The following is a 144,179-nucleotide window of genomic DNA, read 5'->3' as shown; positions in this document are numbered from 1 at the left end:
TTTTCCAAAGTTCATCCTAATAATAGCTTATGGAATTTTTCTTTTAGGAAATTATCCAAGCTTTTTTAAACCCTGCTAAGCTGCTTTTACCACATTCCTCTGGCAACAAATTCCAGAGTGTAATTACTCATTGAGGGGTCCTTTTACTAAGATGCGCTGAAAAATGGCCTGCAGTAGTGTAGGTGCGGGTTTGGGGCGCTCGCCCAATCATTTTTCAGGGCATCTGTAAAAAGGCCTTTTTAAAATCTTTGCCAAAATGGATGTGCGGCAAAATTTTAAATTGCTGCACATCCATTTTGGGTCTGAGACCTTACCGCCAGCCACTGACCTAGTGGTAAAGTCTCACGCCGGTAACCGGGCGGTACAGGCCCTACGCGCACCAAATGCGGATGCGCGGCAGAAATAAAATGATTTTTCAGCCGCACATATCGGATGCACACCAAAAATGAAATTACCACAAGAGCCAGGCGATAGCCATGCGGTAACTCCATTTTGACATGTGTTGGGCACACGTAGGCACTTATGCAGCTAAGTAAAAGGGACCCTGAGTAAAGAAATATTTTCTCTGGTTTGATTTTAAACTTACTATTTAGTAGCTTCATGCATGTCCCCTAGTCCCTAATGTAACCTCACGCTGTTTCAGGCCTGCTGGTGACTTTACAGGATACCATTTATTATAATCAAGCAGGCCCTCTTACCTCAAGTCACCAGACAAATGTGGAATAACTAGGTATATTAAACTAACCACATTCTTTTAATTCTAAACTAGAAGAAGGAAGGAAACGAAAAAGGATTATGAGTCAAGGACCAGTTAGATGTTACACCACTAATAGGTTTATTATTAACCAGTCAGGCAATTCTAATTAAACAAGTTGTTAATTTCCTTGAATAGCTTCACTTTCAATAACTAACACTTTATAATACTTTTTCTTTTACAAGGTACAGCTATCCCCTGAACACCAGGACTAAAAACTCCCAGGATGTAAGATAAATATCATTATACAATTAATTTCAGTTTTACTGTGAACTTTAAACTCAAAGGGAAGTGTAAGAAATGACTCTTTGTGTGTAACGTTGTCTTTCAGGACCTCTGGACCTGACTTTTCTCAATCAGGTAAGTCACTACTGTGCCAGTGTCATTTCTCCTTTCAGTGTTGTGAGTATACTTATCTATAGAAACTGTGGTCTTTATTGAGTCTTCTCTCTTCACCTTGCTTGAATGATGGGGACCTTGGCTTCACTTTAGCTTCAGGATGAACACAGGAACTCTGCCCTACTACTCTAAATTTAAACAACTCAAAAAGAGATTCTGCATAAGCAAAGGTCCTTAACTTTGACATCTGCCTTGTCACTTTTGTCCCTAAACTAGTAGGGCACAGGTAGTTTTTAAAATGCTTTTGCAGTCACACATTCAAGCTTTTATTCACACCTATGTTTTAGACCTGTGTTTACAAAGGCCTGCCTCTCACAGAGCACCTGTCAGGGCTCAAATCACTCTCTCACTTTCTCAAAGCACTTCCCAAACTGGCAAGAAGTCAAATTCTCTTCTTCTTTAAAGAAAATTAATTCTGGAATAAACAGCAGTGCTCTTTTAGATACCTATGGTCAGGAATACTTATTTTTAAAATCAGCTGACAGTTTTTTTTAAAGCACAAACCCTCCTCTGTCACCCACAGTTCACACACACAACACATCCCATCTCTCTGAGATCTTCAGCCCTCTGACAACAGCATCAGCAGCTGTTGCTAGGGAAGATGGAGACCTAGAGGCATATTTTCAAAGCACTTAGCCTTCCAAAGTTCCATAGAACCTATGGAACTTTGAAAGCTAAGTGCTTTGAAAACATGCCTGCTAGAGTCACCTTTCGTGACCAATCAAATCTCATTACAATGCTTTGAAACATTATGGAACTTAACTAACATGTCCCAAGTCTCCATTTTGATCCTATTCAAATAATAGGGAAAAAAACTTGTTTACCAAAAGTAACACAAACATTTTCACAAATTTCATTTGTAAGAATACATTTCCTAAAGCTCATCAATTTCATATTCCATATTTTTTTCAGAAATTTTGCCCCACAAACACAAAACCCCCAAAGAACCGAAGACATTCTCGTCCAAAAATATTCACTAAAGTCTCACGTACACCCCCAAATTACTCCTGTCCAAAGCCAGAAATACCTTAGAAAAATTATTTTTGCCAAAATTTTTAAAGCACTACCCCAACATGGGTTCTTAGAAACCCATAACCACCAATAAATTTCATAAAAATTAACCCCTTAGCTCCCAGCCTAATGGGTAAAAACCCCACACACAATTAAAAAAAACTACATAAAATCTTGGGCCACTAGACCCTTACTGGGGTCCCTCCACCTGGCAACCAAATGATAAAGAGGGGCATAATTGAAAGGGGGCGCCCAAGTTTCCTGCGGATGTCTTCGCAGGATGTCTCAGCAAAGGGGTGGGGAAACCCATATTATTGAAACAAGATGGGCGTCATCTTTTGTTTCGATAATACGGTCGTGGACGCCCAGAATCGCGAAATTTAGGTCGATCTTAGAGATGCTTCGACACGCCCCCATGAACTTTGGTCGTCCCGTGACGGAAAGCATTGAGGACGCCCAAATCGCTTTTGATTATACCAATTTGGTGACCCTGGGAGAAGGATGCCCTCTCCTGATTTGGGGAGAAGATGGGTGCCCTTCTCTTTCAAAAATAGTCTGAAAGTGGATCTAACTCCTGTTGTATGAGGAAAGGCTAAAGAATTTGGGCTCTTCAGCTTGGAAAAGAGATGGTTGAGCGGAGATATGATTGAGGTCTACAAAATCCTGAGTGGAGTAGAAGTAAATCAATTTTTTACTCCTTCCAAAAGTACAAGACTAGGGGACACTCGAGGAAGTTACATGGAAATACTTTTAAATAAATAGGAATACTGGGCTAGATGGACCACTGGTCTGACCAGTATGGCTAGCTCTTATGATTCTTATGTTATGCTTCTTCGAGTCGGGTTCCAAAGCGATTTCGGATCCACTGACGGAGAACTGCAAATTCAGCAGAACTCTGGTCCGGCACCTGAAGAATCGAGCCCCCAGCTTCGGTTTAGACCCAGTCTCATCTCCAGAATATCACTGCGCATGAGTGGAGACCCAACCAGACCTATACTGGCCATTTTCCTGAGACCTCCCACCCAGGAAGTCTCATTTGCTGGCCGGGCTACATCCAGGAAGGTCACATCTGGTGCAACCTCCTCCAAAAGATGCTGGAATGCCTCCAGACCCCTCCTGCTGGCCACCAATAAAGTCATTGGCCACCAGGGATTCTCCCAGGGCCAGAAATGACCCAAAATGAGGTGGACAGCCCCAGGACCCCGGACCCAGGTAATAAACATTAGAAATAAAATTTTTCTTACTCACAGGTTACACTAATATTTTTGGAAAGATAAACAAGTGATTCACATCTACCCATTCCACTCCACTCAGTATTTTATAGACCTCTATCATATCTCTCTTCAGACATCTCTTCTCCAAGCTGAAGAGCCCTAGCTGCTTTATTCTTTCCTCATAAGGAAGTTGTGTCATCCCCTTTATCATTTTTGTTGCCCTTCTCTGTACCTTTTCTAATTCCGCTATACCTTTTTGTAGAAGCAGTGACCAGAATTGCACACAGTATTTGAGGTGTGGACGCACCATGGAGCGATACAATGTCATTATAACATTCTCATTTTTGTTTTCATTCCTTTCCTAATAATTCCTAACATTCTATTTGCTTTCTCAGCTACTGCTGCACACTGACAGATTCACATGTACTTTAATCAATCTACCATCCATTCATATGCCTGTACAAATGTAGGGGTTTTAATTCCTTTTTAACTCTTTCATGTCCCAAATCTTTTTTTAATCTCAGAGGTAATTTATTAAATAAGAGGACCCACTACTTAAAAAATCAAGTTTCTGAACTCATTTAATCTTATCTGGAACATCCAAAATCAACTAGTCTTATCTCTCTCATCGTACTTTTAATGTATACTCTGGTGGATCCTCCTCCACTTCTATCCCACTGTCAGTTGGTGTACCTCAGGGATCTGTCCTGGCCCTCTTCTTTTCTCCATCTATACTTCTTCCCTTAGTACTCTGATCTCATCCCATGGTTTTCAGTATCACCTTTACGCTGATGACTCCCAGATCTACTTCTCAAACCAGAAATTCAGCAGGAATCCAGGCCAAAGTATCAGCCTGCCTGTCTGACATTGCTGCCTGGATGTCTACCGCCATCTGAAACTAAACATGACCAAGACTGAGCTTCTTTTCTTTCCCCCTAAACCAACCTCCTCTTCCCCCATTCTCTATTTCTGTGGATAACACTCTCATCCTCCCTGTCTCATCAGCTCGTAACCTTGGGGTCATCTTCGACTCCTCTATCCTTCTCTGCACATATTCAACAGACTGCTAAAACCTGCTGCACAACTATATTCCACCAGTGTCGCTATGCTCATATTAGCCCTATCCTCAAGTCACTTCACTGGCTCCCTATCCGGTGCCGCATACAGTTCAAACTTCTCTTATTGATATAAGTGCATTCACTCTGCAGCTCCTCAGTACCTCTCCACTCTTATCTCTACCTACACTCCTCCCCGGAACTCCGTTCACTGGGTAAAGCTCTCTTATTTGCACCCTTCTCCTCCACCGCTAACTCCAGACTCCGTTCCTTATATCTTTCTGCACCATATGCCTGGAATGTCTTCCTGAGCCAGTACGTCAAGCTCCATCCCTGGCCGTCTTCAAATATAGGCTAAAAGCCCACCTTTTTGATGCTGCTTTTAACTCCTAACCCTTACTCACTTGTTCAGTACCCTTGTTTTATCATCCCCACCTTAGTAATTCCCTTATCTCTTATTTGTCCTGTTTGTCTGTCCTAATTAGATTGTAAGCTCTGTTGAGAAGGGACTGTCTCTTCATGTTCAAGTGTACAGCGCTGCGTACATCTAGTAGCGCTATAGAAATGATAAGTAGTAGTAATAGATCTCAATGATCATGTAGGTTAATACACATGAAGCTTTGCAGCAAGCACCTTAGAAACCTATCTCATTATTATCTTAAACACCAAAGAAATGATCTTATATTGTATGCAGTACTTGATTGAGAGCCATTGCAGTCTTAACACTGGTGAAATGTGCTCATATCGAAATGGATGGTATGGGCGACTCCATCTGTGAAGAATTAAGGTCAGTGGCCGGGCAGACTTCTATGTCCTGTGTCCCATATATGACAAGACAGATTAGGATAGGCTGGAGTGGGTTTCTCACAGCAACTCCAGTGTAAGAATGTTAAGGAAAGTGCCGGGTGGACTTCTATGGTCTATGTCCCAGAAATGGGCAAAGAAAGATCAGAATCAAACTATTTACAAATGATAAAGTGAAAAGAGGAATTAAATTAAGACTTGTTTAATATTGTCACACGACTCTTTGGTAATTCTTTCCAGGCTCAACTGCAGTGTAGTGCTAAATATAATCCATGTTAGGCTCCTCCAGATGAAAGTATGTTTGTAGTTCAAAGTCCCTGCTGCAGATGCTTCTAAAAAAAAGGGTCCACTGTACCACCAAAGTATTGATAATTTTAATGCAAACTCTAACTAAAAGAGTAAAGTCTGCAGCCACAAAAATCCAATTCCAGCATTTCAGTTTCAAACCCTTTCTCAAATGAAAAACTGTTGCTCCCTCTTGAGAGCCCCAGTAGATTCCATACAAAATTACTTTCTTCTTTAACAGTCCCCAGGAGCTGCCAAACAATCTTTGTTCAAAATGGCAGCTATAATTTTCATAATCAAAAATCTAAGGGGGAAAAATCTTAGGGGTCCTTTTACTAAAGAGTTGACATGCGGCAACAGGCTACCAAAGGGCACCACAGCAGCCTTGTGGTAGATCCACCCCTAGGGCACCCCCATTTCCAGTGCTACAAAATATTTCTATTTTTGTAGCACCGGTGCTTGTATCCAGCAATAACCCTTACCCCCACCTCAATGGCTGGCGGTAAGTGCTTCCCCCCCCAAAAAAAAATGGCCGCGTGGCAAGTGGTTCATTTACCGTAGTCACTTTTTTCCAGCAAAAAAAAAAAAGACAGCCTTTTACCCGTTGTGGTAAAAGGCGGCCTCAGCATACGTCAAAAACATGCACTGAGGCTAGCGCAGGCCCACTTTTACTGCAGCTTGGTAAAGGACCCCTTAGGGCCTCTTTTACTAAACCTGTGCTAGCGATTCCTGGTGTGGCAATGGGCTGCAGTCCATTTTAAATGAATGGGCTGGTCGCATTTGCTGCATAGGAATCGCTAACATTGTTTAGTAAAAGTGGCCTTTAATATGGTAAAAGTTGGCCTTTTTTACATTGGTTACCACAAGAGTCACTTACCTCAGTATCTCAGTACTGCAAATTAGTGACTCCCATGGTAAATAATGCAACTGTGATCAACCTTCATTATTCATCCTCCCTGGGAGCATTGGGCCACTAACCCACCACCCAATGTTTCCAGGAGCTTCTTAAAAGGGCCAGAGCCTCTCAAAGATGAAGCGTGCTGTCCCCTCCACTTCCATCCTGAGACAAATAAGTTGAAAACCAGCCCTCACACACACCTATTCCTTATGACTGCAAGCTAAAATGGTATTTCCCCTCCTCCTCCCCCTCGCCACCATCTCTACTCCTCTGGAGAAGTGGAACCAGATCAGACATGACATGACATGACCACTTTTTCATCAAACAAAGTCACATCTGATTTGGTTTCTTAGTCTTTAATCTGTGCCTGATTAGAATTCCCGATGTTAACGGCATATTTTTTTTTAACTTGTGCAAATTATTTTAAATACAGACTGAGACACAAAGATAAATCAAGATGCTTTACCAAAAAGATCATCTTTGGCAGATGTCACTTAACCATGTTGGCTATAATTGCCCGTTTGAAAAAACAAAATCCTACATCAGTACATCAAAGCTTCAAAAAGGAATATGCTTTGTCCTTAATGCTGCAACTCTCATTTACTAATGGAGGAGGTGCCTTTTTTCTTTTTTTTTTAAAAACTAAAGGAGACCTCTGATGTCAAACATGCTTGCAGTACAGCTCGGAATTTTGGCGTCTCCCTTGCTTGTCAGGATTAATTACAGGATATCTTTGTCTTACAAATCTTTGCAATACCAAAGAAAACAGGTGCACACAAATGAATTTTGTGTAGATCAGTTTAGTGAATAAATAGGAAGCTGTTCCAAAGAACTGGAAATTAGATTTTTGCGCTCTGTGTTTCTCATTACAGAAGGAGCACATATTCAGTATGAGAGGTGAAACCAATGAACCCAGCATGGAATGTCTGATCAATATTACAGAATACAGCTAAGAGTGAGGGATACAGATATCTGCTGAAAATACTGAGCTGTCTAAGGTTTTCGACAAATTTAAAACTTTGGGATTGATATTTAGAGCAATTTAAATGCCCAGAAATGGCTCCTGCTAACCGCTAATTTTCAGTGGCATTAATCTGTAGTTGCCATTGAAAATAATTGGTTAGTGTTGGACTGAAAACTGGCAGTATGCCAGTTATGTGCCGATACTACAGCACTTACTGGTCAGGTTAACCACATAATTAGGACCACATAAAAGCATTTCTTCGAATGGGGCCAGCCATCTCTAAGGGCGCCCATCTCCGAGGATGGCGCCATGAAGGGGCTGGGCCAACCATATATTCAAAACGAGATGGCCGGCCATCTTTCATTTTGATAATATGGTTGGGGCCGGCCAAATGTCAGAGATGGCCGGCCTCGGTTTTTTGCTAATAATGGAAACCGAGGCCGTCCATCTCAAACCCGGCCAAATCCAAGGCATTTGGTCGTGGGAGGAGCCGCATTTGTAGTGCACTGGTCCCCTTGACATGCCAGGACACCAACCGGGCACCCTAGGGGGCACTTCTAAAAATAAAAAAAAAACACATTAAAATAGCTCCCAGGTGCATAGCTCCCTTACCTTGGGTGCTGAGCCCCCCAAATCCCCCAAACCCACTCCTCACAACTCTACACAACCATTACCATAGCCCTTATGGGTGAAGGGGGTCACCTACATGTGGGTAAAGTGGGTTTGGGGGGGGGTGGAGGGCTCCCATTTACCACCACAAGTGTAACAGGTGGGGGGGGGGATGAGGCCTGGGTTCACCTGCCTGAAGTGCACTGCACCCACTAAAAACTGCTCCAGGGACCTGCATACTGCTGTCAGGGAGCTGGGTATGACATTTGAGGATGGCATAGAGGCTGGCAGAAAAGTTTTTAAAGTTGTTTTTTTGAGGGTGGGAGGGAATTAGTGACCACTGGGAAGTCAGGGGAGGTCATCCCTGATTCCACTCCGGTCAGGGCCGGTCTTAAGGCGAAGCGACTGAGGCGGCCGCATAGGGCCCCCGCGCTCAGTGGGGCCCCACGCGCGCTCAGGTCACCCCGCCTGCCTGAGCTCCAGTCCGTCCTTCTGTCCTCCCTCCCAACGAATCCGATGCGCGACGGCGGCGTGGTGGGGCGGGTCCGCCCCCCCAATGTCAGCGGGTGGGGGGGTTGCTTCCGAGTCGCTGCTCCTGTCTCCTGCCTTAAAAACGCAATTTGGAAGCGCCGAAGACAGTGACAGGCAGCGCCTCGCGTCTGCCCGCCCTGCTACTAAAATCTGTTCAACGTCATTGGGCCTTCCCACATTGAGTCCCGCCTCTCCTCTGAGGTAACTTCCAATTACCGCGAGGGCGGCGGGACTCAATGTGGGAAGGCCCGAACGACATCGAAGAGATTTTTAGTAGCAGGACAGACACGAGGCGCTGCCTGTCACTGTCTCTCCGATGCTTCCAAATTGTTTTTTAAAGGCAGTGAGGGTGGTGGGCGGCAGAATGGAGGTCAGCTTGTAGGTGGGTCGGGGGGGGGAGGGACTCAGGTGGGGGAAGGGGGGGGGTGGGTGTTCTCAGGTGGGGGAAGGGTAGGGTGGGGGTTCTCAAATGGGGAGGTGGAGAGGGGGTTCACGGATGGGAGAAGGGGTGGGGAGGGGGTTCTTGGATGGTTGAAGGGGACAGGTGGGGAGGGGACTGGGGTTCTTGAATGGGATAAGGGGACTGAGGTGGGAGGGGTATTCACGGATGGGAGAAGGGGTGGGGAGGGGGTTATTGGATGGTTGAAGGGGACTGGGGTTGGGGAGGGGGTCACGGATGGGAGAAGGGGGATGGGTGGGGAGGGGACTGGGGTTCTTGGATGGGATAAGGGGACTGAGGTGGGAGGGTATTCACGGATGGGAGAAGGGGGTGGAGAGGGGGTTCTTGTATGGTTGAAGGGGACTGGGGATGGGAGGGGATCACGGATGGGAGAAGGGGGCAGGGAGGGGGTTCTTGGATGGTTGAAGGGGACGGGTGGGGGGGGGGACTGGGGTTCTTGGATGGGAGAAGGGGACTGTCACTGGGGTCTGAGAAGGGGCCATATGGGGCCTGGGGCTGGTGGGAAAATGGGGCATGCGTGGGTCAGGTGGGAGAATGGTTCTGAAAAGGGGGCCCTAATACAAGGCATGTGGATGAAGGGGGCTGGAACTGGGGGCTGAAAAGGAGGGTAGGTGGGATAAGGGGGCTAGTACGGGGACTGGAGGCTGAAACTGGGGGCTGAAAAGGGGACAGGGAGAATTGGCTGGGGGCTGAAGCTCGGGACTGGTGGGATAGTGGGCTTGGAACTGTGGTGCTGAAAAAAAGGGGTGGAGAGAGGGGCATATCCTGGATGGGAGCGAGAGGGAGGGCAAACCCTGGATGGATGGCAGAGGGAGGGCAAATGGTGGATTGAAGGGGCAAGAGAGGTGAGGGCAGACAGTGGATGGAAGGGATAGAAAGGCAGACAGTGAATGGATGGTGGGGAGAGAGAGGGGCAGACAGGGGCAGATGGTGGATGGATCATGGAAGGGGCAGAGATAGAGGGCAGATGTGGATAGAAGGGGCAGGGAGAAGAGGGCAGCACATTGGATGGAGGTGACAGCAGAGAGGGCAGACATTGTGATGGCAGAGAGAGACCGAAGACAGACTTGATGGAAGGAAGACAGTGAAAAGAAGATGAGGAAAGGAGAAACCTGAGACAACAAACTGTAAATAAAATATATATTTTTTATTTTTTGCTTTAGGATAAAGTAGTATTGTAGATGTGCTATAAATGTTTATAACTATAGAACATGTAAACAAGGTAATCTTTGATTGGACTAATTTTAATACATTTTGTCTACTTTCAGAGAACAAACCCCCTTCCTCAGGTCAGGATCAGGATACGGTACAGTACTATACTATATTGACCTGAGGAAGGAGGTTGTTTGGCCTCTGAAAGCTAAATCTATTAGTCCAATAAAATGGTATTATTTTATTTTTTATATTTGTTTTATTTCTCTATTTGTTAATTTGTAAAGTGGTGATTGGTATTTGTTAGGTTTTTTTTTCAATTTACATCTGCTGTCTTATATTTTGCACAGTACTAGGGGACATTTTCTGTTTTTCTGTGGTGTTGCATGTATGCAGAGTCTGGGCATCTTGGGGGTTCAGTTAATTTTTGTCTAAATAGAAAGTTTTAATATTACTACTTATTCTATCATGGATTAGGATGTATCTGTGTTTGTGAAAAAGACATGGCTTTCCCTTGGCATTGACTGTGCAGGATCAACGACGATCTGTACTATTCTGTCGGGTTTCATTTACAATAGGTGAATTGAGGCATCCTAGTGCTCACTGTAGTGTTTTAAGATGTTTTCCTTTTCTTTGTGTGATTTAGTAGAAATGACTGCTTATGGTATGGTAGAATTGCTCTATAGGTCCTGAGTGTTTTGTATTCTCGGCATACCTAGTACTGGATTTTGGAGGGGGATGTTAAAAAATGACTGGGAGGGGAGGCCCTGGAGCTGGGGGCCTTGGAGCTCGGAGGGAGCGGTCTGGGAGCTTGGAGGGAAGGGTGGCGGGCCCGGGAGCTAGGGAGGGGGCGGAGCTAGGGGCGGGGCTAGGGTGGGGCCCCATCAATTGGTCTGCATAGGGCCCCGCACTTGCTAAGACCGGCCATGCCTCCGGTGGTTATCTGGTTAGTTCGGGCACTTTTTGGGACTTGGACCTGAAAAAAAAGGGACCACGTAAAGTCGGTCCAAATGCTCATCAGGGCCGCTTTCTTTTTTTCCATTATTGGGGCGAAGCCGGCCATCTTGTAACACCCCGTCCCGCCTTCTGTACCCTGCCAACACGCCCCCTTGAATTTTGGCCGGCTCCACGACGGACTGCAGTTGAGGCTGGCGAAAATCGGCTTTCGATTATGCCGATTTCGCCGGCCTTGAGAGATGGCCGGCCATCTCCCGATTTGTGTCGGAAGATGGCCAGCTTCTTTTGAAAATAAGCTGGATAGCCGGTTAAGTGCTGAATATCACACTTAACCGGCAATACTTTAGCTGGCTCCGGAAACCTAGAAATTCAATGCCCATGACCCAGCATTGAATTTCCAGGTTAATGCCGGCGGGTGGTCAGCAAATGTTGATTGCTGCCGACCGAATATCAGGCCCTTTATAAATAGCTGAAGAAAGAATAATGCTTATACTCTTTTGGATATGTGGTAAAAAATTGATTCATGGGGTTGATTGTTGTTACACTGGACTTTGGTTTTAATACAATGTTTACTTGAAAGTAAATCATCATTGGTTACTGAATGTTTATTTTATGTATTTTCTTTCTATACCCTCTTCTTGATAAAAAAAACCATTCAAGACAGTTGACAAATGACAGAAAAATAACATACAATATGTTAAAATAAGGACTTTAAAGGGTACACAATGAAGCTTCAAAATAGTAAATTTAAAACATATTTGGGAAAATAATTCTTCACTGAACGTGTAATTAAACTCTGGAATTTGTTGTCAGAGAATGTGGTAAAAAACAGTGGGGGTCTAAAAAAAGGTTTGGATAGCTTCCTAAAAGAAAAGTTCATAAGCCATTAAGATGGACTTGGGAAAATCCACTGCTTATTTCTAGGATAAGCAGCATAAAAGTACTGTTTTGGGATCTTGCCAGGTACTTGTACCCTGGATTGGCCACTGTTGGAAACAGGATGCAGGGCTTGATGGACCTTTGGTTTGTCCCAGTATGGCAATGCTTATGCTCTATCACTTTTCACTTCTTTGCACTATAATTTAACTGCCAAACATTAGATCATTCTTCTAACTTTTGCAGATATCTTTTCATGTTTTCCACTCCCTCCAGGGTGTCCACTCTATTACAAATCTTGGTATCATCTGCAAAAAAGAAAACCTTACCTTTTAACCCTTCAGCAATGTCACTCACAAATATATTGAACAGAATCCACTCCAGCACTGATCCTTGAGGATCTCTGCTACTCACTTTCCTTCCTCCGAGTGAATTTCAATGACCATCACCCTCTGGTGTCTGTCTGTAAACCAGTTTCTTATCCAGTTCACCACTTTGGGTCCTAACTTCAGCCTGCAAAGTTTATTTAAGAGCCTCCAATGAGGAACTGTGTCAAAAGCTTTGCTGAAATCCAGGTTGATTACATCTAACGCAGGTCCTCGACCAATTCTCTGGTCGCCCAGTCAAAGAATTCAATCAAATTAATTTGGAACAATTACCTTTGGTAAAACATAGTACGTAAGTATTGTCACACTGGAACAGACCAAAGGTCCATCAAGCCCAGCATCCTGTTTCCAACAGTGGGCCAAACCCAGGTCACAATACCTGGCAAGATCCCAAAAAAGTAAAAAACATTTTATGCTGCTAATCCCAGAAATATGCAGTGGATTTCCCCAAGTCCATTTAATAATGGTCTATGGACACGCCCCCCGGGAATTTTGGTCGTCCCCAGGCGACGGAAAGCAGTTGGGGATGCCCAAAATCGGCTTTCAATTATGCCGATTTGGGGCATCCCTGGAAGGACGCCCATCTCCCAATTTGTGTTGAAAGATGGGCGCCCTTCTCTTTTGAAAATAAGCCTGATATTGTACCAATATTGATTTTGATACTGAACTAAGTAAAGATGTATTAATTAAAAAGAACTCTAATCGTGAATATGAGTTGTTTGGATTAGAGTAAAAGTTATATTAATGTTCTAGTTTGTGTTGATTACCTCCATATATTTATTTATTTGTTACATTTGTACCCCACATTTTCCCCACCTTTTTGCAGGCTCAATGTGGCTTACATAGTATCGTGAGGCGTTATATATCAATCAATGCAAGCTGTTTAATGATGTCATGAAGAGTGTTCCATGATTTTCTATATTTATATGATATAGCAGACTTCCTATCTATAGATGGATAGAGCACTAGACTAAAGTCCCCTCCAATTATACATTTGTTTGAACTTTCTTGAATATATAGATCAGCAATTATTTTAAAGAAGTCCGGATTAACTACATTTGGAGCATATATGTAAATAAGCGTTAAAGTACATGTCATTGATTTTTATATTAACTTTACCCCAATCTTCCACAGGAGTCTGATATCAGATCTTTTTCTTATAAGTGTTGCTACTCTATTTCTTTCCCCATCCGCTGCAAAGAAAATGGGAGTGGTGAAGACTAAATGGTTTCAAGTTTAGCAGACTCACTTGTGGATTGGTGGGTTTGTGTAGAAAAAGAACATCAGGTAAATCTGTATTTACGCTGGTTAATATTTTCCTCCTCTTGATTGGATTGTTAAAACCTTTAACATTTAGAGAAATAATCTTTAAACTCATCTTTACATGTATTAATGATATGATCAGTTTGCTGAAGTGATGTTGATATTGCATTTATAAATAACCTGAGCATAATGGTAATATGCAGAGTATACCAGATGAAAACACCTCTATACAGAAATGTGTTACATAACTTACCATCACGCTGAACTTGAACAATTGCATGACGGTAAAGAAAAAATATGGGTTGCTGAGTAAGGTGATGCGCTTCTCACCTCAGCTGATTCACTGATGGTACAGTATATAGCTTAGAAACATAGAAACATGATGGCAGATAAAGGCCAAATGACCCATCCAGTCTGCCATCCTCTGTAACCCCCAATTCCACCTGTTCCTAAGCGATCCCACATGCTTATCCATGCCTTTTTAAATTCTGGAACAGTCCTAGACTCCACCACCTCCACCGGGAGGCCATTCCATGCTTCCACCACCCTTTCTGTGAAATAATACTTCCTTAGGTTACTCCTAAGCCTATTCCCTCTTAACTTTGTCATATGCCCCCTCATTCCAGAGCTTCCCTTCATTTGAAAAAGGTTCTCTTCTTGTACATAAATGCCCTTGAGATATTTAAACATTTCTATCACGTCTCCTCTCTCTCTCCTCTCTTCCAGCGCATGCATGTTGAGGTTCATAAGCCTGTCCCTATAATTTTGCATTCAAGACCATTTACTAATTTCGTAGCTGCCCTCTGAACCGACTCTATCCTGTTTGTATCTTTCCATAGGTGCGGTCTCCAGAATTGCAAGCAGTACTCCAAATGGGGCCTCACCAGAGACTTATACAACTACACTATCACCTCTTTTTTCCTGCTGGTCATGCCTCTCTTTATGCACTCAAGCATCCTCATATATTATAGTTAGTAGCATCCTATATTTATAGCAGTAATTAGAACATCATATATGATAACCTTGTATTCAATTAACATAATTGTTGAACTCTAGTCTAACTGTGGTGTAGTATATGCTTCTATTCTTCATTATAAAAAGAGTAGCGTTAGAAACAATTATGCATAATATAGCAACCAAAGTGTGAAAACACTATTAATAGCAGTAGCATGTCAGCATGAGCATATTCAGAAAAAATCATTGCTGGATATAAACTTCTCTGTCCAATCATCTGCAAATAGCCAAATGATTGTAAATATTAATTCACTGAATTTACATGATATAATATGATGATGTATGAAAGGACTCTTAAATTTGACATGCAAGAATCCAGAGAGATTGCTTACTGATGTACATTGCATTCTCAAACAGGATCAGCAGGAGAAGGTTTATATAGCTGTCCCTTTCAAATGCAGTATAAATTTGAGCACGCCATATATCAGCGGCAACTAAATTACTGCAAAGTAACTCATCATGCCAGCCCTAAGGATGCTGTTGAGAGGCAGAAAGACAAGATGGAATCCAAAAGTCACATTAACAACAAAATAGATACACATAAATCCAGTTTGTGTTACGATTCTGCCCATGTTTCAGGCTTTCAGTCATCTCGTCACCTGGTGGCAAGACCTGGTGGCTGCATTGGATTGTCTGTGTGTTGTTTCCCCTTCCAGACTTCAGCCCAGTTCAGTCCGGATCTTCCGACCTGCCAGACGTGCTTGTACTGTTTGAGCCTGCACAGCACCCGTAGCTGCCTGGTGATTGCTGCAGTGAATCTCAGCTGCTGCTGGGCTTATTAGCCATTTGGAAACTCTCTGCCTGGCCTTTGCATCGCCTAAGGCCTTGGTTTGTTGGTGCTTGTTGCACTTCTGCCTAGCTTGGGTTTTTATTCTAGTTCCTTGTCTGATGCTAGTTAGTCTGTGTGTAATTTAGCTTTGGGTTATTTGTTTTCTAGACTTGTTCCTTGTTTGTCTTTTTGTTTAGTTTCTGTTTTCTGTGTTTCTTGTTCAGTGGCTGCTTGGCAGCTTTCAGTTCTGTCTCATGTTTGTCAGTGTTTGTTCCCTGTTTTAGTGGCTGCTTGCAGCTTTCAGTTCCTACCCTGTCCTGTAAGTCCTGTCGGCCGCCTGCAGCCAGGGGCTCAACTCCTGGGGAAGGGCGGCTAGTGCAGGTGAAGTCTTGCTGTTCCTATCTGAGTTCTGTCTTGTTCCTGGTGTGGGGTGGTTTTGCCTGCCACTGCCGCTCCTCGGCAGTGGCCCAAGGGCTCACAAACCCAGTTCCTGCTTTTGGTAAACTTGACAATTTGTAATGGTATGAGTGTTAACATGCAATTCTAAAGATATTTCCTGGAAGCTTGACTGTTACAGCCATACATTAGATATTACTGCCATTAGCTATAAATTATTCTTTTTATACTTTCTGTGTTAAAAAAGAATAATTTATTTGATTTGTAAGGTTAGGAAAAAAGGAAAAAGATATATCAATATAGAACCTTATATTAGCTTTCCTGTTGAAATGCCATTGGCTGTATAATATGGGGGGGGGGGGGGGGGAGTTCAGTATTGGCCATACCACTGCAGTGTTCCAGACATTAGATGCAATCCCCAGTCTCAAAGGTTTGTTGATCAAAGGCATAACAGACTTAAGCATTACATCTTTCACAGTCAATAATAAAGTTGAAGTCACGGATCAAAATTTGAGGCTGAGGGATGCAGAAAAACAATTATTTTTTCCAAGATCATCTATCAAAAGAGCCTGAAGTGTTACATTTACCCCTCTGTTTACTAAGCTACGCTAGCTGCTGCTGTGCACTAATGCCGACACAGCCCATTCACTTTGAATGGGCTGTATCGGCATTGCCGCGCAGCTTAGTAACAAGGGGGTTACACTTCTGGACACAATATTCAAATTGATCCATAGGCATGCTCCCAATATCAGTGACTTGGATCCCTAAATCCAAAGTAGAGTGAATTTTTTCAGTCTTTTCATGGAAAAAAATCTGACAAGGTTTCACAACTCAATGGAGTAGATAAATGTCACAACTGTCAAGAATAAGCCCTTAGACCAAAGCCGGAGCTTTGGCAGACAAATCACCTGGGCTGGCACAGGCAGGAATCAGAACAGACTGGACTAGGATAAACTAACAGACTCAACAAGGCTGGACAGAGGTAACTAAACACAATGGACAATACAAGAACCTGATCCAGACGAGGCAAGGAAAAGAAGACAAAGTGCCAGAACTGGAACCCAGACAGGACAAGACATGACTTGGAACTGAATTAAAACTGGGACTGGGACCCAGAAATGCAAGACAAGGCAAAACATGGAAGTAGATTAACTGGGTCTAGAAAAGGGCAAGACAAGGACAAGGCAAGGACTGGATCCAGACAGGACTAGACTGAAAGAGACAAGACAAAGCACACCTAGACAGGCAAGGCAGGGTAGGAGCTAGGCAACAAGAATAACAAAAGCAAGACAATAAAAAGGCAGGAACAGGCTTGGCTGGAACAGAATTCAGGATTCTCAAACAGGATTCAGGATTCTCAAACAGGCTTGGCTGGAATAGGATTCAGGATTCTCAAACAAGATTCAGGATTCTCAAACAGGCTTGGCTGGAACCGGATTCAGGATTCTCAAACAGGATTCAGGATTCTCAAACAGGATTCTCAAACAGGCTTGGCTGGAACCAGATTCAGGATTCTTATACAGGATTCAGGATTCTGAAACAGGCTTGGCTGGAACAGGATTCAGGATTCTCAAACAGGATTCAGGATTCTCAAACAAGCTTGGCTGGAACCGGATTTAGGATTCTCAAACAGGATTCAGGATTCTCAAACAGGCATGGCTGGAACCGGATTCTGGAACGGGCTTGGCTTGACTGGAACTGGATTCTGGAACAGGCTCGGCTGGACTGGAACCGGATTCTGGAACGGGCTTGGCTTAGCTGGAACCAGATTCTGGAATGGGCTTGGCTTAGCTGGAACCGGATACTGAAAGGGACTTGGCTTAGCAGGGAACTGGGACAGAGCTAGCTCAAACATAGAGCAGGAGCAAAACCTGGCTCAAACACACACAGGAACAGAACTTGGCAGAAACACAGCTCAAGAGCCAGGAAGCAAACATGGCAGGCAAAGGATTAAACAGACTAAGGGAAGACAAACAAACAAACAAACAAACAAAGAAGCAATATGCTTACCAGCACCCACAGCTGGATATCAGTGAAGTAATCAGGTATGATGCTGGCTTCTACAGACTCAGAATAAACAGACAAGAACCACACACATAGGAAACAGAACAGGGAATACAGAAACAGAGCTTGGCTAAAACAGAGCTTAACTATAGCAAGAGTCAAAAGCTGGGCTAGGCTAAAAGCAGGAACCAAGGGTAGAGTTAAACAGATACAGACACCAAGGGCAGGGTGTGACTCTAGAGCCAGGCTTTCAGGATCAAGGTACAAAAGCAAACACACAGAAACAAAGCAAAGCATTGAAACACAAGACTCAAAGAACACAGAACCGACCTTCAGGAGCAAGGATACTCAGAACAAAGCCAAGCAGGGAAATGCTCTAACAGGTACACAAGATTAAGAGACCTCTTGCAAAGGCAACGTAGGAAGCTCCCTGGGTCCTTATAAAGGAGTAGGCTGATGATGTCACAAGTAGGATATGAAGCAGAAGCAGGGAGACCAAAGCGAGGCTTGGCTAACAGGAAAAACAACAACAGGAAATGAAGCAGAAGCAGGGAGACCAAAGTCAGGCTGGGCTTACAGGAAGAACAACATGGAAAAAGGCAGACTGGAGAGGTCACAGAGTTGAGATACAGAGAAACAGTAGGTCTGAACATAAGGGCACGGCCACAACCATGACAATAAAAAATAAGCAATATTGACAAATGAGTTTTCAATGCAGCTTTGAAATGTTGTAGGACTGCTCCATATGAAGGGAAAAGGGCAACGAGTTCCATAAAGTTGGGCTAAGAGAAAAAAAAAGGAAGAGTAGTGAGTAGTTTGAAGTCTGGTGCAACTCTGGGGGACTCTGCAAACTAGAGGAGAGACTGTAGAAGTTCTCGAATTATCAGAGCTTGTAGTTTATGGCCTCCAGACTTATACCCTAAAAAAGTGAAAATCAAAATACATTTGATTGTGTGAAGTACCTTTTTCTCTGAAAAAAGTGTGTAATTGAAAATGATTAACATATTTGTTATTTTTTAATTTTTCTGATAACTGTAATTGAGCATAATTTGTTTTCTTTGTAATATAATCTATATCTATGTATTTTACTTTATGCATTTAAATACATTTTTTCTGAGAAGACGTCCATAGGCTTAACCAGACGCTAAAAGGGTTCATGGCACCAAAAGGTTAAGAATTCATGGATTAGGGGCATCTGTGGTAGAAAGCTGAAATCCAGATCCTCAAGGGTAACTTTTTCAGAAATGCTTCCATTCCACCTGCAGGACCCAAAAAGACAGGCAGAGCTTCAAGTCTCAATGTGTGGTGAGATGATGGTGTGATTTAGATTTGTTAGAATCTGGGCAACATTATGGGGAAGGGGGAGCCTGTTCCCAAAAGGATGGGCTCCATCTTAACCAGGCTGGAACAGGCTGATGGTGCTAACATTTAAAAAGGAGATAGAGCAGCATTTAAACTAAAATGGGGGGGGGGGGGGGGGGGGGGGGGGGGAGCCGACAGTCGCCTAGTCGGTGTGGAATATCCTTGAAGGATACTACTGAAACAGGATCTTTAGGGAATCCTGATAGACATGTTTCAATAATGGTGAAAGAAAGCCAGGAGTCTTCAATGGGTAGCACTGTCCCAGGGGGTTGCTGCCACTGGGGTGAGTAATTTTCTCTACCCCCATCCCAAGATTTTGACCTATGGGTCTTAGTCTGGAAGTGGGGGGAGGGGTGTATATGGTAGTATGGTTCCACGGGGAGCCTGACAGGGGTGGTAGGTATAGGTCCTTGGGGGTTCGCTGAATTCCTGACACTTTCCTCAGGGGCTTCTTTGTTCCGATTCCCTACCTGCCTGTGAAAGACTCAAAGTACACAAAACTGCTTTACATAAATCAAAAAAAATATATTCTACTTCAAAAATAATGGCTATATTATCAAAACCTGGAGAACTACTTTCAGTAATTCATAATTTATTGAGAACGCCTCATATGAATGTAGTTTCTGATCTTACTTCAGCATAAAAAGTTGCTGACTTCTTGGTTCTAAGGTTAATAACCTGCCGGTATATGATTTACATTCAGAGTCTGACTCATTTAAAGGCCAGGATAAAATCGAAGGACACGGGCTGCATTCTTTGGTACTCTTTTTTTCCAGTTGAATCAGAAACGATTATACAACTGCTTCAAATATGTTATCATTTACTTGTGTTTTCGATATTACATCAATTCCTTCTGTAAAACTGATGTGAATAACTGTACCAAGTTTTTGAACAGACCTGGTATGAACCTGATTTAGTGAAGGGATTATGCCACAGCTTTGATTTGTGAATCAGATAAGCCTTTAGTAAAGAAATTGTCTGATTTGAACCTCGGCTGTTCACCTTGATCGTAAAACCTATGTGGGGAGGGGCAACATTCCTCTAGCAAACTAACCATCTCAATAATACCATTTGAAGTTTTAAACTAAACATGAGTTTTTAAACTTGTTTGAAATTTTATGTTTTAATTCTGGTGAAATGGGGCAATTCTATAACCTTGGTGTTAACATTTCTGCACATGTTACGTGCATACATGTTTAGAATATTAGCATATACATGTGAATGTGTGTACTTATGTGTGTGTATGCTAACATTACTACTACTACTACTACTATTTAGCATTTCTATAGCGCTACAAGGCATACGCAGCGCTGCACAAACATAGAAGAAAGACAGTCCCTGCTCAAAGAGCTTACAATCTAATAGACAAAAAATAAATAAAGTAAGCAAATCAAATCAATTAATGTGGACGGGAAGGAAGAGAGGAGGGTAGGTGGAGGCGAGTGGTTACAAGTGGTTACGAGTCAAAAGCAATGTTAAAGAGGTGGGCTTTCAGTCTAGATTTAAAGGTGGCCAAGGATGAGGCAAGACGTAGGGGCTCAGGAAGTTTATTCCAGGCGTAGGGTGCAGCGAGACAGAAGGCGCAAAGTCTGGAGTTGGCAGTAGTGGAGAAGGGAACAGGGAGTGGAGGAGTGGCCTAGTGATTAGGGTGGTGGACTTTGGTCCTGAGGAACTGAGTTCGATTCCCGGCACAGGCAGCTCCTTGTGACTCTGGGCAAGTCACTTAACCCTCCATTGCTCCATGTAAGCCGCATTGAGCCTGCCATGAGTGGGAAAGTGCGGGGTACAAATGTAACAAAAAAAAAAAAGAAGAAGGATTTATCCATGGAGCGGAGTGCACGGGAAGGGGTGTAGGGAAGGACGAGTGTGGAGAGATACTGGGGAGCAGCAGAGTGAATACATTTATAGGTTAGTAGAAGTTTGAACAGGATGCGAAAACGGATAGGGAGCCAGTGAAGGGTCTTGAGGAGAGGGGTAGTATGAGTAAAGCGACCCTGGCGGAAGATGAGACGGGCAGCAGAGTTTTGAACCGACTGGAGAGGGGAGAGGTGACTAAGTGGGAGGCCACCAATGAAGCACTATTATGAAAATAGTCACAACTTCGGTAGCGTGCATTTGCAAGGGGGCATGGGGGGGGGGGAGAGCATGGGTGGGACATAGATGGGGCTCCCACATACCTGTTACACTTAGGCACTTGCACTTACACCAGTTTTATGGTTGCTATAAGTGCTCAAGCCACAAGATTAGGTCACTATTCCATTTCATAAAGAAAAGTAGATGTCCACATTCCTTTGGAGAACAAGCTCCTAATTCTAGGGGCCCATTTATAGAACTGTCCCCATGGTGCTCTTGAGGGAAATATATCCTGCTGCTCTGTTTTACCAACCTGCCATCTTTTGTTTTTAATGTGAGTTCACTGCGATACCGCATTTGACAGCTATCTTTAGTAACCAGTTAACTACATGACCAGTTATGCTTAGATGGTTTTTAAATAAATTTATTTTTGTTATATTTGTACCCCGCACTTTCCCACTCATGGCAGGCTCAATGCGGCTTACATATTGTATACAGGTACTTATTTGTACCTGGGGCAATGGAGGGTTAAGTGACTTGCCCAGAGTCACAAGGAGCTGCCTGTGCCTGAAGTGGGAATCAAACTCAGTTCCTCAGTTCCCCAGGACCAAAGTCCACCACCCTAACCACTAGGCCACTCCTCCACTCCAATGGCCATTTAGAGTCCTATAAAACTTTTATTTTTTATTATATACAAGTGGACACATTTTGTGGCAATAATTTGTTTTTATTTAAGCACATACTAGTCTGTTTCTGTTACTAGACTTTTTATTCAGCTCCATATCAGTCCTTTATATATAACTTCACTAGTCCATCCATATTTGTATGCCAGTCCTAGTCCTTCATATCTTAGACAAGTGTTTTATTTAGGTAGATGCTATACATTTTGTGGGCAGTGTCACTTTTATGACTATTCCAAAATGAAATACTCATACAACAAGGTCTGCTGTCCTTTTTTCACAGTTTGTTTATCTTTGAGTCTGAGCACACTCAGAGCAGTTTTAACAAGGCACTGTGCTTAGCACCTTCTGACTTTAAGGCGAGCCTATAACTTTAATATGCCTTTTATAACTTCTGTCTGTTGATGTGCCCTTGTTTATTTATTTTTAAACCATGTCCTATCAGTTCATTTACCCCATTTTTATCTGATGTACAGTCCAGTCTATACATGATCCTATTTTTTATAATAATTTGCAACATTTTATGAGTTTTACTCCATGTATTAATGTCATGATTTTTAATGTATTGTACATATGATTTTTTATATACTATGTTAATTTTTATTATATTATACATATGTTTATTTATGTTTTTACAATACTATTCTTGTTGGCCCCTAAAGCAGCTCCGGGTCTTTATCTGATGCCTTAATAAAGAACACTCTTATCAACACCCCCCATGTGGAAGTCAGTGTGTTATCCTCTGCTTGCTCTGTGTTGTTCTCCAGTTCCATCTATATGGATGTTACAGATTGTTGTATGTTTCTTATTATTGATGTATGTGAATTTTGTCCATGATGTTTTTATTCAAGTATGTTTATTGAAAAGATAACAAGAATAGAATAGAATAGCAGGGATGCAATTTCAAACCAGTCAATCTACGATAGTACAACAGCAGGCACAAAAGAAAAACCAACTAACACACAAAGCTAAAACACAGAACATCCTTAAAACTTCTCAGAGGAAAACATTTTTTTCAGGAAATATCCATTTCAACATGGGAGGGAGGTTTGTACTCTTATAGCTTCCCCTAGCTCTACCCCTTCCATACTGACCCCCCACCCTCCCTCCCTCCCGTTCCCTACCCCAACCTATCCCCACCTCCAGCTGAGAAACCTAAAGAGCCATGTTCAAAGCACTTAGCCTTACAAAGTTCCATAGGTTTCTATGGAACTTTGGAAGGCTAAGTGCTTTGAAAATATGCCTAATGGCCTCAGAAGAGAGAAAGCCCTTGCAGAAAAGTATTATAAAGCAGTACTGCGTAGCTTGTTCAAAATGAGACTCTGAGCCCTTGGGTGATGAGACTGAACATAAGCAGACCAACCTGCCAAAAATATTGAGAACATTTAGAGGTAAGGTAAGCCACCTGGGCCTCCCACAACATAAGGGCATGTAGCTGATTCCACCACAGTCAGTGAGAGGGAGTCTCTTAGGCACCTCACTACTGGAGGATACATTTCTTCCCCACCAGGGTCACCTTGGAAAGAAACAATTTAGGACCCTTACTGCAGGCACCCACATCTCCCCAGCAGTGCAAAATCCATGGTGCAAAAGCGAGGGTGAGACGAGAGCCTAACAATTGACCCCGGTAGGCAGCCATGCCTTCCCTGAAGGATGCTCTAGAAGGGCAAGCCCAGAAGACATGATACAAGGTAGTTTCCTCTGCTCCACACTTTGCACAAACCGGAGAGGCTATGACCCCAGCTCTATGGGCCCACTGAGGGAAGAAATAGGCTTGATGCAGTACCTGAAACTGACATTCTCGATAATCAGCACTATGAGCCACTAAGGGAAGAGCCCCTTCTTGTTCCCACTTTAGCTGTAATAGACCATAGAGGGATCCAGAAAGGCCTTATGCAAACTGGAAAGAAAGCAGTAAAGGCCATTTTCAAAAAAGAACGTCTATCTTTTGTTTTCAAAAATAGAAGATTTAGTGATTTGGACATTTTGTTTTTTGGTCCATTTTCAAACAAAAAATGTCAAAGTGCAAAACGCACAAAGTCAAGCCATGGGAAATGTAGGAGTAGCCAGCATTTTTAGTAGACTGGTCTCTCTGACATCCCAGGAAAGCAACAGGGTACCCTAGGGGATACTGCGGTGGACTTCATGAAATGCTCCCAGGTACACATCTCATCATTGCTCCCTTACCTTGTCTGCTGAGCCCCCCAAAACCCACTACCCCCAACTGTACACTACTACTACCATAGCTCTTACAGGTGAAGAGGGCACCTAGTTGGAGTGGAGGAGTGGCCTAGTGGTTAGAGAACCGGTCTTGCAATCCAGAGGTGGCCAGTTCAAATCCCACTGCTGCTCCTTGTGATCTTGGGCAAGTCACTTAACCCTCCATTGCCTCAGGTATAAACTTAGATTGTGAGCCCTCCTGGGACAGAGAAATATCCAGTTTACCTGAATGTAACTCACCTTGAGCTACTACTGAAACATTGTGAGCAAAATCTAAATAAATAAATATATGTGGGTACAGTGAGTTTTGGAGGGCTCGCAGTTTCCTCCACAAGTGTAACAGGTAGGAGGATGGGTCCACCTCTCTGCAGTGCACTGCACCCACTACTAGACTACTCCAGGGACCTGCATGCTATTCTGATGGACCTGAGTATAACATCTGAGGCTGGCAAGTAATGTTTTTCATCACATTCTTTGGAGGGTGGGAGGGGGGTTAGTGACCACTGGGGGAACAAGGGGAGGTCATTCCTGATTCCCTCCAATGGTCATCTGGTTATTTAGGGCACCTTGTTGTGCCTTATTCATTATAAAAACAGGTCTAGCTCAAAACGTCTAAGTTTTAGTCCTGGACGGTTTTGTTTTGTTCCATTATGGCTGAAAAACATCTGACGGACTTCAGAGAAAAACATCTAAAAACAGGTTTTGAAAATACTGATTTGGACGTTTTTGTGAGAAAAACTTCCAAATGCAGACTTATGCATCTTTTTGGATGCTTTTCTCTTTTGAAAATGAGCCCAATAGTAACCTATGGAACTTTGTAAGCTTAAGTGCTTTGAAAAGGAGCCCCTCTGTAACCTATGGAACTCTTTAAGTCTAAGTGCTTTGAAAATGAGCCCCTAATTGAATCTCATTGAATTCTTTGACTGGGTGACGGGAGAATTAAATCAAGGACGTGCTATGGACGTCATCTACTTAGATTTCAGCAAGGCTTTTGACACGGTTCCCCACAGGAGGCTCTTGAATAAACTAGATGGGCTGAAGATAGGACCCGAAGTGGTGAACTGGATTAGGAACTGGTTGACGGGCAGACGCCAGAGGGTGGTAGTGAATGGAGTTCACTCGGAGGAGGGAAAGGTGAGTAGTGGAGTGCCTCAGGGATCGGTGCTCGGGCCCATTCTGTTCAATATATTTGTGAGTGACATAGCCGAAGGGTTACAAGGTAAAGTTTGCCTTTTTGCGGATGACACCAAGATTTGCAACAGAGTGGACACCCCGGAGGGAGTGGAAAACATGAAAAAAGATCTGAAGAAGCTGGAAAAATGGTCTAACGTTTGGCAATTAAAATTCAATGCGAAGAAATGCAAAGTGATGCACTTAGGGAGTAGAAATCCAAGGGAGGCGTATGTGTTAGGTGGGGAGAGCCTGATAGTCACGGACGGGGAGAGGGATCTTGGGGTGATAGTATCTGAGGACCTAAAGGCTATGAAACAGTGCGACAAGGCGGTGGCCGTAGCGAGAAGGTTGCTAGGCTGTATAGAGAGAGGTGTGACCAGCAGAAAAAAGGAGGTTTTAATGCCCCTGTATAAGACGTTGGTGAGGCCCCACCTGGAGTATTGTGTTCAGTTTTGGAGGCCATACCTTGCGAAGGATGTTAAAAAAATGGAAGCGGTACAAAGAAAAGCTACGAGGATGGTATGGGAGTTGCGTTCCAAGACGTATGAAGAGAGACTTGCTGACCTGAACATGTATACTCTGGAGGAAAGGAGGAACAGGGGTGATATGATACAGACGTTCAAATATTTGAAAGGTATTAATCCGCAAACGAATCTTTTCCGGAGAGGGGAAGGCGGTAGAACGAGAGGACATGAAATGAGATTGAAGGGGGGCAGACTCAGGAAAGATGTCAGGAAGTATTTCTTCACGGAGAGGGTGGTGAACGCTTGGAATGCCCTCCCGCGGGAGGTGGTGGAGATGAAAACGGTAACGGAATTCAAGCATGCGTGGGACAGGCATAAAGGAATCCTGTGCAGAAGGAATGGATCCACAGAAGCTTAGCTGAAATTGGGTGGCGGGGGGAAGAGGGGTTGGTGGTTGAGAGGCTAGGATGGGGGAGGGCAGACTTATACGGGGTCTGTGCCGGAGCCGGTGATGGGAGGCGGGACTGGTGGTTGGGAGGCGGGAAATACTGCTGCACAGACTTATATGGTCTGTGCCCTGAAAAAGACAGGTACAAATCAAGGTAAGGTATACACATGAGTTTATCGTGGGCAGACTAGATGGACCGTGCAGGTCTTTTTCTGCCGTCATCTACTATGTTACTATGTTACTATGTTAATTTAGTCTCCTTTACTCAGAATTCTCAACTGTCTTTCCATTTTCCATACAGGCTGATCCAGTCCTTAGTTCTACACCACTGTCTACCAGTAGCGTAGCCAGAGTTCAATTTTTACATGGGCCTGGAGGTGGACTGGGTGGGCACAGGCCTCGCATTTCCTCCCCACCCGCTACCACCCCCCCGCCCCCCACTGCCGCATTTCCTCTCCATCCGCCCGCCGCTGCATTTCCTCTCCACCCACTACCCCCCCCCCCCCCGAGACAGCCCCCTGCACATGGTCAGTTCTGGTCATTTTTTCTGACCTGAAGCGCCGTTCTCCCTCCAGCACTGGCGATTCCCATAGCCAGCCTTCTGCCAGCGCATGTCGTTGGAGCCTCTTCTCAGGTGCGTCCCGCCTACTCTGCAACTTCCTGTTTTCCGCAAAGGTGAGATGCAGGAAGTTGCAGAGTAGGCGAGACGCGCCTGAGATGAGGCCCCGACGACGTGCGCTGGCAGAAGGCTGGCTATGGGAATCGCCAGTGCTGGAGGGAGAACGGCGCTTCAGGGCAGTAAAAGTCAGCAGACCACGCAGACGGGGAGAGCGGGCAGAAGAGGCTGGGCGGGCCTGGAGCAAACATGGCCGGGCCTGGGCCCGTCCAGGCCCATCCATGGCTACGCCCGTGCTGTCTACTCCAGTGGTCTCCAACCTTTTTCATGTAAAGGGCCACAGTATGAATATGAGAAAGCTCTGAGGGCCAGCAAAATATTTCAAGTTTACACATATAAGTCTATATTAGTTAAATACTACTAAATTTGTAAACTGCCTGTACCTGCTTTTTCAGATCAGGTGTTAAAACATTAATACTAATATTGATTCTAGAACACTTCAAGGATATATTTTTAAAACTCACTATTTTGGCTTGTCAACAGTAGCAAATATCATAAATGAAACACCTGAATAACACACTGAAGAGAGATTGTTTACAGATACTATATCAAGTGATTATTAAACATGAAATTGATTCTACAACACAGATATAATATATTTAAACTCACTTAACTGTGGCTTGTCAGCTGTAGCAAATATCACAACTGTGGTAAATATCATTAATTAGATACTTGTGTCTGCATATTGTTTACCAACACAGCTTATTGAGGGTCACAAAGGAGGACTTTGGGGGCTGCTCGCTGGAGACCACTGACCTACTCCACTGTCCTTTTCTGTTCTGGAATGAATGTTGATAAGAGTGCACATTCTTAGCAAAAGAGCGCACACTGTGAAAGAAGGCACATCCTTCTTAAAGAGAGTTTGCAGTCTTTTTCCAATAGCATGCACGTGCACAAACCACCACAACCCATAGTGGTGAACTGAATTAGAAGCTGGTTGACATCAGAGGGTGGTAGTGAGTGGAATTCATTCAGAGGAAAGAAAGGTGAATAGCAGAGTGCTTCAAGGACTGGTACTGGGGCCAGTTCTATTCAATATATTTGTGAGTGACATTGCTGGAGGGTCAGATGGAAAGTTTACCTGTTTGCAGACAATGCAAAGATTTGCAACAGAGTGGACACCCCGGAGGGAGTGGACAACATGAAAGTGTTCTATAGGGTAAATGTCTTCATAAAGGCGGTTAATAAATCAAAATAAATAAATAAATAAATAAATAAATAGAAGAATAGTCTGTTTGGTAGTTAAAATGTAATGCAAAGAAATATATACTGATGCACATGGGGTGTAGAAAACCAAAGAGCTGTATATGCTTGGGCGAGAGTCTGATAAGCACAGACTGGGAGTGGGACCTTGGGGTGATAGTGTTGGAGGATCTTAGGACAACAAAACAATGTGACAAGGCAGTGGCTAGGCTGCATAGAGAGAGGCATATCCAGTAGAAGAAAGAAGGTGTTAATACCCCTGTACAAGTTGTTGGTGAGGCTCCATTTGGAGTACAGTGTTCAGTTTTGGAGGCCATATCTTGCTAAGGCTATCAAAAGACTTGAGAAAGTTCAGAGGACGGCAACAAAAATTATATGGGGCTAGTGCCAAAAGATGCATGAGAAAAGACTTGAATGCCTGAATATGTATACTCTAGAGAAAAGGAAGGATTGGAGAGTATGGTACTGATTTTAAATAATTAAAAAGATATTAATATGCATAGTAATCTTTTTCAGGGGAGTGATAGAACTAGGTCATGAGTTGAGGTTGCAGGGTGGTAGACTTCAGAGCAACATCAGGAAATACTTTTTCACAGAAAGGGTTGTGGATGCCTGGAATGCCCTCCTGGAGGAGATTATGAGGGCAAAAATGATGACAGAATACATGAATGGGTGCGATAAACAAAGAGGATCCCTATTTAGAAAAAGAATGGACTCCAATTTCTATAGCGCTACTAGATGTATGCAGCGCTGTACACTGGGTACACATTGTCTCATAGCTGGAGTGAGTTTTGATGATAGCTCCAGAGTTTGGAAAGTAAGACTAATGCCAGGCAGAGTCTGGGTCCAGTAAACAGCAATAACATATCAGAATCAAGGTTGGAGTGGGCTTTGATGGCAGCTCTAGTAGTTGAGAAGTAGGACCAGTGCCTGGCAAACTTATGCACTCTGTTCTCCAAAATTGGCAGGGAGAGATTAAGTATACCAGTGTTTAATCATAAAGAAATGGAACCTGTGCAGAGTGCCAGATACAATACTGGCCACCTTGCTGATCAGACTGGATGGACTGTTCAGGTCTTTAACTGACGACATTTACTATGCTACTAGTGTACATCATTGCAAAAAAGTGCACCCTCTTTATATACAGTGTGTGCTCTTGAAAGAGTGTGCACTATTATCAGCAAACAACATTTCATCGTGACAGCCCATCCCTACTTTTCTTAGCGAAATCAGTAGGGACACTAGAATTACAAGTCCATGCTGGTAGAGGAGTAATATCAGGACTAGATCAGCTTGTAGAGAAAAGAATAAAATAGGAACATGGAATGACTTCCCTATATAGAAAGGCTATACAAGTTAGGGCTCTTTTGATTGCTAAAATGACTTTTATCAAATCAAGAGAGAGCAATGTCAAAGCATTCCCCGAGATGCTCCAGAGCCTGAGAAGGATGATGACTCTTGGGAAGATTGACCACCAAAGCCAAGGAACTCAATAGAGTCATGACACTGTCCGTGGCCTCCCTGCTCTTGCACTCTGAGGAAACTTAAATGAGCCAATCGTCCAGATACGGATGGACTTGAATGCCCTGCTTCTGGAGGCAAGAGGCCACCACCACCATGACCTTGGAAAAGGTACATGGAGCAGTCTAAAATCCAAACAGCAGTGCCTGAAATTGAAAGGTGTGACCCAGAACCAGAAACCGTAGGAAATACTGATGAGGGGGGCCAAATCAGAATATGCAAGTAGGCCTCTTTCAAATCCAGAGCAGTGAGAAACTCCCCTGGCTGGATCCTTGACAGCACGGAATGCAACATCTCCACGTGAAAGTGTTGAACTTGGAGAAACCAATTGACTCCCTTGAGGTCCAATACTGGATGCCAAGAGCCCCCTTTCTTGGGCACCACAAAATAAATGGAATAGCGCCCTTGACCAAGCTCCTGCGGTGGAAAAGGAACGACTGCACTCAAGACTTGCAAAGAAAGGAGTGTGGCTCGAACCACCTTCCGCTTTGTCAAAGATGTTCATAGGGACTCCAAGAAAAAACTGACAACGGGAGAGGAAAACTACTACTACTACTACTACTATTTAGCATTTCTATAGCACTACAAGGTGTACGCAGCGCTGCACAAACATAGAAGAAAGACAGTCCCTGCTCAAAGAGCTTACAATCTAATAGACAAAAAATAAAGTAAGGAAATCAAATCAATTAATGTGTACAGGAAGGAGAGGAGGGTAGGTGGAGGCGAGTGGTTACAAGTGGTTACGAGTCAAAAGCAATGTTAAAGAGGTGGGCTTTCAGTCTAGATTTAAAGGTGGCCAAGGATGGGGCAAGACGTAGGGGCTCAGGAAGTTTATTCCAGGCGTAGGGTGCAGCGAGACAACTCTAACTTGTACCCCTCTCAGATAATCTCTAAGACGCACTGGTTTGGTGTAACCTGGGCCCACTCCTCGTAAAAGAACAACAGATGACCTCCCACCAGCTCCACCGGAGTGGACTGGCACCCCATCACTGTGCCGATCTGGGGGCTGCTCTCGCCCTCGGGACTGAAGTGGCTGGTTGTTTGTCCAAACACAAGGACTGACACTGATACATAGTAACATAGTAGATAATGGCAGAAAAAGACCTGCACGGTCCACCCAGTCTGCCCAATAAGATAAACTCACATGTGTCATTTTTTGTGTATACCTTACCTTGATTTGTACCTGTCTTTTTCAGGGCACAGACCGTATAAGTCTGCCCAGCACTATCCCCACCTCCCAACCACCCGCCCCGCCACCGGCTCTGGCACAGACCGTATAAGTCTGCCCAGCACTATCCCCACCTCCCAACCACCAGCCCTGCCTCCCACCACTGGCTAAGCTTCTGGAATGGACTTGGGACAGGAGGAGGCAGTCGATAGCATTGTGCACCCTTCAAACGAGACCGGGACTGAGGCACCCAGAAAGTTGATTTGGGCATGTCCTCCGGCAACCTCTGTGTCTTAGAATCGCCCAAATCTTTGTCAAACGTTTCCAAGTCCTCCTCAAATAGAAGGGTACCCCGAAAGGGAAGGCAAGACGCAAGATGTGGCTTTATACTGTAATAATAGATCATTTAAAAATAAGGATATTCCCCAAATATATGGGTGATATTTTCCTTAAACCGATCCTTTAAAATCCCTTCTTAGATTCTACGATAGCTAATAGTTAAAGACCCACTGCTAGAATCCCTTTGTTTGTCAAAATTATGGAGGGACTTGTGGCAAAACAGTTGGAAATCTATTTAAACATAATGCGCTTTTACAGATGCAATGAGGATTCAGACATGGTTCCAGCACAGAAACACTGTTAAACTCGTTGTTGACAAAAGCAAGAACATTAGTGATTAGTGTGGTGGACTTTAAACCACAGGACCCAGGTTCAAATCCCACTTTAATTTTTTTTATTGCGACCCTCCAGAAACAGAAAAATATATACTATACCTAAATATACAAGCCACCTGCAAGCCATTGAAGTGGTGTACATTCAAGTACAGTATGTATTGTTCTGTTCCTGGATGGCTCACAGTTACAAAATAAAAGAGTTAAGTGGTATTTGAACCTGGGTTCCTTGGTTTAAAGTCCACTGCACTAACCACTAGGCTGGCCCTTTGCTCTGCAGGAACAACAGTATGGTCATTCTTCTGTTTTGTTGCCGTTCATATCTATATAAGAACAGCCATACTGGTGAGACCAATGGTCCACCTAGCCCAGCATCCTGCTTCCAACAGTGGCCAGTCGAGGTCATAAGTACTTGACAGAAACCCAACTAGTAGCAACGTTCCATTCTATACTCCTGGGGGAATTCTATGCTACTGTGCAACACAGAATTGTGCAGAATTTCCCCCTCTGAAGACTGCGCAGAAAGTGAAGATACTTACCTGTAGCAAGTATTCTCTGAGGACAGTAGGCTTTATATTCTCACAAGTGGATGACGCCAACTCGCATAGCTCGGTCTGGGACTTATGATTAACACAAGTAGAGCTTTATGGAGCACGAGACACGCTTCATCACGCAAGCGTAAGTGCCTTCCCGCCCGCCACGGGAATGCGGTCTCCTCAGTTTTATACTACAGCAAATAAAGTAAAAATAAGAAAAAAGACAACTCCGAGGGGAAACCCAGACCAAAGTATCTGCCTGCTTATCAGACATTGCTGCCTGGATGTCCAACCGCAACCTGAAACTGAACATGGCCAAGACCGAGCTTATTGTCTTCCCACCCAAACCCACTTCTCCTCTCCCTCCACTCTCTATCTCAGTCGATAACACCCTCATTGTCCCTGTCTCATCTGCCCGCAACCTCGGTGTCATCTTCGACTCCTCCCTCTCCAATGCGCATATCCAGCAGATAGCCAAGACCTGTCGCTTCTTCCTCTACAACATTAGCAAAATTCGCCCTTTCCTCTCTGAACACACCACCCGAACTCTCATCCTCTCTCATTACCTCTCGCCTTGACTACTGCAACCTACTCCTCACCGGCCTCCCACTTAGCCATCTATCCCCCCTTCAGTCCATTCAGAACTCTGCCGCACGTCTTATCTTCCGCCTTAACCGATATACTCATATCACCCCTCTCCTCAAGTCACTTCACTGGCTTCCGATCAGATACCGAATACAGTTCAAGCTTCTCCTACTAACCTACAAATGCATTCGATCTGCAGCCCCTCTTTACCTCTCTACCCTCATCTCCCCTTATGTTCCTACCCGTAACCTCCGCTTTCAAGACAAATCCCTCCTTTCAGTACCCTTCTCCACCACCGCCAACTCCAGGCTCCGCCCTTTCTGCCTCGCCTCACCCCATGCTTGGAATAAACTCCCTTAGCCCATACGCCAGGCCCCCTCCCTGCCCATCTTCAAATCCTTGCTCAAAGCCCACCTCTTCAATGTCGCCTTCAGCTCCTAACCACTTTATCGCTATTCCTAACCACTTTACCTCTATTCTGGAAATCTAGACTGCCCCAACTTGACATTTCGTCCTTTAGATTGTAAGCTCCTTTGAGCAGGGACTGTCCTTCCTTGTTAAACTGTACAGCGCTGCGTAACCCTAGTAGCGCTCTAGAAATGTTAATACCTGCTACAGGTAAGTATCTTCACTTTCTCCGAGGACAAGCAGGCTTATCTATTGTCACAACAGGGAAATCCCTAGCACCCAGGATCACCCAAAACAACAAACATTTGTCAAGTCGACACTTTTACTGTGGCTATGACCTGCTGGAGTCAGTCAAAAGCTCGTCCCTTGCGTTATTGATGGACTTTTCCATTTGGCCTGTTGGTGACTCTGAATGGTGTTCCCACCAAGTTTTCTACAATTAAGGAGGCATGGGGGGGCAATGCAATAGGTAGGTTTCCAAAGACCACTGCCACAGAGCAGACAGGAGATCAGGCAGAGACTGGTGGTGTTTCATTGGCAAGCGGTGGAAGGCCTGAGCAGGAGGCAATGCCGGGGAGAGCGTCAAAGGACTGTGTGATTCAAGGACCTCTGCAACATGCAGGATCATCTGTGCCTAAGGACTGGTTTTGTGGAGATTTTAAGGGACTGCTGTTTTCTGGGCTGTAAGGAAAACTTCTGAGTGTGTCATAGGGAAAACAAGTGCATGCTGTAGTGGTGTGTATATGGAAGGGAGGAAGGGAAGCATGAATGGTGGATGGATAGCTGGGGAGAGGGTTTTTTGGGGCAATGTTTTAATGTTATGCTTGGGTGACTCTCTTGGGGTGTCAATTCCTCGACAGGTGGAGTGGGAGTGGAGTGAATTCCCACTTTGGGTTGTTGGGGTATAGAAGCAAAAGGCACTATATGCAGTACTACATGGCACTATAAAACAAAGATATATAGAATTAATACATGGCATCTTACAGTATTACCAAACTGATATTAAAATACAGACTTTGGCTAACTTCATCTTTCACTGCCAAGACCTGATGCTTCATAGGCCTTAGTTTGCATATAGAAGGAACCAGCTAAATGTGGCCAAGGCTACAGAATTGAGAGCAATAACAGCAACAAGGTTGTTTACTGGAACAGTGACCTCACTGTCAGAACAACTCTGCTGCTGGTGGATGAGGAGAATAACAACTGCATTACATCACCACTAAGGGGAGTCTTTGAGGCTCATTTACATCTAAGAAAAGCACCTCGTTTACCTGAATAATGAGCTCATGGTTAAAGTGCCCCTTCAACGTGGTGCCAGTGGGATGATATTGTGGCTCCCCAAACCACAACATCTGAGACAAATACTGTTTGTTGTGCATTGACAACAAGGCCAGGAATCACATCATCGATCCAGCTGCAGCTTGTGCTTTCTCCATAAAAAAGGCTCATATCTGAGGCAAATGGCTGTTTGCATTCCATGTGAATTGCAGCCCTGCTCTGCCGTCTGACTGACCTGTATGAGGAACACTCTGCCACCTGCTGGACGCCTGGCTTCATCAACATTCAGGTTGTTTGGTTTCCATGTAATTGCTGTATAGTGCTGCTGTATTGGAAGCCTAGCTGAGGGATTTATATGCATTTACTCTGAGCTGTTTCTATTATAAGACCATATGTGTCATTATTCTTGCATCTCTTTCACTGTTCTTGCTGCTATTGTAAAGAAATAAGCAGTCTATTTTTTATAATACCTTTGGGTTTGGAGTTACATCTGTTAATATTTGGGCATTATGAAATTGAATCTACAGATAAAGGGAACACTTTCCAGATGCTACACTGTCTAATACAAAATGTGGTGGTCACGTTCCCAATTACACCCCAAAAAGAGTATAACTATCTATGCCCCACAGTGGATAAGATGGGAGTCACTTAGTAGGAGCTATAGCATTGGAGAGAGGTATCTGGTCCCAATCGAGAATAAGCTTTACCGAGTTATATTCCATAATGTTAAGGGGCTTAACCTGCCCTACAAGCAGAGTCTGATGTTTAAGAAACTCCGGCATCTGAGGGGTGATGTTTGTTTAGTACAAGAAACTCACCTCTGGAAGTTGTCTGAGAAATTGGTACAAAATCAGAATTACCTACTTACTCTGTGGGCTTCGAATAAGCAAGTACAAAAAATGGGAGGGGTGGGGAATTTTGTTTGCTAAGGGACTGTGGGTTGCTAAGGGATGATGAGGGATGATTCCTTTCAGTTGTTGCTAGTATTAATGGAAGGGTGATCATCGTGGTTAATCTGTATACCTCTAATGTAGGTCAGGGTGCTTTTTTGGATCATTATTTAAAGGAAATCCTGCATTGTCAGGAGGGGAAAGGGGACTTGCTAGTGGGGGGAGACTTCAGATTAATGTTGATCCCTAGATTGGATAATACGGGTGGGGGGGGGAGCATATAGTAAAACAGACAGGAAGGCTTCCATAGATTCCATAAGAAGCTCAATGTTGTGGATAGTTGGAGAGAATCCAATCTTATGACACGTAATTACACCATTTACTCACCCGTGCATCATACTTATTCTAGGTTTGATTATATTTTTATGTTCCACTCAATGTGGAAACTCAAACGCTTGAAACAATTCTTCTCGAGGGAAACATTTCGCAGCCTAATACAATCAATGGTACTAAGCCACGTAGACTACTGCAACGGAATTTATGCAGGATGCAAAGAAGAAACCTTAAAGAAACTCCAGACTGCTCAAAACACGGCAGCTAGGCTGATATTTGGAAAAACGCGATTTGAAAGCGCAAAACCCCTTCGTGAAAAACTATATTGGCTTCCAATCAAAGAACGCATTGCCTTCAAAATCTGCACCCTGGTTCACAAAATTATCTACGGTGAAGCCCCGGGATACATGACAGGCCTGATCGACTTACCAACTAGAAACACATCAGAATCAACACGAACTTATCTAAACCTACATTATCCAAGCTGCAAAGGACTTAAATACAAATCAACTTACGCATCCAGCTTTTCCTACTTAAGCACACAACTGTGGAACGCAATACCAAAAGCCTTAAAAACGACATACGACCCACCTAAACGTCCGGAAATCACTAAAACCTAACTTGTTCAAAAAGGCATACCCCATCGATCCAACTTAAATGCTTGATCCCTGCAACACAACATAACTAAAGTACGTAATGGACAAAACCCAACTATTCTCTTAGACGATTCTCTAATGTGGCTGTGCCACATGAACTTTATCTTATCACTACATCACTATATTTGTTCTCACCAGAGTCTGCAAACACCTCTCCAGAACTATGTAAGCCACACTGAGCCTACAAATAGGTAGGAAAATGTGGGATACAAATGTAACAAATAAATAAAATAAAATGGATAGGGCTCTTTTTGCTTCCTATCAACATTCGAACCAAGTGATCTCCTCTATAGTTGATCATGCCCCTATTTGGGTGTAGGTGTGGGAGGACAGTGGTATTTATTTATTTATTTATTAAATTTGTATCCCGTGCTTTCCCGCTCATCGCAGGCTCAATGCGGCTTACATAGTAACAAGAGAATACAATCTGTAGTATCAGAATCAACAAAGGAGGTATGTGGTAGGACAAATGAACAAGGGGTAAATGGGATAAAAGAGATATGAGTGAAAGGATAGGGATAGGTAAGGAAGTGGAGCGATGAAGAAGAGGTAGGGGAAGACCATGGAGGGTAAAAGATTGGTAGGAGGTAATTTCTGAGTCATTGTTGTTAATGATTAGATGAACCGGTAAATGGATGGGTTGCTTATGTTTGCTTATGGTAGGTCAAGTTGTTCGGGTAAATCTGTTTGAATAGATGGGTTTTCAATAGTTTCCTAAAGGGAAGGTATTCACTAGTTGATCGAATGTATCTGGGTAGAGCAATACACTCTACTGGCGTTTGAATAATAGCCTTTTGGATGATCTGCGAACTTCCAAAAAAGTGAAGCGACTCTTAGCTGAATACTTGGCCTTCAATGATGTTGAGGAGATAATGCCTGAGGCTCTGTGGGAGGGTCTAAAGGCCATCATGTGAGGGTATTTGATTGCTATAGCAGCCCAGAAGAAACACCTGAGGCATTCTCAGTAAAAGGAGTTGTGACGCTTCCTTCATACTTTACGAAGTCCAACACAAGGCTAGACTGAAGGACTGTGGCTCATATCAACACCTGGAAGGAGTCAGGGGGCAATTGAGAGCGCTAGAAAAGGAGCAGTTGAAGTATTCTGTAGGGCTATTTCCCTGTGAGCCTCACTCTGCTGCTCTTAGCCTGTGTATACAACTATGTCAAGATGGAGTCTGTGAACTAAGACCCTGCACTTCAGTGACCAAGCAGATTCAACTTTCTGTTTGTGGCAGAGCTCTGCTTGTGGTAAATAACTGGCAGGTCTGAAAAAAAACTCAAGGATATGCAGTGGGCTACCTGACCCTTGCACCTCCCTGATGAGCTACAGGGGGTAAGGCCATGGTGCCAGCGAGTCTGATGAGAGGCAGGAATGCATACCACAATGTAACAACTGGAAGATCAAAAAAAGGTTTTTCTTGCTCAGGGAAGGAGCTGGACAAGATCCTGATTGGTTGCTGTCTGCTCACCTGGGAATCAGGGGCCAGAGAGCGAAAACCAGAAAGAGAAGTACAAAGAGGACAGACAGAAGAAGAAAGAAAAGAAGAATTTGTCTGGTTCTACTGGAAGAAGGGTAGCTGAAAAGAAGACCAGCGAGACCTGAAGTAGTCCACAACCTTGTGAACTGACCATCTGAAGAAAGTACCTGTTGGTTCAGCTCTACCGGCCAGAGAGACTGTAATCCTGCATGCTGCAGAGAGCCTGTGTTGTTTCCTAAGACGGGGACTCGCTGTGGAAAACAGCAGGAGTCTAAAGGGAAAATCCTGTGTCCACTTCATCTGAGAGACCACCTAGAGTCGGCTCGGTGAGGATTACAGAGATTTATTTCCTATAGTCGGGAATTAGCTAGTGGGTTCTTACCTCAGCAAAGGCGGGTTAGTCAGAACTTTGTGATCAGGAAGATGTGCTGCTAACTGTATTACTTCATGACCTAGTCAATATTACTAATCAGGATTGTGTAATTACCTAGTAACCAGTGATATCAGTGTTTTAGTTAGACAATACATTCTACAGTTGCTTATCAGCATAAGGGAGCTACAATTGTACAGCTGAGCTGTAGTGTAGGGTGTATTATTCTATTTTCTTACCTATATAATAAATTAATATATTTCACAGCAGTGACTTTACTTTTATTCCAGTTCTAACAGAAGAAAAGTTCTGGTGTAGGCCCAGAACAGCCAGGTTCCTTTATAATATATAACCCCTGGACAGAGCTAGGAAGTTGGTTTAGCCAGACTCCTGTAAACGGAACCTGGGAATTACTCATTGGGTAGCTTTGCCCAGAAGAGTTATTCATCCTATAAATGCTTACAATTCTATTTACTACGTAAGCCACATTGAATCTGCTATGTGTGGGGAAAGCGCGGGCTACAAATTTAATTAATAATAATCTATATAAATAAAATCCCCCTCAGACATTCTGAATCCCCCTCAGACGTTCTGAAGCTCACCTCTCTCCAACTGTGGCTCCTGACCTAGGCTATTCGGACTCCCGCACTCAGCCACGCCCATCTGCGCCCTAGGCCACGCCCCATCTGGACATAAAAAGCACTCTCAACGTTCCATTGACCACTGACGTCAATGAAGCCAGTTCGTTTGTTCGAAGCTCTGTAGCAGCAGATGTGGGCCCCGCCCTCGCGTCAAACGTAATGACGTTCAGGGCAGAGCACATTCAAGGAGCCAATCAGTAGCCGAAAGCAGGAGAGAGGCCAGGTTCACACTCTCGCACAGGACGAAGAGGGAGGGCGGCAACACGGCGAGCAAATGGCTGCGGCGAGTGTCCAATGTGGAGGAGGCGGGTGAGGGCTCGGGGTCGAGGACCACTGGCGACTTGGAAGCGGGCGGGCGGGGGGGGGGGGGGGGGGAGGAGGAGGAAACACCACTAGCTACGACTCCAGCGCAGCCGTCATCCCATTCACTGAAAACAAAAGAAGCAAACCTATGACATGCTTCAGGACGTTTAATACACAGGAGTGGAAGTGACCCAAGCAAGTGTACAGTAAGCAAGGAAGCCCATTGGTTAATCTCTGTTTCAACTCCCCAACGCAGCCGTCATTGCTATACACTCACAAACAAGCAAACCTAGGAGCTGTTGCTTCACATTGTCGTTTTTAAATTCAGGACAAAAGGAGAGGGGAGGACACAGACAGACCCTGCAACTGGGAGGGGGGACCCTGCAACTGGGAGAAAGGGACGGGGGAACCCCCCTGGAACTGGGAGGGAGGGGGAATCCCCCCTGCAACTGCAACTGGGAGACAGACCGGGGGGGGGGGGGGGGGAGACCCTGGCACATACTCTCATTCTCACACACACACTCGCACCCAGTCTCACTCTCCCTCTGTCACACACACACACACACGCGCGCACATTCACTCTCTCTCACACACTCACTCTCTCAAACATACACACTCTGAGGAAAACTTTGCTAGTGCCCGTTTCATTTCTGTACGAAACGGGCCTTTTTTACTAGTAATAATAATAAATTGCAAATTGTGAGGCAGCAGTATTTTGAATTTAATAATAAAGTAAGCACGCTGCTGGCTCATAGACTGCGCTTACAACGTACCAGGAATAATATGCTTAATCTTAAGGGGGAGGGGGTAAGGAGATCTTGGAGGACAATTTGATTAGAGTAACTTTGTTGAGTTTTTCAAGAATTCGTATACAACGGAATCTGAAGCTGCTGGGGAGAACATGGACACTTACTTAGCATGTGTACAGCTGGGGCCCTATTTCAGTGGTGGCGGTGAAGCATGCTCTCCAGTCCATGAAGCCAGGAAAATCCCCTGATTTGGACTCTTCGGTGTCCTTTTATAAGCAGTATCAACATCTGTTACTGCACCCCTTATTATAATTGTTTAATTCTCTGGGTGATGGGTCCAAGCTTCCCTATTTTATGCATCTGGCTGGGGTGACACAGATGCACATGGAGGGTAAGGACCCAGCAAACTGTGGTTTGTACAGACCCATTTCACTTTTGGGTGTTAATACCAAAATTCTAACAAGGGTTCTGGCAGACTGAGGTATGGAGTATGTGCCGGGGATAGTTCATCCCGATCAGTCGGGGATTGTGAAGGGCTGTCAAACAGCTAATAATATTTGTAGAGTTTTGAATATTATGGATAGGGCAAAGACCACCCAGCAATGTGTTTGTTTTATAGAAGCCGAGAAGGCATTTGATAGGGTGTCCTGGTCCTTTTTATTTCATATGTTGGGATGAATGGGATTGGGCTCCCTGGTTTCAGAGATGGGTTAGGTTAATCTATACCTATTCGCTAGCCTGTGTGAAGGTAAATGGGAGATATTCGGATCCCTTTCAGCTTTATCGGGGTATTAGACAGGGGAGCCCCCTGTAGCCCCTGTCTAATATATTGGCAATAGAACCTGTAGAACAGCAGGTTTGCACTCATGATTAGATTCAGGGGGTCCGAATCCATAAGGCTCATAAGATCGGTCTACTCGTGGATGATATCTTGTTTACATTAACCAACCTCAGTGTTTCTTTGGCAAGGGTTATGCCAGAATTGGAGGCCTATGGGAGAGTGTCTGGTTTCTGAATGAATATGGGGAAATCGGAGATATTAAATATCGCTCTTCCTCAGGCACAGGTTGCCCTTTCCAATGGATTACCACCTTTATTTGTTACCTGTGGGAAAGAGAAGGCAAATCTTTATGATTTAAATTATAGGTCCTTGTTGCAGAAGTGAAGATGATGGTGCTCCCTCGCTTGTTGTATTTTTTTTTCTCCACACTGCCCATTTGTGATCTGCAGAGATTGCAACAGTTATTCTCTTGATTTATATGGATGAATTGTGCAGCCGTGTGTTGCACGGAGGGTGCTACGGTTGGGACGCAGGGATGGGGGCTTGGTGGTCTCGAATATTCAGAAATATTATCGAGCAGCACAGTTGCGGACTATTTTAGTATGACAAGCTCAGGACGTGAAGCAGTGGGTGAAGCTGGCACAAGAGGGGGTTGCAGATTCTGCATTAATGCATTTTCCCTTGCAGCCCAGAGGGAGTCGGTTGGGATTGGGAGGGGGAGTCCACAATGGAAGTTGACTTTACGAATTTGGCAGGGGATGCAGGATAAGCTATGGGGGGGGGGGGGGGGCATTATTCCTGGTACACTATGCTTAGAAGGAACATGGAATTCTGCCCTAGGAGGGACCACAAAATATTTCACAGGTGGGAGGAGAGAGGGTTTGTATGTGTGGGTCAATTTTGGAATAACACACGTGTGTGGGGCGGGGGGGGGGGAATTTTGAGATGAGAGTGGAGGAGTTACCTAGTGGTTAGTGCAGTGGACTTTGATCCTGGGGAACTGGGTTTCATTCCCACTGCTGCTCCTTGTGACTCTGGGCAAGTCACTTAACCCTCCATTGTCCCAGGTACAAATAAGAACTTGTATGTACTATGTAAACCGCTTTGAATGTAGTTGCAAAAACCACAGAAAGGCAGTATATCAAGTCCCATTCCCATATGAGCCATAGGTATGGCTTGACACCCAAGGATCTGTATTTGCAGGTGTGGCATTACCTTAGCCACCCATGCATGGTTAAGGATTTATAGCAAGGGATGACTGCTTATGAAATATTCTTGGGCCCTATGGTGGAAAAAAGGATGCTATTTCACAAATATATCAGTGCTTGAATATTAGGGAGCAACAGAAAGTTTGATATATGGAGGTTTGAGAAGTTGATTTGGGGAGGGTTTTAAGTATACCGGAATAGTATAGGAGGAAGTATTGCAGCGTACTCAGGGTTTGGATGTATCTACTTTGTGGAGAATGGGTACAAGGTCCTATTTCAATGGTACTACACCCCAGTTTTCTTGCAAAAATGTTTAACTTGAGTCTGATCTTTGTTGGCGGGGGTGTGGGGAACGGGAAACATATTTGCACATGTGGTGGCATTGCTTGGCCCTTTGGTACTTTTTGGGTATGGGTGTTTGTTATGTTATCCCAAATTTATCATAAAGAGCTGCAGCTTTTGATGGAGATTATGAGTCTTCCTGGGACAGGAAAATACCTAGTGTACCTGCAAGTAATTCAGTTTGAGCTACTACTGAAAAAGTTGTGAGCAAAATCTAAATAAATAAATAAAAATAAATATTGAATAGATGGGTGCTGGCTCTGGAAGAGACTGAAGATTCTCCCCCCCCCCCCCCCCCCCCATAGTCGGAGGCATCTAACGAGCCAGGATCGGCACCTGGCCGATTAAATGACTGCTAATCAGCTATCTGCCAATATTCAGCACACTGTACCCCACGCAGAATAGCAGATACAAGTTATATATTTTGAAAATAAATACAGAGACAAACTTTATTGGTCACATTAAAAAAAATCTGAGGGCGAAAAATAAGGGCTAGATTTACTTCTTGGGATCCGGTACTGTGAGTGAACTGGACTTTTGGTTCATCTGATTATTTTACGTTCTTACACGAACGTTATCCGCTGAACCTCATCCCAAGCAAACAGCATCCTTTTCACAATCGTTTCTTCTTCTCACGTGCACTGCCTGTTCGACGACCGCACGAGCCGCTGTACCTACGACTTTGCGTCGTCGGCCAGCTGCCGGAGTCTTTGATCTTTAGCGTAGAAGAGACGTATTACGTGCGATTGCGGCTGCACGTTTGGTTCGTCCGGCGCGGCGGCGCAGCGCAGCCAAGGGAGAGATTGCGGCGTAGCCATTTACAATAACAACCGCAGTTGGTAGTGCTTGCCTCGCGCACCTGTCGTCGTCGCTGTCATCGTTGAGGAGGTGGTAGCCGTGGTAAGATTAAAAGTAATGATGAGCATGACAGGCAGTTTTATTGTGAGAGGTGGTGCTGCTTACCTGTCCCGGTTTCTCCTCTCCCATAGTAGCAACTGGCTAGGGATGAAGTAGCTGGAGGAGAGTCAGAGTTGCCTGTGCTAGTTATGAGCAGAGCTCTAGTGAGAGAAGGATGCCAAGGTGTCTGTAGAATTAGGGTGACCGTTGACTGGCAGCTCCAATCCTTCACTTTTCTCTCTGACCGGGTTTCTTCTGCTCAGCAACACAGCCGAGAGGAAAAGGGCCCCTGCGCGGTTAGGGTGCGCGCGCGGGACCTCTGTGTCTCGCGCTGCTCTGATGGAATGTGATGCGCTTTTTCATGGCGAGGAAGAGGCTTCTGTGCACGACAACAAATATTCCCACGCTTGTTAACAGTGGGAAGAATAGACATGTAACTAAATGCACTTGCGTGATTTTCTTCTGTATTGCTTATGGGGCCGGTGTACTATAAGTTCATTAATTGAAAGTTCTTAGGAGACTAAGGAAGTAATGGCAGTGAAGATTTTTATATCAGTGATTCAATGTTTGCATCTCTTCTTGACTATTGTGATTCATTGTACTTGTTTTTTTTTTTTTTACCAGCTTGTGTTATACAATCTTTGCAGGTAGCTCAGAATGCTACAGCCTGATTATTTATGTGGATTTACCAGATTGATGATGATATACTGAGTCTATATGATTACATTGCCTGCCTGTCAAATATTTATTTATACTTTGTACAACGCAAAATATTGAGATGTATTTACACGGCTGTCAGTAATGACGTTCAAGAGACTTTACGTATTCTTTGTCCATTACACATGCTGTGATCCTTTAATTATTGTCGGGCATTCCATCTTTTTGCCGTGTTAGGCTGGAAGAATATAGATTGAGCATTTTTTAAGTGGTAGTATGAAGCTTGTGGAACTCACTTGTATGGAACTGCAGAGTACTGGTAACTTTTTTTTTTTTTTGTTCCAAAAGAAGTTACAACATAGTATATAGAAACATGACTGCAGATAAGGGCCAAATGGCCCATCCAGTCTGCCCATCCTCAGTGACCACTAACTCCTCCTTTTCCTAAGAGATCCCTGGTGCCTGTCCCACGCTTTTTTAAATTCTGAAACAGCCCTTCCTCTGTGACCTCCACCGGGAGGCCATTCCATGCATCCACCAGCCTTTCTGTGAAAGAGTATTTTATTAGATTCCTCTTAAGCCTGTTTCCTCTTAACTTTATCCTATGCTTTCTGATTCCAGAGTTTTCCTTCATTTGAAAAAGGTTCACCTCCTATACGTTAATGAAACTGAGGAACTTAAATGTCTCTATCAAATCCCCCTCTCTCCCGCCTCTCTTTCAGTGTATACATGTTGAGGTTCATAAGCTTGGCCCTATATGTTTTATGGTGGAGATCGCTGACCAGTTTTGTAGCCACCCTCTAGACTGACTCCATCCTGTTTATATCTTTTTGTAGGTGCGGTCTCCAGAATTGTACATATTACTCTAAATGGGGCCTCACCAGAGACTTATACAAGGGCACTATCACCTCTTTTTTTTTTCCTGCTGGTCATCACTCTCCTTATGCATTAGAGCATTCTTCTGGCTTTGACTGTCACCTTGTCTACCTGTTTGGCCACCTTAAGATCATCAGACACAGTCACCCCCAAATCTCACTCTTCTTTCATACACAGAAGCACTTCTTCCCCTATATTGTACCGTTCCCTTGGATTTTGTAACCCAAGTGCATGACCTTGAATTTCTTAGCATTAAATCTTAGTTGCCAGTTTTTGGACCATTCTTCAGGCTTCGTTAGATCCTTCCTCATGCAATTCACACCCTATTACAGAGTTTGGTGACATCCGCATAGAGATAAACCTTTACCAGACAGTCCTTCTGCAATATCACTCACAAAGATGTTAAAAAGAGCCAGCCCAAGAACTGATCCCAGTGGTACACCCCTGATAACATGTTTAGGGGGGCTTTTTAAAGATAATATTAACAGATGGCATTATGTATGAAGAGTGTAGTTTGAATACCAAGGACCCTGTTTACTAAGCCATGTTACTGGCACGTTAGCGTTTTTAACGCGTGTTAACCATGTACGTGCGTTAACAGTGTACGTGCATACAATATCCTTATAGGCGCCTACACAGCGTGCGCGCTAATTGTAGACGCGTTAACACTAACGCACGTTAGTAAACAGGGCCCTAACTTTATTCTGTGGATTTTATATTGTCTGAATATTGTATTATGTATGTTTTTACTGTAAACCCCCACTAGTACATTGGATAGAGTGGGATATAAATGTTTAAAAAAAATAAAAATTAATGGTAGCACAATCAATCAGTTTATGGAGAGATGAGCATTTGAGGACCTGTGACTGAGTGAACTCTTGTCCTTGAAAGCTCATGCCTCCATAAGCTGGTTAGTCTATAACAGGGGTGAGTAACCTACTACTATTACTTATCACTTCTATAGCGCTACAAGGCATTTGCAGCGCTGTACACCAAACATGAAAAGACAGCCCCTGCTCAAAGAGCTTACAATCTAAATAGGACAAGCAAACAGAACAACTAAGAGGTAAGGGAATAAAAGGGTACAGAGCAAGTGAGTAGTGGTTAGGAGTCAAAAGCAGCGGTAAAGAGGTGGGCTTTTAGCCTGGATTTGAAAACGGCCAAAGATGGGGATAGACGTACAGGCTCGGGAAGTCTATTCCAGGCGTGAGGTGCAGCGTGATAAAAGGAACGGAGTCTGGAATTAGCAGTAGATGAGAAGGGAACACACGAGAGATTTATCCACAGAACGGAGTACCCAAGGGGCAGTCTATTGAATTTTATGTGGCCTGCAAGACCATGGGAAATATATATGGAAAACATCATTAACCAGAATTTTGATGATTTTAAGTACATTTTTTTGCAAATATTTTCAGAATAGCCACTTTTAACAGTTTGCTTCCATTGTTTTTGGTTGTCTTCAGCCGGTTTTGTTTATATATGGTGCTGTGTACATCTAATAGCACTATAGAAATGATAGATAGTAATAGTTCTACCTGGAGGAAGTCCACATAACTAAGAATCAGCACTGGTTCTCTATATAATTAGTCATGGTTACGTTGTGCAGTTGAACCAAGGAGATTAGATTGAGACAGGAGATGGCATCAGCCTATCTAGCCCATTATGTGGGCTGAAGCCACAGTTTTAGTTCACTCAAAACAATAGCAAACACTATTGAAAACAATAGCCAAAAGATTATTAGAAATAATGGAATGCCTATGCATGGTCCATCTGTAAAAAGTCATTTTTCCAGTTGGATAGATACTGCCTTAAAAGGTGGAGGATACAAGATTTTTTTTTTTTTTGCTTATTTGAAAGCTTCCTCTATCTATTTATCTATCTGTCAGTAAAATAGCTTAAAACTTGTTGTAGCTGGTGGAAACAGCAGTAATAAAGTCTGTATTTTGTGCTCATTTTTCTGCACTGTTCTATACAATACAGTAATGCATGGCCAAATTTAAGTGAGGCTATTAGGTTCATCTTAACTGTTGTAATCTACCTTGAGAAGCCTGGTGTTATAAAGATGGAATACATTGAGGCATATTTTCAAAGCACTTAGCCTTCCAAAGTTCCATAGAAACCTATGGAACTTTGGGCTAAGTGCTTTGAAAATATGCCTCATTGTAATTAAATGGAAGAAAAATTAAACACTCCTTTCATTGGGGAACATTGAATTACATCTTTACCTCATCTGTTTTGTAGAAGTTTACATTTTAGATACACAAATGGATTTTTCTGTTTTGAGCATGTTTCAGAGACAAGTGGGTTTTGGGCTCATTTTCAAAATAGAAAAAATGTCTAAAAAGTGGCATAAAGCAGCATTTGGATGTTTTTCTCACAAAAACGTCCAAATCAGTATTTTCAAAACCAATTTTTAGACGTCGTTCTTTGAAGTCTGTCAGAAGTGCATCCAAATTTCAAGGGGGCATGTCAGGGTCGTGTTCAGGGCGGGACTTGGGTGTTCCTGAGACTTAGCCATTCAGCCATAATGGAAGAAAACAAAAACATCTAGGACTAAAACTAAGACATTTTGAGCTACACTGGTTTTTATAATGATTAAGTCACAAAAAGGTGCTCTAAATAACCAGATGACCACTGGAGGGAATCAGGGATGACCTCCCCTTATTCCCCCAGTGGTCACTGACCTCCCTTCCACCCCCCCAAAAATGTGATGAAAAACATTACTTGCCATCCTCTGTGCCAGCCTCAGATGTTATACTCAGGTCCATTAGAACAGCTTGCAGGTTCCTGGAGTAGTCTAGTGGTGGGTGCAGTGCACTGCAGACAGGTGGACCCGGGCTTCTACCTCCCCCTGCCTGTTATACTTGTGGAGGAAACTGCGAGCCCTCCAAAACTCACCAGAAACTCACTGTACCCACATATAGGTGCCCCCTTCACCCGTAAGGGCTATGGTAGTATTGTACAGTTGGGGGTAGTGGGTTTTGGGGGGGTTCAGCAGACAAGGTAAGGGATCAGTGGTCAGATGTGTACCTGGGAGCATTTTATGAAGTCCACTGCAATGCCCCCAAGGGGTGCCGTATTGCTTTCCTGAGATGTGAGGGGGACCAGTGTACTAAAAGTGCTGGCTCTTCCTACATCCCAATGGCTTGATTTTGTGCGTTTTGCACTTGGACTTTTTTTTTCTCCCAACAATGGACCAAAAAATAAAACATCCAAATCACAAAGTCTGTCCTTTGTTTTCAAAAATAGATACTTTACTTTTTTGAAAATGACCTTCTTTGCTATTCAGATTTTGGACATTTTTTTGCAAAATGTTCAAAGTTGGACTTAGATGTAATATCGAAAATGCCCCTCTTTGTAAGTCAAAATAAAAATAAATATTTTGTTTCATGCAGGTATCTCATTTGTTTAACATAACTAAATGGGCTATAAGCCCCTAATGCAGGCCATTGGTTTTCTTATATTTTGTTCTTGTAATGACTTATACTGCGCCAAAACTGAAAACTCTTATCTCTTTTATCTGGTTGATAATTAAAGGAGCTGCTTGTGAACACTATCCACCCTAAAATGTTGTTTTGTGGCTGTATATGGGGAATTGTGATAAGTGAATGTTTGTATCCCTAGTCACGCTTTCAAAGGTTATATAATCCTTTTAATAAAGCCAGTTAATCGTTTTAACTTCTTAGTGGAACATAACCACAAGGGCATGGTATGGTCACATTTTTAATATGGTAATAGTAGAACCCAGCTAAGGAACAGGTTATTTTGAGTTAGTCTTCACTGGACCAAACTTGCTTTCTTTGTGCCATAACCATCCATCTGGATAGGCAGTGCATTTAAAGTTGGAGGATAAAGGATTTTGTTTTTTGACTTTTATATCCCCCATTATTCCAAGCAAACTTGGGTTCAATGTGGCTTACATTTGAAAGCACAATGAGACAGAATAATAGAATTCTGTCATTTTAAAGGAGCAAGTAGATGGATATGTCTGAAACATTTAACAAAGTTGTGATTAGAATATATACCGAACTGGGCGTTTAAAAGTCTGTCATTTTAATGATACCTCATGTTCAGAAATCATAGCCGTAAGTATAGATAGTTATTCAAATATTATCACATGCACGCCGGCATCCATACACACATTATAAAAATAAACAACTTCTACAGAATACATCCAAAACTTAGGGCCCTGTTTACCAAGCTGTGCTGTAGGCACGCTAGCAATAATGCTAGAGACACCCATATATTTCTATGGGTGTCTCTAGCATTAGTGCACGCTAATTTTTAGCACACAGTAAAAATGCTAGCACACCTTAGTAAACAGGACCCTTAATTTTTATTTCCTCATTTCCATCGTCCAAAATTCTAGACAGCTGATGTACATATCAGTAGGACCCAAAGCAGACCAAAACAAGTAAAGTCATTAGTAACACACTTTATTCCTAATTGTTCAACCACCCTTAAGATTTGCCTTTGGATTTAAAAAACAATACCATGTGCATATAAGGTCTGAATAAATGACTTAAAACAATCAAAGTTTAAAGCAAATACCTATAATATGTAATACTTGCTAGCAATAATGAAACACTGATTCACATAGCAGCAGCAAACAGATTTATTTTCCACTGAACATAATTAACTTTGTATGAACTTGGTGTCTAATAGTGTGCTGAACTAGCACATTTAGGCTGACTCTGGACAGAAATTCTGCATGAATTAAGCTCTTCCTTTATTATTCAGTACCTCTCTGTGAAATAATAGCAGTAAAAAAAGCAAGTGCATGTTTATAATATACCACTATATTCCACAAAGCAAAATGAGCAAGTTCCCACATACCATCTTTTTCTTTTGATGTACGCACAGGAAAAAAAGTTGTTAATGCTCTCCGGTTTCAATCTAATGTTTTAAAAACAAACTTTGTATTTATAAATAGTAACTCTGATTCTTGAGCACCCGATTCTCATAACATGTCTGTTTTTGTGGCCCTGCACAAATACAGGGAGTCCCTATAACCAGCCCTTCCAAATGACATAATGATTATAATTTAGAATTAACTACTACTTTGATGAGTCTGATACTTCCTCTGTGTACATCTGTATGCTGCACAAGCCAGCATGTTTTAAAATATAAGTGAGATCAAATAAAAATACTACCAACAATAAAGAACAATGTGGATGCAGCAGCTCATAGGTTTGTTTGCTTTGTTTTTGGTGTATGGGGATGACAGCTGCCCAGGGAAGATGGAAGGGGAGTTAAACCTTATTGGCTTCTGCTTTTTGATGTCATGCCGTCTCCTGTCTCCATCTAACCTCTTTGAGTTGAACAAATCAATTTCTGAGAACTTTGTGGTATCCCTTGTGCTTCAGTGACAGAAAGGGCAATGATAGCTGAAACCTTATAGCAGGTTCTCCATTTGGGGGCCATTGAGCTGGTGCCCATGGAGGAACAAGGCCAAAGATGGTATTCCATTTACTTTGTGGTTCCCAAGAGAGGAAGTTCGTTCTATCTTATCTTGGATCTCGAGAGAGTCAATCTCTCCATGTTTCACACTTTTGCATGGAGACATTTGTACTCTGTGGTTATGGCAGTCAAGCCAGGAGAGTTTCTTGTATTCCTGAACTTGTCTGAGTGGTAAAAGCAGAAGCACAAGAACAGCAGAGGAGAACCAAGGACCAGTGCTGAGCCAAAACAGTCTATTGACAACCTTTAATTAATTATAGATATTATAGGGAAACTGGTTTCTTTTCTCAAATCAGCATATAAATATAGAAACACAGTTTAAACACAGGTAATCATTAACTGATTATTCGTAAAGGAGGAAAACGCCTCAAGAAGCACCTCTACCATATATTGACAGGCAAAGGGCTAGGGCTTCTTCATCATAGGCAAAAAACCTCCTTCTTTGTTTTTCTTATCTTCTTAGCAACTGAAAAATCACTACCTTAACACACTAGAAAATTACTTAACTTAGACAGGCATGCTAGCCTTCTTCAGCTAAGACCGTGGTCGACAGGCCCCGTTTCGCTTCTGCTGCTTCAGAACCACAGGTCTTTAATGCTGTCGAAAAAAGAAAGGAGTGCTTAGAAGACTGTTCATGCTGGAGTTCTATATAAACAATACACTTTCGCTTATAATACGTTCACTCTGCTGACAGTTGCATGAAGGGCAGCCACATACCAAACATGGCGGCCATAAATAGTGCTCATGACGTCACATGCTGTCACTCTCAGCCAACCTTTAATTAATGACAGCAACTCGACACGGGCTGTGTTTTGGTTAGAGTGTCTGCATCAGGAGTCCACAGTACAAAAGTCAATAAGAACAAAAATACAAATTAAAATCAAAGGTATAACATCATAAAAATATATAAAATGATGATGATACACGTGTGTGAGCATAAATGTGAATATAGATATCAAATAGGAGTGTATGTACATGTGAACAATATATAAACACTGTGCTGGAGTGTGGCATGGAACAGGAGATGTGGTCAAGTTGTAAACAAATGCATGAACACAATATGAATATCAAAAGAGAGAAAAAAAAGAGTAATACATAGCGAGATGTGCATGTATAACATGCACAGGGTTGTCTAAGGCACACAAAGTATGGCAGAAAACCTCTATAATGACAGAACAATAGGATGAAAACTGTATCCAAAACATAATGTGAGTGCACGTGCACCAAGGTGCTAACAACAGATATGATATAGGGAGGAGAGATGAAAATCGCATACTGATACACAAGAGGTGTTAATATTGGATCATAAGATGGGAAAACCACAATTTGAGGAAATACTAAAGACATCTGACTACCTTATTGTAAATTCAGTGTGATATACAAACAAAGTAAATTAGTATTTCTTGTGACTGCACTATGGTGAGAATCTCAGATAATATCAAGGACATAAGGAAGAGTAAAATACATAGAAACGTATATTTGCATATAGTGTAGGACATTGAAAATGGCACATATCTGTTTGTGAACTTAAAAAAATAACTCCCAAAGAAGAGAGAAAGTAGGGCAAACCGGTGTTTAAAAAATACATACGAGAGCTATCCCATGCACATCTCGGTCCTCATTGCTTGTCCTCATTGACATCAGTGGGAATAAATGTAACAATTCATTCCATATCTGAAAATGAACAAAACCAAAAATATTTTCCAATGCACATCCCTACCATTCAAATAGTACTGGGAAAAGGGGATATTGCATGAAACTAGTAGATATTTAAAACATTGTTCAAAGTGTTCTTAAGTCTATACAAAGTTCAGTTCAGTTCTGCAAGAGGATGTGAAGGCCATTATCACTTAATAACCAGGTGGACTTGGAGATCACCATCTCTTATGAGTTAGCGAGTGGATAGGGAGTAGCTCTGCCAGTGTTGATGATATATATGCGCCTCTCTGTGGTGAAGCACTATAACAACAGCTGGCCTGAGAGAGGCTGGTAGACAGTAGAGGAGACCAGGGCTTGAGAGGCAAGAAGGGTGGATGTTACAGATGGGTCAGCAGGCTGGGGTGAAGAAGGGGCAAGGTTCAGAGGGAGGGCTGGAAGATTGTAGGGGTGGAAGAAAGGAGTGTTCAGTGATTCTTCAGTGAGCAACTGCTGTTTTGGTAAGAAGCTAAAGATGCTTATATTTTTCTCCAGAACATTTTATAACTGTGATGAGAGAATTTCTTTCCTGTTTGTATAAGGTCTTGAAGGCTCTCAGATGAGATGCTAATGCTGTAGTGCTTAGTTCCACATGAAGATTAATGAGAATTGTTCAGCCATAACAGAACAAATGTACATGTTGTAAAATCTATTTATATTATAGTATTTAGTTGTACATCAAGGTATATATTTTAAAGGTAGTCTGAGAAAAGGTCAGTAAGAATTAATTTTCTGAGACTTTTTTGACCTTGTTGAAGATATTGTTCCCATGTGCAATCTGTCGGGCTTACACTTACAGATTCAGCACATTAACCTTTTATTTTGCTCTTGCTTAAGTACATTGTCTAACATTCTACATATGCTCCTGTCTGTTATAGGTTCTCTGTTCAGCTGAGATTTAAGTACCAAAATGAAGTTCCTTTTGGCTGCTGTTTTATTTCTTCTTTTCTCCTTGTGGATTGAGGAAGGCCATTGCAAGCCAAAATCATCAAAGAAAGGAAAAGGGAAAAAGAAGCAGTATCTGTGCCCATCGTATGTCATTTCTGTTTTATTCTTCAGAGTGGATGATGTTATAAAATGAGAACTTTTACTGGTGGATACATTGTTCTTGTCTGTGTACTCACCTGTAAACACAATTAATTAACAGTACCTCTGAATGCATGATTAAAACACTTGATAAAGTGTGTCAATATTAGAATTTGTTCAGTTGTTAAGACATGTCTAGAGCATATCATTATCTCTTCCTCTATTTTTAAAGTGGCTCTTTTCATGCTAAATATTATTGTGTAAAAATGAGATCTTTAGATTACTTATATTTTGCTGCTCATAAGAACATAAGAATTTCCATACTGGGTCAGACCAGTGGTACATCTAACCCAGTATCCTGTTTCCAACAGTAGCCAATCCAGGTCACAAGTAACTGGCAGAAACCCAGACAGTAGCAACATTCCATCCTACCAATCCCAGAGCAAGCAGTGACTTCCCCATGTCTGTCTCAATAGCAGACTATGGACTCTTCCTCCAGGAGCTTGTCCAAACCTTTTTTAAACCCAGATACGCTAACTGCAGTTACTACATCCTCCGGCAAAGAGTTCCATATCTTAACTATTGGTTGAGTGAAAAATAGTTCCTCCTGTTTGTTTTAAAATTATTTCCATGTAATTGTATTGAGTGTCTCCTTAGTCTTTGTACCTTTGAAAGAGTAAAAAATCGATTCACTTCTTCCTGTTCTACACCACTTAGGATTTTGTAGACCTCAATCATATCTCTCCTCAACCGTGTCTTTTCCAAACCCTCTAGCCTTTCCTCATATGAGAGGAGTTCTATCCCCTTTATCATTTTGGTCATGCTTCTTTGAACCTTTTCTAATTCCACTATATCTTCTTTGAGATACAGCGATGTAAAATTTATAAATGGTATTCTCTGAGGACAAGCAGACCCATAATTCTCACATATGGGTAAGGCGGGTCCATGTTGCCAGTCCGGAGCTTGTAACAAGTTTAAAATAGGTCTTTGAGCATGAGATGCACTCCATTGCACATGCATGAGTGCCTTCCTGCCCACTGCGAGAGCGCACGACCAGCAGTCTCTTTTTTTTTTTTTTTTTTTTCCCCCTTCGATCTTTTTGAGCCTTCCCTTTTGTTTTTTTATACCTCTCTTAAGGTTTATCTTTATTTTATTCCTTCCCTATATTTTAAAGATTTTTTTTTTTGCCTCTTTTTAAGTTTTCTTGATTTTACTGTACTCCATAGGCCGCATTTAGGCCTGACCACTGGTCGGGTTTTTCCCTTTTTGTTTTTTCCTGGTGCGCTCCCCTTTTATTTTTAGCACCATTGAGTTGTTTGATTTGGTCATGGCTGTTTTTCCTTTCATGTCATTGAACGTTCCCAGTGGCTTCAAGCTCTGCACTTAGTGCAACAGGACCATCTCTGGTAAACACATTTGTTCTTGCTGTCTGCAGTGTTTGCGATCTGATCATACCCCCTGCAAACTGTATTAGTTGTCTTCCTAGAGAGTCTCAGAGAGAAAAGATTTTTGGAGCCAGGTCCAAAACTTCGACATCTGTGTCGTCATCGGTGTCTTTGGGGTCGACATTGGCATCGGGTACGTCGGCTCATATGGCTGTGAGACCCTTGCACACTGAGAGTGACCGTGAATTGAGTGGTTCTCCACTTTCCTCGATACTGGTCGCTATGCAGGCCCTTAGCACCGATCAGCATCGGACCGTATCCCGAGGCAAAGAGAGGAGTCGATGTTGTCCTCTTCGGCACCAGGGAGTATCAATGCTGGCATCAAGGGTTTCACCGGTCCCCGAGAAGAGTCGGCGCAGGAAGGACTGCTCCCCCTCCATACAGGAGGTGCCAATACATGGGTCTGCAGACAGCCAGAACCAGGTACCTGCTTCAACTCTGCAGATTCAGCAGCCTGCTTCTACACTGGCACCTCAGCCTTTCCCAATGTTGTCCCTCGATGAGCACCTGTATGTTTTGCTTCCTGAGGTTTTGGTGGGGTTCTTGTAGAGTGCATCGGCGTCTGGGATGCTTGCATAAGCCATGCCTCTTGCTTCAGTCCTGCATGGCCACCAGCCTGTAGTGAGGTCTCCTATGCCGGTGCCACTTGCGGTCACGACATTGACTGCCACCTGTGTTGGCACATGGAGTCGAGGCCAGAGCCAACACCTCTGTGTTCCTCTTGGGGTTATGGTATCTCGTTGAGGCAGGCTCGGTCTTAGTCCTCCCATGAGGAGATCTTGGCTGACACAAACGAGGAGGGCTCATGGAACTCGGAAGAGGATTCACGGTAGTTTTCAGAGGAGGAGTCCTTTGGCATCCCATCTAATCCCTCCCCTCCACTGGAAAGGAGGAAGTCTCCACCTGAGAGCCTTCCTTCTCTTTTGTGAAGGAGATGGTGGCTGCCATCCCTATTCCAAATTAATAAAGTTTTAGTGGCATTCCCAACCCCCCCCTAACTTGAGCAGTGTTTCAGGAAAGGCTCCCATATTGCCTCCCACTTCACGTCAGAGCAGCTTCGCACTGCCCGGTCTCTCCATTTCACAGATGAACCATAATTTATTTAACCATCTCACCAAAGGTGGGGCATTTGTGAGTTTCCAATGTGCAGCTATCACAACTCTTGCCGCCACCATAGCTTGCCTTGTCAGCAATGCCTGAGATTTAGTAAGACATGGAGGTTTTTTTGCAAATATGAAAAATTCAGGAGACCATTTAATAGGCCTTTGAAACCAAGTTTGCAATCTATACTGTATAGCTTTCCAATAGGCCCGAATTTTAAAACAGGGCCACCAGATATGTCCCATCGAACCCTTTTGACCACAGCCACGCCAGCACAATGGTGAAACCCCAGGAAACATATGATGCAACCTAACCGGAGTCAGATACCACCGGTATAGCACTTTAACAACATTTTCCTGAAAAGGAACTGACACACAAATCTTGGACCAACCATTCTCAAAAAAGGACCAATCACCCTCATCAGTAATCACCCCCAATTCCTGCTGCCACCGCTCCCTGTGAGCCAGGTTAGGGTGCACCTGCCTATGTTGGTAAGTGTATAGATAAGTAATAAGACCCCTAGTAGTTTTAGAGTCTTCAAAAAGGTCCTCAATAAAGGAGTCCTCACGCAATATGGTAGCCTTAATTTCCTGTGAGGTGAGAAAGTGTCTCAACTGAAAATAAGCAAACAGCTCATGAGGTAGGATGGGATATTGTTCTTTCAGAGAGTCAAAAGAAATCAGATGGTCTTAAATAAGTACATAAGTAATGCCACACTGGGAAAAGACCAAGGGTCCATCGAGCCCAGCATCCTGTCCACGACAGCGGCCAAGGACACCTGGCAAGCTTCCCAAATGTACAAACATTCTATACATGTTATTCCTGGAATTGTGGATTTTTCCCGTCCATTTAGTAGTGGTTTATGGACTTGTCCTTTAGGAAACCGTCTAACCCCTTTTTAAACTCTGCCAAGCAAACTGCCTTCACCACGTTCTCTGGCAACGAATTCCAGAGTTTAATTATACGTTGGGTGAAGAAAAAGTTTCTCCGATTTGTTTTAAATTTACTACACTGTAGTTTCATCGCATGCCCCCTAGTCCTAGTATTTTTAGAAAGCGTGAACAGACGCTTCACATCCACCTGTTCCACTCCACTCATTATTTTATATACCTCTATCATGTCTCCCCTCAGCCGTCTCTTCTCCAAGCTGAAAAGCCCTAGCCTCCTTAGTCTTTCTTCATAGGGAAGTCGTCCCATCCCCGCTATCATTTTAGTCACCCTTCGCTGCACCTTTTCCAATTCTACTATATCTTCCTTGAGCTGCAGCGACCAGAATTGAACACAATACTCAAGGTGCGGATACAATGGCATTATAACATCCTCACACTTGTTTTCCATACCTTTCCTAATAATACCCAACATTCTATTCGCTTTCCTAGCCGCAGCAGCACACTGAGCAGAAGGTTTCAGTGTATTATCGACGACGACATCCAGATCCCTTTCTTGGTCCGTAGATCCTAACGTGGAACCTTGCATGACGTAGCTATAATTTGGATTCTTTTTTCCCACATGCATCACCTTGCACTTGCTCACATTAAACGTCATCTGCCATTTAGCCGCCCGGTCTCCCAGTCTCGTAAGGTCCTTCTGTAATTTTTCACAATCCTGTCGCAAGTTAACGACTTTGAATAACTTTGTGTCATCAGCAAATTTAATTACCTTGCTAGTTACTCCCATCTCTACATTATTTATAAATATATTAAAAAGCAGCGGTCCTAGCACAGACCCCTGAGGAACCCCACTAACTACCCTTCTCCATTGTGAATACTGCCCATTTAACCCCACTCTCTGTTTCCTATCCTTCAACCAGTTTTTAATCCACAATAGGACATTTCCTCCTATCCCATGACCCTCCAATTTCCTCTGTAGCCTTTCATGAGGTACCTTGTCAAATGCCTTTTGAAAATCCAGATACACAATACCAACCGGCTCCCCTTTGTCCACGTTTGTTTACTCCTTCAAAGAATTGAAGTAAATTGGTCAGGCAAGATTTCCCCACACAAAAGCCGTGCTGACTTGGTCTCAGTAATCCATGTCCTTGGATGTGCTCTGTAATTTTGTTTTTGATAATAGCCTCTACCATTTTCCCCGGCACTGACGTCAGACTCACCGGTCTATAATTTCCCGGATCTCCCCTGGAACCTTTTTTAAAAATGGGCGTTACATTGGCCACCTTCCAATCTTCCGGTACTACACTCGATTTTAAGGATAAATTGCATATCACTAACAGAAGCTCCGCAAGCTCATTTTTCAGTTCTGTCAGTACTCTGGGATGAATACCATCTGGCCCAGGAGATTTGCTGCTCTTCAGTTTGCTGAATTGCCCCATTACATCCTCCAGGTTTACCGTGAAGTCAGTAAGTTTCTCTGACTTATCCGCTTGAAATACCTTTTCCGACACCGGTATCCCACCCAAATCTTCCTCGGTGAAGACCAAAGCAAAGAATTCATTCAATCTCTCCGCTACGTCTTTATCTTCCTTGATCACCCTTCATCAAATAACTGACCCCATGACACCAGGCCCAAAGATCCCCATCGAGAAGAGGGCCCTGGAGAAGATACCAGGAGAAAAGAGTGGATTATTCGCTGTTGGAGATAACTTAGAAAACACCAAGTCCGGCTGGGCACAAATCCTTACGTAAAAACCTATGGTTGCGTGGAACCACATCAAAGAACGAATCAGACATGAGCCCACCTCCACCTGTTCCAATTTCACCCATTACTTATGAGAATGATCCTGATACCACTAAAAAGCAGCACGCGCTTGAGCCACTTTATAATACCACAAAACATTTGGAACACCCAGACCCCCCCCCCCCGCCTCCGATCTTTATACAATAATGCCCTGGGCAACCTAGGGCGCTTATTAGCCCAAACAAAATGAACCAATTTATCTTGCACACTCACCAAGAAGCCCCTGGAAACTCTTAAGAGGAAGAACTTGAAAAAGATACATCAAACAAGGTAATATATTCATTTTTAACACCGCAATTCTACCCAACCAAGTCTCTATAAATCTCTATAAATGGTCCTCATGAGAGGAGGGTAGTTAATCGAAAACAACTCCGAAAGATTGGAAGTAATAGTAACCCCCAGTTAGGTTATACCTCACAATACCCATTTAAAAGAGAAAGATTGCTGGATGGACTCCAAAACCGGACGAGAAATTCCAATCGCAAGAGCCTTGGACTTATTCACATTTAATTTGAAACCTGAAACTGATGAGTAAACCGACAAGCACTTCATCAGATTGGGTAGAGAGATTAACGGTTTTGTCAAAGAAAGGAGCACATCATCCGCAAAAAGCGCCAACTTACATTCCCTATTCCTGACAAGAATTCCAGATATGTTAGGATCAGACCGGATATATATCGCAAGCGGTTCCATGACCTATGCAAACAACATTGGCGAGAGAGAGCATCCCTGCCTAGTACCACGGAACAAAGAGAACAACGGGGAATTACTGCCATTAACCCGAACACATGTCCTAGGTGAAGTGTAAAGGGCCTGAATCCACCTACGAAAGCCCGGTCCAATTCCAAATCGATCAAAAGAGAGTGTGATAAAAACTTTTCATAGTCCCTTCTCAAATGAGTTTCCTGGAGTAATACCACCTGTGGTTTAAAGTGCAATAACTCCTTAAACAACTTCTGGTGTTTTTGTGGAGGATTCAGGCCTTTCACATTGTAAGACATAAATTTTAGGTCTTTTATTCATATCAAGCATCCAACAGGCAAGCGCGCAACATACACACCCAAAAATAGGAGCCCCTCAAACCTACTAGCGTTGTGAACGCCACCCCCCACCCTACTCCTAACCAACCCCCTCCTACCCCCACTCACAACCATCTCCTCACATGTACCCCCACCATACAGCGCCATGTGGCCCTGACTGGGCAACCCGGAAGGGACACCCCCCAGATCAAATGGATCTCCTCACAACACACGCATACCCTAACATCACACCCCCACACAGACTATGATCACCAGAAATTATACCATCCATCCGCCCTCAATTACCCACACCTCACATTTTCTCCCAATACTGGGAAGCAAGTACCACATAATAAAAGAAACACAGCCCATAGTCAACAGAATCACCAGCCTGGCAACCAAGGGAAATAGCAAGAAAAATTGAAACAAAATCATGTCTGATCCCCTTGTTTCTTGGTCTTCTGAGTGACCTTCTTCCACTTCTGCATCTTCGCTCTCGTCGAGGGAGCCAAGTCACCCGGCGGAACAGCAGATGTGGCCAGGCCAGCATCATGTAGAGTCCTCCAAGCCTTCAGAGCCTGAGCTGTTTACTGTTGATCACAAAACACAACGCAAAAGGGAAAGCCCATCTGTAAGACATTTTTTCTCTAAGCAAGATTTCCAACACTGGTTTCATTGCACGTCTCTGGGCTAAGGTAAACAGTGACAGATCTTGAAAAAACTGTTACCCTCGCCTCATTATAGTCCAATAATGATAATTGACGTGCTCTCAACCATATTTTCTCCTTAAAAGCATAAGAAGTGTATCTCGCTATGATATCTCTGGGTCTGTTGTCCATTGTTTTCCCGAGTGCTCTGTGTGCCCGATCCATTTCTACTGCCTCTGGCTCCAAATTTTCTTCCAGAATTTTCCCACATAACGCACGCACTATGGCTGGGATGTCCTCAATATTGCCATTTTCCGGAACCCCACAGAACCGGAGATTGTGTCTCCGACCTCGATTCTCCAAGTTGTCAATTGTATATTGCAGCTCCTCCATCTGTTCAAACAGCTGAGAAAAGTGGGAGTCCGCTGCTGCAGCTGTCTCTGCCTGCTCGTCAACACGCTCTTCCAGAGCCTCCACCCGGCCCCCCAGCTCCCGGAGATGAAGGCTAATTGCGTCCATATGTTCTAGAATTTCAAGTTTAGAAGCCTTAATGTCCGCTCTAATCTCCTCCAAACATTTAGCCAACTCTTTCGGGGAAACCTTTTTTAGGGACCGGGCGACGCACATCCACATGGGAGGAAGTTGAATCCGACCCAGATGATCGGCCCAACGCAGGAGACACATGGTGCGAAAGGCCCTTAGCCAACTGTCTCGCCGAGCACTACTTGCCCTCCCTGTGCTGCAACGCTGAATTTTTACTCATTTCAAATCCGGATTCACTGCGAGCCTCTGCGGATAGTCAGTGAAGAAAACAGGCACGGATGGCGGCAGATGGCGCTATTTAAGTGCAAGGAAGTGCTGGAGCTAAGATATCAGGCGTCCATTCAGCCTCGTGATGTCACTTCCTCCGTAGAGATGTCTGGGATTTATTTTTCTTATGTTTTACATTGTACTGCTGATCCCACTCTGTCATGATGGGTGGAAAGGCTCCAGTGAATGCACGGTGGAGCATATCTTGCTCTCCGAGACCTATTTTAAGCTTGTTTCAAGCAATGTGGACCCACTTTAGCCATATGTGAGAATGTAAGGTCTGCTGTCCTCGGAGAATACCTGCTACAGGTATCTTTGCTTTATGTACAATCCTAGGCAGCAACAATCATAATAATAAAACACAATACAAATAAAATGGCTTTAAAACCACATAGACAATGAAATCATATAGCCATACATTAAACAGTTCCAAAGGCTTGCTTAAGCAGAAATGTTAAGTTGGTATTTTAAATGACTTAACTGAACCTGTTGTTCTGAAATCTAAAAGCAAGAAATAGCCACATTTTTGGGCTTGCGACATAAAAGATAGAGGTTCAGTATCACTCCAGGCATATAGCATGGAAGGACGACACTTCTAAAAGATGTCTGTCAACTGATCTGAAGCCTCCTAGTGGTTGATAACGATGCAAATTAGATATCACAACAACCAGAATTTTATTTAAAATTTGAAAACTAAGTAGAAGGATCTTACAATGCAACCCCCATTCACTGAGTAACCAATGTAACTTAAACAGAATGGGTGAAATTGTTTGAATTTAATACAACCCATAATCAATCTGGCAGAGGTATTCTGTGGAACTTGTAATGATTTCCGTATTTGTTTGGGAAGACCAAGCCATAATGTGTTGCAGTAATCAAAATGTGGAACTGAACGAGTCTAAAATTCGCAGGAGATAGATATTCCCTTAATCTTCTTACAACCTAAAGGTAGTACCTGCATATTATATTCAATTGATGTCCTTACATAGTTTCTTTGGGATATTTAGGGGCTCATTTTCAAAACACTTAGACTTACAAAGTTCCATAGGTTACTATGAGGCTCATTTTCAAAGCACTTAGCCTCCCAAAGTTCCATAGAAACCTATGGAACTTAGCCTCCCAAAGTGCTTTGAAAATATGCCTCTATGGAACTTTGTAAGTCTAAGTGCTTTGAAAATACGCCTCTTGGTGTATTTTTCTGCTGTCATCAGATAACTGGTAGTTATCCTCACATGACATAAATGATGTTTTTTAGCCAAAGGTGTTATGTAAGAATAAAATAATTTCAAGTCACATCCTGAGCTTTGCAGTGTTTCTTTTCTTTATGCAAAGGGATGATCTCGAAGACCTGGTGGTATGCCTATACTGCTTCCCTCTAAAAGAACAAATACCACTGCAAGAACACTAGAGAACCTTGCACTAGATGTACATAAAATCAGAACTTGTGCGATTTGTATCTATTACTCTTAAAAAGGGATGAGAGTCTAAAGAAACCACTGCATTGCTCTGGTGGGGATCTGAACGCTGTTTTTGACTGTATCCCTTTGGAGTGTGATTTGCAGTGAATGGCATATCCTACTGGAACAAAATGTTGGACTAAGCACTGGATCTAAAATAGTTCCCCTCTTGTCAGTTGCTCCAAGAAGCAGTCATTTATTACATCTAGGAATTTTACCTCCCTAGCTTTCCCTGATGTAATGGTTATCCAGTCAGTTTTGGAGTAATTGAAATCACCTGTTATACTGTTGCCCAGTTTGTCAGTTTTCCTAATTTCTATAAACATTTTTTCATCTATCCGTTCGGTCGTGGCGGACAGTAGTATAGCCCTACCAGTATATTCCTCCCCTTCGCACATGGGATTTCTGTCCATAAGGATTCCACGCTGCTGTCTGTTTCACCTAGAATGTTTATTTTGTTTAGCTCAATTTTCTCTTTAACATGTAGCGCATCCCCCCTCCAATTTAATCCACTCTATCATTGTGATATAATATAGTGTCCCATTGATTATCCTCTTTCCTCTAGGTCTCTGAAATGCCTATTATATCTACTTTTTCCTTTAGTGCTTTAATTCTCCCATCTTATTTTTTAGGCTTCTATCATTTGTATACAGACACTTCAAATTGTGTTTTTTCCTTGCGTCTACAAGCTGCTTAGAAGTTGACGGGGAAATTTTGCTTTCATTACTCTGCTCTCCCTTAAACATTCCTGGTTTTCTTTTACCATTTTTGAAACTTCTCTGTTGGGATTCCCTAAATATCCTGTTTCAATGGGATCCTTCAAGGATACTGCACACCGAACTATGCGCTCCTGGGCTACTGTCATCTTTCTCAGCCCAGTATCCTGCTTCCAGCAGAGACCAAACCAGGTCACAAGCACCTGGCAGAATACCAAATAGTAGCAAGTCTCCATTCTACCGATCCCAGTGCAAGCAGTGGCTTCCCTTATATATGTCTCAATAGCAGACTATGGACTTTTCCTCCAAGAACTTGTGCAGACCTCTTTTTTTTTTTTTTTTTTAAACCCAGATACACTATTCGCTGTTACCACATCTTCTGGCAACGAGTAGCAGAGCTTATAAATATTTGTTGAGTGAAAATATATTTCCTTCTAGTTTTAGAAAAAGTATTTCCATGTAACGTCATTGAGTGTCCCCTAGTCTTTGTACTTTTTGAAAGAGTAAAAAATCGATTCCTTTCTGCTTGTTCTACACCAGTCAGGGTTTTTCAGACCTCAATCATATCCCCCCTCAGCTATCTCTTCTCCAAGCTGAAGAGCCCTAACCTCTTTAGCCTTTATAACCCATATGAGGAGGAGTTCCATCTCCTTTATCATTTTGGTCGCTCTTCTTTGAACCTTTTCTAATTTCGCTATATATATATTTTTTGAAATATGGAGACCAAAATTAAACACAAGAAAATGCAGAAAAATGTAGTTTGAAAATAATTTTTACAGTGCTAGCACCTAATTCACAAGGAAACTACCCTTAAATAAATTATTAAATAAACATGACCTCAAATCTCCCGATAGGTCCAACCAACATCGGGAGGCGGGGCTGGTGGTAGGGAGGCGGGGATAGTGCTGGGAAGACTTATACGGTCTGTGCCAGAGCTGGTGGTGGGATGCGGGACTGGTGGTTGGGAGGCGGGGATAGTGCTGGGCAGACTTGTGTACGGTCTGTGCCAGAGCCGGTGGTTGGGAGGCGAGGATAGAGCTGGGCAGACTTGTACGGTCTGTGCCAGAGCCGGCGGTTGGGAGGCGAGGATAGAGCTGGGCAGACTTATACGGTCTGTTCCAGAGCCAGCGGTTGGGAGGCGGGGATAGTGCTGGGCAGACTTATACGGTCTGTGCCCTGAAGAGCACAGGTACAAATCAAAGTAGGGTATACACAAAAAGTAGCACATATGAGTTATCTTGTTGGGCAGACTGGATGGACCGTGCAGGTCTTTTTCTGCCGCCATCTACTATGTTACTATGTTACATTTGAGGTCATATTTATTTAATAATTTATTTAAGGGTAGTTTCCTTGTGAATTAGGTGCTAACACTGTAAAAATTATTTTCAAGCTACATTTTTTGGATTTTCTTGGGTTTTTGTAATTTAATCTCTATATTTTGTGGAAGACCAAAATTAAACGCAATACTCAAGGTGAGGTTGCACCATGGAGAAATACAGAGGCATTATGGTATTGTTGGTCTTATTGCCCATCCCTTTCCTACTAATTCCTAGCTTCCTGTTTTTTTTTTAAATGACACCCAGATTTTTGTTTTTTTTGGATGCGGACTCCTAAGTTGGACCCAATGTGCTTACTTTACATTTGTCAACATTAAATTTCATCTGCCAGTTGGATGCCCATTTTTCTAATTTTCTAAGGTCTTTCTGCAATTTTTCACACTTAAGAAATTTTTGATAAGCTTTATTCCTTAGTGTCAGCTGCACCATTGTGAACAAGTGGATGTTATCTGTTCCTACCAGCAGATGAAGGTAGATAAAAAACCTGATCTCTCTTCAGTGATCTCACCAGTAAGGTCTGGTGCTCAGAGGAAAACCGCAATATTTTTCTCTTCCTCCAGCAGTTGCTAGTTCTCTCAGACTGGTGCTTCTGTCCTTGGGCTGGGTCCCCACTTTGCTGGCTGCGTCCACACAGTGAGGTTGAGTCTTCGTTGCTAGACTGGGCCTGGTTGAGCACTGAGCTTGAGTCTACTGCTCCCATTTGTGCATCTAAGTGTCCACTGGGTAAGGCATTGACTCAGCCCTGCAGGGTGTTACCAAAGAGGTATGGGACCCATCCCCTTCTCCCTCCTTGCCCATACTCCCTATTTGAGTATTATTCCCTTAGGCTCCCTTGCAGCCTTCAGGCAGTTTCATTAGTTCTTCCTGCTTCAGCTTTATTCCCTGGTGCATGTAATAGAGCTGTTAAAAAAAAAAAAGTCTGCTTTTGCAACACTAAAAAAAACAAACAAAGAAAAACTTATTTAGAGCACACCCAAGTGAGCAGTGAAAAGGCAGAGAAGCTGGAGCTCCAGGTCCAATTTGGCCTGAGCAGACAGGCAAGCTTACATTCAATGGCTGTGTGCCTGGGAACGCCTGCTGGCAGACATTGGTCTACTTGCAAGAGCCGGCAACTGATCTGAGTTGCTGGCTCTGTCTTCCCCTCCTGTAGCATACTGTTCCAAGAGAAGGAAAAATACTAGACTTAGTCCTTAGTGGTGCTCATGATCTAGTGCAGGGGGTAACGATACGAGGGCCGCTTGATAACAGTGATCATAATATGATCGGTTTTGATATTGGCATTGAAGGAAGTGAAACTAGGAAATCAAGTACGCTAGCGTTTAACTATAGAAAAGGTGATTACGACAAAATGAGAAAAATGGTGAAAAAAAGACTGAAAGGAGCAGCTCGCAGAGTAAAAAACTTGCATCAGGCGTGGATGCTGTTTAAAAACACCATCCTGGAGGTTCAGGACAAATATATTCCACGTATTAGAAAAAAGGGAAAAAAGACTAAATGTCAGCCGGCGTGGCTAAACAGTAAGATAATGGAAATCATTAGAGCCAAAAAACAATCCTTCAGAAAGTGGAGAAGAGAACCAACTGAAAGTAACAGGATAGATCATAAGGAATGCCAAGCCAAATGCAAAGCGGAGATAAGGAGGGCAAAAAAGGACTTTGAGAAGAAATTAGCGTTGGAAGCAAAAATACATAGTAAAAATTTTTTTAGATACATTAAAAGCAGGAAACCGGCCAAAGAGTCGGTTGGGCCGCTGGACGAAAATGGTGTTAAAGGGGCGATCAAGGAGGACAAAGCCGTAGCGGAGAAATTAAATGAATTCTTTGCTTCGGTCTTCACCGAGGAGGATTTGGGGGGGGGACACCGGTGCTGGAAAGAATATTTGAAGCGGGGGAGTCGGAGAAACTAAACAAATTCTCTGTAACCTTGGAGGATGTAATGGGTCAGTTCAGCAAGCTGAAGAGTAGTAAATCACCGGGACCTGATGGTATTCATCCCAGAGTATTAATAGAACTAAAAAATGAACTTGCGGAGCTACTGTTAGAAATATGCAATCTGTCCCTAAAATCGAGTGTAGTACCGGAAGACTGGAGGGTAGCCAATGTTACTCCGATTTTTAAGAAGGGTTCCAGAGGAGATCCGGGAAATTATAGACCGGTGAGTCTGACATCGGTGCCGGGCAAGATGGTGGAGGCTATTATTAAGAATAAAATTGCAGAGCATATACAAAAACATGGACTGATGAGACAAAGTCAGCACGGATTTAGTGAAGGGAAGTCTTGCCTCACCAATCTAATGCATTTTTTTGAGGGGGTAAGCAAACATGTGGACAATGGGGAGCCGGTTGATATTGTATATCTGGATTTTCAGAAGGCGTTTGACAAAGTGCCGCACGAAAGACTCCTGAAGAAATTGCAGAGTCATGGAATCGGAGGTAGGGTATTATTATGGATTAAGAACTGGTTGAAAGATAGGAAGCAGAGAGTAGGATTGCGTGGCCAGTATTCTCAGTGGAGGAGGGTAGTTAGTGGGGTCCCGCAGGGGTCTGTGCTGGGTCCGTTGCTTTTTAATGTATTTATAAATGACCTAGAGATGGGAATAACTAGTGAGGTAATTAAATTCGCCGATGACACAAAATTATTCAGGGTCGTCAAGTCGCAGGAGGAATGTGAACGATTACAGGAGCACCTTGCGAGACTGGGAGAATGGGCGTGCAAGTGGCAGATGAAGTTCAATGTTGACAAGTGCAAAGTGATGCATGTGGGTAAGAGGAACCCGAATTATAGCTACGTCTTGCAAGGTTCCGCGTTAGGAGTTACGGATCAAGAAAGGGATCTGGGTGTCGTCGTCGATGATACGCTGAAACCTTCTGCTCAGTGTGCTGCTGCGGCTAGGAAAGCGAATAGAATGTTGGGTGTTATTAGGAAGGGTATGGAGTCCAGGTGTGCGGATGTTATAATGCCGTTGTATCGCTCCATGGTGCGACCGCACCTGGAGTATTGTGTTCAGTACTGGTCTCCGTATCTCAAAAAAGATATAGTAGAATTGGAAAAGGTACAGCGAAGGGCGACGAAAATGATAGTGGGGATGAGACGACTTTCCTATGAAGAGAGGCTGAGAAGGCTAGGGCTTTTCAGCTTGGAGAAGAGACGGCTGAGGGGAGATATGATAGAAGTGTATAAAATAATGAGTGGAATGGATCGGGTGGATGTGAAGCGACTGTTCACGCTATCCAAAAATACTAGGACTAGAGGGCATGAGTTGAAGCTACAGTGTGGTAAATTTAAAACGAATCGGAGAAAATTTTTCTTCACCCAACGTGTAATTAGACTCTGGAATTCGTTGCCGGAGAACGTGGTACGGGCGGTTAGCTTGACGGAGTTTAAAAAGGGGTTAGATAGATTCCTAAAGGACAAGTCCATAGACCGCTATTAAATGGACTTGGAAAAATTCCGCATTTTTAGGTATAACTTGTCTGGAATGTTTTTACGTTTGGGGAGCGTGCCAGGTGCCCTTGACCTGGATTGGCCACTGTCGGTGACAGGATGCTGGGCTAGATGGACCTTTGGTCTTTCCCAGTATGGCACTACTTATGTACTTAAGTTTGGAAACGGCCCTGGGGGGGTGGAGGGGTGGATTTGTGGGCGGCCAGGAGCATTTCCCAGGTTCCCTGCACGGAGGCATCCGGTAGGAAAGGTGGCCATATTTCCTCCCGCAGTTTTTATCTCCTCAGGGGAATGGGGATTGTTTCCACCCACCACAGGTCCTTCAGCTGGGCGGGGGGGGGGGGGGGGGAGTGTCCCTGGATTTCTTTTGGTGCCAGGGCTTTGCCCACATGGTTAAGCAAGCCTCGAAAGCAGAGATTGGTCCCTCAGTCAGTGGTGGGGCCCTCCACAGCCTGGATCCCGAGACAAAGAACAAGCATCGGTGTGTTGAATGAGCCATTTTGGAGCCCCTGAATGGAGCTGGGTTGCTTTGTGGACCCATTGACCCCCTCGGACTTGGATTTGCAGCAAGATCCTACTCAGAGTAAAGATCACATGTGATCCTGCTCTTTAGGCGAGAGAAGCCTTATTAATGCGGTCTCAGAGGTCCTTGGGCTCTCTGGAGTACTTTCAGATGGGGACCTTCTGTTGGGAGAGCTGGCGGAGCCCCTAAAGCATTCTCTGCTTCATGAAGCTCTGTCCCATGTGATGTTGGCGGAATGTGAGTCCTGGGATGGGACCCTCAGAGTACTAAGGCCCTTGAGCATCTTTTGTCCCTGAGGAGGTGGAAAAATATTGAAAGCACCTTAATCTGGATTTTGGAGTTCATGAAAAAGACTGCTGTGCTGGTTCCAGGGGATTCAGTCCTGAGGGAGCTGCATGAGAAGAGAGTGGAGTAGCCGCTTAAGTTGAGTTTCTCTTCTGGAGTATGCAACATTCAGGCAGCCATCTGTGGGGGTGATATGTGGCTAGGGTTATGCCGCATTGTTTGCAGCAGTTGCCAGAGTCTCCAGTCATTTTAAACTTGGAGTAAGACGTGAGCCTTTTGGCTGATGTAATTTGGTGGGTCTGGCATCCCAGTCAGTGGCAACCTGTGGTGGCTCATTGTTGATTGTGGCTGCGCCACTAGGCTGCTGACTCTGCCTCCTAGAAAATGAAGGACATGGGTGAGGCTCGGCCTCTCTGGCTTCCTGAACTCAAGCAGAACAGGGTCGCTACAGGAGGGAAGGACTGCTCCTTTTGTGATCCCAAGAGATCTCTTCTCCGCTTCTGTGTTTTGGGATCCTTTTTCAGTTTTATCCCTTCTCTTTGGGCTAGCCACAGTACCCTAAACCTTTTCTAAGTTAGAGGTGATGGGGAGTTAGCGCATCTAAGGCACCTAGGTATATGGTTCCATTTCTTACTTGGATGACTGGTTGGTTCGAGCCAGCTCAGAGGCTGAGGTCAGGTTTGCCACCTTACTACTACTTATCATTTCTATAGCTTACAGGTCACAGCCCTTTTAGAGAGTCCGGGCTGGATGGTGAATCCTGTCACTTGCTTTCTTCTTAGGTCCTGGAGTACTTGGGGATCTGTTTTGATACAGCGTGGGGACTAGCTTCCCACTCAGAGGTCAGGGAGACCAAACTGCAGGCCAAATAGCACAGTTTGTGTGAGCTGTTGGTCCCCAGGGTTTGGGACTATTTAGAGCTCTTGGGCTTTATGGCAAAATTAGAGGGTGGTGCCTTGGGCGTGCGTGTACATGTGGTCTCTTCAGTCAGCCTTTCTGACTAGCTGAAGTATGGTCTTTCAGGACTTTGAATGCCACTTCCATATCATCATGCTGATCAATCCATAGACTGGTGGGTTGTATCCATCTACCAGCAGGTGGAGATAGAGAGCAAAGCTTTTGCCTCCCTATATGTGGTCATGTGCTGCCGGAAACTCCCCAGTATGTTCTCTATCTCAGCAGGTGGTGGTCACACACAGCAGCAGCTCTGGCTAGGTCTCCAAGCCTAATTTTTAGGTTTTGTTGAGTACCTGGGGTTGAGGGCTCTTCTTGAGCAAGTGCAAACCTGGTGGCGCCAGGTCCCTCCTTTTCTCCCCCCCTCCCGCTGGCTCCGTTATTTAAACGTTTATTGCAGCTACTCACTGGGACACCAGGTCGTTACAGCTCGGAGCGAGAAGCAGGTAATTTTTACCTTTTTATAGCGGGCAGGGGGTTCCCCGATCGATCTCCACGTGGCCTATGGCGTCTGAGGGTGAGGGCGCGAAGAATCGCTCCCCGGACCGCGTGTGCGCTTCTAGCAGGGATGCGGGGGTTTTAAAGTCTGATTCGCCCTTGTTGGGTGTCAGTTTGGAGGCCGGTCAGTGTCCCGGGTCTTCCTCCAGTGCGGCGGTTTTTCCCGCCATAAACGCCCATCCCCTGCTGCTCGCCTCCGCCATCTTGGCCGGCCACTCTGCTCGGATGGCTTCTTCTTGGGCTGCCCTTGAGCTGGGAGACGTTCATGCCATGGCCACCCTGCAAAAGAGCGGCTAAAGTTAAGCGCCGTTCTTCCCGCGCGGCTCCTTCGCGGAGTGTCGCGCCGGACGCCATCTTGGATGCGCAGCATGTTTCTCCCCCGCTCTTGCAAGCGCCGGTTGAGGGTGCGTCTAGGGCTGTGGCCCAGGCTGCTGAAATACACAGTCTGGGGGGTTTCTCCCCCGAGTTTATTTTGCTGCTGTATCAGGCCTTCCTTATGCAAAACGCTGCCCCTTCTCCCTTGTCCGACAAAGGGGTTGAGGCCCCCGGAAGTAAACGCCCTCGGGTGGATTCCCAGGGCTTAGAGGACTCTGTCTCCTCTGATGTAGATGAGGGCAGCGTATCTGAGTTCTCCCAACGGTCCTTTGGGGATTCCTTGGAGGAGACGGATTCCCGCTCGGATGGAGCGGATGACCCCTCTGCAGCGCGGATCTTTCGCTCAGAGGATTTTCCCAACCTGTTAGTGCAGGCCATGAGCATTTTGAAGATTTCCTCTCCAGAGGACGTCTCTCCCTCAGCCCCTGTTGGCTCCGCCATTATGCTGGGGACGAAGCGCCCGCCTAGAACCTTCCACGTGCATGATGCCATGCACACCTTAATTTCGGCTCAATGGGATGTCCCGGAAGCGAGCCTCAAAGTGGCTAGGGCTATGTCCCGCCTCTATCCTTTGCCTGAAAGTGAACGTGAGGCCTTTCTTTGGCCTACCGTGGATTCTTTAATCACTGCGGTGACTAAGAAAACGGCGTTGCCGGTGGAAGGTGGCACGGCCCTAAAGGACGCCTAAGACAGAAGATTGGAGGCGGCCTTAAGGTCGTCCTTCGAGGCGGCTGCCTTAAGTTTGCAGGCATCAGTTTGCGGCTCCTATGTGGCCAGGGCGTGCCTGACGATTGTGCAGCGGGCTTCCCCCTCGGATCCTTCCTTGAGGGCTGATTGGCCGGCCCTGGAATCGGGCTTGGCTTATTTGGCAGACTTACTGTATGATGTCTTGAGAGCCTCGGCTAAAGGTATGGCTCAGACAATCTCTGCGTGGCGCTGGCTTTGGCTGAAACATTGGTCTGCTGACCACGCCTCTAAGTCCCGCTTGGCTAAGTTGCCTTTTAAAGGCAAGCTGCTCTTTGGGGTCGAGCTGGACAAAATTGTGACCGATCTCGGCACGTCTAAGGGCAAGAGGTTACCAGAGGTCAGGGCTCGGGCCAGTGCTCGTCCCGGTAACTCCAGAGGACGGTTTCAGGAAGCCCGTCGGTACCGCCCGGGCAAGTCGGGCTCCTCTGCCCCCCTCTTCCTTCAAGAGGAACTTCTCCCCCAAGCAGCATTCCTTTCGCAGAGACGGCCGTCCCGGAGGGGCGCCCTCCGGTCCTCCCCCAGGGTCTCGTACCCAATGATGGGGTCCTGGTCCATGGCCCAGTGCAGATTGGAGGACGCCTGTCCTCGTTTCTGGGCGAGTGGACCAGGGTAACTTCAGACGCTTGGGTGCTGGAAGTCATCAGAGACGGCTACAAGCTAGAGTTCTGCCGACCCTTAAGAGACGGGTTTGTACTCTCTCCCTGCAAGTCTCCGGTCAAAGCTGTGGCAGTGCAGCAGACCTTGGACAATCTGATCCGCCTGGGTGCGGTCGTTCCGGTGCCAGAAAATCAGCTTGGCAAGGGACGTTACTCCATTTACTTTGTGGTATCAAAGAAAGGAGGTTCTGTACGGCCTATCCTCGACCTCAAAGGGGTCAATCGGGCCTTGAAAGTTTGGCACTTTCGCATGGAGATTCTCCGCTCTGTTATAGCGGCAGTGAAGGCAGGGGAGTTCCTGGCATCCTTGGACATCAAGGAAGCGTACTTGCATATTCCCATCTGGCCTCCTCATCAACGCTTTCTGCGTTTTGCAGTCCTGGGCCGACACTTCCAGTTCAGAGCCCTCCCGTTCGGGTTGGCTACTGCTCAGCGGACCTTCTCCAAAGTAATGGTGGTCATCGCGGCCTTCCTGCGAAAGGAAGGAGTACAAGTCCATCCTTATCTGGACGACTGGTTGATCCGAGCCCCCTCTTATGCAGAGTGCGGCAAAGCTGTGGACCGGGTGATTGCTCTTTTGAGCTCCCCCAGGTGGATCATCAACTGGGAGAAAAGCCAGCTGCGCCCGACTCAGTCCCTGGAGTATCTGGGAGTTCGATTCGACACCCAAGTGGGCAGAGTGTTCCTGCCGGACAATCGGATTGTCAAACTTCAGGCTCAGGTGGACCAGTTCCTAGTAGCCTCTCCGCTTCGGGCTTGGGACTATGTGCAGCTGTTGGACTCTATGACGGCCACGATGGAAGTAGTGCCCTGGGCCAGGGCTCATATGAGACCACTACAACACTCTCTGCTGCTGCGCTGTACTCCGGTGTCGGAGGATTATGCTGTGCGCCTTCCCTTGGACCCAGCAGTGCGCAAGGCGCTGAGCTGGTGGCTGAAGACAGACAAGTTGTCTGCAGGGATGCCTCTTGTGACCCCGGAGTGGATTGTCGTCACGACGGATGCCTCTTTGACGGGCTGGGAAGCCCACTGCATGGGAAGGACAGCGCAGGGGCTCTGGTCTCCTGCAGAGTCAAAGTGGTCTATCAACCTCCTGGAACTCAGAGCCATTCGGTTGGCGCTTTTGGAGTTCCTCCCGGTACTGGCGTTGAAGCCAGTACGGGTCCTGTCGGACAATGCCACGGCTGTGGCCTATGTCAACCACCAGGGAGGTACCAAGAGCGCCCCTCTAGCCAAGGAAGCCATGAATCTATGCCAGTGGGCGGAAGCGAACCTGGAACAGCTGTCAGCGGCCCACATTCCCGGAGTCATGAATGTCAAGGCGGACTTTCTCAGTCGCCATACCTTGGATCCCGCAGAGTGGCAGTTATCGGCTCAGGTGTTCTTGGACATCACGAAGCGCTGGGGCCAGCTGAGCCTAGATCTGATGGCGTCATCGGCCAATTGCCAAGTGCCGCGCTTTTTCAGCAGAGGACGGGACCCTTGATCTCTGGGAGTAGATGCTCTTCTCCAACAGTGGCCGACACAAGAGCTTCTCTGTGTTCCCGCCCTGGCCCATGTTGGGCAGGGTACTAGACCGGGTGGCAAAGCATCCGGGCCGGATAATCCTGGTGGGTCCGGACTGGCCCAGACGTCCCTGGTATGCGGACTTGATCAGGCTCTCAGTGGACGACCCTCTGCGGCTGCCAGTGGAGCAGGGCCTGTTGCATCAGGGTCCCGTGGTGATGGAGGATCCCTCCCCCTTTGGTCTTACGGCCTGGCTATTGAGCGGCAGCGTCTGAGGAAGAAGGGCTTCTCAGACAAGATCATCGCCACTATGCTGAGAGCGAGGAAGCGCTCTACTTCTACTGCTTACGCCAGGGTTTGGCGTACCTTTGCAGCGTGGTGTGAAGCAGGCTCACTTTCTCCCTTCACTGCTCCGATTTCTTCAGTGCTGGCGTTCCTGCAAGAAGGTCTGGAGAAAGGCCTGTCGCTCAGTTCCCTTAAAGTCCAGGTAGCGGCTCTGGCTTGCTTCAAAGGCCGCCTAAAGGGTGCTTCCCTGGCTTCGCAGCCAGATGTGGTACGTTTTCTCAAGGGAGTTAATCACCTGCGCCCTCCTCTGCGCTCAGTGGTGCCTGCGTGGAATCTCAACCTGGTGCTAAGAGCCTTGCAGAAGCCGCCTTTTGAACCCTTGTCGAGGGCATCTCTGAAAGACATGACGTTGAAAGCAGTCTTTTTGGTGGCTATTACTTCAGCCAGAAGAGTTTCCGAGCTCCAGGCACTCTCATGTCGAGAGCCTTTTCTGCAGTTCACTGAGGCAGGAGTGACTATTCGCACAGTGCCTTCCTTCCTGCCCAAGATTGTTTCTCGCTTCCATGTGAATCAGCAGCTCTGTCTCCCGTCCTTTTGTAGGGAGGACTACCCAGAGGAATACTCTGCTCTCAAATATCTGGATGTGAGACGAGTCATCATCAGATACTTGGAAGTGACCAATGATTTCCGGAAATCGGATCATCTGTTTGTCCTGTTTGCTGGTCCTCGTAAGGGTCTGCAGGCTGCTAAGCCTACAGTGGCAAGATGGGTCAAGGAAGCCATTGCAGCGGCTTATGTGGCCGCAGGGAAGGTGCCGCCTATCCAGCTGAAGGCTCACTCCACTAGAGCTCAGGCGGCCTCGATGGCAGAGGCCGGGTCCGTCTCCTTGGAAGAGATTTGCAAGGTGGCAACTTGGGCATCGGCCCATACCTTCTCCAGGCATTACCGCTTGACTGTGGCTGCTCGGGCGGAGGCCCGGTTTGGAGCTTCAGTGTTGCGGTCAGGGATTTCTATGTCCCACCCCGGGGTGAGTACTGCTTCGGTACATCCCACCAGTCTGTGGATTGATCAGCATGATGATATGGAAGGTAAAATTATGTATCATACCTGATAATTTTCTTTCCATTAATCATAGCTGATCAATCCATAGCCCCTCCCAGATATCTGTACTGTTTATATTCTGGTTGCATTTCAGGTTCAAGTTTAGTCTTCAGTTCCTGTTCAGGAGGACTTCGTGTTCAAGTTTTTTCAATTGGATTCTTCAAGAGTTGAGACGAGTTTGTGTTACAGTGAGCTGCTGCATTCCTCTCCCCTCCGTTTTAAAGGGCTGGATTGAGACATAAATTCTGCCGGCGCTCCCTCCCGCTTCGTGCGGCTGTAGGGCAGCTTTGTACCCCTTCCGCTTCGGCGGTGTTAGGGTCAGTCAGCTCCTCCCGCGGTTGCGGTTGCAGGATAAGCCAGATCCCCCCGCATCGGCGGGGTGGTGTCCCTCCCCCGCTCCGCGGGGATGAGCTGGACGAATTCCCCTCCCCCACTTGTGTGGGGATGAGCTGGGTTAATTCCCCTCCCCCATTTCGGCGGTGGTGAGCTGGGCAAAGTGTCCCTTTGTGGGTGTAATTCTCTAAGTGCTGAGTCCTGCGGATGGAGCTTTGATATCGACATACTGAGGAGTTTCCGGCAGCACATGACCACATATAGGGAGGCAAAAGCTTTGCTCTCTATCTCCACCTGCTGGTAGATGGACACAACCCACCAGTCTATGGATTGATCAGCTATGATTAATGGAAAGAAAATTATCAGGTATGATACATAATTTTACCTTGCCATACCTAGCCAAGGCAAGAACCAGTCTGAACTGGTGGGGCAGCCCTCTTCACCTCCTTTGGGAGCTTCTACTGGATTCCCCAGAATGGATAGTAGTGCCCACATAAGCAAATCTTCTTGGCTGGGAAGCCTATTGTGGAGGAAGAGTGACTCATAGAAAGTGGCCTTTGGGAGCTTCTGCTGGATTCCCGAGAATAGATTGTAGTGCCCACATAAGCAAGTCTTCTTGGCTGGGAAGTCTATTGTGGAGGAAGAGTGACTTGGAGAAAGTGGTCTTTGCAAGAATTAACTGCTTGGAGACTGGCAGTATTCCTGACCCTGAAAGAGTTCTCCTTGGTGATTTGGGGGAAAACAGTCTGAATGAGGAGGTGGCATTGGAGGTGGAACTTCTCTACCGGTGGGCAGAGAAGCATCTGCAAACTTTCTTGGTGGTCCACATTGCAGACAAGTAGAATCTCCAGGTGGACTTTCTTGGACAGTCTCTCCTGGATTCAGGGGTGTGAGGGCTGGGGGCTGCATCCGATCTAATGACGACTCCACGGCCAAAACGGAGCGCATCTTTAGCTGCAGGTGGAGATGACCTCACAAGGGTTAGGTTCTCTCATTCAGCCATGGCTGGAGGAGGAACCCCTTTAGGTCTTCCCTCTGTGGCCTCTGATAGCTTGGCTCTTGTGAAAGATTGTGTAGCATCCTTATTTCTTTCTCTCATTGCTTGTCCGTGGTTTGTGGATTTGGTGCATTTGTTTATCCCCGAGCCACTTCCACTGCCCAGGGACTGCGGTCCTCTCTGGAAAGGGCTGATGGAAATAGAAGATCAGGATCCCTTTTGGGCTTATGGTTTGGCCCTTGAGAGGCAGCACTTAGAGAGATGTGGGTTATAGCCCACAGTTGGCTCTGGTTTGCCCAGGTACCGAAAGACTTCCACGTCCCTGGATTATGTGAAGGTTTGGAAGGAGTTCAAACTTTGTTGTGCTGGGCAGACACTGTCCCCCTGGAAGGCACAGATCCCAGTCATTCTTGCTTAATTTGCAGCAGGGCCTGCGTCAAGGCCTGGCTCTAAATTTTATTGATGGTGCAGGTGCAACCTGCCCTTTCCAGTTTTCAGGGTAAGATCCTGGGCACCTCCCTGGCTGCACATATAGAGGTGGCCTTATTTTTGAAAGGGGTCTTGCATTTGTATCCTCTGATTCGACCTTCCATGCCATCGTGGGACTCGTCCTTCATACTATTGATGCTTTCTGGGGACTGGGGCTCCGTTTGAGCTTCTGAGATCAGCTACCATTAAGGTATTTCTCTCAAGATAGTTTTTCTAGTGGAAATTGCTTTGAACTAGAGGACGTGAATTGAGGTTAAGGGGGGCAGACTCAGGAGTAATGTCAGGAAGTATTTTTTCATGGAGAGGGTGGTGGATACATTGAATACCTTCCCGTGGGAGGTGTTGGAGATGAAAATGGTAACGGAATTCAAACATGCGTGGGATAGACACAAAGTAATCCTGTTTAGAAGGAATGGATCCATGGAATCTGAGCGGAGATTGGGTGACAACACCAGTAATTGAGAAGCAAAACCAGTGTTGGTCAGACTTCTATGGTCTGTGCCCTGAAAATGGCAAGGACAAATCAAACTCGGGTATACATATAAAGTATCGCATACCATGTATAATGAGTTTATCTTGTTGGGCAGACTAGGTGGACTGTACAGGTAAACTTTATCTGCCGTCATTTACTATGTTACTGTGACTCGGAGTTACAGGCTTTGTCTTGGAGGGAGCTGTACCTCTCCTTTTCAGAGGCTTCTGTGTCTATTTGCACAGTTCCTTCCTTTCTTCCCAAGGTGGTTTCTCTGTTTCATGTAACCTGGGAGGTCCGTTGGCCCTATTTGGCTGTATAGTTTGCTTAAATCTATAGTAGAGGAGTGTGGTAGCCGTGTTAGTCCACTCTTAAGGTTATCAATAGAAATCAAACAAAATAAAACATGGAAAAGAAAATAAGATACATTTTTTATTGGACATAACTTAATACATTTCTTGATTAGCTTTCGAAGGTCTCCCTTCTTCCTCAGATCGGAAATAAGCAAATGTGCTAGCTGACAGTGTATATAAGTGAAAACATTCAAGCATTACTATGACAGTCTGACAGGGTGGGAGGATGGGGGTGGGTAGGAGGTATGTATGGGGACATCAAAGCATATCATTGATATTCTAACAGAATGGGTGTGGATAGATGCGGGGTGGGTGATCAACAGAGACATACAGCTTTATGGTTTATAATGGGCTAGGAACCCCAGATCCTTGCTAAGTCCTTTCTGTTGGGTATTAAAATATTCAATCATTCTGACTTCAAAGGTCTTACGTTCTTGTATGGTTTTAAAGTTACCTTTCAGGATTCTCACTGTGAAGTCACTGGTACAGTGTCCTGGTCCTGTAAAATGTTGACCAACAGGCGTGGGAACCCTACTGGCACCAGTATTGTTCATGTGATCTGTGTAAATTGAATCTTGTCTTAAGCATCTGGCCTGTTTCTCCAATATAGCATCCTTCGTTACATTTTTTACACTGAATGATATATACCACATTGGAAGATGAGCAAGTGAAAGATCCCTTTATGTTGAATATCTTTCCTTTGTGGATGACTTTGGGGTCCTGTGAAATATTTTGGCATAGTTTGCAACTGGATAAATTACAGGGAAGTGTGCCCTTCTGTTCCTTTTCAGTCTGTGATGGAAGTTTACTTCTGATTAGCTTGTGTTTTAAGTTGGGTGGCTGTCGGAAGGCCAGTACTGGTGGGGATGGGAATATCTCTTTCAGTAATTCATTCTCCTGGAGTATAGGTTGTAGATCTCTTATGATTTTCCTCAGTTTTTCCAGCTCTGGATTGTATGTCACTACTAGGGGGATTCTGTCTGTGGAGTTTTTCTCCTTGTACTGTTGCAGATTCTCCCTGGGTGTTTTGAGGGAGGAGGCAATATTCTTGGAGATTATTTTGGGGTTGTAGCCTTTCTGTTTGAAGGATGCAGTCAGGCTTTTAAGGTGTCTGTCTCTGTCCCCTGGGTCAGAGCAGATACGGTGGTATCTTGTGGCTTGGCTGTAAATGATGGATCTTTTTGTATGTGAAGGATGGAAGCTGGAGTTGTGGAGGTAGCTGCATCTGTCTGTGGGTTTCTTGTATATAGATGTTTGTATACAGCCATCACTGATTGAGACCGTGGTGTCCAAAAAATTGACTTTTTCTGGGGAATAGTCAATTTTGAATCTGATTGTAGGATGGTATGTATTGAAGGCAGAATAAAATTGTTTCAGAGTTTCTTCACCCTCCGTCCAAATCATAAAAATGTCATCGATGTACCGGTAGTATTTTAGAGGTTTTGTCTGGTGTGTATTCAGAAATGTCTCTTCCAGCTCAGCCATAAAAAGGTTGGCATATTGGGGTGCTGTCCTGGTGCCCATCGCAGTGCCCATTATTTGCAGATAGATATCATTGTTAAAGCGGAAGTAGTTGTGAGTTAAAATGAATTTGATTAGTCTTGTAATAGTTTCTAGTGAGTATTGATGGTCCAGTGTGGATGTTTTTAGGAGTCTTCCACATGCAGCTATGCCATCCGCATGTGGAATGTTGCTGTATAGTGATTCTACATCCATCGTGACCAGAAGGGTGTTAGGTGGTAGTTGCTTGATATTTTTCAATTTATTCAGAAAGTCTGTGGTGTCTTGTATGAAGCTGTTAGTTTTGTGTACGAGAGGTTTCAGAATTCCCTCTATGAATCCAGATATTTCTTCCGTGAGTGTGCCAATACCTGATATGATTGGTCTGCCAGGGTTTCCCAGTTTGTGGATCTTGGGTAGCATGTAAAATGTGCCCACAGCAGGCTGGTTTGGTATGAGTTTCTTCAGGCGAGGTTGCGCTTGTGTAGGAAATGTTTTGATAAGGTCTTTCAGCTGTTTTGTGTAATCCTGTGTGGGGTCCTCAGTTAGTTTCCTGTAGTATTTATTGTCTGAGAGCTGTCTGTGCCCCTCTTCAATGTATTTTTGTATGTCCATAATTACCACTGCGCCTCCTTTGTCTGCGGGTTTGATGATAATGCGTTCGTTAGTTTGTAGGGTTCTTATGGTCGCTCTTTCTGGTGGGGTAAGATTGTACAGGATTCTCTTTTGTTTGTTGGAAAGTTGGGATTTCACCCTATGTCTGAAACTTTCTATGTAATTATCCAGCTTGTAGTTTTGTCCCTTCTGTGGGGTGAAATAAATGTTCTTTTGTTTAAGACTGTATTCCGGTCTGTTTGGTGTCCCTTTATTATAGAAATGTGTTTTAAGGCGCATTTTTCTAAAGAATTCTTCTAGGTATGAGTATAGTTGGATTTCATCTAGTTCCCTAGATGGGCAGAATGAGAGCCCTTTGGATAGCACCGAGACCTCATGCTGTGATAATTGATGGTTCGAGAGGTTTATTATCCCCATTTGGTTTGCATCTGTAAAGGTGTGATCAGTATTCCCTGGTTTGTTTGGGCTCTGATTTTCACATGCCTCAGATGTGTATCCAAGTGTCTCCAAGCTGTCTGGGGATGTTGGTTCTACAGAGCTGTAGCTATTCTTTGATTTTGAAGAAGAGAATATAGCTTTATTTCCTTTTTGCGGATAGCAATGTATTGTTTTTCTCCTTGGATGTTATGTAGGTCCTCTTTAAGTTGGTTCACAAGGTGTCGATGTAATTCCTCCATGTTCCTCATGATTACATCCCTTTGGGTTTGTATTATTCTTTTTTTCTTGTAGAGTTGATGTATACTTTCATTTCATAGTTTCTGACTAGTGCGTTTGCAGAGTTTCTCTGCATAGTCAGAATTGTAAGTAGTAGCCAAAGGATTTTTGATCCTCAATCCTTTGGGAATGATGCCATTCTTCTTGCAGATTGTCAGAAAGTAAAGATGACTGTTCACTTTTGTTTCTTTTTTCAAAAGTTTGTTCATTTGCTTTTTCATGCGGCTGTATGCGGTATCTTCCATCTTAAGTAGAGGAGTGTGGTAGCCGTGTTAGTCTGTGTTAGTCCGTGTTAGTACTGGCCTTCCGACAGCCACCCAACTTAAAACACAAGCTAATCAGAAGTAAACTTCCATCACAGACTGAAAAGGAACAGAAGGGCACACTTCCCTGTAATTTATCCAGTTGCAAACTATGCCAAAATATTTCACAGGACCCCAAAGTCATCCACAAAGGAAAGATATTCAACATAAAGGGATCTTTCACTTGCTCATCTTCCAATGTGGTATATATCATTCAGTGTAAAAAATGTAACGAAGGATGCTATATTGGAGAAACAGGCCAGATGCTTAAGACAAGATTCAATTTACATAGACATCACATGAACAATACTGGTGCCAGTAGGGTTCCCACGCCTGTTGGTCAACATTTTACAGGACCAGGACACTGTACCAGTGGCTTCACAGTGAGAATCCTGAAAGGTAACTTTAAAACCATACAAGAGCGTAAGACCTTTGAAGTCAGAATGATTGAATATTTTAACATCCAACAGAAAGGACTTAACAAGGATCTGGGGTTCCTAGCCCATTATAAACCATAAAGCTGTATGTCTCTGTTGATCACCCTCCCCTCACCTATCCACACCCATCCTGTTAGAATATCAATGATATGCTTTGATGTCCCCATGCATATCTCCTACCCACCCCCATCCTCCCACCCTGTCAGACTGTCATAGTAATGCTTGAATGTTTTCACTTACATACACTGTCAGCTAGCACATTTGCTTATTTCCGATCTGAGGAAGAAGGGAGACCTTCGAAAGCTAATCAAGAAATGTATTAAGTTATGTCCAATAAAAAAGGTATCATCTTATTTTCTTTTCCATGTTTTATTTTGTTTGATTTCTATTGATAACCTTAAATCTATAGGAATAGACATGTGACTTCAAGATTGAGGGCTCACTTGACTCGGGCTCAGACAGCTTCCTGGGTGGAGGCCTCGGCAGTTTTCTCCGGAAGATATTTGCAGGGTGATGATGTGGTCATCGCAGGGTGCTAATGTGTCATTATATTCCTTTGTGAAGCATTACAAATTGGTGGTGCTAGCCAGAGCCCATGTGGATTTTGGCAGAGCAGTCATTCGGAGGCCTTTCTTCCTCGTCCCAGTGAATCTGCTTGGGTACATCCCTCTTGTTCAGAACTATGCGGCTGACGCTAAGGAAGGTGAAATTATGTCTTGTTTAGATAATTTCCTTTCCTTTAGTTAGTTACATTGTTCTGGGGTCCAGGCTCACGGGTGCTCTGCTTCTTCGTTTTTAATCTAAAAAAAAAAAATCTTCTAAATAACATGGTAACGAGTGCCATGATGTGGTGGTATGCTCACTTAATAATCATTGCAAGCTACAGTGGTTGATGGATCATGGGTTTGTGTTATGAAGGGACTTTCTGCTGCTTTAACAGATGCATAGAGTACCAGACCTTATACCAGTGAGATCACTGGAAAGAGAATTTTTTTCTCTACTTCCATCTTCTGGTAGTAGGGTTAACACCCACTTGTTCAGAACGGTGTAACTGACTAAAGCAGGGGTAGGCAACTCTGGTCCTCGAGAGCCGCAGGCAGGTCAGGTTTTCAGGATATCCACAATGAATATGCAGGAGATAAATTTGCATACCATGGAGGCAGTGCTTGCAATCTATCTCCTGCATATTCATTGTTGATATCCTGAAAACCTGACCTGCCTGCAGCTCTCGAGGACTTGAGTTGCCTACCCCTGGACTAAAGGAAAGGAACTTATCAAGGTAAGACATAATTCCATCTTAAATGACATGGCAAGAGTGGAGATTTTTTTTTTTTTTCTGGTGATGGAAATAAAGCCAGCTGGTATCCTGTTTTGGAACGGCTGACTTTTTTCACTTGAGTTTTTTTCTTCACTATTTTAAGTGTTTTAGTTTGTGGTGCCAGGGTTTCCATTTCATTGGTATATTTGGAGCAATCTTTTATTAATCTTTCAGTAATGTTTTGTTCACTGTCCCTTTTTCTGTTGGTTGTGATTTCAGTTACCCCAATGTTGATTGGATAAATGTCATGCAAGGAAGTGCTAGGAAGGTTAATTTCCTAGATGAAGTAAATGACTGCTTCATGAAGTTGCTTTTTCAGGAACTAATAAGAGGGAACTATGCTAGATCTAGTCCTTAATGGTATGCAGGACTTAAGTACGCAAAGTAATGTTGTTGGATCTGCTTAACAATAGAGATCATAATATGATTAAATTTGAGTTAATAATTGGAGTGAAACACTTAAGGAAATTTCTCCGAGGACAAGCAGGCTGCTTGTTCTCACTGATGGGTTGACGTCCTCGGCAGCCCCCTCCATCGGAAAGTTTACTAGCAAAGGCCTTTGCTAGTCCTCGCGCGCCCATGCGCACCGCGCATGCGCGGCCGTCTTCCCGCCCGAAACCGGCTCGAGCCGGCCAGTCTTCTTTCGTCCGCGCTCGGTACGGTCGTGTTACGCCGTTCGTGCCCCAGAGAGTCGACCTCGCGCGTCCTTTTCGACGTGTTTTTTTGCTGTTTTTCCTTGAAAAAGTTCGGGAAGCGCTCCGGTAGTGTTCCGGAAGACCCTTTCGGGTTTTCTGCCCTTCCCGTATTTCTCAGTTTTTGCCCCGTAAGTTTTCTTTCGTTGTTGGGGTAGGCCTCTTTTGGCCTCGGTCGAGATTTTTCTCCCTCTAAATTTTGGTGCTTCAATTTTCGCCATTTCGGCTTTTGATTTCGCCGGCGTGATTTTTCCGCCCATGACATCGAAGCCTTCCAGCGGCTTCAAGAAGTGCACCCAGTGCGCCCGGGTAATCTCGCTCACTGATAGGCACTCTGCGTGTCTTCAGTGTCTAGGGGCCCAGCACCGCCCTCAGAACTGCAGTCTGTGTTCCCTGTTACAAAGGTGGACTCAGGTAGCGAGATTAGCCCAGTGGAACGTTTTGTTCTCGGGCTCTTCGTCGGCATCGGCACCGGAGGCATCGAGTGCATCGACGTCGTCAGCGTCCGGACCATCTTCCTTGGCTGCCGCTTCATCGACTGCATCGAGGCATCGAACCTCTGCATCGGCGCCGAGGCATCGGGCGACTGCATCGACGTCGGTGGTACCGAGACTTCGTCTGCTGATGTCGTCGGACGGAGGTGCATCGTCGGGAGTGCAGGTGAGGGCTGTCCATTCCCCTGCTGGTGGCGGTGAGCCTTCGGGTGGGTCTCCTCCTACCCTGAGGGCTCCTGCGGCACAGCCCCCCCGGGATCAACCTTCTTCGGTCTCGGCCCCGAGGAAGCGACGGATGGATTCTACGTCCTCCTCGTCGGTGCCGGGGAGCTCCGGTGACATGCTTCGGAAGAAGTCGAAGAAGCATCGACACCGGTCTCCTCCCCATGTCGGTACCGAGAGCTCTGGGTCGCCGAGGGATTCGGCACCCAGCAGGCATCGGCACCGAGAGGACCGCTCACCCTCTGTTCAGGAGGTGTCGATGCGCTCCACTCTGGACAGCCCGGAACAGCCTCCTCGCCCGGAACAGGTTCTGACGTCGACGCCTGCATCGACCTCTCAGCCTTTCTCTGCAGCCGCTCTAAACGAGAGCCTCCGGGCCGTTCTCCCAGAGATTCTGGGAGAGCTGTTGCGCCCTACCCCTCCGGTACCGGCGGTGCTTGCGCCTCCGGTACCGTCGAGCGTGGCGCCGGCTGGCCCATCGCCCAGGTTGAGGTCCCCGGCGACCGCGGCCACCTCCCAGGAAGGCTCCCCGACTACGTCGGCGGAGGGAGCTTCGCCGATGCGGGCGAGGGAGTCTACCTCTCGACGCCCCCACCGTGGACGGGGTTCCACCGAGTCGAGCAGGGCGAGGTTGCAGACACAGGTTCGTGAACTTGTGTCTGACACCGAGGGTGAGGCCTCGTGGGAGGAAGAAGAGGACCCCAGATATTTCTCTGACGAGGAGTCTGAGGGTCTTCCTTCTGATCCCACTCCCTCTCCGGAAAGACAGCTTTCTCCTCCTGAGAGTCTGTCTTTCGCTTCCTTTGTCCGGGAGATGTCTACGGCCATCCCCTTCCCGGTGGTTGTGGAGGACGAGCCCAGGGCTGAAATGTTTGAGCTCCTGGACTATCCTTCTCCACCTAAGGAAACGTCCACTGTTCCCTTGCACCATGTCCTAAAAAAGACATTGCTTGCGAACTGGACCAAGCCACTAAGTAATCCCCACATTCCCAAGAAGATTGAGTCCCAGTACCGGATCCATGGGGACCCAGAGCTGATGCGCACTCAGTTGCCTCATGACTCTGGAGTTGTGGATTTGGCCCTAAAGAAGGCTAAGAGTTCTAGGGAGCATGCTTCGGCGCCCCCGGGCAAAGACCCTAGAACCTTAGACTCCTTTGGGAGGAAGGCCTACCATTCTTCTATGCTCGTGGCCAAAATCCAGTCTTACCAGCTCTACACGAGCATACACATGCGGAACAATGTGCGGCAGTTGGCGGGCTTGGTTGATGCTCTTCCCCCTGAGCAAGCCAAACCTTTTCAGGAGGTGGTCAGGCAGCTGAAGGCGTGCAGAAAATTCCTGGCCAGAGGAGTTTATGACACTTTTGATGTTGCGTCCAGGGCCGCTGCTCAAGGTGTGGTGATGCGCAGGCTCTCATGGCTGCGTGCCGCCGACCTGGAGAATAGACTCCAGCAGCGGATTGCGGACTCGCCTTGCCGTGCGGACAACATTTTTGGAGAAAAAGTCGAGCAGGTGGTAGAGTCTCTCCACCAGCGGGACACTGCATTCGACAAGTTCTCCCGCCGGCAGCCTTCAGCCTCTACCTCTACAGGTAGAAGATTTTTCGGGGGAAGGAAGACTGGTCCCTATGCTTCTGGTAAGCGTAGGTACAATCCTCCTTCCCGACAGCCTGCGGCCCAGGCTAAGCCCCAGCGCGCTCGCTCTCGTCAGCAGCGTGCGCCTCAGCAAGGCCCCGCGGCTCCCCAGCAAAAGCAAGGGGCGAGCTTTTGACTGGCTCCAGCAGAGCATAGCCGACATCCAAGTGTCAGTGCCGGACGACCTGCCGGTCGGGGGGAGGTTGAAAGCTTTTCACCAAAGGTGGCCTCTCATAACCTCCGATCAGTGGGTTCTGCAAATAGTCCGGCAAGGATACACCCTCAATTTGGCCTCAAAACCTCCAAATTGTCCACCGGGAGCTCAGTCTTACAGCTTCCAACACAAGAGGGTACTTGCAGAGGAACTCTCCGCCCTTCTCAGCGCCAATGCGGTCGAGCCCGTGCCATCCGGGCAAGAAGGGCTGGGATTCTATTCCAGGTACTTCCTTGTGGAAAAGAAAACAGGGGGGATGCGTCCCATCCTAGATCTAAGGGCCCTGAACAAATATCTCGTAAAAGAAAAGTTCAGGATGCTTTCCCTGGGCACCCTTCTCCCCATGATTCAGCAAAACGATTGGCTATGCTCTCTGGACTTGAAGGATGCCTACACACACATCCCGATACTGCCAGCTCACAGACAGTATCTGCGATTTCAGTTGGGCACACGCCACTTCCAGTACTGTGTGCTACCCTTTGGGCTCGCCTCTGCGCCCAGGGTGTTCACAAAGTGCCTAGCTGTGGTAGCAGCGGCACTCCGCAGGCTGGGGGTGCACGTGTTCCCATATCTCGACGATTGGCTGGTGAAGAACACATCCGAGGCAGGAGCCCTGCAGTCCATGCAGATGACTATTCGCCTCCTGGAGCTACTGGGGTTTGTGATAAATTACCCAAAGTCCCATCTTCTCCCAGTGCAGAAACTCGAATTCATAGGAGCCCTGCTGGATTCTCGGACGGCTCGCGCCTATCTCCCAGAGGCGAGAGCCAACAACTTGTTGTCCCTCGTCTCGCGGGTGCGAGCGTCCCAGCAGATCACAGCTCGGCAGATGTTGAGATTGCTGGGCCACATGGCCTCCACAGTTCATGTGACTCCCATGGCCCGCCTTCACATGAGATCTGCTCAATGGACCCTAGCCTCCCAGTGGTATCAGGCCGCTGGGGGTCTAGAGGACGTGATCCACCTGTCCACGAGTTTTCTCGAATCCCTGTATTGGTGGACGATTTGGTCCAATTTGACTCTGGGACGTTCCTTCCAAATTCCTCAGCCACAAAAAGTGCTGACCACGGATGCGTCTCTCCTGGGATGGGGAGCTCATGTCGATGGGCTTCACACCCAAGGAAGTTGGTCCCTCCACGAACGCGATCTACAGATCAATCTTCTGGAGTTGCGAGCGATCTGGAACGCTCTGAAGGCTTTCAGAGATCGGCTGTCCCACCAAATTATCCAAATTCAGACAGACAACCAGGTTGCCATGTACTATGTCAACAAGCAGGGGGGCACCGGATCTCGCCCCCTGTGTCAGGAAGCCGTCAGCATGTGGCTCTGGGCTCGCCGTCAAGGCATGGTGCTCCAAGCCACATATCTGGCAGGCGTAAACAACAGTCTGGCCGACAGGTTGAGCAGGATTATGCAACCTCACGAGTGGTCGCTCAATTCCCGTGTGGTACGACAGATCTTCCAGGTGTGGGGCACCCCCCTGGTGGATCTCTTCGCATCTCGAGTGAACCACAAAGTCCCTCAGTTCTGTTCCAGACTTCAGGCCCACGGCAGACTGGCATCGGATGCCTTTTTCCTGGATTGGGGGGAGGGTCTGCTGTATGCTTATCCTCCCATTCCTCTGGTGGGGAAGACTTTGTTGAAACTCAAGCAAGACCGAGGCACCATGATCCTGATTGCTCCTTTTTGGCCGCGTCAGATCTGGTTCCCCCTTCTTCTGGAGTTATCCTCCGAAGAACCGTGGAGATTGGAGTGTTTTCCGACCCTCATCACACAGGACGAGGGGGCGCTTCTGCATCCCAACCTCCAGTCTCTGGCTCTCACGGCCTGGATGTTGAGGGCGTAGACTTTGCCTCTTTGGGTCTGTCAGAGGGTGTCTCCCGCATCTTGCTTGCTTCCAGGAAAGATTCCACTAAGAGGAGTTACTTCTTCCATTGGAGGAGGTTTGCCGTCTGGTGTGACAGCAAGGCCCTAGATCCTCGCTCTTGTCCTACACAGACCCTGCTTGAATACCTTCTGCACTTGTCTGAGTCTGGTCTCAAGACCAACTCTGTAAGGGTTCACCTTAGTGCAATCAGTGCATATCATTACCGTGTGGAAGGTAAGCCGATCTCAGGACAGCCTTTAGTTGTTCGCTTCATGAGAGGTTTGCTTTTGTCAAAGCCCCCTGTCAAGCCTCCTACTGTGTCATGGGATCTCAATGTCGTTCTCACCCAGCTGATGAAACCTCCTTTCGAGCCACTGAATTCCTGCCATCTGAAGTACTTGACCTGGAAGGTCATTTTCTTGGTGGCAGTTACTTCAGCTCGTAGAGTCAGTGAGCTTCAGGCCCTGGTAGCCCAGGCCCCTTACACCAAATTTCATCATAACAGAGTAGTCCTCCGCACTCACCCTAAGTTCTTGCCAAAGGTCGTGTCGGAGTTCCATCTGAACAGTCAATTGTCTTGCCAACATTCTTTCCCCGTCCTCATTCCTGCCCTGCTGAACGTCAGCTGCACACATTGGACTGCAAGAGAGCATTGGCCTTCTATCTGGAGCGGACACAGCCCCACAGACAGTCCGCCCAATTGTTTGTTTCTTTTGATCCCAATAGGAGGGGAGTGGCTGTAGGGAAACGCACCATTTCCAATTGGCTAGCAGATTGCATTTCCTTCACTTACGCCCAGGCGGGGCTGGCTCTTGAGGGTCATGTCATGGCTCATAATGTTAGAGCCATGGCTGCGTCGGTAGCCCACTTGAAGTCAGCCTCCATTGAAGAAATTTGCAAAGCTGCGACGTGGTCATCTGTCCACACATTCACATCTCATTACTGCCTGCAGCAGGATACCCGACGCGACAGTCGGTTCGGGCAGTCAGTTCTTCAGAACCTGTTTGGGCTTTAGGATCCAACTCCACCCCCCGAGGGCCCTGTTTGTTCTGTTCCAGGCTCCACTCTCAGTTAGTTGGTAAATTTTTTAGGTCAATCTCAGTTATGTCCTCGCCGTTGCGAGGCCCAATTGACCTTGGTTGTTGTTTTGAGTGAGCCTGGGGGCTAGGGATACCCCATCAGTGAGAACAAGCAGCCTGCTTGTCCTCGGAGAAAGCGAATGCTACATACCTGTAGAAGGTATTCTCCGAGGACAGCAGGCTGATTGTTCTCACAAACCCGCCCGCCTCCCCTTTGGAGTTGAGTCTTCCCTTGAAGTGTATTGTCTTGCTACATACTGGACTGGCCGGCTCGAGCTGGTTTCGGGCGGGAAGACGGCCGCGCATGGGCGCGCGAGGACTAGCAAAGGCCTTTGCTAGTAAACTTTCCGATGGAGGGGGCTGCCGAGGACATCAACCCATCAGTGAGAACAATCAGCCTGCTGTCCTCGGAGAATACCTTCTACAGGTATGTAGCATTCGCTTTATTTACTGATGATCTGTTAGTCACGCTAGGCAGACCAGGAGCTCACACGGAGGGTTAGAAGGGCTTGGGATGGGGCCTTTCCTTTATAGTGGATGCAGGGTAAGAATTCCAAGGGACTTAGAAATAATATGTAGTTTAAATACTGGCCCTTTCTTGAAATAGATTGATCCTGCAGTTAGTAAAATGGAAAGACTTACTGTTGTCCTTGGTTGGAAGAATTCAACTTTATGCTTTGCATATGATAGTTTTCTACCCCTTTACGGGAAGGACACAGAACATTTTAATATGCAGTGCTCATTGGACTTGGACCTGGGTGCGTAATAAAATAAGAATCTTCCCTGAGTTTCTCTTCAGCTTCTTTTGTGTGGGAATGGGGATTTTCTTCAAGGTATGGGAGTGTGGTAGCCGTGTTAGTCCACTCTTAAGTGGAGTTTTCAAGGATGGACAGTGGCTTCCTTAGTAGGTCAACGTCTTGAATCAGAGCGCTCAACTATTAGAAGTTTTATATTCCTGCAGAAGGAATATGAATTAGAAACCAAAGAGTTCTTTGGTTACCGTCAAGCCAGGCATTATGTGAAATCTCAGTTAAGGGATTCCATGCAGGAATTAAGTGAGGGCCTGTTTGACTGGATTCTTATGAAGAAACCCCTCCAAGTGGGGTTGGTTTCTGGTTTATAGAAGAGAATGGTTCAAGAAATAAAAGGGAATGCAGTCTCAGCTACAGTTCAGAAATGGAAGAATTATTTGGTATTGATTTTGATGAGGATGATTTTTTTTGTGTGTATGAATTTGTATAGAGTTAAGTTAGCTGAGAGTGTTCTATGGAGTGAGCTCCATTTCAGATTTTTGCAACAGCTTTACATTCGTCTTCAGTTGGCATACAGAGGGCACCTATTTACACACTACCTGGAGCTGACTATACATTGCAAGGCTTTGGAAAATAATTTTTGAATGCTTTTCTGGTATCTTGGGCTCGAGGCTGGGACCTAGTGTGAGGACCAGAGTGATGAGCTTTTCTTGGGCAGTAGCACAAATATTCTGCTAGGTGGAAAAGCTTGCTTAGTAGTCTGGAAGTGCATTTTGATCAACTGGGTTGAGGTCTAGTCTCCCAAGTTTGAGAACCACCACACAAAAATAAGCAATAGAGCTGGCCACGAGCAAGTGGAGGAGTAGCCTAATGATTAAGGGCAGTGGGCTGAGAACCTGAGGAATTGGGTTTGATTCCCACTGCAACTCCTTGTGGTCCTGAGCAAATCACCTAACCCTGCATTGCCCTAGGTATAAAAAAAAGTACCTATATATAAAATAAATGTAAACAACTTGATTGTACCACAGAAAGGAGGTATGTCAAATCCATATCCCTTTACCCTTATTGAAGTGAACCCAACATGGTCCTCGTTTAGCACTTTTGACTGGGATCAAGAACTTACCAGTTGGTAGTGCTCAATACTTTCAGTATCTCAGTGAAGAGGCCATTTTCTCTCCTTAGCTTCAGAAGACAATTCTCAAACAATCATGTGTACAAAAAAAAAAAAAAGCCTGCAGTTGACAATAGTACAACTATAAAAAAAGATAAAATGCTTCTGGACAGTATGGCACCCTTTTATAATGACTTTAACCCTGCAGAGGCAAAGGTAACCCTCAACCCTGGTGGAACCCCTTAAACCTCCCTGCCTTTGTGTAATTCTCAATGGAAGGGGAGGCCCTTGGCTTCTGAGAAACTTGCAGATTTCACTCATGGGCTCCTCCAGCCACTACTACCCTAAAAATGATAACAGAAGGAGTAGAAACAATCTCTGTTTCCTTTTCATGCAGCTAGACCAGTCCAGACAAATGGATTGAATCCCCCTACGTCAGGTGGAGGTAGAGATACTGAACTATTCCAGTGCAACTGCTGTTATAAGGGCTGGTGCAGCCTGGAATTCTCCAGTATTTCTCTACCTGTATGTACTAGTATAGGTCTGGTCTGGATCAGCAGATCCTTAAGTGATATTTACATAAGTGTGATATGAAACCTAATGATGATGATGGCTAAATCAATAGTGTGGCTAAGTTTCTCGGTGAAGCTGAAATTCTCTAGTGATACCAGACAAATCTAATAATTATACTGATTATGATGATAATAATAAACATAGCCAGTGCCTTGGGAGTGTATAGGTAGCATAAAAGCACACAAATGGCTCTAATTTTCTTGATTCAGAAATTTTTATTTTTTTTGCTTCCAGAACTTAAAGCTAGATCAGCATTCTTCTTTGCCAGTCAAAGGGACCAGTGTGTGCCCCCATTGACTCTAAGTGTGGCTCCCTGCCTCTTTATTTAGTATACAGTCTCCCCCTACCTTTTTCTTAGATTTGCTACTAGTAAACCTCCATAACAGTTATTCTGCTTATTAACCCTACCATGTAGCTCTCAGTGAGTATGAGTTAGCCAGAATCCCATGCTTGTCTTACAAGACAGAGAGCACCTTGCAGTTTCAATTTACTACAAGGTATGTGGTGCTGGAAGAAAAATTACCATCAAGCTTCAAGAAAAAGTATAGGGAGAGATTCAATACTGGGGATGGGGGCGTGATTGGGGGATATGAACCTTTTTGAAGAGAATGGGGGTCAAGATGTATGGTGGAGATTAACTGTTTCTGCTGCTTTGTCTGGTGATAGTGTTGGCTTTGATATTTGAAGGTTTTTAAAAAAATATATATACTGGTTCTCACTTGAAAAATAGCGAAGATCTCTGAGCTTGGTAGAAGGGAGATGTGATAGACACGTTTAAAATACCTATGTGGCATAAATGCACAGAAGGCGAGACTCAGTTGAAAGGAAGCTCTGGTATGAGGGGGCATAGGATGAAGGTGAAAAGGGGACAGACTCGGAAAAAACCTGAGGAAAATACTTCTTTACGGAAAGAGTGGTGAAATTTGTGGAGATGGTGGAGACAAAAACTATATCTGAACTCAAGAAAGCTTGGGATAAGTACATAGGATATCTAAGGAAGTCAAAGGGAAAGTAGATGGCATGGATGGGCAGACTGGATAGGCCATATGTTCTTTATCTGTCTTCATGTTTCTGTGTTTCATGTCAGGATGTTTGGAATTTGTTTGCTGCAGTAACTTACTACTAGTAACTGATGAACTGTTTTACAGCCAGCAATCTGCGGAGGATCTGGCAAGAGTACCTGCAAACTCTACTAGCAACATTTTGAACAGACTGCTGGTCAGCTATGATCCCAGGATAAGACCAAATTTTAAAGGTTGGTGTTGCGATTGAATACATTCATTGTTAACCATCATTTTGATAATTGCAAGCTAGGGTTCATGTAAACTAAATATAGTACACCAGGGGTGCTCAAAATCAGTCCTTGACCACAGCCTGTTTTTCATGATTTCCACAATGAATTTGTATGAGATCTATTTTTATGCAGTAGAAGCAGTGCATGCAAATAGATCTCATTCATTTTCATTTAGGAAATCCTTAAGACCAGGCTGGGTTGTGGACCTTGAATTCTAGGTTTGAAGACTTGCATTTATATTTTTTTCATTCAGTGGAAATGGAAACCAATATCAAGTTGTATTTTGAATGGCCATGAATTATCTTAAAATTGCATTTAAAACTGGTTGTTCTTTTCACATTTACAATGGCAGCCTTGGTAGTTTTGTGTTAAAGAAAGATAAACCTGTAACAGGATGCTGCAATGGCAATTAAACAGTATTTTCCGTACTGCAACATTTGTAAGAGGTTAAGAAAAGAAGCATACATTGCACAGCAGTTAGGTTAAAACATTAAAAAAAAAATGCAATAAAGCAAAAAGAGGAAAACAAGATACTAGATAAGTAAATGTAGCTGTGTTAATGAAGAGAAGAGTTCAGAACCCCAAAGGAGAAAAAAATATACAGAAATTAGGAAAACATACAATTCACGCAGTGTTGTGCTATAGACCCTAGTATTCCCAAACCTAACTACCAATTCCCATGCTGTACAATTGACCCCTTAATACTGAATGTTCAGCTAAAAATATTTCCAAGTGAGTTTGATCTATAAAAATATTACTTGCTCCGATACATCATTAAACACTTATAAGGAAATTTCAAATAGACGGTACCTCCCAAAGTAAAAACTCTAGTTTTTTTAATTATGGAGGATAACCTCACATCTGGGAAAATTTGTATTTTATATCCATTAAAAAAAAATCCTTAATCTTAAAGTATGACTTGAAAGCACCAGTTTTTCAAACTGTGTTGCAAAGGAAACAAGGAGTGTGGCCTGGTGGCAGTAGTGTCCTGGGAATCTTCTAAAAACCCAGTTAAAACATAAGAAGTCAAATGGTCAGGGCCACACTCTTTGCAAACTAAACTTTTAATTAGGCACATACTATACCCTTAGTAAGTTTGTTATCAGCATTAGGCAAAGCCATTATCTCCCTAAAGTATTTATGAAGTAGAATCTCGTAGAATCTCAGGAGACAACGGATAGTTCAGAGAAAAATTTATAATGTACAAGTTCTTGGATCTTAATTGATTTTCTAAGCTCTCTAGTGTACTGGCAAACTCTCCTTAATAGTGATGAGTGCACAAGAGCAACTTGAAAATCCAGACTCTTCATTTGCTTATTTAATTGATCCAGTCTATGTTGCAAGTTTTCTTTTTTTTTTTTTTTTTTATTTGTAAGAAGTCTTTTATTGAAAATTCTCATTAGACAACATACAATATTTATCGCTCTACACTGGCATGTTTACAATGTAGTCCAGACAAGATGAAAACCAGGTAGTGCAATTTACTGCCACAGTACAACAATTAAATATAAACTGTAGAAACTTCAACTTTTTATTGAAAAAAAATTTCCCCCCCCATCCCCCATCTTATCAACATGTTGCAAGTTTTCATGAGGTATGCAAGTCTTATTATGGTCATGCTACCTGTAGTTTAGTTTGCTGAAGAAAACCCTGAATAAAAATTAAATTACAAAAATAATAGTAATCTCCACAAAGTACACTCGTGAGCAGTTTGTAATACATTCTTGCTTGACATGTACAAGTATATTATCTGCATGGTGTTCTGATCAAGGTCTTCGTAATGGGGAGAGTGACTATAAAATAAAATACTAATATCTGTTCAACAATGAAATATTGAAAACTATATTGTCACTTGAAAGCAAAACTGTTGTACATGCAGTATTTGTATGAAATGAGACATATATTATAGTACATTGTTGTAAAATCTTCTTGGATGCCAAGTTTGTTGTTTTGATATTTACTGTAGTAAAAAAAAAAAGTGTTGATTTATAGTAAGCACATTGAACTTCTCATTTTCACTGTTTTACATCAAGCATACATACAACACTTTTTTTTGCCTTCAGATGACGATATTTTGATTGTACAATGAATGTAAATGTTGGCTAAAAGACTACATATAATCTTAGCTTTACTTAACAGTAATTTCCTTGTCATCAAGCAGATGCAGCCATTACAGATGGGTTGTGTCCATCAACCAGCAGAGGGAGATAGAGAGCACACTTTTTTCAGTGCCTCATACCAGCTTGCTCCACTGCCTCTCTTCAGTATTCTCTATCTCCCCTAGCAGAGTGGCTGCAGCTTCTTCGAGCTCCATCTAAAATCTGCCTGGAGGTTGCTCCTGTGCTTTTGCCAGTTGTTAGCAGGGGTGTTGGAGGCTATAGCAGCTTCACCTTAAAGGCACATAGTTTCGCCCTTTCCCTGCCTTACCCATACCTCCGTGGATGTGGACACATTGCTTAGCTTTCCCTGTCCTTCCCCGCCAACAGTGGATGCAGGCACATAGGTTTGCCCTTTCCCTGCCTTTCCCACTCACCTGAGCCTCCGGAGTTCTATTTACCTCTTCTTTCCTCACAGCGTTAAAAAAAAAAAAAAAAAAAAAAAAGGAACAGAGGTTTTTCCTTGCCTTTTTCTGTGGGACCGGAGCTGTGATACTCGATCCAGTGAGGTAAGAGTGTTTTCTGACTCCTCCAGGGTGGGCCCGCAATCGGGGCGATTTTGAATTTTACCGCCGTTTTCGGCGATGGCTGCGGAGACAGTAAAGTGCTGTTCCAAGTGTGGCAAGCGCAGATCAGCAGCGGGGCTCTGTAAATCGTGCTGTACAGATGTTAGAGCCGGCCCGAGCATTGCAGGCGACGTTTCTTCGCGCTCTGAGCTGGCAGCGGGCGCCATTTTGAATTTACCACATGGCGCGACCTCCGCTGAGTCGGAGAGTCCTGAGCCCGGGGGCAGGCCTCGGAGTGAGGCTGATATGGGAGCTACTAGCCCCGACAGAGATCCGGGTGCCCAGGGTGAGTTTTTCTCCCCTGATTTTTTCTTATTATTGCATAAAGCATACATGCTTAAAAGAGCTCTCCCACAAAGCCCGGCACGGGCCTCTTCTAATGCCCCCCTGGTGGATTCTAGCCTGGGTATGCCCTCTGAGGCGTTATTCCCTGATAATTGGCAGAATATGAAGCGCAGAAGGGCTCATTCCCCTTCAGAGAGTGCTGCACCTCCTTCCCTCCCCCTCCCCCCGGTCGGGCTGCGAGGATTCGGAGGACTCTGGCAGGCCTTCATGGTCTGAGGAGCCAGAGTCTGGTGCAGAAATGACTCAGGATCTGGACGATCCCTCCGTGGTGAGGATTTTCCACCGTGATGAGCTGCCAGCGCTTATTTCTGATGCCCTGCAGGCTCTCTCTATTGAGGACCCTGCCAGTGGCACAGCCTTCTCTGTGAATCCTAGGATGGCTAGTACCAAAAAGCCTGCTCGAGCCTTTCCTTTGCATGATTCCATCCAAGAGCTTATTTCGGCTCAATGGGCTGACCCCGAGGGACCTTTGAAAGTTTCCAGGGCTATGGGGCAATTATACCCTCTGAGTGAGGAGCATATGGCTCACTTTGCTATGCCTAAAGTGGATGCCCTAGTCACAGCTGTGACAAAGAGAACTACCCTTTCTGTTGAAGGAGGTGTTGCCCTGAAGGATATTCAAGACCGTAGACTTGAATCAGCACTTAAACAGTCATTTGAAATTGCAGGTCTCACTATTCGGGCGTCTGCATGCAGTTGTTATGCTGCTAGAGCCTGCCTGGCTTGGTTGCAACAGGCAGTGGAACTTGATGGAGCGGAGCCCTTTTCAGATGTGGCTCCGCGGATGGAGTCGGCCTTGTCCTTTCTTGCTGACGCCCTTTATGATATTGTCAGAGCTTCGGCTAAACACATGTCAGTAGCAGTGGCGGCTCGCCGTCTTCTTTGGCTACGGCATTGGGCGGCGGACATGGCCTCTAAGCAAAGGTTGGTGAAGTTGCCCAAGGCCTTCTCCTATTTGGTGAGGAGTTGGAGAAAATTGTGAAGGGCCTGGGTGAGGCTAAACCCCAGCGCTTGCCCAAAGATAGGCCTCGGCCTTCCTCTAAGGGTGCGGCGGTCCACTCCTCTTACAGATCTCGCTTCCATGAAGCTCGAAGGTACCGCCCATGGTGTTCTGCTGGGTTCACTTCGCGTGCCCGTTTTCAGCAGAGGAACTCCTTTCACTTGGACAAATGATCCACAGCCACTGGCTCAAGGCCTGGAGTTCAGGGGCGACCCTCTCAATGATGGTGCGCCGGCCCTCTCCTCGAGTCCTGTCATCGGAGGACGTCTTTCCCTCTTTGCCGAGAAGCGGGCCAACATTTCCTCAGATATGTGGGTCTTGGACCTGATCAGAGACGGTTACAGAATAGAATTCGACGCCCCTGTAAGAGACGTATTTGTGGAGTCCCGATACGGTTCTGCCGCCAAACGGGCGGCGGTAGAGGAGACTTTGCAAGGTCTGATTCAGATAGGGGCCGTGTCCCCGGTACCTCCCGCTGAACATGGCTGCGGCCGCTACTCCATCTACTTTGTGGTGCTGCGAAAAGGAGGGTCTTTTCACCCTATTCTGGACTTAAAAGAATTAAACAAGTCCCTGAGAGTGCGGCATTTTCACATGGAAACCCTGCGCTCCGTCATTGCGGCGGTACAGCCAGGAGAGTTTCTCACGTCTCTGGACCTGAAAGAAGCTTACTTGCACATTCCTATTTGGCCCCTGCACCAGAGGTTTCTGAAGTTTGCGGTGATGGGAAAGCATTTCCAGTTCCGGGCCTTGCCTTTTGGCCTCACCACAGCTCCCCGCACCTTTTCGAAGGTTATGGTGGTAGTAGCTGCCTTTCTAAGGCGAGAGGGTATTCGGGTTCACCCGTACCTGGACGACTGGCTCATTCGAGCAAACTCTGCTGCAGAGAGTCAGCATGTAACAGCCAGAGTGGTCTCAGTACTTCAAATCTCTGGGCTGGGTCGTCAATTTGGCTGAAAGTCACCTGACCCCCTCGCAGTCTCTAGAATATTTGGGGCCAGGTTCGACACAGCCTCCGGGTATGTGTACCTACCCGAGCAAAGGCGGTGCAGGCTTCAGAATCAGGTCCGTCTGCTCCTGAGGATGCCCCGCCAGCGAGCTTGGGACATTGTCCAGCTGCTTGGATCGATGACGGCCACCGTGGAACTGGTGCCCTGGGCGAGAGCGCACCTGAGACCTCTACAGTATGCTCTACTCCAAAGATGGTCTTCAGTATCTCAGGATTACCAATGCAGACTCTCTTGGCTCCCTGCGGCCCGACTCAGCATGGAGTGGTGGCTCTCAGACAGCATGCTGCGGCGAGGAATGCCGCTGGCGCTCCCCGATTGGTGCCTAGTGGTGACAGATGCCAGCCTGAAAGGCTGGTGCGCACATTGCAAGAGGAAGCATGCCCAGGGTCTATGGACACCCGAGGAGTCGGAGTGGTCCATCAACCGCCTAGAGTTGATAGCGGTGTTTCAGGTGTCTGGCCTTTCAAGTGACCCTGGAAGGATTGGCTGTCAGAGTGATGTCGGACAACACGACAGCAGTGGCCTACATAAATCGACAAGGCGGCACTCAGTGCAGAGCTCTAGCCGCACAGGCCGAACAAATTTGCCACTGGGCCGAGCTGCATCTACAGTTTCTGTCGGCAGCTCACATTGCAGGTCAGAGCAACGTGCAAGCCGACTCTCTAAGCAGGCATCAGATCGATCCAGCGGAGTGGGAACTAGCAGACGATGTACTCCTGCAGATATGTGCCAAATGGGGCAAGCCAGTGATGGATCTTATGGCGACCAGTTCCAATGCCAAAGTCCCGTGCTTCTTCAGCAAAAGGAAGGATCCTCGCTCTGCCGGGTTGGATGCCTTGGCTCAACCCTGGCCCCTGGGCTTGCTGTATGTGTTCCCTCCGTGGCCCTTGATAGGGCGAGTGCTCCTGCGGATTCGGCTGCATCCAGGAGAAGTGGTGCTCATCACCCCGGATTGGCCCAGGAGGCCTTGGTATGCGAACCTCCGACAGATGCTGTTGGAGGCTCCCTTTCCGTTACATCTGGTTCCGCACCTGTTGTCACAGGGTCCGGTGGCCTTGGAGGACGCCTGCCGCTTTGGTCTTATGGCATGGCGATTGAGAGGGCGCAATTGAGAGATAAAGGCTACTCAAATAAGGTAATTTCCACTCTCCCGCAGGCCCGTAAGCGCTCCACTTCCGTGGCTTATGCCAGGATTTGGCGCCAGTTTGAAGTCTAGTGTGTTTCAAAAGCGCTTTCTCCGTTGCGGGCTCCTGTCTCGCCGATTCTGGACTTTTTGCAGGATGGTGTACACAAAGGCTTGGCCTATAATTCCCTGCGGGTGCAAGTGGCAGCATTGTCCTCCCTGTGTGGCAAGGTTGAAGGCGTGTCCTTAGCTGCTTATCCAGATGTGGCACGGTTTCTTAGAGGGGTGCTTCGGCTCCGTCCTCCCGTGCGGGCACCTTGTCCAGCTTGGAACCTGGGGTTACTATAGAAGGCCCTTCAGGGGGCTCCCTTTGAACCGCTTTGGCGTGCTTCAGAGAAAGATTTGACACTGAAGGCCGTCTTTTTAGTGGCCATTACCTCGGCAAGACGGATGTCAGAGCTCCATGCGCTGTCCTGTAGAGACCCTTTTCTGCAATTCTCAGAGTCAGGGGTCACGGTTCGGACCGTGCCTTCCTTCATGCCTAAGGTGGTTTCAGCGTTTCACCTAAACCAGCCTGTTTTTCTTCCCTCTTTTGTTGAGGAGGAGTTTCCAGATTCATTTGGGCAGTTGCACCTTTTGGATGTGCGCAGGATTCTGTTGCAGTATCTGCGAATTACAAATTCTTTCAGGACCTCTGATCATCTTTTTGTGCTGTTTGCAGGCCCTCGCAGAGGGTCTTCAGCGTCTAAAGCCACTATTGCCCGTTGGCTCAAAGAAGCTATCTTTTCAGCATATCTGCTGTCTGGCTGGGCTCCGCCTGAAGCCTTTAAGGCACATTCCATAAGAGCGATTTCCTCTTCCTGGGCGGAAACTGGAGCACTGTCTCTTCATGAGATTTGCAGTGCTGCAACATGGGCTTCTAAGCTCTCTTTTGCCTGACATTACAGGCTGGATGTGGCTGCCAGGAGGGATGCGCGTTTTGGAGCACAGGTGCTAGCGCGTGGTGTGGCTTGTTCCCACCCTATTTAGGGATTGCTTTGTTACATCCCATACGTAATGGCTTCATCTGCTTGATGACAAGGAAGGGAAAATTAGGTTCTTACCATGATAATTTTCTTTCCTTTAGTCATAGCAGATGAAGCCATGAGCCCTCCCTTTATGATTGTCTGTATTGCAGTGATTCTGATTTTAGGTGCTGGTTCTTGTTTCCTGAAGTTATATTCCTTCCTTAGGGAGTTGGAAAACAGTCTTCAGGATTCTTGTTACAGTTGTAGGAGGATGAGTTCATTCCCTCCAGTTCATGTTTTGGGAGGATGAGTTTATTCCCTCCAGGAGGATGCAAGTATTCCCTCCGTTTATACAAAGTGGAGGACGAGTTTATTCCCTCCAGGAGGATGAGTTCATTCCCTCCTTTTTTGAGTTTATGCCCTTGTTAAGGGGCCATCGTTCACTGTGAGGAAAGTTCATGTTATTCCCATTGCGGTTTGCCATACTGCTTTGGAAGCTTCAAATACTGAAGAGGCAGTGGAGCTAGCTGGCCATGAGGCACTGTGAAAAGTTGAGTGCTCTCTATCTTCCCCCTGCTGGTTGATGGACGTAATGGCTTCATCTGCTATGACTAAAGGAAAGAAAATTATCATGGTAAGAACCTAATTTTCCCATTCACTAATGCTTGCATATACACATCTGTCAGTGTACTAGCAGTTTAAAACGATAGTAACATATATTAAATGATAGCAGAAAAAGACCATTTGGCCTATCCAGTCAGACCAGTTATTCTGTTCCTTACAATAAGGATGCCTTCCAGCTGCCAGTCATTATTGACCACCTGCAATCTTTTCACACCATCTAAGACGCTATGAGGGGCATTTTTGAAAGCACATCCAAGTTAGAATAGAGACGTCCAGCTTATAACATTCAAAACGGACATCCATCTCGCATGTATTTTCCAACAGGAAATATGTGAGATGGCCGTTTTTGTGCTATGGACTTTCGGCACATGAACACCCTCTTAACAAACTGGAATGTTCCAACATATGAACGGCAGGGAGAAGGACGTCTGTTTGACAACATTCTTAGACAGATATCCTTGCAGAGCAGATGGATAGCCTAATGGTTAGTGCAGTGGACTTCAAACCAAAGGACCCAGATTCAAATCCCACTGTAACTTTTATTTTGTAATTGTGAGCCGTCCAGGAACAGAAAAATATCTACTGAACCTGAGTGTACATCACTTCAGTGACCTTTAGGCTTGCAGGTGGCTAATATATTTAGGTACAGTATGTATTTTTCTGTTTCTGGAGGGCTCACAATAAAAAGAAAAGAGTTAAAAGAGGAATTTGAACCTGGCTCCCTTGGTTTGAAGTCCACTGCACTAACATCTAGGTTACATAATACCTGAAACTGGTATCGCCTTTCAGTTTCACTGTCAGGGGAGAGGGAGATGGATTGCAACCACTGGGGGATTAAGGAGGGTTCATGCCTTAATTCCTCCAGTGGTAAGCTGCTCAATTAGAGCATCTTTTTGTACCCTGCATGTGACTGAAACAGGTCTTACTGCGTCTTTTGTTTTTTTTAAGGCTTGGAATGTTTCTTTCTGTTCAATATTCTATCTTGGGCGTCCTGATTTTGGGCCCCTCCTAGTCCCATTTACAACGTTCCTCTTGCTATTTGTATGTGTTGCAGCGTTGGATGTCCCTTTTTTGCCTTTGCAGAATTGGGATTTGGGAATTTTGAGATGCCCATATGCTTTGAAGATAAGCTCCTGTACATTTTTCACATTCTGCTGTCTTAAGAAATGTAATTCATAATGCATAAAAGTAGGAAAGCATAATTGTTACCTTTTAACAGATGTTCTTGGTCCAGGATAATGCAGCCTTCTCTGTGGGCTGCCTATCCAGACATGCTCTCCCTAGATTGGTTAAAACAGCATTAGCAGCCAATATGTATAGCAAGCAAGAGTATATATTCCTGAGATGTGATGTAATTATTATTATTTTTTTGAGGGATGGTAGGCAGGAAGGTGTGTGTGCATTATCCTGAAGACCATGGAGAGCACCTTTTACAGTTAAGCAACTATGCTTTCTCCGTGGGCAGGATAATGCAGACACACTTTGTGACTCCCTAACTCAGGGTTGCAAGTTTAGTAATTACAGGTGTTGCAGCCTACTGAAGAAGATAGTGAGGGTGGACGAAGCTGGGAATTAGGAGAACAAGTTCTGTAACACAGCCTGTCCAAAATTAGCATCCTTTCTGGTTACTGTGTCAAGACAGTAATGCTGAAAGAAGGTATGTGGTGTGGATCACATAGCCACTTTGCAAAGGTTATTAAAGGGCTTCAGTCTTAGATGGAGGAGGAAGATTAACTTGTTGGTAACAGAAAAAGATACAATCTTCAATCCTTAGAGAGAGAACGGTTTTGGATACTGGTAATCCAAGATATTTTTGATGAAAAGAAAGGAAAATTTGAGAAGTATGTCTGTTAATTTGTTCTGTGTAAATAGAAAAGGACAACTCTCCTGCAGTTCAAGGTATGGAGGGTTACTTCTGCAGGTGACGAGTGAGGTTTAGGAAAGAATACTGGTAGGATTATGGTTTGATTAAGGAAAACACTCTGTATATGAAGGGTAATATACCGAAGCCTGTATCTTGCTAATGCGACAAACTGATGTGACTGCCACGAGAGATAAAGTCTTCCAAGTGAGGTACTGCAGAGGTACAGAAGCTGAAGGTTCAAAGGGGGGGGGGGGGGAGGTTGCATTAATTAAGTCAATACTAAATTTAAATCTCAACAAGGAGGAGATGTGTGAATTGGTGGGTGAAGATGCACCAAACCTTTGAAGAATCTGGGAATCAAAGAATAAGAAGTAAAGGATGAATGTTGAGAATTTGTATGATGGTATGAAATTGGTACGAGTTGAACTCAGATAGACAGTGGAGAAACCAAGATGGCCACAATGTGGTGAGCTCCGGAACCCCTCTCGAATTCGACCATGCTGTCGGTCATCCAGCCGCCTCTTAAAACAGGATTGAAGCGGCCAGACATCCAGACCCTCACCTGACTTCCCAGGAAGACCCGCAAGAGATTGCTCCTGCTCTGGTGAGCACTGTGGAGCAAGTTCGGCACCCTTGTGGCAGTGGGGGAGTGCGATCTTTCCTGCTACAGCAATCATTGTGAAGAGGGAGTGCTGAGGCAGACTGGGGTGGCAGTGAGGCATGCTCGTGCAGTGGAGGGCCGCTATTAACGGTGGCTGAGGAAGAGAGGTGTTTCGCTCTGCGGCAGCTAGTGCTGAGGTGGGAAGGACCGGAGAGGCGAACAATTCATTAAAGGAAACCAGGAGCAAAAGAGGAATATTTTATTTTACTTTACTCATTTTATTATATAAGATGATCTAGTGACACTGCCTCTGCTGGAATTTTATTATATAAGATGATCTAGTGACACTGACTCTGCTGGAAATAGAAGAGAAATATTTTATTCTATTTCATTTATAAGATAACCCAATGACAATGCCCATAATTTTGGAACTCTGCCTCCCAGGCTACAAAATTACTCACTGGACAAGGAAAGAAAAAAGAGCAGGAGGCTTAGCATTAATCTATAGATCCCACTTCACTGTAACAACAACTGCCAAATCCATAACACCAAAACTCGAAATTGCCTCAGTCAGAATTAACCATAATACCCTACTTGACAACCTAAACGTTCCACCAGGCAATTGGCTAGAATGCCAATCGCACTTCATGGATTTCATATCGAATACATGTGTATCAAACTCCAACCTAATCATTATTGGGGACATAAACATACAACTAGAAGACCCCAAGGCAACCAATACACACGAATGCAAGGACTTCCTCCAACTATGGGACCTCAGATGGCCTAATATGCAAGCTACTCATATCAAAGGACACACAATTGACCATCACCCACAAACTATCCCCAGACCTAAACCTTATACTAACAGATACAAGATGGACAGACGTACCATGGTCAGATCACCATAAACTAAACCTAACTCTACAGTGGCGAAAAAGAGGCACGTACCTCAAGCAAGAACGCACAACCTACACCACGAGAGGCCAAATTGACCCTGCAACATTCTGGCAACAGATCTACACTAACGAATGGAAAGCACAAACAGACTCCACACACTATCTTCTAAATTGGGACGACAGATGCAGGAACACACTAGACAAAATTGCACCACTACAAACAAGAACCACACGAAGACAAATCTCAATACCTTGGTTCAACGAAGAACTGAAAATACTAAAAACACAAGTTAGAAGACTTGAACGAACATGGAGAAAAGTGAAAGATGAAAATACACTGAACGCATGGAAACAAATGCAAAGAAAATACAAATATACAATAAGACAAACCAAAAGAACATACTACAAAACCAAAATAGGACCAGACTATAAAGACACTTACCAATTCGTGGATAAACTACTAGACACTTAACCGGTTACCTTCACCAGCACAGACACCCCATCAGCAGACAACCTTGCCAAATACTTTAATGAGAAAATTATAAAACTACAATCCACGCTACCACTCAGTGCCACTGATCACGAAAAATTCATTGACTGCCTGGACCCAACTTCCGATGAATACCCAGCAGATCGAATCTGGACAAACTTCGATCTTCTAACCGATGAAACCATCACTCACTCAAGCAATCAACAAATTCGCCAAATCCCACTGTAAACTGGACATATGTCCTATAAACCTAATAAAACTCTCCCCCCAACGCTTCATAACGGACCTCACGTCACATCTGAATTACATGCTACAACATGGTCTTTCCCCCAAGGACAAAGGAAATATACTACTTACCCCTATACCCAAGGATTTAAAGAAAAAATTAAATGACACAACCAGCTACCGCCCAGTAGCATCCATCCCTCTGGTAGTCAAACTAATGGAAAGCATGGTAACCAAACAACTTACTGACTACTTAAACAAATTCACAATACTACACGAATCACAGTCAGGATTTCGATCCAACCACAGCACAGAAACAGTGCTAGTCACTCTCCTAGCCAAATTCAAACAAATAATCGCAACTGGCAACAACGTACTTCTTCTACAATTTGACATATCCAGCGCGTTTGACATGGTCAGCCACCAAATACTATCGAACATTCTAGAGTACTTTGGGATTGGAGGAAATGTACTCAGATGGTTTAATGGCTTCCTAACCGCAAGAACATGTCAAGTGATATCAAATTCAAAAATGTCATCACCATGGAAACCAGAATGTGGAGTACCACAAGGATCATCGCTCTCACCAACCCTTTTTAACTTAATGATGACACCATTAGCTAAGTCGTTAGCCAGCCAAGGACTTAACCCGTACATATATGCAGACGATGTTACGATCTACATCTCATTCAAACACGACCTAACCGAAATCACAAATGAAATCAAACACAGTCTCCAAATAATGAATTCATGGACGGATGCATTTCAACTAAAGGTAAACGCAGAAAAGACACAATGTCTCCTTTCCTCTCAATATAACACGAACAAACCCACCACCATAAACACCCCAGACTACACCCTTCCTATATCAGACAGTCTGAAAATCCTTGGAGTTACAATTGACCGAAATCTCACACTTGAAAGCCATGCAAAAAATACAGCGAAGAAAATGTTCCACTCAATGTGGAAACTAAAAAGAATCAAACCTTTCTTCCCAAGAGATATATTCCGCAGCTTGGTACAATCAATGGTATTAAGCCACCTAGATTACTGTAATGCCATTTATGCAGGATGCAAAGAACAAATCATTAAGAAACTTCAAACTGCCCAAAACACAGCAGCCAGACTCATATTTGGAAAAGCAAAATACGAAAATGCCAAACCCCTAAGAGAAAAACTACACTGGCTCCCACTAAAAGAATGAATTGCATTCAAAATTTGCACCCTGGTCCACAAAATCATGCACGATGAAGCCCCGAACTATATGTTATACCTCATAGACCTGCCAACCAGGAACGCAAAAAGATCAGCACGTACATTCCTGAACCTCCACTACCCCAGCTGTAAAGGACTTAAATATAAATCCACATATGCATCCAGCTTCTCCTACATATGCACGCAACTATGGAACGCACTACCGAAAGCCATAAAAACAATGCACGATCTAACAATCTTCCGAAAATTACTGAAAACTGACCTATTTAAGACGGCATACCACAACGTTCCATCCTAATTACTAGATAACAAGACTTTACAAGAACTAGACAAAAACAAACCCTACACTTGACTGATAACCATGTTGATACCAACGAAAATTGCGCAATACGCACTACCTCTTTACTTCTCATGTCGGAAGCAAACTTTTTATAGTTGATTATCTAACCTATGTTATAACCTATTCTATCACCCAGGAACCTCTATGTAAGACCATATTGTATTATACTAACATGTATGTACTTTAATGCAACACATTTGTAATTCTCTACCCGATAATGGCGATCACCATTAAGGCATCATGTAAGCCACATTGAGCCTGCAAATTGGTGGGAAAATGTGGGATACAAATGCTACAAATAATAATAATAATGATCCACACATACGGAATCGTGGTATCATGGAGAGGCTGACCAAGCAGGTCACCTAAAGGGGAGTTCAAAAAGGAAAGGAAAGAGAAAAGAAGGCGAGAAAAGGAGAGGAGGGAAAAAAGAGGAAAAAATCAGCATGTGGTGGCTTTTAATACTCTGCCTAGCCCTCTTGAGCTACATGATGGACAACCTGCCTGAAGGCCCCAGCTTTAGTCAAATACCCATCGTATGCAATATATGTAGAAAACCTAGAGCCCACGAACAGCTGATACTCACTGGCAGACACCTGCTCGACTGCACCAACACCTGCTCGCAGAGTGCAACTATTACGTCAGGTTACAGGTGACCCACCAAGCTCAACTCTTGGCAAGACGTACTGAATCCCCCCCCCCCCCCCCCCCAGTGGCTTAAAACTTCCTCTTTTCTGAACCTGACCAAACAGTCCTCTTGCTTAGAACACATGACCCCCTTAACCCCTGTCCCAACAATTTATGTCAATGTGAGATCCGTGGGGAACAAGACATTATTATTAACTCTGCAACACAATGAAACCAAAGCACGTAATGACATAACATAACTCTTCCGTTCTACGATTCCCTATGTGTCTGTTCCACATGAACCTTATTCTACCACAACATCACTTTGTATCTGTTCATACCGAAGTCGACGAATGCCTCTCCAGTACTATATAAACCACATTGAACCTGCAAATAGGTGGGAAAATGTGAAATTGATTAAGAGAGAACAGAGGCTGATCTTTAATTGGCAAATGGTGGAACCTTTTGGTTTAAATAAAGAGGTGGATTGGCCATTATTGATGACACTATAAAGAGTGAGGTGAAGGTGTTTAGGATTATTCTGTTTGTGAGAGTCGATGCAGGTAGTACGGAGAACTGTCTTGGTGTACTAGACAATGATATGAAGCTGTTACAGGTATTGAAATGTATATTTGGTTTAAGGATATTGTAAAATGATTGTATGGGATGATGTGTGGGATAATTGTTAATGTTTGTTAGTAGGTTTCCTGAAGAAGGATATTGAAACACGGCCAGTGTTGAGACCGGATGGAGTTTACGCTCTTGAAGAGAGATTGATATATAAAGAAAGTGGAGTGGAGCAGTTAAGTTTCCATGTGTGTTGCTGGTTAAGCTTTTCACCTTTTGGACTGGTCAACAATTTTATTATCTGGAATGGACAAGTTCTTCATTTTTTGGACTGGTCAATACTTTTTTCATCTGGAGTATATTGAATGATTTACAACGATACGATTGATCATTGTATTAATCGTGGGATTAATATAAAGAAGATTTATTGAAGATTCATTAAAGGAATGTAAAGGTGGACTGATTACAACACGGATAAGTGATTTTTTCATGGACTTGACTGTTCAGAGTTTGAATAATTGTATTTTGTGGTATGTGAGAAATGTGTGTGAATGTGAGTGTTGTTTTATGTACATGAAGATTATTTTGTAAAAAAAAATTTTTGTAATAAAATTTTTTTGTAATAAATTTTGAAGTAGTCGTTTGAGATTATGGTCATGCTGTTTTGACTTACTAGAATATAATTTAACCCTTGTATTGGAATTGAGATTATCATTAGCACACGATAATTTTTAGCACGCACTAAAACGTTAGCGTGCCTACAGCGTGGCTTAGTAAACAGGGCCCCTAGTTCCTAAATGCTATAGAGCTCAACTAAAAAGATGGTGCACCCATGGGAAGATCAGGGGCATGTCTTGAAGTTGTGCCCACAAGTCACAGAATATTTTATTTATTTCATTTATATCCCACATTTTTCTAATACAAATCGGGTTCAATGTATCTTAAGATAATAAACTAACAAAACAAAGTACTCAGTGAATACATCAGTGTAAAAGCTTGTAGGGTTGAATTAAGCAATAACTAAATAAAATGTGATAATTCAATTTGAAAGAATAACATTATGAAGTGAAAAAGAATGTCAATGGACACTTTGTGTTAGGATACTTCCTTATAGAAGGGTCCAACTGCCAAAAAAAAAAAGAATTGAAAATAAAGGTTTTTAAAGATTTCCGGAATTTCAAATAATTATACTATCACGTGCATGGCTGTCAACTTTAGGTGTGAGCGTTTACACCAACCTTTGATATGATGTAAGTGCTCGCGTCTAAAGTTAGGCATGCACATGCTGACTTAAGCTGTATTTTATAATGACAATTTTGCGTGCAATTGCTGTTATAGAATTGGCGCTTAGTACCCATAATTTTTGCACCTAAAGTTTGGCACACTTTTTTGAATCTACCGCTATCTGTATAGCTAAACAGTTAAATTTAAGACAGCGAAAAGGCTGTCCTAAGTTAAATCACTTAGCTGTATGGATAGCAGCTAGATATTGCTCCTGCAAGTATAGTGTTTGCATATGTAGTCAGTGCCACTGACTATGTATAGTGGTAGTGAATATCCATGAATGATTTTAAGCACCACGACCAGTGTTTAAAATGCTGACTCTGATTTACATTTTAGCCTACTATTTTTTAAAAATATATTTGTATAGTTTACAATAAATTAATTTCTTAACTTTTCTTGTATTTAATACTCCCGTCCACAGTGATCTAGTTGCCAATTGTTCCCTTTACCCTTTTATGTTTGGTTTGTGTACAGTAGTGAAAAGGTATTATCTTTTGTGCTTTTTGGAATTACTAAGAACTTCTTTTACAAAGCTGTGCTAGCAATTCCTGTGCAGCAAATGAGAGGAAGCCCATAGGAATTGAATGGGCTTCCTTTCATTGGCCACAACGAGAATCAGTAGCGCAGCTTTGTAAAAGAGGCCCTTAGTGATTATTATGCCTCTTATTTTCTGGAGTGATCAGTGTGGCCTTGCAATTGTTTTATGATTTTAATTTAATTTTGTTAATTGTTTTAATTTATATATTTATTATAATAGGATGCTGTATTTGTGTGCTAATTGCATCTGCTTTGTACACTCCAGAGAGTGAATGCAAACTATACATTCTTAAATGTTATGTAGATCAGTGAAACAAATTCCTACTTAATGCATTTTGAATTATATTTTTTAGACAGCAGAATGAAAAATGTGCAAGGGCAAGAAGGCTTCTACAAGGCATTATAAATAGCCAGCAACATCTAGCTTCTATGACCCCTGTGTCGCCTGCCAGAGATCAGCTATGTGAATGCCAGTATTTCTGCTAGGACTTCCAGTTAATTACAAGACTTCCAGATTTCCAGATTCAATTGCCAGTCAATTCTGCCATCAAACCAATCAGACAGCCAGCCATGCTGGTGACTCTCTTACTCCTTGGACTTCTAACCTTCCATATTATACAATACAATACAATTTCTATTCCACTATAAACCATAAATGGATCAATGTGGATTACAATATAAAATTAGAGCTACGCAAACATTAGGAAGGAATACATCAGCATCATACATAATCTATCACAGCTGACTTAATCCGTCAAATGGTTTCAGTAAGTTAATTATTTTAGAAAAATAGCAAATAAGTAGGTCTATAATAACTTTCAAAATCTCAGATAAGAGACAGTCATTCTCCGAGGACAAGCAGGCTGCTTGTTCTCACTGATGGGTGATGTCCGACGGCAGCCCCAGGATCGGAGATCTTCCTAGCAACAAAGTTTGCTAGCCCTCGCGTGAACACGCGACCGTCTTCCTGCCCGTAGCACGAGCGTGCTTCTCAGTCTCTTTTTTTTCCCGCGGCTCAGGACGGCTGTTTTACTGCTGTTCTGCGCCCCAGAGAGAGAGCCCTTGCAGCGTTTTCGCCGCTTTTCAGATTTTTTCTGAGCGACTTCGCTCACGTTTTTCGTTTTCTTAAAAAACAAAGAAGTTTTCTTTTCCTATATTTTTTAGTGTTTTTCCCGTAAGTTTCCTTTCGTTGTCGTGAGTGGCCATTTTGGCCACCCGTACGGGTTTTTCCCGGTTTTGGTGTCTTTTTCGGCATCATCACGAGTTTTGACTTCGCTGGCATGATTTTTCCGCTCATGTCCTCGAATCCTGCCAGCGGCTTCAAGAAGTGCACGCGGTGCAACCGGACGATCTCGCTCACTGATCCTCACGTTTTGTGTCTTCAGTGTCTGGGGGTTGGTCATCATCCCAATGCCTGCACTTTGTGTCTTCAGCTTAAAAAGAGGACCCAGGCGGCGAGATTGGCTCAGTGGAACCTTCTGTTCGGAGCCCCGTCTGGGACGTCGACGGCGAAACGGTACCGAGGTCATCGACGGTATCGAGGTTGGCATCGGAGAGTGCATCGATGTCGGGAGCGCAGGTGATGGCTGTCCAGAGACCCTCCCACGCTGGTAGCAGTGAGCCATCGAGTGGGTCTCCACCTGCCTTGAGGACTCCTGCGATACAGGCCCCCTGGGACTGACCTCTTTCAGACCCGGGCCCGAGGAGACGTGTGGATTCCACGTCATCCTCATCAGTACCGGGAGATACCGGTGACGTGCTCTGAGCAAAGGCAAAGAAGCACCGTCATTGGTCGCCTTCTCGTCACGGTACCGAGAGCTCCGGGGCGCCGAAGGATTCGGCACCCGTGAAGCGTCAACGCCGGGAAGACCGCTCACCCTCCATACAGGAGGTGTCAATGCGTTCTTCTCCGGACAGCCTGGTGCCGCCTCCCTGCCCCAGGCAGATTCTGACTTCATCGCTTGTACCTGCCCCATGGCCTTGCTCAACAGACACTTTAGACGAGCGCCTCAGAGCCATTTTTCCAGGGATTCTGGAAGGGCTGCTGCGACCATCTGTTCCGGTACTGTCGGTGCATGCGCTGTCGGTACCGTTGAGAGATGCGGCGGTTGGCTCCCCGCCCGTGATGAGGACATCAGCCTCCGCTGCCACCCAAGTTGACTCCCCGTCGACGTCGCTGGAGGGAGCTTCGTCGCCGGCGGCGAGGGAGTCTTCTTCTCGTCACCGCCGGCGAGGGAGTCTTCTTCTCGTCACCGCCATAGAGGACCTAGTTCCTCGGCGTCGAGACGGGCTCGGCTTCGGACTGAAGTCAGAGAACTTGTGTCCGATACCGAGGATGAGGCCTCGTGGGAGGCAGAGGAAGACCCAAGATATTTCTCTGATGAGTAGTCCTGTGGTCTTCCTTCTGATCCTACCCCTTCGCTAGAGAGAAAGCTTTCTCCTCCCAAGAGTCTGTCTTTCTCTTCCTTTGTACAGGAAATGTCTACGGCCATTCCCTTCCCAGTGGTTACTCAGGATGAGCCCAGGGCTACATGAATGAATTGATCGACCTCCCTGCTAGAAACAGATCTATTTCTTCACGAACTTATCTTAACCTACACCTTCCCAATTGTAGAGGAATTAAATACAAGACCTACTACGCATCCAGTTTCTCCTTTTTGGGCAGCCAGCTTTGGAACGCTATACCCAGACCAATCCGATTAATAAACGACTTCTTGCCCTTTAGAAAAATGCTAAAAGCTCATCTCTTTAAGCAAGCCTACCCAAATGCGCCAACTTCCACCCCCAATTCTGTTCTGACTTAAATACCAACCTCCCATCCTTCTCTTTCCATCTCTCCTTAATTTTATCCCTCCTTACCCTTTCTCCCAAATTACACTATCCTATCCTGCCTGCCCTCTTTTATCCTAGTCATATATTATCTAGCTCAACTTATCATACACTACTAAGCCCAACTTTACATTGTTTTACTACTGTTTCATTAAAATTCTATTAACTTTGTATTTCAAATTGCTATGTAAGCCGCATTGAGCCTGCATTGTGTGGGAAAGCGCGGGGTACAAATGTAATAATAATAATAGTAATGTTCAAGGTCCTGGACTATCCTTCGCCACCTAAGGAGTCGTCCACTACTCCCCTGCATAATGTCCTTTAACAGACATTGCTGGCGAACTGGACGAAACCATTGTCTAATCCCACTATCCCCAAGAAGATTGAGTCCCAGATTCAGATCCACGGAGACCCAGAGTTGATGAAGACCCAGTTGCCTCATGACTCTGGTGTTGTGGACTCCGCTCTCAAGAGTGCCAAGAGTTCTCGGGATTACGCCTCGGTGCCCTTGGGGCGGGAGTCTAGAACTCTGGACTCTTTTGGGAGGAAGGCCTACCATTCTGCTATTCTCGTGTCCAAGATTCAGTCGTACCAGCTCTACACGAGCATCCACTTGCGGAACAATGTGCGCCAGATGATGGACTTGGTCGATAAGCTCCCGTCGGAGCAGGCCAAGCCTTTTCAGGAGGTGGTCAGGCAGCTGAAGGCGTGTCGCAAATTCCTGTCCAGGGGTGTTTACGACACTTTTGATGTTGCGTCCAGGGCCGCTGCTCAGGATATAGTGATGCGCAGACTCTCATGGCTGCGTGCCTCTGACCTGGAAAATAGAGTCCAGCAGCGGATTGCGGATGCTCCTTGCCGGGGGGGGGGGGGGGGGGGGGGATAGCATTTTTGGCGAGAAGGTCGAACAGGTGGTAGAGCAGCTCCACCAGCGGGACACCGCCTTCAACAAACTCTCCCACCGGACGCCTTCAGCATCTACCTCTTCAGGTAGACGTTTTTATGGGGGAAGGAGGAATGCTCCCTATGCTTATAATAAGCGTAGGTACAATCCACCTGCCCGCCAGCCTGCTCAGGCTAAGCCCCAGCGCGCTCGTTCACGTCAACAGCGTGCGCCTCAACAGGCCCCTGCAGCTCCCCAGCAAAAGCAAGGGACGGGCTTTTGACTGGCTCCAAGCGAGCATAGCCGATATAAAAGTGTCCGCGCCGGACGATCTACCGGTAGGAGGGAGGTTAAAGTTTTTTCACCAACGGTGGCCTCTGGTAACCTCTGACCGGTGGGTTCTTCAAATAGTTTGCCCTCCGGGAGCTCAGTCCTTCAGCTTCCAGCACAAGCAGGTACTTGCAGAGGAACTCTCCGCCCTTCTCAGCGCCAATGCGGTTGATCCCGTTCCACCAGGGCAGGAAGGGCTGGGATTCTATTCCAGGTACTTTCTTGTGGAAAAGAAAACAGGGGGGATGCGTCCCATCCTAGACCTAAGGGCCCTGAACAAATACCTGGTCCTAGAAAAGTTCAGGATGCTTTCCCTGGGCACCCTTCTTCCCATGAATCAGAAAAACGATTGGCTATGCTGTCTGGACTTTTTATTTATTTATTTTTTGTTACATTTGTACCCCGCGCTTTCCCACTCATGACAGGCTCAATGCGGCAGGCAATGGAGGGTTAAGTGACTTGCCCAGAGTCACAAGGAGCTGCCTGTGCCAGGAATCGAACTCAGTTCCTCAGTTCCCCAGGACCAAAGTCCACCACCCTAACCACTAGGCCACTCCTCCACATCCCGATACTACCAGCTCACAGGCAGTATCTTCGATTCCGTCTGGGAACACGGCATTTTCAGTATTGTGTGCTACCCTATGGTCTCGCCTCTGCGCCCAGGGTGTTCACAAAATGCCTGGCAGTCGTGGCGGCGTCGCTACGCAGACTGGGAGTGCATGTGTTCCCTTATCTCGATGATTGGCTGGTGAAGAACACCTCGGAGGCAGGAGCTCTACAGTCCATGCAAATGACTTTTCGACTCCTGGAGCTACTAGGGTTTGTGAATTCATAGGAGCTCTGCTGGACTCCCAGACAGCTCGTGCCTACCTCCCCGAGGCAAGGGCAGACAATCTTCTGTCTCTTGTTTCCTGGGTACGAGCGTCTCAGCAGATCACAGCTTGGCAGATGTTGAGATTACTGGGCCACATGCCCTTCACAGTTCATGTGACTCCCATGGCCCGTCTTCACATGAGATCAGCTCAATGGACCCTAGCTTCCCAGTGGTTTCAAGCTGCGGGGGATCCAACTGTCCACAGTTTTTCTCAAATCCCTGCATTGGTGGACAATTCGATCCAATTTGACCTTGGGACGTCCATTTCAAATTCCTCATCCGCAAAAAGTGCTGACTACGGATGCCTCTCTCCTGGGGTGGGGAGCCCATGTCGATGAACTTCTCCAGCTATTTTACTACTTCTTTTGGAGCAGCTTCATTCTTTTCTGCAAAAGATGTTCAACAAATTTATCAAAGGCTACTGTAAGGATCTGTCATCTATTTGAGATTAACAACCCATTGAAACACCATCTTAGCCTGCAGCTGTTACTTCTGTGTAGACTCTAGTTCATCTTGTGATTCAGCAGTCTCATACTTCAGTCTCCAGGCCTAAGGGAGGCCATTTGCAATCCCTCCTTCCTGTGTTCTGAGCTCTCGGAGAGTGCCCCAGATCTTCTTCCTCTGGAATCCTCCTTAGAAGCAGAAGAGGACTCTGTAGGCATTCCCACTGATTCATTTCACACAGGAGAAGGATATGATTGACCTTTATGATGATATCTCTTACCTGAGATTTGTTATTTGCATGGCCAAAAAGATTCCCTTCCCACTGCATCAGGAAGCAGAACTGTGTTCAGATGTCTTTTGGCCCACAAACCCACTATAGTGATATGGATCCTTGGCTTCCTGCAAGAGCAACAATTTCATATTTGGCAATCATTGCTTACCATTCAACCTATCTCTAAAAAAGAGGGATGCAAAAGATAAGCTCAACCTATACCTAAGTTTAGTAAAATTCAGTTTTCTCATACTTTAGTAGTAGATGTCATCCTTAGAGAAAGTGAGAAAATGTATAGAATTTTCTACAATGCTGCCTGGTAAAGACCATAGACTTTTGAATCGTTTGGGTAAAGATGGAAGCACATGAACTCTGAGTAGTCCAGGATATGCCTACCATCTTGCAAAAGCTCCAAGGCTTTTTGCCAAGTTTGTTTCTGTAGATACAATGTGATCTAGCAGCTATTCTAGCAGAATGAGTGTGGAACCCATCTTGAGTTGAATGTCATAGGCATATATCTCCTAGAATATCAGCTGCTGCCATTATTGCCAGACCCTTTGCATGGTTATGTCCATCCAGTATACATGCATTTTTTTTCATACAAGGCTAGCAGATGCTGCCTGTACTAGAAACTCCCTATTTAGAGATAAAGCAAAGGAGACCGTGGCTACTATCAAGGACTTGATATACTGCTTTCTGTGGTTACATTCAAAGCAGTTTATATATTATATACAGGTACTTATTTGGTACCTGGGGCAATGGAGAATTAATTAACTTGCCCAGAATCACAAGAAGTGGCAGTGGGAATCAAACCCAGTTCACCAGGATCAGTGCTAACCACTAGGCTGCTATTTAGATCTCATAAATATGATAACACTGTCTCTTCTTTTGACAAGTCTCAGGCTTGAATTACATTTAAATCAGCATGTCTTATTTATAAGAGTTTCAGGGGTTCCTCACCAGAACACCTGGTTAATCATTTACCTTTATTTATTTATTTTATTTGTATCCCGCCTTTGCTCCTATGCTGAAAAGAGACCCTTGATTTAATGATTTGTTAATGTTGCACTTTCTGTCAATTGCTAACTTTCAATATAAGAAGATCATTAGTAATTCATTCCCCTTTCAGGCTGCTAACATTTGGAATAATTTATCAAGGGAACTCAAGATGCGTGATTCTTATCTTGCTTAGTTGTTTCTTGAAAACATTTTTGTATGATAAATGTTTGAGTGAATGGTTTATGTTTTTAGCTTTTGTGTTTTCCCAGTAATTTGCTGGTCCTTTTCCCCTCTTTGTTACGTACTTTGAACTTTCACTGGATTTGGTGGGATATAAATTTGTCAGATTATATTAGATTCTTCAGCATTGCTTTAGGTCATATGGACAGTCAAGTTGCCATGTTTTATGTCACCAGACAGGGAGAGCAGGATTCATCCATGTTTGCTAGAAAACAGCAAGGATTTGAGGCTTTCTGATTGCCAGTCGCATAGAAATTCAAGCTGTTACATCCTTAATATTCTGAGTCAGTAGAGTTCTTCAGCCTTAAAACATAGTCTTTGGACTTTCAAACCATGCAAAACATCTTTCAGATCTGGGGAACCACACAAATAGACAGTTAAACCAGTGGTGAGAATGCTAACCCCCCCTCCCCGTTCTGTATATCCATCTATGTATCGGCAAGCAAGGGATGCTGTGTTCATAAACTGGTCCTGGCTTCTCCTTTACACTTATCTCCCATTCCTTTTCATTTCAAAAACCCTGGACAAGTTTCCGCAAAGGCCTAGCACAGTGTTGTCCATAGCATCATACTGGCCTCGTCAGAATTGTTTTTCTCTTCTAAAAAACCCACTTCCTCCAACGAGGACTGTCATCACCTAAATCTCAGATTGCAAGCTTTGACAGTATTGTAATTGGGCAATGTTTAGTTTCCACTCTAGGATTCCCAACTCCTACACAAAATGTATTGGTTGCTGCAAGGAAACCATCCACTAGGTGTGCCTACAGCTTTAAATTAGATGAGGTCTTTTCATCTTGTGTTTCACAAATGGCCGTAATCCCATTTGGAGTGCTCCCACCCTGTTCCCTTGCACTCTTCCTTGACTGAACCTGCGAGTGTTCTTCATCCAAGCAACCTCTCGGCCAGTCATGCCTCCATCAGTAGGCTTCTGGCTTTCAAATATCTTATTTTTCAGTTAAGAGCTTTTTCATGTCAAACCACAATCAGAGGACCTCAGCATTGTTGGAGGCCAATGGAGTTATGATTCTGTAAAGCAGTCATCTAGATAGTACTTTTTCTTGTAGTGGTTGCCTTGACTAGAAGAATAAGGGAACTTCCTAGTTATGAGTCCTATTCAGTTTCATTGTAACAAAGTAGTTATTTGTACTCATTTTATTGCCAAAGGTAGTTGCACGTTTTCATGTCAATGAAGAAATAATGCTCCCTGTATTGGACCCTAGAAATCTTATTAGAATTCATGAGAGAGGTCCTTTCAAACTCTAGGCTGCAAACGGTTTCTCACTTCTTGAAAAGAACTGAATCCATCTGAAAATCTATGCAGCAGTTTGTCTCCTTCAGCCCTGATAGAGCTGGTAACTAAACTAACTTTAGCAAATTGGCTAGTGTACTATATAAAATTTTGTTATGAACAAATTGAAACTCCATTAAAGTTAAACCTTATCAAAGCTAAGGCAGTTAACATGGTCTTCCTGAGGTCTGATTTGCTGAATATCATATGCAGAGCAGTGGCTTAGTTTTTGCTTTCTATTTTCACCTTGCAGCACTGCTGGGACCAGACCACAGGCACAAAGAATGCATTTGATCAAACAATGCCAACTAAGTTGTCTTTGTAACATTAGCAATATTTGCTCCTGGACTGTTGAACAAGATATTAAAATGGAGCAGCCCTGAGTTTGGGAGTTGCCCTTTTGTGTGCCTAACTCATCCCGTTGAAGGAAAACTCATAGTTTCTCACCTGTGTATTCCATAGACAGCAGGATTGATAAAACATATAGCCCCTTCTACTTCCCCAAGTGTTGCATTCCTTCTTGAGATGTGAAACTGATTAAGATACCAAGAAGACTGTGGGAAGGGCTGTGCAAGCTTAGAACTCTACACTTAGTTTCAAGCTCTGGGACGGTTGTTCTGTCTCAGCACTGTTGGATGATGTTACCCACTTGTGTGTCTGATCAATTGTGCTGTCTACGGAAAATACCTGTTTGTTTATGTATTTATTTGTTGCATTTATATCCCACATTTTCCCACCTTTTTGCAGACTCAATGTGGCTTACAGTATGCCATAGTGGCAATCACCATTTCTGGATTGAGAAATACAAAGTGATATTGCATTAAGTTCATAAATGGTAGAGTAAATTCTAGAGTAAATTAGATAATCAGTTCATTTCCGATGTTCAGATGAGAAACAGTACTTTAGCGTTTTAGCCACCAACATCTACCATAGGAGGGCAGTCTTACATTTTATACTGTAATATAATTCATTTTTTTTCCATTTTTTTTATTTTGTTGAATAGGTATTCCAGTGGATGTCGTTGTGAACATTTTTATTAACAGCTTTGGATCTATTCAAGAAACAACTATGGTAAGACATATAGATTCGGTTTTAGAAAACTGTTGAAAAAATACAGGATTTCTTTCGTGTTTACCAATTGAAAGAGCCTTGGCAAAGAGACAGCCATAGTACCTTAAGTGGTATAAATATCTTCAATACTTTACAAAGATTATAAAAGTAGCCAGTTTTCATACTTATGGTTAGAAATTTATTTAAAAAGTCTTTAGAGTATTGCATAGATTTTATAATAGTTACAAGAATGTATGATCTACTATAAATGAAATTTGTAAACTAATTTGTACCTATGCAGAATCCTAAACTTGGGCACCTGTTTGAAAGAGCTGTTTGGTGGTAAAATATGAAGTGTGGCTTCAGAATTCCACTGACTGACAAACGAAAGCACGTATTTTCAAAGGAAATGGACCTCTCAAATTGGCCAAAAAAGATCCATCTGCTGAAAATGTCCAAATCGTGATTTTCTAAAGACAGAATTTGGATGTTTTGCATTGCAGTTCGTCCAGCTTGCAAGGGGTGTGTGTTGGAGGCGTGTTTTGGGTGGGACTAGGGCGTACCCACAATTGGGAATTCTTTCAGTGATAGATGTCCAAGGCAAAAAAGAAGGATGTTTTTATCGACCTGTTTCAGTCATGTCCAGGGTACAGAAAGGTGCCCTGATTGAGCTACTAACCACTGGAGGGATGAAGGCACAACCCCTTCTTAATCTCCCAGTGGTTACTGACCCCCTACCACCCCCCTCCAACCTAAGAAGTGAAAGTGACAGTGGATACCAGGCTCTATGACAGCTTCAGGTATTATGGCCATTCCTAATAGAGCAGCAAGCAATTGTAAGGCTTAGCCTAGTGGTCAGTAAAGTGGACTTAGAACAGTAGGACCTAAGTGTAACTCTCACTTTAACTCTTTCATTTCTTTACAAATATGTGAGCCCTCTTGGAACATAGAAATACCAAATGTGCTTGAATTTATAAGACACCTGCAAGCACGATGGCTAATATAGTGGTGTATCGTTAGGTTTTTATGTTACTAGATGGCTCATGATAGCATATAATGGAATTATGGTGGGATTTGTACCTGGGTCCTGTTGTTTAAAGTCCACTGCACCGACCACTAGGTTGCCCCTTAGTCATTTTGTAGAAATGATGCCAAAGAGAAGTTTTTGTGCCTGCTTTTTTGGCATTTGTATTTTGGATGTTTCTTTTTAGAAACTGGCTGTTCATTTTGGACGTTTTCAGTGCAAGAACATCCTTCTCACATATTTTCAAATAGGAAATCCCAATGTTTTTCATGTTCGAAAATGGCTGCGAGATGGACTTTTTTTTTTTTTTTTGCAATTCTGACTTAGATGTTCTTTCGAAAATGCCCCTCCATGGATCAGCTTTTTGCTTCCATGGAGTGATAGATTTCCTCTCCACTTTGGTCTTCTCAGATTTGTGCTAGCACAAATGTGAGAATGGAGAAGGGAATTGGCAGAGACTTCCTGCTTTGCTGATCTGGGGTGAATTCATATATTTTTTTGAACTTAAGTAGGTTGAAATTTGTCTTGTTAGAGTTAAAACTCTGGATAATTCACTATCCGGGTTCTTGAAGCCTTGATTGGCCACTGTCGGAGACAGGATGCTGGGCTTGATGGACCCTTGGTCTTTTCCCAGTATGGCGGTGCTTATGTACTTAACCTTCTTCACCATAATGTTTATAAATATGCTTTTGATGTTAATTTTGGAATCATTTTCTATGATGAGAGTCACCATTTTAATTTAAATGCAGTCGACTTCCCTTTAATACATTTATTCAGTTGGTTTGTGGGTTTTAAACGGGCCTCCTGTTCCTCTGTGCTGGCTTCAGTAGATCAGTTTTGTTGAGAATGGTGGCCATTTTACTGCCAGGGTAACAAAATTCTGCACAACTCAAGGGAATGCAGAGAGCAGATGGGTGAATAGACCCCCTCCATCCCTTGGAGAGAAAAGAACAGAGGGGCCAGGATCAGCCGCTTGGGGGACCTGGGGCCCCAGATTCTATAAATCCTCATTCATTGTTTCAGGAGAGTGCTAGTGGAATTTCATAGCTAGGCCCTTGGCCAGCCAGGGGTGTATTTGGACTTCATCCCCTGTAAGTAAACAGACCAGGCTTTCTAGTGAGGGCTTGGACAGTGAGAGGGGCCATAATCTTGCCTCTGTCCTTGGTGGAAGACATCTGGGGTAAGATGACTTGGAAGAGGGGGACTTCCTCCTGGGGGTGAGCTCTCCCCTTAGGAGGATGATAATTCTCTGGTGGTCAAGTTGCTTCGTAGGAAAGAACTGCCCTCTCTGACCAAACTTCTACTACAGTTCAAGAAGAGACCATGGATGGAGGCCTGATCTTGGAAGGGCTGCATAGGCCTTCCAAAGCCTTTCTGTTGCATTGTGCCCTCTTGCAGATGGATCTGGCTGAGTGGGAGATGACAGATGGCATCTTTCAGGGCACAAAGCTCCCTGAGAGGATCTGAATATGTTTCTTTGCTTCCCTAAGATAGACATCTTGGTGATAGCAGTGACTATGAAGAGTACTTATTTTGGTAGTGAATGAGTTAGCATTTAAGGATTATCATGCCTGAAAGGTAGCGTTGCTCCTTAAGTAAGCACTTGATGCTTCAGTGCTCGGGATCTAAGTATCTGCAGTGGTTTTGTAGTGAGGGCTGTCTTGCGGTGGTTGCAACAGATGCTCATCTCACCAGAGATGGTGCAGTTGACATCTATATGATCTTGTCCTCATCTCTTTCAGATTAGTGGCTTCCGTGGTGGTGGCCTGCAGGTGGCTGTGGCTCCAGCATTGGTTGACAAACTTGACCTCCCAAGTTGCAGCTAAGCAAGCTTCCTTTTGGAGGTCAGTTGTTTGGTGAAGACTTGAAAAAGCTTGATAAAGGTTAAGGTGAAGCTAGGCTGCAACAGCTCCTTGAGGGCAGGGTTATGTCCACAGCTTGTCCAACTCTGGCCAGAGCAAGAACCTTTGTTTGTTTTTACTATAGCCTTTATTCAGTCGAGTTCTTTAGAATGTGGCAAAACATCTGTTTCTGGTAATCCTGGTGGCTCCAGACTGGCCCGGATACCCATGGTATGCAGATCTGATTCGTTTATTGGTAGCATCCCTGGTCCTGTTGCCAAGGTGCTACTTCTTATGGAAGATCCATCCAGCTCCCTTTTGGCTTATGATTTTACTCGTTACCAGAGGCAGTGTCTGAAAAGCAGGGGTCACTCAGCTTCTTATTGCAACCTAAGCTGATCTTACCTTACCTTATTGTGACCAAGGCATGTAGATCTTGTAAGTCACTGGTGTATGTCTGCACTTGGCAAGTCTTCGAACGCAGATGTTTAGGGCATGGCCATATGGATTCTGGACTTCTGCTTGCATCTGGTATTCTCCAAGAACAAACAGGACTATAGTTCTCACATAATGGGTGGTTTAAAAAAAATTAATTTACTTAAGATGTTCAAAAACTTTAATGAGAAACTGCAAACAATTAAAAATACTTCAGTTAGATTGATTTTAAAACTACCTATGGCTAGTCGATGCACTGGTTACTAATAGAAGGAATAATCAAGTTTAAATTTTTCTGTGTTCTTCTTAAACACTTATATGGTAGCTCACTGGCATATATGTATAAGGAAAAGTAATAATTGAATTTTTTATTTTCCAACTCCAATAGATAAGAGATCAGTAATCTTATTTTATCTTTTTTTGTATACCAAGTTGTGAATATTTTGCAAGAACTCCCCAGAGATATACAATTAACTTTGGATTATCTAATTTTTTGTAGATAAAATGCTTTTAGATTAAATATATGTTTGTTAGTTGTTAATTCCTAGAGATGTTCTAATTCTTTCACTATGATCCGCTTAGAGCTTAGTGGTATTAGAGGAATATAAATTTTAATGTTATGTTATCGATAGAGCCTTAGTTCGGACACAGCCCAGCATTGCATCAGCTTCTGGAAACTTACAACTCCTGGAAGTTTATCATAAGAGGAATTGAAGACAGGTTTGGGGGTAATTTTTAAGACATCTTTGGTAAAACTTAAGATCTTCAATTATGAAACTTTATGAGCAGGCCTGTCAATGCTGGAACAGTCTTTACTGACACAGTTTGGCTCCAGATTGGGAAAGTTTGATACAGTACTGAAGAAGATGAACTGTTTTGAATGAGTAACAGTTTTGAAGGATAAGAATGATGAAATGAAAGAACTTGGATGTTGTCCATAGGAATATTGAGAACTTTGAAAAACTGCTCCTTCCTTTAGGAATTTTCTGTTTTTCTCGTGTGCTGGGGAGAGGCATGTGTGCTGAAGCTCCCAGTTTAAAAACTATTTTGCTTCAAGATACTGTTTCTCCTACCTTTGGGTATACCTAAGTTGAAGGGCAGGTTGAAGGGTTATTTTCCCCAGATGCCAAAGGTTCCCTTGGCATGGCATGTCAGCATTAAGATCTGTGCGCAACACCTGAATTTGGCAGACATTTCTGCAGTTCTTTGGGCAGGAAAGAGCCTTGAGCTGAGATTTCACTTAGCCTGCAGAGTCCCTTGACTCCTCTGGGGCCATGAGGCAGCAGTAATGCTGTACAGGGGGAATGGAGTAGGAAGCTGCACCCTCGGATCTGTATTGGAAGAGGCAGTGTTTACCAACACCTGCAAGGAATCAAGATTCTGCATCAGGTAAACTACAGATAGTGTTGCCAGAAGGAGTACCGATGGATGGTTCAAGTCTGGTAACCGCGACTAGATTATCTTGAGAAGTAGCTTGAGTCTTAGATATTGGAATGGAATCTGGAGTGTGTTTACTTAAAGGACTGGACCTTTGTGCTACTGCTTTGAAGCAACTGCATAAACCAGCAAAGATCACCTTGGATTCAGTCTGGTTGGCCATAGAAGCCCTGTGGAAAATGTGGTTACTCAGCTTACATTTCCAGGCTCAAGTCTCTCAAGGTAGAGATTGAGTTTACAATGGAAGGTAGTGAAAACTCTAGTATGGGATTGAATTTAAGGATTTTGAATTTTCTATGCTCAGTTTCTCTCCAAAGGATATGTTCTATAGATTGTTAAATGAAGTTTTTAAATATCCAGACGTTGGATTACCACCACTGTAGAAGATAAATTATATGTCTTCTATGAGGAAACCATCACAGATGGTGGATCAACAGACTTTAGTGGAGGTGTCTGTAGATAGCTTGGTCATTTAGCTCTTCTGAAGAAGAGATCACTTCTAGAACGACATTGCTTGTCTTGTTTGTATTTCTTCAGAATAGGAATGCCTTACTGCTTTTGTATTTTAGATTTCCTCAAGCACTCTTAATGGGAGAAAAGATTCAAATCTTCCTGGATGTATCTCAATGGACTTAAGAAAAGAGAAAAAGGTTTATGGCAATGTGTCAAGAAGTGATATTGCTGGGTGCTCATTTTCAACTTCGTTTTTTCTGTAAATGTGTGGCTCACCGTTTTATAAAATCTGATTCAATTAGTTGTTTTTTGTTTTAATTCTCAGTGCTGTCTTGGTTCTGCCCAGGTTTAAGAGATGGGACATAAGTATAAATAAAGGTTTATGGTCCTACTTTCTATTGCCTTCACTTATTTTCTTATTGCTTCCAGCTTTCCGTAGATTTTGAATTTGACAGCTTCTCTCTTGTGGAATACTTCCAGTGCATATCTGATTTATTATATTTCTTAAGTTATTTTTCTTGATTATATAATTAAGGGATATGCATTATTTCTGTGCAAAGATTTTCTTTAGATATTTTAGTTTCTAATAAAAATTAATTTAATGTTTTTCTCTTGTGTCCTCTATATCTGTTCAAGAAGATTGTCTGAATTCAGTGTTAGAATTACAGAGCTGCACAGGAATGGGGATCACGGAAAGCCCACGGGGATGGTAGAAATTGCAGTGGGAGCATAGTCAAAACCAGAATGAGGCATGGAATGCACTGAGACAATTGGTGCACCAGAGTGAGGCTTGGAATGTACTGAGAGAGGCAGTTGGATGACAAGAGAAGGGAACTTTTATCTTCCCTTCATACTCCAAATAACTCTCTTCCTGCCCTGTGATCGGCGCTGGATTTGTCTCCACATCTTACCCGCCCCTTGGACAACGGGGATAGGGCCTACAGCAACTTGCCTCAGTTGGACCAGCCAAGGATATCAGAACCAGGAACTGTGGAGTTCATACCTACAAACTGGCACAGACCACAGCAGTCTGCCTGGCACTGCCCTTTCCTCTCCAACTACTCAAGTTGTCATCCAGCCCATCCAAATCACATTTTTCTTTGGGCAGGAGATGACAATTTATTGCACGAGTTCCTAATATTGCACGGCGGTGCAATCCGAGAGTGCTGCCTTCTCCCCAACTGCTGCCACCTTCCAATGTGAGGCCCGGACGGCGACCTGAACGACGCACCTGAGCCCAATCCAGCAGTTAAGAAAAGGAGGTACACCTTCCGGAGGATATCTGAAGGGATCCCTGCTTCAACCACTGCAATAACGGCACCGCGGAGAGGGGAGGCCGAGCAACCAGCCACGTGGCGCGACCACATGGAGTGGTGGAACAAAGAAGCGCCACGCATGAAACGGAGACGATTGGTGACCAACGCCCTTCGACTCAGGCAGCCGGTCACCAACGCAGCGCTCTCGGAAGCGAAGTCTCTACACCAGCTGATCCAACACTTGCTTTTTCTCTAGGGGAGCACCGTTTTAAAAAAATCCATTCTAGCCTGACCTTATCCAAGCTGGGTGCAGTGCTCTCCTACCGCCCAACCCTGGGCTGCCCCTACCTGCTCCAGCTGTCTGCTTATCCTGGACCACAACCATCGCTCTAGAGACCACTACCCCCGACCATTGATACAGCTCTAGGACCGCACATCTAACTGTGAGTAAACCAGTCATTCTTAACCAGTCAACCCGCTCACCATTCCATAGAGCTTCAAAGCCGCCCCAGGCCGCATAGACAGCATCCTATGAACAAGGACCAACAACACAACCATAAAACCCGATCATCTAACAGCCCAAAGCGAACTAACACCAAAAGGAACACCGCCAAACTACTCCTAATAATTTACTCCTTATCCTTAATTCACCACACACTAACCACCCCTCTCACAGATACCAACAATATACCAACAATACACAAGCTCAACAGACTACCTAGATACAGTACATCTCACCAAAATAACAACAACCAAAACAATGGACGAACTACTATACGCGGACAAAATCAATACATAGGCAAGAAAGGACAAAACAAACCCATACTACAAGAGAATAGAGAACTAACGAAAACCAACACAACTTCGAACCTAGCTGACCTTTACCAAACAATTCAAGTGGGATACATAAACACCAAATCAGTAGTCAACAAAACAACAATAATAACAGACTGGATCACAGCAGACAACCTCGACCTACTATTCATCAGTGAAACCTGGATCCACGATCATAAGGACCCCATAATTTTAGATCTGTGCTCTCCAGGCTACAAAATCAGTCACTGGACAAGAAAAGAAAAAAGAGGAGGAGGCATAGCACTAATCCATAGATCCCACTTCACCGTAACATCAACAGCCGAGTCCATAACACCCCAACTTGAAATCGCCTCAGAATCCACCATACAACCTTGCGTGACCACCTAAACGTTGTCTTGTTTTATAGACCACCAGGTAACTGGCATGAAGGCCAACCACACTTCATGGATTTCATATCGAATACTTGTGTATCTAACTCCAATCTACTGATAATAGGGGACATAAACCTACACCTAGAAGACCCTAACTCAACCAGTGCACGTGAATGCAAGGATTTCATCAAACTAGGGTACCTCAACTGGTCAAATATGCAAGCAACCCATGTCAAAGGACACACACTCGACCTCATCACACAAACTGTCCTCAGACCTAAACCTAATACTAACAAAATACAAAGTGGGCAGACATACCATGGTCAGACCACCACAAATTAAACCTATCCCTACAATGGCGAAAAAAGGCTCATACCACAATCAAGAACGCACAACCTACACCATGAGAGGCCAAATTGACCCTGTAACATTCTGGCAACAGGTCTACAAGAACGACTGGGTAGCACAAACGGACTCGAAACACTATCTCCTAGATTGGGACAACAGATGCAGAAGCATATTAGACAAAATAGCACCACTGCAAACAAGAACCTCACGAAGACACAACTTGATACCTTGGTTTAACAAACACCTGAAAAAATTAAAAACACAAGTTAGGAGACTTGAACGAGCATGGAATAAAATAAAAGATGAATACACACTTAACGCATGGAAACAAATGCAGAGAAAATACAAACATGCAATAAGACAAACCAAAAGGTCATATTACAAAAGCAAAATAGGGCCAGACTACAAAGACATGCATAAACATTTCCAACTCGTGAACAAACCACACCGGTTACCACAACCAACACAGACACCCCATCAGCAGACAACCTTGCTAAATACTTCAACGAGAAAATTATAAAGCTACGAATCACATTACCACTTAATACCACTGACCATGAAAAATTCATTGTCTGGACCCAATACCCGATGAATATCCAGCTGACCGAATCTGGACAAACTTTGCTCTACTCACCGATGAAACCGCCACCCAAGGGGATCAACAGGTTTGCCAAATCCCACTGCAAACTGGACATATGTCCCAATAACCTAATAAAATCCGCCCCTCAACACTTCATAGCAGACCTCGCGTCACACCTAAACTACATATTACAACATGGACTTTTCCCTAAGGATAAAGGAAACATACTACTCACCCCGGTACCTAAAGATTCAAAGAAAAAAGCAAATGACATAACCAGCTACCGCCCGGTAGCATCCATCCCTCTGGCAGTCAAACTAATGGAAGGTATGGTAACCAAGCATCTTACAGACTACCTAAACAAATTCTCAGTACTACATGAATCACAATCAGGATTTCGATCCAACCACAGCACCGAAACAGTACTAATCACTCTCCTAACCAAATTCAAACAAGCAATTGCAACTGGCAAAAAGTGTACTTCTTTTATAATTCGACATGTCCAGCGCGTTCAACATGGTAAACCATAAAATACTATTAAACATCCTAGAATACTTCGGGATTGGAGGAAGCGTATTTAATTGGATCAAAGGCTTCCTAACCGCAAGAACATAACCTAGTGATATCAAATTCGAATACATCATCACCATGGAAACCAGAATGTGGAGTACCCCAAGGATCACCGCTTTCACTGACACTTTTCAACCTAATGGTGACGCCTCTAGCCAAATTGCTATCCAACCAAGGCCTTAATCCTTACATCTACGCAAACATGATCTAACAGAAATCACAAATGAAATCAAACACAGCTTCCAAATCATGAACTCATGGGCGGATGCATTTCAACTAAAACTCAACGTAGAAAAAACACAATGTCTCATCCTATCATCACAATATAACACGAACAAACCCACCACTATAAACATCCCAGACTACACCCTCCCTGTTTCAGATAGCCTGAAAATTCTTGGAGTTACAATTGACCGAAATCTCACACTAGAAAGCCATGCAAAAAATACAACAAAGAAAATGTTCCATTCAGTGTGGAAACTCAAAAGAGTAAAACCTTTCTTCCCAAGGGAAATATTCCGCAGCCTGGTACAATCAATGGTGCTAAGCCACCTAGATTACTGCAATGCCATCTATGCCGGATGCAAAGAACAAATCACTAAGAAACTCCAAACTGCCCAAAACACAGCAGCCAGACTCATATTTGGAAAAACGAAATACGAAAGTGCCGAACCCCTAAGAGAAAAACTACACTGGCTCCCACTTAGAGTGTATTGCGTTCAAAATTTGCACCCTGGTTCATAAAATAATTCACGGCGAGGCCCCGGTCTACATGTCAGACCTCATAGACTTACTAACCAGGAGCACAAAAGGTCAGCACGCACATTCCTGAATCTCCACTACCCCAGCTGCAAAGGACTAAAATATAAATCAACATATGCATCCAGCTTCTCCTACATAAGCACTACCAAAACGTCATAAAAACAATGCACGACCTAACAAACTTCCGAAAATCACTAAAAACCAACCTGTTCAAAAAGGCATACCACAATGATCCATCCTAAATACCAGACAACGAAACTTATACCAGAACTTGACAAAACCGAACTCTCTATACCAGGGCCGCCGAGAGACTGGGCCGGGCCCGGGACAAGGCCGCCCCTGGGCCCCCCCCCCCACCCCCACTTCCGGGCCCTTGCACTATATGTAGATCCTTCAAGAGGTAGTGTGTCATGATTTAGGCTCTACACCTTTTCTGATGTTTTGGTGCCACCTCAGTAAAGCCAAAACACAATCTCTCCACTGCAAAACACTATACACAAACTTGTGCAAAAACCCACTCATAACCTTACCAAACCATAACAGCATAACAGCACTAATTCCAAGGACAGGACGAACTACAACCTTATGCGTGGAAAGGCAGCACTATAATTACACCGGGCTCTAAAACACCAGTACACAACCTAATAAAAAACAAAACAAAAAGAGCTGCAAATACTACACACTAGCAGAATACTGTACCTTGATCACACATGAAAAACACATGGCAACAGATATGACATAAGGAACTAGAAATAAAAAAATATGAAGGCAAAATACTGAACTAGAAAGTTACCTCAAGAAGTCAGACTCAGCATGCAGCAATACTAGAAAAATTGAAACTTGCATAAAAAATATCACAGATACACATTTCCAAAAGCTGACATATTCCAATTAATAAATTCTGAATAAAATACTTTTTTCTACCTTTGTTGTCTGATCATAGTTTTTCTATTCGCTTTGGTCCCAACTTCTGTTTTATGCAGTGTCTTCTTTCCATTTGATATTTTTTCTCTCACCATCCTCCTGTGTCCTTATGCGTCCTGTCTACCATCTGTAGCCCTGTCCCTATCCTTCCTCAAGTTTCGGCATCTGTCCTGAAAGTGTTCCGATCCAGCCCTTAAATTTAGCATTTCTCCTCACTCTCCTCCCCTCCATCCATGTGCATGTATTTCCTGTCTTCCCTCCCCTCCATCCATATCCAGCATTTCTCCTTTCTTCCTTTTCCCTCCATCCGTGTGCATCTCCTTCCTTTGTCTTTCCTTCCCTTCATCCTTGTCCATCATTTCTTCTCTCTTCCCTGCCCTCCACTCCATCCATCCATGTTCAGCTTTTCTTCTCTCTTCCCTTCCCTCCATCCATGTGCATCTCCTTCCTGACTTCCCTCCCCTCCATCTATCCATGTCCACCAACTCCTCATTCTCTCCTGGCTTCTCCTCCATCCAACCATATCCAGTAAATTTCCTCTCTCCCCTGCCCCCTCCAATCATCCATCCATGTTCAGCAGTTCTTCTCTCCCCTCTGCCCTGCCCAGCAATCTCTTCTCTCTCCCCCCTGCCCTTTTGTCCAGCGATCTCTTCTCTCTCCCCAATGCCCTCTTGTCCAGCGATCTCTTCTCTCTCCCCCTGCCCTCTTGTCCAGCAATCTCTTCTCTCTCCCCCCTGCCCCTCTTGTCCAGCAATCTCTTTTCTATTTTCTCTCCCCCTGCCCTCTTGTCCAGCAATCTCTTCTCTCTCCCCCTGCCCTCTTGTCCAGCAATCTCTTCTCTCTCCCCCCTGCCCTCTTGTCCAGCAATCTCTTCTTTCTCCCCCCTCTGAGATCCAAGGCCTGCCCCCCCTCCGAGATCCAAGGCCTCCCCCCTCCCTCCAAGATCCAAGGCCCTTCTACTACTGCTTATCATTTCTATAGCGCTACTAAACTCCCTCCCTCCCTCCCAGATCCAAGGCCCCCCTCTCCTTCCGTCCATCCGACTGAATTCCAAGGCCCCCCTCCGTCCCTCCCAATTGCAAAAGTGATCTTGTTCTTACTTCGTTGGGGGTTGGCGAGAGCAGCATGCAGAAGAGAACGCAGGGAAAAGCGTGCAGGCTCCCGCTTCAGCCTTCCCTCGTTGTCTGTGGTCCCGCCCTTAAAGGCGGGACCAGAGCTGAGAGACAGACAACGAGGGAAGGCTGAAGCGGGAGCCTGCACGCTTTTCACTGCGTCTGCGTGCTGCTCTCGCCGTAACCCCCGACGAAGTAAGAACAAGATCGCTTTTGCAATTCGGAGGGAGGGACGGAGGGCGGGCCCTGGGAGTCGGAGGGAGGGACGGACCTAGGAGTCGGACGGAGGGGCGACCACCCACGGACTCGGCGCCGGGCCCCCCTGGAGGCCCGGGCCCGGGGACTTTTGTCCCCCCTGTCCCCCCCTCTCGGCGGCCCTGCTCTATACTTGACTGCTTATATACTTTGTCACTAATGAACTTTAACGCAATACCACTTTATTTCTCATTCTGGAAATGAACTGTCTGTACCTGACTGCTTAATTTATTCTGTCACTTATGAACTTTAATGTAATACCACTTTGTATTTCTCAGTCCGGAAATGGCAATTGCCATTACGGCATAATGTAAGCCACATTGAGCCTACAAATAGGTGGGAAAATGTGGGATACAAATGCAATAAATGGAACACTCATTAGTTGAACAGAAATGGGAGGCTGTTGGGGTTGAGAAGAAATGAAAGACTGCGAGTGAGTAAGTAATAGCGTTGACTCCTGCGTGTATGGGTGGGGATGGCGGAGATTAAGTACAGGGATAGATGTGGATGGAAAGGATCTTAGCAGGTATGGGTGAAATTCCACTTGGGATGAGAGGGAACGGGTGAAATTTCTGTCCCTGTGTAACTCTTTAGTTAGAATCCTCCGAAATATGTACGCTGCATTAGTAAGAGCTTTTTATCTTGTGGCTGCAAAAGAGGCTATACAGTAGGACTCCTTTCCTCAGCTGTCTTTAATAGTTTAGATTTAAATGAATTAAATGTATGTATTTGAAATTCAAATATAGAGTATGTCAGTTCTGCTATTTTGTTAATTATAGTGGCATTGGAACAGGCCTGTGATTGGATCCTGAAGGTGTTTTTCAAATTTACCCCCTGCTTACTAAGCCATGCGCTAATGGTGACATAGCCCATTCAGAGTGAACGGGCTGTGTTACCACTACCGCAACGACAGCTGCTAGTGTGGCTTAGTAAACAAGGGTGTAAAGTACAGTATGTATATGAATATAAGAAATTTGTATTCATAAAACAATTTTTCAACAGACTTGGTTGCAAATGAGACTTAACAAAGTGGCTCTCCTTATTTGCAGCCACAAATGTGGATAGTGAAGCAGACATTTGAAATCCCAGGGCCTTTACATGTTTAGCAAAGGCTAGATTTTCTATCCATATATTCCAATTCACAGGTAGTTTTACTAGAAAACACTGAAGTTTTTAATGTTTTTTTTTTCATTCAAGTTGAATACTGTCTACACATCGATGATATAAGCGCCATATAAGGAAGTCCTTATATGGCGCGTAGCACTGTCTAGTGCACCCCAGGATGCACCAGGCAGGGGTTGGGTGTTGCCATTTTGCACGGGGCAAGCCCAGAGGAAGGAGGTGTTGCTCCTGCCCTTCTGCCTCCATCTTTTTCAAGGTACGGAGAGGGGGAAAGGGAGGGGTCGCTAGACCAGGGTGATTCTTGATGGGGGGTACGAGGGGAGAAGGGGAGGGGGTCGCTAGACCACCAAGGCCATTCTTGCTGTGAGGAGAGGGTCAGGGTCTACTGGGACCACCAGGGATTATGTAGTGGAAAGGGCGGGGGGGGGGGGGGTCCACAAGACCAGATTGTTTTTTGAGTAGCTTGGGGGGGGGCTTGAGAGGATGGGTCCACTGGACCTCCCCCCCAAGCCCCTCTCCTTGCACAACTCAAAAAACTTAAGTTATGGCAAGTTGTCAAATGCATTTTACAGCTCCAGGTCGCAAATAGCGACCAATGCTCAGACGGGGATCCGTACTTCTCATTTCCATGTGATCCTCTTTGTACACTAGTTGCTGTTTGCGACCCAGTAATTTTTCCTATGGCACCCATATTTAATGGGTGCTGCTGTGCATTGGCCCCTCAAATCATGGTACAGATATAGCGTCCCCTCTTCTCCTCTGATTAGTAGCTGATTCAGAATTCCCTCAAAAAATGAAATTTAAACTTATGGACTAATTTATGCAGTTGAGTTTCCTTTTTGCTCTTGTTACATACTTACCTGTCAGGACACTCTCCTCATGTAGCAAGTGAGCTGTGGCTTCCTCCTTCCTTTTTATACCATTGTAAGTTGCATCCAGGTTGGATTGGTTTCCCCAAAGTTTTTTAAACCCAAGAACTCCAACTCTGCCTTGCCCTTTGATAGGTCTTGTGTTTGAATTCCTGGGTTCCCTCTGTCTTCAGATGATGATTTTTCCTTGTCTTCTATTTCTGAATCTGAGCCTCCACCTCTGGTCAGTGCCTGATAACCAACTGTGATTCTGCTTGCTGAGTTTGCACTGTTCCTGATTCTGTGCTCATGATCTGGCTTAATTTACTATGCCCCGACCTTCATGTCTGTGCTTCTCTAGCCCCCTATTATCTGCTAACTAGCATGGACTCAGAGAAGAACACTAGGTTCATGCTTTAAGTCCTGGCAAATGCTGAGTACCAAAGGGCCAAACCTGAAGGGAATGGCAGCTGTTAAGTGAACACCCACAACCTAGGCCAAGGGCCTCCTGGTGTTCCAAGTAGTTGTCCAGCCATGACAGATTTAGTGTTTTAAAGTGACAGTAGAATATTTGCTGACTGAATAATGCATTAATATGCAATATTTTGGTACATTTGGGAGTTTACATAATTTGGGAATAGGTAGGAACTGAGATAAAACTGCAGAATCCTGAGCCATCTACTTACAGAGCAAAATTAGATTTGACAGTCAGATTCATTTTTCACGCACATTTACTGTGAAATGTGTTTTTCTATTAATCTGATTGTGAAGACACTCTTATTTTACAGTAGGTGTTTTATACCCCAAGTGGTCTTTCAGAACACAGCAATTGGCATAAAGATGATAGTCTAAGCTCAAGTGACACCAAATTAATTCCAGTGGTAATTTGTTCAATTCATCCAGTGCACATTCTTTGTTAATCCTTTCCTGTTTGTTGGCTGCAAATCCTGTGTCTGGAGCCAGCTGGCACTATAATACAGAACATTCAGCATCCCAATTTCAAACTTACTAGAAGAGCAAAAACTAAAACATTCAGCCTCACAAATGGGCATTCATTCTTTGTCCTTGAATTTTGTTGTTGGGCTGTAACAACATAGTAATAGCTGACAGGAATATATTCTAAAAAATATTTGTTGCAGAAGCTGTGTAAGCTTATTTTGACAAAAATAATGTAAAAATGGGCTGTACCATCATAATTACAGAGCATAATTACATGTCTAAAACAAGAAGGATCATTTAAGTTAGAGAAATAAATGTTATGTGTAGATCAGGTTGAATTGAGCATCAGGACTACATTTGCAATGTCACTTTTTAAATGTTAAAAAAAATATATCTGTAATAACTTGTTACCATAGGAGGAAATTGGATTTTTTTAAGCTTGATAGCTTTTGTTGGACCAAAATTAGAATTACTAAGAGATTTTATACATTGTTTTTTAAGGACACATGCTATTCTTTTTTCATATTTTCAGATTTGCTACTATTTAGTTATTTGTTTTGGTTGCAGTGCAGTGGAATTTTCAGATCTAGCAAAGTGAGGAATATCTGGAGCTTTTTAGAGACTTATATTCCAAACCCTGGGATTTCCTGCAGGTTAACAGTCTCTCTTCCTGAGAAAGCTTGCTATGGATACAAATAAGCTCTGTAGCAAACTTGCACAGGAAAGTTTGCTACAGCACCTGTGAGTTCCATGGACTACGTCTGCCAGACGGTAAAAACTGTCATAGCACTGACATCCAGGGGCCTCCAGATAGACTCTCCAGCGCTCTTGCAAAAGTGACAGGAGGAGGTTGTTGAATTTCGTCAGCATGTGCCTCGCTGCTCATTTCATCATCTGTTGCATCATCAGCTGTTGTTGCCTGCGTGTAGGTGCATATCTGGACATCAGTGCTGTCGTCAGCTGTTTGTAGATCGTAATCAACAGCTACGTAGCGATGAAATTCCTCTTCAGTAACACTGGCTGGGATGTCAATAACCTCTTCATCTGACGCGTTTACAACAGCTGCATCTGTTTCGTCCCTCTCCACATCCTTAACAAAGCTTGCCCGCTTGTAGCAGTTCACAATGGTTGCCTGTATAACATGATTCCAGGCTTCTTTCTGCATATGTAGGGAATCCAACAGTGATAGATTAGGAGCCAGTTCAACAGCATGTTTATCCTTGCCAGTCTGGTCATCCATAAAGCTCATCAGATGACGTAGCACAAGAGCCCTATAATGTTTGAAATTGGCTATTCTCCGAGGACAAGCAGGCTGCTTGTTCTTACAATTGGGTTGATGTGTGCGGTGGCCCAGGAACCGGCAAACATTTTGCAAGCAAAATAAAGAAAACTTTGTGGAATGTTCCGGAATTGCGCATGTGCAAATGTCTTCTCGCCCGCCTCTCCAGTTCTTTCTTCACCGCGGTTAGGTGCGGCAGTGTTTTCTACTGCGCGCCGTTCGGCCCAGGAGGAGAATTTCTCTTCACGGTTATTTCTTCGTGCATTTTTGTTTTTTGTTACAATTCTTAAAGACAATTAAAAAAAAAGGTTTATTTTTCCCCGTAGTTCTTATTTTTTGTCCACTTTTTAAGTTTCCTTTCTTTTTTGATGCGGCTGGCCTTTAGGCCGCTCGGTCGGGTTTTTTTTCCATTTTTTGTGCTTTTTCTTCTTGGCACAATCACGTCGTTTGATTTCGCCGAAGCCGTTTTTTCTTCCATGACATCGAAGACACCCAGCGGCTTCAAACGTTGTACTTGGTGCAACCGGATCATCTCAGGTACCGATACCCACGCCTGGTGTATCCAGTGCCTTGGGCCCGACCATAGCCCAGCCGCTTGTAGTCTGTGTCTTCGTATGAAGAAGCGGACTCAAGTGTCTCGAGAGGCTCAAAGACAGAAGCTTTTTGGAGCCGGGTCTGGTCTTTCGACGTTGACATTGACAGGGGCATCAGTGTCAAGGAGTCAGGTAATGGCTGCTGAGAGACCAACTCGCGCTGGGAGCAGTGAGACGTCGAGTGGGTCTCCACCTGTCTCGAGGCCTTCTGCTATGCAGGCCCCACGGGACCAACCTTTGTCGGACCCGGCCCCGAGGAGACATGAGGATTCCACGTCTTCCTCATCGGTACCAAGGAGTCTCGATGATGGGCGTCGAGCAAAGTCTAAGAAGCACCGTCATCGTTCTCTGACGCATGGTGCCGGGAGCTCCGGGGTGTCGAGAGAGTTGGCACCCGAGAAGCATCGGCGCTGAGAGGACCGCTCCCCCTCCATAGAGGAGGTGCCGATGCATCAGTCTCCTAGCAGCCCGGTACCTGCTCCAGAGCCTCCACGGATTCTGACACCACCTGTTCCACCGGCCCCACAGTCTTTTCCGATGGCGGCTCTTGACGAGCGTATCCGGGCCTTGTTTCCAGAACTTCTGGAAGGCTTAAAGTGATCATCAGCTTTGATGTCGAGGATGCTTGCGCCCTCTGTGTCATCTGCTGTAGCGGTGCCTGGCCCTTCACCTGTGGTGAGGTCTTCGACTCCGGTGCTGCCTGCGGCATCTGTGTCGGCTGCCACCCAGGTTGACTCCCCTTCAACGTCGGTAGAGGGAACTTCGCCGCAGTCGGATCGGGTGTCGACTTCTCGACATCGCCATGGAGGATATCTTTCTTCGGCGTCGAGACAGGTCCAGTGTCAGAGTACTTTCACTCAGGTTGCGTCTGACACTGAGCAGGAGCGCTCGTGGGAATCCGAGGAAGATCCCAGGTACTTCTCTTCCGATGAGTCTTTTGGGATTCCCTCTGATCCTTCTCCTCCACTGGAAAGAAGATTATCTCCACCAGAGAGTCTTTCTTTTTCCTCTTTTGTCCGAGAAATGGCTATGGCTGTTCCTTTCCCTGTGGAGGTTGAGGATGAGCCCAGGTCTGACATGCTGGAAGTCCTGGATTATTCTTCTCCACCTAAAGAGGCTGTGACAGTCCCTCTCCATTAGGTACTGAAGGAAGTCCTTTGGAGAAACAGGTCCGCCCCTCTGTCTGGTCCTGTGGTTCCCAAGAAAGCAGAATCCCAATATCGGATCCACGGTGAACCTGGAATGAGGTCCCAATTACCCCACAATTCCACGGTGGTGGATTCCGCTGTCAAGAGAGCCAGGAGTACTAGAGACTATGCTTTGGTGCCCCCAGGCAGAGAAGCTAGGACTCTTGATTCTTTTGGGAGAAAGACGTATCAGGTCGCTCTGCTCGCGTCCAAGATCCAATCATACCAGCTTTTCACGAGAATACACTTGCGGGCCTCGATAAGTCAACTGTCCAGCCTTGGTTGATGCGCTCCCTGCGGAGTTGGCCGAGCCTTTCACCAGGTGGTCAGGCAGCAGAAGGCGTGTCGCAAGTTCCTGGCCAAGGGTACTTTTGACACTTTTGACGTTACATCCAGGATCGCTGCTCAAGGTATAGTGATGCACAGACTCTCACGGCTGGGTGTCTCTGACCTGGATCATTTGGTCCAGCAGCGGATGGCGGATGTTCCTTGCCGGGGGGACAATATTTTTGGAGAAAAAGTAGAGGATCTTGTTAATCAGATTAAAAAGCATAATGATGCTATGGATTTTCTCTCCCACTGGGCGCCTTCTGCTACAGCCTCCTCATCTAGGAGGTTTTTTGGAGGGAAGAGAAGTGCTCCCTATTTGTACTCTAGGCGTAGGTACACTCCTGCTTCTCGGCGGCCTGCCCAGGCTCAGCCCCAGCAAGCATCTAAGTCCCATTCTGCTCCTCAGCAAAAGCAAGGGGCGGGCTTTTGACTGGCTCCAGTTCAGTATAGCTTCTGTCAAAGTGTCCGTGCCGGATGACTTGCCAGTAGGAGGGAGGTTGATGTTTTTTCACCAAAGGTGGCCTCTCATAACCTCTGACCTCTGATATCCAAACCTCCAAATTGCCCTCCGGGAGCTCATTCTTACAGCTCCCAGCACAGGCAGCTACTTGCAGAGGAACTCTCTGCCCTTCTAAAGGCCAATTCGGTCGAACCCGTTCCACCAGGGGAAGAAGGTCTGGGATTCTATTCCAGGTACTTCTTTGTGCAAAAGAAAACGGGGGATGCGTCCCATCCTAGACCTAAGGGGCCTGAACAATAATCTAGTCCGAGAAAAGTTCAGGATGCTTTCCCTGGGCATCCTTCTTCCCATGATTCAGGAAAATGATTGCCTATGCTCTCTGGACTTAAAGGACGCTTATACCCATATCTCGATACTCCCAGCTCACAGGAAGCATCTTTGGTTTCGGCTAGGAACACAGCACTTTCAGTACTGTGTACTGCCCTTTGGCCTGGCGTCTGCGCCCAGAGTGTTTACTAAGTGCCTGGTTGTAGTCGCAGCGTCGCTACGCAGACTGGGAGTGCATGTCTTCCCTTATCTCGACGATTGGCTGGTGAAGAGCACATCGGAGGTGGGTGCTCTGCAGTCCATGCGAATGACTATTCAGGTGTTAGAGCTACTGGGGTTGGTGATCAGTTATACCAAGTCCCATCTCACCCCCAGTTCAAAGATTGGAGTTCATTGGAGCACTGTTCAACACGAAGACAGCTCAAGCTTTTCTCCCCGAGGTGAGGGCAGACAATCTCCTGTCCCTAGTGTCTATGGTTTGAGTGTTTCAACAGATCACGGCTCGGCAGATGTTGAGACTTCTGGCGCACATGGCCTCCAGAGTTCATGCAACTCCCATGGCGCATTTACACATGAGATCAGCTCAATGGACCCTAGCTTCCCAGTGGTATCAAACTGCGGGCAGTCTAGAGGATGTGATCCAACTGTCCACCGACTTTCGGAATTCCTTGCAGTGGTGGATGATTCGGCCCAATTTGACCTTGGGACGTCCATTCCAAATTCCTTAGCCTCAAAAAGTGCTGACGACGGATGCATCCCTCTTGGGGTGGGGAGCTCATGTAGATAGGTTTCACACTCAAGGAACTTGGTCCCTTAAGGAAAAAGGTCTGCAGATCAACCTCCTGGAATTAAGAGCGATCTGGAACGCTCTAAAGGCTTTCAGAGATCGGCTGTCCAACTAAGTAATCTTAATTCAGACAGACAACCAGGTTGCCATGTACTACACCAACAAGCAGAGGGGCACCGGATCTCGCTCTCTGTGTCAGGAAGTTGTCCAGATGTGGCTTTGGACACACCGTCACGGCATGTTTCTCCAAGCCACTTATCTGACAGGCGTAAACAACAGTCTGGCCAACAGGCTGAGCAGGATAATGCAACCGCACGAGTGGTCACTGAACATGGGCAGAGTCCGCAAGATCTTCCAAGCGTGGGGCACCCCCTCGGTGGATCTTTTTCCACTCAGATCAGTCACAAATTCCCTCAGTTCTGTTCCATGCTCCAGGCTCATGACAGACTATCGTCAGATGCCTTTCTCCTACATTGGGGAACGGGCCTTCTGTATGTGTATCCTCCCATACCTCTAGTTGGGAAGACTTTGCTGAAACTCAAGCAAGACTTTGGAACCATGATTCTGATAGCTCCTTTCTGGCCGCGCCAGATTTAGTTCCCTCTTCTTCTGGAGTTGTCCTCCAAGGAACCATGGAGGTTGGAATGTTTTCCAACCCTCATCACCCAGAACGAGGGGTTGCTTCTGCATCCCAACCTCCAGTCTGGCTGTTATGGCCTGGATTTTGAGAGCTTAGAATTCGCCTCCTTGGGTCTTTCAGAGGGTGTCTCTCGAGTCTTGCTTGCTTCCAGGAAAGATTCCACCAAGAGGTGTTACTTTTTCAAATGGAGGAGGTTTGCCATCTGGTGTGACAGCAAGGCCCTAGATTCTCTTTCTTGTCCTACACAGACCCTGCTTGAATACCTTCCACACTTGTCAGAGTCTGATCTCAAGACCAACTCCGTAAGAGTCCACCTTAGTGCGAATAGTGCTTATCATCGCCGTGTAGAAGGTCAGCCGATCTCCGGACAGCCTTTAGTTGTTCGCTTCATGAGAGGTTTGCTTTTGTCAAAGCCCCCTGTCAAACCTCCATCAGTGTAATGGGATCTCAACGTCGTTCTCACCCAGCTCATGAAAGCTCATTTTGAGCCACTGAATTTCTGCCATCTGAAGTACATGACCTGGAAGGTCATTTTCTTGGTGGCTGTTACTTCAGCTCGTAGAGTCAGTGAGCTTCAGGCCTTGGTAGTTCACGCACCTTATATCAAATTTCATCACAACAGAGTAGTCCTCTGCATGCACCCTAAGTTCCTGCCAAAGGTGGTGTCATAGTTCCATCTCAACCAGTTGATTGACTTGTCAACATTTTTCCCCAGCCTCATACTCGCCCTGGCGAAAGCAGTTTACGTACCTTTGAGTGCAAGAGAGCATTGGCCTTTTTCGTGGAGCGGAAGAAGCCCTTCAGACAGTCCGCCCAGTTGTTTGTTTTTTTCAATCCCAACAGGAGGGGAGTCGCTATCGGAAAACGCACAATCTCCAATTGGCTAGCAGATTGCATTTCTTTCACTTTTGCCCAAGTTGGGCTGACTTTACAGGGTCACGTCACAGCTCTTGATGTTAGAGCCATGGCTGCGTCAGTGGACCACTTAAAGTCGGCCTCCATTGAAGACATTTGCAAGGCTGCAACATGATCATCAGTCCACACATTCACATCTCACTACTGCCTTCAGCAAGATACCCGACGTGATAGTCGGTTTGGGCAGGTGGTGCTGCAGAATCTGTTCTGGGTTTAGAATCCAACTCCTCCCCCCTAGGCCCATTTTGATTCTGTTCCAGACTGCACCCTCAGTTAGTTGATTTATGTTTCCATATGTTTGTTATGTCCTCGCCGTTGCGAGGCCCAGTTGACCAATGTTCATTGTTTTGGGTGAGCCTGGATGCTAGGGATACCCCAGTTGTGAGAACAAGCAGCCTGCTTGTCCTCGGAGAAAGCGAAGATACTTACCTGTAACAGGTATTCTCTGAGGACAGCAGGCTGATTGTTCTCACAAACCCGCCCTCCTCCCCTTTGGAGTTGTTGTTGTGTTTATGCTTTTTCATTAAACTAGAGAGGCACGCTCGTTCGGGCAGGAAGACATTCGCGCATGCGGTTCGCGTTGCTCGCGCGACGGAACGTTCCACAAAGTTTTCTTTATTTTGCTTGCAAAATGTTTACTGGTTTCTGGGCCACCGCGGATGTCGACCCAATTGTGAGAACAATCAGCCTGCTGGCTTCGGTGAATACCTGCTACAGGTAAGTATCTTCGCTTTATGCCCTTATCCATAGGTTGGATCAGAGAGGTAGTGTTTGGTGGCATGAAGACGACCTTGACGTTAGACAACCTGACAGCATCCCTGTGTGCAGCACAATTATCACAAAGCAACAAAATCTGACGCTTTTGTGCCCGTATTCTAGTGACTAACTTCCTTAGCCACTGCTTCCAAATTTCCCCAGTCATCCATGAATTTGCGTTAGCCTCGTATGACATAGGAAGTCGCTTAACTTTCTTGAAGCAACGGGGCTGTTTGCTCTTTCCAATGATGAGGGGTTCCAACTTCTCACTCCCATCCATATTACAGCAAAGGAGGATCGTCAGTCGGCCCTTCGATGTTTTTCCTCCAGTAGTTTCATCATGTTTGAATGCAAGTGTTCCATCTGGAATCGCTCGCCAGTAGAGACCGTTTTCATCAGCATTGAAAATGTCACGAGGTGCAAACTCGTTCAAGATGGCAGGAAGAACTGAAGCAACCCAATTTTCAGCACCAAAGTCTCACCATGCTGTTTCTTGAATTTTATGTTGTTCCTCTCCTTCCATCTTTCCAACCGTCCAACAGTGGCTTTGAATTCAGTTAGTCCATGACTTTCAGCAAGCTGGTTAGCTTTCTCCCTGAGCAGTGGACCACTGACAGGAAACTGTTTGCTCCTGATTCGAGAAAACCACCAAAGAAGAGCATCTTCTACCTCCTCAGCTTTTCCCGCCCTTTTACCTTTCCTGTGTGGATTTGTATTATTTTGCTAGTCTTCCAGAAGCTGATCTTTCTGCTTCAAGACACGTGAAATTTGACTGGGATTGACACCATATTCTTTAGCAATAGATGCTTGACTTTGTTTTCAAATTTTTTAAGAACTTCTATTCGTTCTGCCAGTGTTAAAGTCTTACAGTTGCGCGACGACGACTCCAGCGTACACTAACAACTTTCTTTCACTTTTTCTGCCTGTGGCAGTTAACCGAGATTTCAAATTTACCACCCCTTTGTCACGTGCCAATTGGCTTCCATATTTCATGCGCGCGCTTATGCAGAGTCTTTCCTCACGCATATAAGCGAATCTTGCACTTATCAGTGGTGCACTAAACTGAAGTTTGTCCCCATAGAAATTGATGGCACCCAAAATGGTACCGAAGTACGGCATGCAGTTAAACAGAGCATGTTCTTATCTGACATGCACTTAAATGGAGTGCACTGTATTTATACGCTGAATATATAACGGGAGGAGAAGGCAAGAGAAGGAATGATTGGATGGTGGGATAGGTGAAACAGTTGAAAATATGGGGGTACGGAATGGGAATATGGATAATTGAGTTAGAGGGAAAATTATTGAATATGATGACAATAACAAAATATATTGTGTATAATACAACAATTTTAGCATAATATGTTTGTGAAACCCTGTAAATTAATAATAAAAAAGCCACACACATCAAAAGCAGTGAGGTTTTTCCAACCAGCATAACCAGTACAAACTTTATGACCCAACATGGCTGTGTTTTGGTACAAAGAATGCCTCCATCAGGCATACCTCATCAAATAATCAGCTAGTAAAAAGGAGCAGCGTTCACAAAGAAACAGTGTCTCAATAATTCTCTTCCAAACCACAAAGAGCATTAGAACAAAGGGAGAGTCGCATGTTTGCTTGTTATAGAATCTATACTGAAAGCCATATAAAAACACAATCAACTCAAGGGGAACAAGAAGGAAGAAGGGAAAAGAAAAGGGGAAAAATGCACTCAAACAGGTGGAACGGAAAGGGAAGCAGAATGGACCCTGTTGACAAAAGGCAACGTCACAAGTTATAGAACTGTGAGGGTTAAAAAGATTCTGGAGAAACCGCTCCTAGGAAACATGTACTTACGAGAATGGGTCACAATAATGCATGAAGCTTGAAAGAACTGTGGCAGCACTACAGTATAAAAAGTAGTGCCACAAAGTTGCTGTGTCATTTAAAGACCAAAAAGGGCGCAAAACTGGTGTAGCCTCAAAATGAATAATGCATCAATGATGTCATATCCCACATAAAAAAATGAACATTTATAGCAACCCATTAGAAACCAAATTATTAATGCTTACAAAACTATGCTAGCGTTTTTAGCACGCAGTAAAAATTAGCACGCACTAATGCTAGAGACACCCATAGGTAAATATGAGTGTCTCTGACATTAGGGTGTGCTAAAAATGCTTGCGCTCCTACAGCGCGACTTGGTAAACAGGGCCCTATATTTGGGAATACAAAAAATTAATAATGATGGAAAAAAACAGCATCTATATTAATAATTCTCACCTCAAACATTCTGGAGCTCACTCTGTGGCAGGGAAACCCTGGAGCCCTCCACTTAGGCTGTCACCACTCACTGTCACTCTTGCACCACTCACTCCCACTGATAGACCCACCCACAGCCACGCCCCTTCCGCACATAATTGCCTACCTCAACGTTCTAATGAAGCTGCAACTTCCGGTTTGTGAGGTGCCAGAGATCGGAATTTAGCCCCATTACTATTTGCCCCGCCCTCGCTTCAAACGTGATGACGTTGAGGGCGGAGCTATGACACTTGACCAATCGCATCGCTCCGCCCTCAACGTCATCACGTTTGACGTGAGGGCGGGGCATACATCGATCTACTACACGACGACGATTGGAGAGAGTGAGCCAGGCAGGCTGTAGGTCACAGGCAGCGAGGGAGCCAGCCAGCCACTCTCTATGTCGCGGGGCGGGGCGCCCACGACCACCCTGAAGCACGGAGGGTAAGTCCAGCATCAAGGGGAGGAGGATGGGAACGAAAGCGCCTTGCTAGCGCCCGTTTCATTGGCCTCAGAAACGGGCCTTTCTTACTAGTATAAAATAAAAAAGGGCTAAACAAAACCTCTGAGAAAACTCCGAGTGTACTAGCAAGGTTGCCAGACTATAAAAACTAATTTTAAATGTAGGGCTTAACGAGCAACTGCTAAGTATAACAAGGAAATATAAAATACAAGTTAGTTCAAAAAAATGACATGGGATTCAAAATGCAAGAAAAAATCTGCAGTTTACTAGTGCAAATCTTAATGCATTGAAAGTGACTATTTCAAATGTGAAAAAAGGATGTGATAACAAAAGAGAACTGCTGAACTTTGTGAAGTAAAAAAAATGAAATAAAAAAAGAATGTCTAGCTGCTTCTTCATCAACATTGACGACTATGTGAAAAGATAAAAGGAAAACTGTGGACTTGTGTAAAAAGTGATAATCTGGGGGGGGGGGGGGGGGCATGAAAAGAGAAATTCTAAAAAGGAGACCATGACATGTGCTTGCCCAAAGTAATAATGAAACTAAACAAACAAAGGAAAAAGGAAAGGAAACAAGGAGGACGGGGAAAAATGAAGAAAAGAGTGAAGAAGAGGAATAGAAACAGAGAAGAAAGGCGGCCAGCCTGTCATGTGTGATGGGAGACCTACAGTCAGGCTTAGCAGGTGCCCCATTTGTCCAGCCCTTTAGTAGCTGTTTAACAACAAAATGACTTGTGGGACTGACTGCACCTAATGTCTTGAGGAAAAAACTGATTCCTGCCAAGTGACCAAGCATTTCCATATGTGTGACGCTTCAAACTGCCAAACTGTTGCTGGGAGTGGTGTATTGTGGATGTTGGCTGATGGTGCGAGCAGGCAAAACTTTGTGAATTTAGAGCAAGAGAGAACTTCAGCAATAATGTTATGCTCCCCAGGAACATGATTAGCTTTATCTTTATAATTTTTATTTATTAAATTTTACATTTATATCAATATAACATAAATGTAGGAAATACAGAAAAAATTATTACTAAGCAAGAAAATTACCTGCAAGTTTAAATCAAAAATATTTCTAATTTTTACTTTGTCCACAACATAATGAATCAAGAGCTAGGAAATTCTGACATTAAAGTATTTAAATAAGGGGAAACAGAAAGAAAAGAGAGAGAAAAAAAAAAAAAAGGAAGAAAAGGGGAGAAAAAAAAAATCTCTCTTCCCCCTTTTCTCCCCCTCTTCCCTCTCTTCCCCCTTCCTCCCCTTCCTATTTTAACTGAGCGGACGGGAATTACAAACAACCACAGCCGATTCTAACAGCATTACCTTAATTACGGGTACTATTCCTGGGGTATAACATTCTTTTCCTTTGCTTCAATGAAATCTAATAATTTCTTAGGGTTAAAAAAAAGGTAGTTCACCAAATTCAAGGTAATACAACATTTACATGGAAATTTCAAAATAAAAGTTCCACCTAATTTTAAAACCCGTGGTTTATACATCAAAAATTCCTTTCTTTTCTTCTGAGTGACTCGCGCCAGATCAGGGAAAATTTGTATTCTTTGACCCATGAATAAATCCTTCATATGCCTGAAATATAACCGCAAGATGTTATTGCGGTCGAGTTCAAGTGCGAATGTCACCAGCAATGTAGTGCGTTCGGTAATTAAATCAAGAGAAGACTCCAGGAATTCTGT

General features: G+C 44.7%; 1 long non-coding RNA gene across 2 annotated transcripts; it reads left to right on the top strand.

The window, feature by feature from the left end:
- Positions 1-42,843: 42,843 nt before the first annotated feature.
- On the top strand, positions 42,844-117,397 carry LOC115462682. 2 transcript variants are annotated; one of them, XR_003940918.1, is made up of 4 exons: positions 42,844-42,918; positions 52,482-52,635; positions 91,543-91,649; positions 117,329-117,397. It is a non-coding gene; the product is annotated as an uncharacterized LOC115462682 (long non-coding RNA). The 2 variants fall into 2 exon arrangements; XR_003940919.1 differs by lacking the exon at positions 117,329-117,397 and adding an exon at positions 106,483-106,889.
- Positions 117,398-144,179: the final 26,782 nt, after the last annotated feature.

This window comes from Microcaecilia unicolor, chromosome 2, assembly GCF_901765095.1.
Source record: "Microcaecilia unicolor chromosome 2, aMicUni1.1, whole genome shotgun sequence".
NCBI lineage: Eukaryota > Metazoa > Chordata > Amphibia > Gymnophiona > Siphonopidae > Microcaecilia > Microcaecilia unicolor.
This window is presented reverse-complemented; position numbering and strand designations above follow the sequence as displayed.